The sequence below is a fragment of the Zea mays genome, chromosome 2 (genome assembly GCF_902167145.1).
Source record: "Zea mays cultivar B73 chromosome 2, Zm-B73-REFERENCE-NAM-5.0, whole genome shotgun sequence".
NCBI classification, from domain to species: Eukaryota; Viridiplantae; Streptophyta; class Magnoliopsida; order Poales; family Poaceae; genus Zea; species Zea mays.
In genome coordinates this window covers 73,353,185-73,497,363 of record NC_050097.1, presented here as the reverse complement: position 1 = coordinate 73,497,363, position 144,179 = coordinate 73,353,185, and the positions used below count along the sequence as shown (strand labels likewise).

Below are 144,179 nucleotides of genomic sequence, written 5' to 3'. Positions count from 1 at the left end.
ACAAGGTATGAAGATAGACAAACTAGGGTAACCTATTGGGTCCCATCTAAATTAACTTATAAAGATCATTATGATTAATAAGAACATGACTGGGTAAAAAGAAGTGATCAAGGGCATAACTTGCCTTGAACGAGCTCCTGCTCAGTAGTCCCCACCTGCAGAACCCCTAGATCCTCGGTGGCTTGCTCGTCTACTCGCATCAATACAAACATACATAGTATAGCAAAATTAACATCACACCAAACAATAGAACATAATACATGATAATATTCTACGCTGCGTAACAAGATTGTAGGAAGAAGAAGCACTAAATTCGGAGCTACAGTTATTAAGTTATGAATTCCTGAAGTTATTAAGTACATGGAATAGCATAACTCATGTGAATAATTTTAGTTCAAGTTTCATGGCTAAACAAAGTTACTAAGTGATAAACAATATTAAAACAAAATTAATGCCACTAGAATGGATCAATTTGGAGTTAAAATGAATTTAATATGAGTTATACAAGTTTATGGATTTAATTTTGTATTAAAAATCAATTTCCCTAATTATTTCTCTATTTTTATTTCCCTCTGGACTGCGCGTCAATTTCTGAGAAGTGCAGGGGCTAGCTTGTAAGTTATCCTAGACTCGAGTGGACTGCGGGTTGGTTTTCTAAAAATAGAAGGGCTCTTTAGAAAAAATGGCAACGCGAAGGGGTATCGTGATCTATCGGCCGCCCGATTTGAAATGGACGCGCCAGATTAGATCCAGTCGCTCGAGAAGCGGTACGCAGCGGGTCCGTCCGATCTATGATCTACGGCGCAGATTCAATTACCCTGGAATCATCCGGATCCATCCGATCAGAACCTACGGTTAGGAGTTAACACAACGAAGGGGTATCCGAGATCTAATCCTAATCGTACTTTCACAAATCGACGGTCAACGTAGCCTTGCGTTGATACACCTCGTGCCTGCTGAACTGTGGCGGCGGTGGCCAGCTCCCACGGCGGCGTCATAGGTGACGCCCACCCGAGTTCGAGCCTGTGGTCTAAACTTAACACCGGGACGCGACAAACGATGCAGAGGTAAATGCGACTTCGTTGGAGGGACACTCACTGAGATTTCACACGCGAAGACACCCTGCCCACGACGCTGCGACGGAGAGGATCTTCGTCGAGGAATTCCTGGCGACACCTCACTTTTCCGACCGCCGCAAGACCACGGATGTGACCAGCGTACCCAGGCGACTCTCCCAACCCCTTCAGTCAACCCGTGTGGCACGCGACCGCGAGTTTCTCTCTTCTTGCCAACTTCTATCTCTCCTCGATGGCGGCGGTGTTTTGTGAGCTGTTTTGGCATAGTATGGTTCAGGGAAAAGGACACCGAGGGCTATTTGTGCCCGCGCTTTATGGGGACAGAGATATCCCGGTGTAGTGGAGTTTGTTGCGGACGACGTGGTCTTCACGGCAAAGTCGTTCCGCAACGCCTGGTGAGGAAAGAGACGACAAGTGGGGGCCACTAATCAGTGAGTCAGCGCGCGCGGAGGTGACTACTGATCCGAGCCCGCCAGCCAGGGTCGCGCGTATGGGTGGAGAAGGTTGGGCCGCGCGGTTCTTATGGTGATCTGGGTCGAATGGTGATTACGGCCCAAACCGAGTTCCTTTCCTCTTTTCTATTTTCCCTTTTTATTTTCTATTTTCTTTTTCCTTTCTTTTTACTTTTAGATTCCAGATTTGAATTCAAAGCTTTGTGGCGAATTTGCACTAAATTTTGAATGTTTTTGGGTGAAAGAAGTTGCTTTTTTAGGAACTATTGTTACTGATGGTGGAATTAAAGTAGACATAAGAAAGATAAGTGAAATACTAAATTGGAAGCAACCAAAGGATGTGTCCAAGATCAGAAGTTTTCTTGGATTGGCAGGATACTACAGAAGATTTATTGAAGGTTTTTCCAAGTTAGTGAAACCTCTTACCTCACTACTGGAGAAAGGTAAAGAGTTCAAGTGGGATGAAGCATGCCAGAATTGTTTTGAGGAACTCAAGAAAAGGTTAACCACTGCACCAATATTGGTAATGCCAGACATTCACAAGGGATTTGATGTGTATTGCGATGCATCACACCTTGGACTTGGATGTGTGCTAATGCAAGAAGGAAAAGTAATAGCTTATGCCTCAAGACAGTTGAGGAAGCATGAGAAGAATTATCCTACACATGATTTGGAACTAGCTGACGTAGTGCATGCTTTGAAGATTTGGAGACACTATATGATTGGGAACAAGTGCAAAATCTTCATGGATCACAAAAGCTTGAAATACATATTCACTCAGAAAGAACTCAACCTAAGACAGAGAAGATGGCTTGAGTTGATCAAAGACTACGATTTGGAAATACAATATCACCCAGGAAAAGCAAATGTAGTGGCTGATGCTTTGAGACGTAAAGGTCAAAAGAACAACATCACTACTCATTTGATGTCACAGGAATTGTGCTGGGAATGGAGTGACTCAACCTTGGAATGCTCAATAATATGGAAGCAACGGTTATGGAAGTTGAATCTACTTTGGAAGAAGAGATTCGTAAAGGACAAGAGTCTGATGAGAAAATCAAAGAAATTAAGACACAAATTAGTTTGGGATAATCCCCAGATTTCACGGAAGATTATCAAGGCACATTATGGTTTAAAAAGAGAATCTATGTACCGGAAATCAAACATCGACGCCAACTTATTTTGAGAGAAGCTCATGATTCGGCTTACTCTATTCACCCTGGAAGTACAAAGATGTACCAAGATCTAAAGGAAAAGTATTGGTGGTACGGTTTGAAAAGAGATGTTGCTACTCATGTTGCATTGTGTGACGTGTGTCAGCGAGTTAAAGCTGAACACCAAAGACTAGCAGGATTGCTACAACCTCTCAAGGTACCGGAATGGAAATGGGAAGAAATCGGTATGGATTTCATAGTTGGACTTCCCCGTTCTCGGGATGGCTATGATTCGATATGGGTCATAGTAGACAGGTTGACTAAAGTGGCACACTTTATACCTATGAAGACAGCTTACTCAGGAGCCCAGTTAGCAGAGTTATACATGTCGAGGATTGTTTGTTTCCATGGAGTACCGAAGAAGATCGTATTAGATCGAGGAACCCAGTTTACCTCACACTTTTGGAAAAGACTACATGAGTCCATGGATACTAAGCTAAACTTTTGTTCAACTTATCATCCGCAAACGGATGGGCAAACGGAAAGAACAAACCAAGTGTTGGAAGATATGCTAAGAGCTTGCGCTCTAAAGCATGGTAGAAGCTAGGACAAAAGTTTGCCTTATGTAGAATTCTCGTATAACAATAGTTATCAAGCAAGTCTAAAAATGGCACCATTTGAAGCACTTTATGGACGAAAGTGTAGAACACCGCTTTATTGGAATCAGACCGGAGAAAGTCAAGTATTTGGTCCAGAAATTCTCCAAGAAGCAGAAAAGCAAGTGCAGATTATTAGAGAGAATTTGAAGACAACACAATCGAGACAGAAAAGCTATGCTAACAATAGAAGAAGAGAGTTGATATTCGAAGTAGGAGACTTCATATACCTTAAAGTTTCACCGATGAGAGGAATGAAAAGATTTAAGGTTAAGGGAAAGTTATCTCCTCGCTATATTGGCCCATTCAAGATTTTGGAAAGAAAAGGTGAAGTAGCCTACCAGTTAGAACTACCCGATAGTTTATCGGATGTGCATGATGTATTTCACGTATCACAACTCAAGAAGTGCTTAAGAGTACCGGAGGAACAATTACCCATGGAAGAACTGAATGTTAATGAGGATTTGACTTATTCGGAGTACCCTGTCAGAATTCTGGAAACGTCTCGCAGAATTTCACGGAGTAGTCATTAACATGTGCAAGGTTCAGTGGAGTCATCATTCAGAAGATGAGGCCACTTGGGAAAGAGAAGATGAACTCATAGCAGAATTCCTGTCACACCCGGTTTTAAGGAACAAAGTCGGGTGCATCACATACAAGCGCCAAAGAAGACAACACATATAATAACATAGTGTATAGAGATAAATGTCATAATAATCAGAGTACTTATTACATAGCGGAAGACTTACAAAAATAAAAGATAAATATAACAGGATCTGAAATCCATCCTTGGCGCCAGAAAGTCAACTAGGAGACGACACCTAGATCGAATCGAACTCCTCGTTGTATGGCTCCACTTGAACCACCTGTTCTTCTCCTGTGGGGGTGTGAGACAGCAAGGGTGAGCTCACACATGTTCATTGCTCAACAAGTTGTGAGGAATAATGTGCATGAACTCACCAAAGGTGGGAGTTCAAGTGAAGTGTAAGGCTGATCAACAAAATAAAGGTTGAAGCTGAGCATTGCTTTTATAAGTTGGTCAAAATTTTATTAGCAATTACTAAGTATAAGTAAATATAAAACCTTAGTAATAATAAGTAAAAGTAATAATAGAATAATCCCAAATGCGATGCAAATGACAAATTGAGTTTTAATTCCATAGATTAATCATGTGAGGGTCCGAACCGCTCATGACCGTGAGCACGGCTAGGATACCAGTTTTACACTCTGTAGAGGTTGTGCATCTTTACCCATAAGTCATGTTACCCATCTGCCAAGGGGTCATGAATCCCATACACCTCTACCAAGGAAGCGAGGCAGGGTAACACTATGAGGCCTTTACAAAGTTCCACTAGCTTCAGAAAACCCGCTACAGTTTATAGGAAGGTCCAGTGCAGGAATCCCTCGCCTGACCGCCATCGCAGCAAAATCAACCTAAGGACCTCCCTACACTGACCACTCCCCTACTGCCCTTGCCTCTTTCGGGTAAGGTAGTCATCCACTAGCTTTCCTAATTAATCAGCCAAGGGCGTCCCATTAAACCCTTGTGATAGCACTGTTTTCCCGGGTGGTCGCTCCATGTTCCAATTAACATAATGATCTTATCATGAACATAAATAACATAACAGAATAATTGGAACATGGATGTAATGAAATATTATCCCGAAACCATATAAAGCAATAGCATAGCTACCCAATTGACTCAGGGATAAACAAGGTAAAAAGCATAACCAGTCTAGGTTGACCTATTGGGTCCCATCAAAATTAAACCTATGCATTGATAAGTGATAATAAAGAACATTATTGGGTAACAAAAGTGAATCAAGGGCACAACTTGCCTGGCACTTGAGATTCCAGTTACCAGGGTGATTCTTTAGATCCTCGAAACCTCGCGCTAGTCGTAGCAATACAAACAAACATGGTATAGATAAAATCAACATCACACCAAACATGAGAACAACTTGAATAATAATGATCTACGCGAAGCTACGAGATCGTGGGTTCGAGAACTACTAAGATCGGAGCCATGGTTAAGGAGTTATGATTTTATAGGGGATCTATGTGATTAAAATATTAAACTATATTATAAATTGATTACTATAAATCATATGAGAGATTATTCTATAAATAATTATCTCAACTTTAATCTAAGTTATAAATTGACCATAGATCATATTTTAGTAGATTATAATGCTAAGCAAATTAACAAGTCTAACCAACATGAATTAAATAAATATCTAATTAGAAAATAATGAGACATGGTATTATAAATGTTGTTATTGCATAGAAAATATTTATACGAGACTAACGCAACTTGAATGGATCCAATCGGAGTTATATATTTTAGGTTATGAATTTCTAAGATTCTATGTGTTTGTACAAGATTAAATAGGATATAAATTTTATTGTGACATTCATGTCAAAATAGAGGTACTATGTGATAAACAATAATATTATAGAATTATAGAAATTGGAATGAACTATTTTGGACATCATATGAATTTTCTATGAATTAAACACAATCTAGCATTTTTTTCACATTAAAAATCATCTTCTAATCACTTTCACTGAATTTTATAAATCTCTGGACTGGGCATCAAATTCTCTAAAAGACAGGGGCAACGGTGCAAAAGTTTCTAAGACACAGAGAACCCAGGTTATGGACTACGAGTTGAATAGCAAGTTTTTCGGGATCTCTTTTAGAAGTGTGCTCGGCTGAATCAATCTGGTCGAGTATGAGCCGTCAGATCCCGATCTAATGGATCCGTTATAACGACGAAGGGGTACGCGCTATTGACCGTCGATCCTGAGATTCATGGCCAGGATTTTCATGACGCCTCCACACGCCACAACCGCCCGATTAACAATCGACGGTTCGGATTTAAAACGCCCCAAATCATGCTAGATCCGCACGATCACGATCCGATGGTCTAGATTTCTATGGTGTCCGATCTAATCCTGGCCACGCGTCTACGATCCAACGGACACCGATCACCCATCGAACCCGCACCTAGTTAATCTAATCTGAGCCGGACAGCACAGATCCAACGGCCAGCACATCGCCTTCTTTCACCTGGCCCAGACACGGTGGCTCCGCCCACCAGGGACGACGGCGCCATGGCCGGTGGCCACCCACCTCACGCGCCCGGTTTCTAAACTTCAGTCCTAACGGCGCAACACGATGCTGGGATTACGGTGATTGAATGGGCAGGTGACTTACCAACGGTGATGATCGGAAGGAAGCTGCCCACGTGCACACGCAGTTCCACGGCGGAGAGGTGATTCCGGCGAGCAATTCACGTGACCCGGCGACCCCCCAGTGCTCAATTCCGCCCAATACGCAAACGGTGGAGTGGGCCGCAGCACCTAGGCCAAATCCCGGACCCCGCACGGTGGTGACACCATGATTTCACCGTGGCGGAGAATTCTTCCTCCCCTATCTCACCGGTGGTCGAGTAGGGACCCTCCGAGCTCTGTTGGTCTGTGATGGCTAGGGCGGAGGAAACAAGGGATAGACTCGTGGCAATACGGCTCGGCGGGGCTCGGTTTTGTAGGCCACAATGAGGGCGCAACAACCGCGCATGCATCAGCGAGTCAAGCGGCGGTGGCTTCGGAGATTTGTTTCACACCCGCGGCCATCAGGAGAAGATGACCCTGGCAACACGGGTCCACTTGTCTGCGACTGGTGCGCACACGCGAGGTCTTCCTAGCCAGTGGGCCCACGTTGTCAGTGGTGACAGGAGCAAGCCAAGGCGCAGTGCGCGTGGGTGGATAACTGGGCTGGCGCGTGGGATTTGGGAAATGGGCCGAAATAGGTCTCCGCGACCCATTAGATTGGGACTCTTTTTTTCATTTCCTATTGTGTTTTGTTTGAATTCCCTTTGCCAACTTCAAACTTTCCATTTAAATTCAAACTTGTGGTACATATGTACTTAAACTGAATATTCTTATTTTATCTTACCCAAAATGTGACAAAGTTATTCATTTATAGATTTATTTTATATTATAAGATATTTCTCTCTTTCCTTCTCCTTTCTTTTCTTCTTAATTCAAATTCAAATCAAACCAAGTTTTAAATTCTAAATTTTAAATTTATGCACAAGCTAAACTCCATCATGGGATGCAAGTAAAATTTTATCTATTGGTACCCATTTTATTTAAATTTATGCTCTCATGTGTGAAAAATAGGTAATCATCCAATAATTAATGAGCCCTTCATATTATTTACTCAATTTAATTAAGACCATCTATTTTAATCACATAAAATGATGCTTATTATTTATTTAGAAAAACAATGTCTATATAACCTTTAATTTAATTTAGATTCTTTAGAGAATATTTCTTAAATGTATATTCAAGTTTGAAGTACATATAGAGATAAATGCTTATTACTTAGCTTCTTTAGGAGAAGTGAAGATTATTTTGGTTCCAACATTTTTAAATTTCTATTTCAAGTTCAAACCTGTTGAATCTTTCTGTTTTCAATTTCCCATTCTCAAATATAAACTTAATGTGGATTCATGTTCTACTGTTTATAATATTATTATTCATTCTTGTCCCCATTATTTATTTATGAAAAGGTCTTAAATGACTTCATTAAAATTTCTTTCCTCAGTTTTCAGTACTCAAGTATAATTTGATTTTACTATTTCATTTCTTCATATTTTTATTTTATTATTATTTTTTTATACACATTTTGGACCTTACAAATCCTACCCCCTTAACAGAAATCTCGTCCTCGAGATTTGTAAGAATAGGGTATATAACCAAGTCATCTCAAAACATATGCACAAAGAAAAATCTCAGCATGATGCATACTTTATTAGCAAAACACAGAGTCAAATAGACCTTATTATTCCTCCTAAAATAGTATCATATCAACCACTAACTAAAGTAACATTTAGATCTTACAAATAGTAGTAACGTATATATATGTTTATGTAGCTTGGTGGAGCTGGTGGTGGTGGTGGAGATTGTTGTTGTCGTTGTCTTTCCAACTGTGCTTGCCTTATTTCTCGACGTATCTCCAGTCGGTTCTGGCATATTTCCTCGCGTTCTTGTCTTATCTGATTTTGCATTTCGGTAACCATGTCTGACATTGGTTGTATTACCAGCATTTGGGCGGCAACCACTTGATCGATTCCAACAGGTGGAGGATTTGGAGGATTCATTTATGTTTGCTATTGTATGGTAATCTTCCCTTCCTGGTATTGACCATGAGAGTTAGAAGCATATGGCAAAATAGTTTTGCAAGGGAATTTATTCGCTAAGCGGAATGAATAAGCTAGTAGCTGGTTATGAACTGGATATTCTTTAGCAGGGCTTAATCTTTGTTTTATACCAAGCTTGGGATAACTAGTCGTATAAGGTGAATGTCGAAAGGTACGATAGAATATGCTAAGATGAGATAAACTATAGGGTGTAGGTCAAAAAAATTATTTGATGTTAGGTGGGGACAGATAAATCAACTCATCATGACACTATTGGTTGGGTTAGCTCATGATTGAGTTGATCTAATGTGCTGGATTAAGTTAACACCTGGCTAGTAGGGTCCAAGTACCACTAATCTGTTTGAGTAGACCACATTAGTTTAGTTCAGATTCGATTAGATCACATTAGAAATAGAAAAAAAAGAAAAGAAAAAACCCTAATCTAAACCCTAACCCTAAGGCCCACTAAGGCCCATGTAGTGGTCACGCCTCCCCCTGCTACCCTAACCCAGCCGCCGCCGCGCCCTCTACTTTCTATCCCATCCCCTTATCTCTCTCCTGCGTGCGGGCCCCACCCGGCTCTCTCTCTCTCTCTCTCCCACGACCGCGCACGCGCCCAGCACCGTGCTAGAAGCCCGACGCCCTAGCCGCGACCAGCCCCGTGCCCAGGACCCCGTGTCGAAGCCCCGACGCCCCGAGCCTTGTGCCCGCACCGAGCCGACCCCGCGCCCAAGGCCGCCGTTGCACACCGCGCTCGATGCCTGAAGCCCCGCGCCTGCGACCATTCCTCTGCGTTAATGGAGCTTCAAAGCTTCCGTTTCTCCTCCCCATTACCTCCCGCCACCAATGGCGCCTTGAACCCGACCGACCGCCCCTTCCTCTGTCTCTCCCCGGCGACCTTTCCTCTCCCCTCCATCTCTCTATAAATACGTCGAGCTCCTATCTCTCCCTCCTCCCTACCCAAGCTCGCTCCCATCTCTCTCCCACTCTCCTCATCGTTTGAGCCGCCGTCGCCGGAGTTCGCCACGCCATCGCCGGAGCTTGTGGAGCTCGCCGGAGCTACACCACTCGTCGTACAGAGTCTTCGCCTAGACGCACGCCCAAGCCCGTCCGCCGTTCGTCCCGAGGTTGAAGACGACCCAAATTATTTTTATATATTTTTGAAATCACTTTTGATTCGGTTTGTGAATTTTATAATTATTGTGTTGTAATATGAGCATGTTGTGATTCGAAATTCACGCGTATGTGCGCTATGGATTTTTTGGTAGATGTATGCGATAAATTAGTGCACCGTGATTATTCATGTTATTTGTTTACAATGACGTTTAGAATGTTATATTAGAGAGAATTATGACGAGAATTGGTAGACACATGTTGGTGATAAGAACACTACATAGGTGATTTTATAGTTAATTATGTTCGCAAGGAATGTTGGAAATTATTTGGAGGATTATAATCACAAGTTCATTTTAATAAATAATATAAGCTTTTCTTAACATGGAATTAGTAAACGGTATAGAATTCATGAAATATAAATATTATGGGTTATTAGATGATTTATCTCCGATTATTTTTAGTGATACTTTCTTTTAGAAAGAAAGGAGAAAAACTAAAAGAATACCACTGGTCGTAATGAAAATAGGTTTTTACTAGCCAAAATAAAGATGTTCATAAGTATAGCACTTAACTTCTTAAGATTAGTAAAATACTTGTTTATGTCAAAATAACCCTGTTTATGTTATAAAAAGCCCAATTGATGATTTATATTGATTCTTAGAATATTAATGTTAGTAGAGTCATTTTTAGCTATACGCATAAATTCTAGTTAGAAATAAAAGGAATAAAATCTATTAGTTTATTTATTAGTAATAATTAGCATTTATTTTCATAAAGGATTAATACGTATTAATACTAGATAAAACTATTATTATAGCCACCTACTCATAATTTCATCAATAATGACTCGCAATAATAGTCATAAATGAATTAAAAAGTATTTATGCTTTATGACGTATTTATGAGTGTGATAAGTGTGATGCATTAATGTGAATGTAATGGTGAATGATTACCCTGTACTGGTGTACGCTTATTTATTTGGCATACGTATTCTTTTGTATGTGCGATACGCAAATCGATGCTAGAAGTGGACTGTGAGTTAGACGAGCCTAACACGTTCGAGGACGACCCGCAGAACACGTTCGAGCAAGGCAAGTGGCTTCTCCCTCTGCATATTCTATTTGTATCCAATTAATGCATATAATAATGTTTACTTTTTGGATATACTGCATAATTTGATGGCATTTACCTAATTAAGGATTTCCTAGATTTACCAACTGTATTCCTTGATTACCCTGGGAAAATACTATGCTTTGTAAATTGATGCTACCGCTCAACTTGTTAATTTTGATGTCACTCATTATTTGATATTAATGTTCTGGAAATGAAATTGGCATTATTGTTGTTAATTCGATGATTAAACAAGATCATATGATTTAATTGGAACATGGAGTGACCACCCAGGAAAACAGTGCTACCATGAGGGTGGTATGGGATGCCCTTGGCTAAATAACTAGGGAAGTCTTATGTTGGGTGCTGGTCGTAGTCGACCAGAACGGGGGCATCTACCAAGCGCTTATATTTTCGGCTCAGGTAGATTGGATACAGGCATAGTTCTCAAGCTTTACCCTGCAGACTGGACTATAAGTTGGTTATGTCAGATGTGCTTTATGCAGTTTGACCATTTCCAGCATTTGCATATTGAGGACTCTAGGGAAAAGCCTCGTAGTGAGACCCTAGCCATTCACCTTGGAAGTGAATATGGGTCTGATCAACCTAGGCTAGAAGGGAATCGCGACTCATGGGTAAAGATGTACCACCTCTGCAGAGTGTAAAACTGATATGTTAGTCGTGCTCATGGTTAAGAGCAACCTGGACCCTCACATGATAATTGAACTTAAAGATGGACAATAAAACGAGATCTGATGATCTGTCAATGGTTTGCTTAAATGGTTTCACTTAAGTGTTTTTGATATAGTCTTATACCTTTGTTGAATGGGAATACTTGGGACAACCTTATTAGTAAGACAGGTGTTGTTAATAAAACATTGACCAACTAAAATGCTTACTGCTCAACCTTAGCCTCACCTTGTTAAACTTGCATTAATTTTTCTCTCACTTGTTGAGCCCCAACCATAAGTGAGCTCACCCTTGCTAATATTTTGATCAGAGGGTGATGCTGGAGACTTCGCTGATGATGATGATGAGTTTTAAGTCTAACGATGCGTCGGTCATCTTCCTGTGGGAGATTACCCATATTTAATTCCGCCTTACTTTGATGTTGATACTTGTTAAAGATACAATGATTCAGATGATGTAATAAAGTACTCTACTCTCTTTACGCCTTTATTGCATTGTCTTTTGATATATTACACTTGTGACGACAACATATGTGTGGAAATGGATCTTGGCACACATATGCTATGCACCCAGCTCTGCCCCCAGAACCGGGTGTGAAAAAAAGTCAAGGATCTCTTTAACAAAAAGACCACAAGAAGGGGTACGGGGTGTTCTTATCCATCCGATCATAGATCGACGGGCGAGATCAACCCCGAGCGTGAGCACGAGTTGACAGGCGGGCCAGGGGCGTCAGCGGCGCTGGGGCGGGGCTGGCTAACCAACCGGGCCCAACTGCAGGGGCGCGGGTGAGGGCGCACACCCGAGCGGCCAGATCCCCATCGAACAACTAGGATTGGGTCTGGTTTAATTAAAACTGGGTCGTCAGATCTCAAATGGACGCCTGAGATCTAAAGGCGAGCTCAGGCGGGTCACCGGGCTACCAGCGACGGCGCCGTCCGACTTTGCGGTGGACTTTCGTCGAAGGCGAGGGCGCGGCCACGCCTAGGGTCCTAGGGCGCTGGGAAGGTCACGGGCGGGTTTAGGGTGACATGGCGAATGCGGACGTGGGCGTGACACCAGTGCAGAGGCACGGAGGGTGGTGGTCTGCGGTAGAGTGGCCCGGCGGCGGCGCTAACTTGCTCTGGTAGGGGATGGGAAATCAGGGGCATGGGTAGGTGGGTTACCTCAAGAGAAGGATCTAGGGCGCTTGAGCAACGACGAGAACACAAGGGAGCCTCAGGTCGACGGTGGCGGCGAAACGGCTGCACAGTGTGGAGTGCAGTGAGCACGAGCAGAGAGGAATAGAGGAGGAAGGGGCAAACTGAGGGGTGTCCTGAGTTGGTGGCGTGGAGGCGGAGCTCACCGGGGCAACGCACACGGCGAAGGCTCGACGGCGTCCGCGGAACGGACCCAAGATCACGGCGGACGACGATGGCATTTCTTAGGCGCGCGCTATGCGAGAGAGAGGTGTGGGAGCTCTGCAGAGGGGCTCTACAGGGTGAGGGGAGTGATTGAGTGGGTGTGCGGCCTCAAAAGGGGGTCGGGCGCGTGGGGAGGTGGCCGTGAGAAGCGCGACGTGGGCACGTCGACGGTGGGGTGTGCGAGCGAGAGTTTAGAATACGGAGGGGGCTGATGGGTGGGGTCCGCGGGCCAGCGAGAGAGGACGCGCGAACGGGCGGTCAGCACTGATAGGGCGGGCCCATCGGACAACAGGAGGGAGCGGGCGCGTGAGCGAGGGGAGTTGGTGCCAACAGGCTGGCCCCATCGGGCAGAGGGAGAGAGGGAGTGAGGGCGAGCGGGCAAGCGCTGACAGGCAGGACCCGACTGTCAGAGGGATGCAGGCGCGCGCGCGGAGCTAGCTGGGCTGGATTGGAACGACTTGGGCTAAAATGGGTTTTTCCATTTTCATCTGAATTTCCAACTGCTTTTCTTTTTATTTTCTCTAGGGATCAAATCAAATCAAACCACAATTCAATTCAAATAATTCAAACATGTGCATCAAACAAAAAGAATAATCTAGGTTCAGCATGATGCAAACATTCATACCTACCCTAGGTTTTAATATTCCCAAGAAAAGGTAATACATCTCTCCCATAATTAACCCAAACGCCTGTTAGAGAGTATAGAAAAGAAAAACTATAGAGGTGAGAAAAGGAGTAACACCTGAATTTGCTAGGTATTAGAGAAGAAATTTATACCCCCAAATTCAGGGTGTTACAAGATAGAAGCCCATTAGGACGCCTATATAATGAGGGAAAGGGACGCGATTAAGGTAACCCTAATTCGCCACCAGTAAATGAGCAGTTGCCTGCCCTCGCCCTCGCCTAGCCACCGTCGCCAACCTAACAGTTCGGAACGCGGTGCTTCCTCCCTGTACGTGTGGGTACCTAAGAGGTGCTACATCTGAAGCACTAGGACGAACCACGCGAGGACATGAAGGTCACCGGCGATTGCACAGCCCTGCTCGACTCATTTGTCTACATCGAGACGTCTTCCGCTGCCGTGCGTGTTTAGTGGTAATTACATGATCTATAATCGCAGTAGTTTTTGGTTTTATGGGGTCGAAAATTTTGTTTTGTGCTAGTGTAGCCTCCCCATAATCCATCACTTATCCCTTCAGCCACAAGGCTTGCTAGGTTACTAAGCATGTAAGTGGACATTGCAGAAGTCCACACAACATGCCCGCTACCATCAGCTTGTTCCACAAAGTGCTCAGCAACTGCTTCACTCTCCATTTCCTGCAATATGGTTATGTCCAGACATATACATCCCATGAATAACTTTGACATAAATGATTGATTCCCATAAATACATGAATACATTAAATAAGTCCATACATTAATGTGCATACAAAAAGAAGTAATCTCACACAATACATAATTACATTAAATAAATCCATACATTAATGTCCATAAATAAAAATTACAGCAAGAAAACAATAACAAATTAGGTAGCATAGTGGTTTTGACGATCTTCCCACATCTGATTTGCTATTTCCTGCCTCAAATTAACCATGAATGCATGTTCACTAGCTTGGCCACTTGATGTTGTAACATGGTTATGAATTGACCAATTATATTCTTCAATGATCAGCTCATCACCCCCATCTTTTATGACCCAATTCTGAATAATGCAGCATGCTACAACAATATATACTTGAGTACAAAATGGAAAGAACGATGTGGCATCATCAAGTATTTTAAATCTTCTCTTGAGTGAACCAAATGCATGTTCTATGGTGACACGAAGAGATGAGTGCCTAAGGTTGAACAATTCCTTCTCATGTTGTACCGGATTATTTCCCCACTCATTCAAGTGATACCGGACAACACGAAAAGGGGCAAAATCCAGGTTTGGCTCCATATCCAGCATCCACTAGATAGAATTTCTCTAATATATGATATAATAGTTGGCCACAATTCTAGAAAACAACAAATATTATTGATAAGTACAACTTCTAAACCTCTTATATTTACCTTATGGTACATGAATGTCATTCTCTCGCTCTAAAGCACCTCTTAGTACTAAAGCATCGTGCGTTGAACCCTCCCAACCAGCCAAGACATATATGAACCAAAGATCAAAATCAACGACCGCCATTACATTTTGAGAGGCATAGGACTTTCTACCACGGAATGAAGGTTTCATATCTTTAGAAATTGAAGGTCGTCTATGTGTGCCATCAATAGTGTGCCACCCCAAGTGTCTATTTCGTGTTATGTCGAGAGATTTATCCTAATCTCGGATGCTCAGTGAAAATTTCTATTTCTCGATCGCATCTATCTTCATTCATCAAGTTATTCATGAATGTTTCACCAAATTTGGAATTATTCGATCTCAAGAACAGCCAAATTTGGAGCCTGTTAAAACTTATTGTTTCTTGAAGCAAACGCAAATTTGAAAGTCAATCTCATCTCGCAACTCTCGTCCAGACTCATTTATTCGGACTCTCGATAGTTGTTATGTTATCCAATCGGTGTCCGAATCCGCTTTCTTGATAGTCGGTCTATGTCCAAATACGTAGTCTGAATCCGCATTCTCCAGTGGAATTCCTATTGTGTCAACCTCTAATTATTTTTATGCAAATCAGCTTGTTATCTTTATGTCACCATTCATCTCTATCTATCAAGTGTATTCTAAAGATTTCTCAAAGGTTGAACCAAATATTTGTATGAAATTATAAATCATACGCTTGCTTGAAACTGCTCGTTTGAACAAATGCAAATTTTAAAATTCAACCAAACCTTGACATCTTGCTCAAACGACTCTATATGAACTCTACAACAAAAGTTATTAAGGGTTCATGTTGAGAAAATGTCAAGAAAATCCCTCCTTCGGCCTAAAACATCAGTTTTAAGCTTTATAATCGTAATACATTGACCAAAGTGTAATTTCAATTTCCAGCCAAGATATAAGGTTTTACCTTTAATAAAAGTTGTAGAACCTATGTTATACAACAAATTTTATAATTAAACCAAGCCTTGTTTCAATCTCTAAGTATCTCAAACAATGCCATCAAGACAAAATAAAAATCCGATTTCAGGATCCGAATTCTTCTAAGTCTGGAATCAGTGTCGTTCAGATTGACGTCTCACGTTCCCAAATTTTTGTTGAACAACTCAAGTTTCCCCAAATATAAAGTTGTTAATAACTAATAGAGGCACAACAAATTAAAAGATGGCATTCATCCTATTCCGTTTGACATGCTTTGACACTCAGTTTTCACAAGTTTCCACTGATTTCTAATCCACTGACAAACCAATTTTAGGGGTCTATAACTCTCTAACTAGTGCCCAAATCACCTCAAGTTCTGTATAAAATTTGTATAGTGTGGATCAAGGAAGATATTTTCTACAATAACCTTGATCTGATTCCAAGGGGAAAACGACGAAATGTGCGCCCAAAGTCGATCTGCCATCACCTACCACCTGCTAGTGCACTCTAACATGTCCATAGCTTTGTTCTATAAATGTCAGTCCACCCTCTCCCTTCTCCCACACACCTTGTCCTCCCTCTCCTCTCCATTTCTCTTCCCCATAAGCTTCTTCTCTTCCTCCCCACGCCAGCAACCAGGGAGCAGGTGCAGCCTCTCTGCAGCACCTCCATCTAGCCATGGCGTTCAGCACCTCGACCTCTCCACTGCCGGCGTCTCCTTTCAGCAAGCCTGGTGGCTGTGTGCCCCTTTCTGCTCTCATCGCTAGACCATGGGCTTCTTCTTCCTCAGCCACACATCTCCCTAGTCGCGCTCTACCGTGTCCGACCAAGGCTAGCCGACCATCCTCCAGCCGATCCTTTTCTACTCGTGAACTGATGTGTACGTGAGGTTGAAGATGATCCAATGAGCCAATGACGTGTGGGCCCAGGGCCAAGGTAAAACAGTCAATGGGCAAATTTGTGGGATGTTTTATAAAATTCATATCTTGAGTTTTGGAGCTCCAAAAATCACGAAACTTGTTTTGTTGCCTTCCTTATGAAATTCTGTCTATTAGATCTATAAGTTGGCATATTTTAGTGGAAAAGTTTTTCTGTAGAAATTAATATTTAAACAGGTTTACAAAAAATGAACTTGCTTATCTCCATAGTTTTAATTATAAAAATCTAAAAATGATGAAACGTATTCTGTTAGTTAAGTGATGTCATACTCTAGCTAAGAAAAATATAAAACCCATATGTTGTTCACAGTTTTATTGGTGTGTTAATTAAAACATGTTAAATAGGAAAAAGAAAATTGAGTTGCTTGTTATTTTTGGATCTATAGCTCTAGTGCTCCAAATGAATTGAAATTTTTACAGTAGACCCTCTGTGTGATGCTTAGTGACTGGTAAACATTTCATGATTTATGGTCGATGTATCATGGAGTTAGTGATTTAACTTGCTTGATGCACATTAAGTAGTTTTAAATGATTTACAAATAATATTGTCGGAGAGCAAATCTCCGGCCGGGTGGCGGAGTGCACCCACCCTAAATCCTAAGATGAGGAGGGGCCTAAGCGTTTTGCTTGTTAGTTGGAAAAGTGGGAAGAACACAAAAACGCACAAGGATTTAGAGTGGTTCGGGCCGCCGGAACGTAACACCCTACTCCACTGTGTGATGTATTGCTCGAGAGCTTGTATGAACTTGTGAGTGTCTGAGTGAGTGTGAGTCTATCTCGTTCTGTTCCCGTGTAACGTCGCATGCCTCCCCTTTTATAGTTGAAGGGGGGCATGCACAAAGGTGTTGGGCCCCGACATGTGGGCCCAGGGACATAAAGAATATAGCGCTTGGAGTCACCAATGTTTGCTGTTGGGGTAATCTTCTTGTGCCCTGACGCCCGAGATCTCCGTATCCTCGGTGTGCAGGGGAAGCTTCTTGTAGAAGTGGTGATGGGTACTGTGCGCCGCTTGGCACAGGCGCACTGTTTGCCAACAGACCTATCAGGCACGCCGTCTGCTGGGTGACCCTGACGTCGTCTGCCGGCGGATTGGACAGGACGCATTAAATGCTGAGAGGGAGTGTCGCCTGTCAGCGTGGTGGTAGGCGGCGCGTCCTCTCCGCAATAAATGCAAAGACTGCACAGCCACATGGGCCTTTCGTCAGGCTCGGACCGTTGGCTTACGTTACGGGCCACAAGCCACGCGGCCGCGGCGGGTTCCTGCCTGAGCAGGGAGCGTAGGGCAAGGCCTGGACACGTGTCGGCACCGGACCCTTGCCTGTGTCGGGGTCCTCTCTGTCCCGGGACCCTGCCAAGGTTCGGACCTCACTTGGGGGGACCCAGTTATGTCTCCACGGGAGCTCCGGGCTCGCACTTACAGGGGTCCGGTGTTCCTCTGCGGAGGTCCGGACCCAACGGTGCTTCCTGGAACGTATCACCCTTCCTCGCCACGTGGTGCCCTTAGGCCTGCCCATGTGGTGGGGTCGGGTGCCGCTCTCCGTGTGACCAGGAGGCGTCGTACGGGTGTAGCGGCTTCATACTGTAGGAGAGGGTACCCCTGATTCAGGGTACCGACAGTGGCCCCCGGGCCCACCTCAGAGGAGGATGTGAGTCTGCAGGTGGGGCCAGAGTCTGATTGGTGGTTGGCTTGCTGCACCTGTGCGCCTGTTGATGTAATTACTGCCGGCCTGCCTATGGTCATGTCGTCTGCCTTGCCTATCCCCATGGCTGACTGGCCCGTGACCACCGTACTTAATGTCACTGTTGGGCCATGCGTGGGGCGCCTCGAGTCGCTGCACCGGTTCTGAAAAACTTAACTTTTCAGACTTCCGCTGTAGCCCCGAGAAGACGTGGCATTGGCGCAAGCGGCGGTGCGGTTTTTCTGCACCCAGTAACCGGCTCGTCGGTTGCATGACTTGTGGGCCTGGGCCCCCGTGTTGGACCGCCGGTTGCAGCGAAGCTGAGGGGGCGCACAACGGGGCGGTTGTACGCTTCTTGTGCGGTGGATCGCCTTCTTGACCGCCGGTTACAGCGAAGATGAAGGGGCGCTTAACCGCGGGGCAGTTGCATGCCCCTTGTGCGGCGGTTCGCCTTCCTGTCCGCTGGTTGCCCCAAGAATGGAGGGGCGCACAACTGTGGGGCAGTTGCACGCTCCTTCTTCGGGTCATTCTATATGACATGTGGGGCCTGGCCCCCGTGTCAAAAGGTGGGAACCTTGGTGTACGTCGGGGGAGACTTCGCCCGTGATGCTTCGGGGGCGCGAGTGGGGAGATCTGCCTTTAAAAAGGTGTCGACCTCTAGGGTAGTAGCCATGCCTTGCTCCACTTGCATCTACCGCGCCCTTCCACCTTCCAGGCCTCCAGATGGGGTGCGCCGGTGTTCTCTGGAGGGATCCGTGTCAAGGTCGTCTCCTCCGGCGATCTCATCACCAAAGAGCTCGCGCTCGTGGTGGCGCCACCGATCTTGTATTCTAGTTGTTGTTAGAGGGGTGCAACCCCATGGGAGCTGGCAACCTTCCACCATCGTTCGGCTTCAAGGATTTTTATCATGCAACCCGGCTGCAATCTCCCACCGGTGGTCATCTAGAGGGATGACCACCAGCCTTGTGGTGGGGGAGAAGCAAGTCGGGCTGCGGCCTCCCCCCTGCCCTCAGCTTCAAGGATGTTCATCATCCGTGCTGGGGAGGAGGGCGAGCCGAGTTGGGGTCCTGCCTTCCGCATGGGCTGGCGGCCCGCTTCTTCCTCCAGCATTTGGGGGAGAAGGGTGTTCGCCAGCCTTGCGAAGGAGGTGAACTCCGGGTACGCGGGGCTAGCCGTCTGAGGCGCTGTCAGTTGCCGCGTGTCTGGCTCTTCAGCCTGGGTGGCTTTGGTGCCGCCTCCGGCACTGCCTCCTGCCACTTGGACGGGGCGTGGCTGCCCATCCACTGCACGGGCGACGGTTTCGCCGTGCGCAGGTCGGCCACATCCACGGCTTCTTCCGTGCCGTCGACTGCACCGGGGGGACGTACAAGACGTCGTACGCCGCGGGGGCGGCGGCGACGTTCTTGGATGGTCTTGTCCTCGCTCCCGTAATGAGGACGAGAGCGAGGACCTCTTCGTGCACGCTGGTGGGGTCGCCATTTGCCGGTATGGCACTGGCGCGCAGGTGGTCGCTGTCGTCGGTGCTAAGGTGGTCGCCGCCGCTGGTGAGGCTCCCCACTGCAGAGGTGGTTGCCTCCGCTGGGGAGACCGTCAGTGCCACCTACCGCCGGACCTCCGGCTCTTTGGCTTTAATGGCCTCGTTGTCGCCCCCCGTGGGAAGACGGGGGCGAGGACCCTTTCGCAGCGACGTACATGCTGAGATGATCGTCGCTGCTTGGCGAGTCGTCGATGCAGAGGTGGCCGCCTCCGTCGGTGCTGATGTGGTCGCCTCCGCTGGCGAGCCGCTCGGAGCCAGCTATCCTGCGGCCCTTACTGGTGTGGAGGTAGTTCGTACCTGTAGAGTAGAAATGGAACTAGGGCTCCACTTGAAAACAGATGTAATACTTTCGCTTTTTGTAAGGTACTTAAGAGTACTATTTGTTAAGCGGTATTAGCACTTATCTATTTTCAGCTTGCTCCTGCTGTGTGCGATATTGTTGACTCCTCTTTGGTACCTGGCCCCCCGCCTGGGATGCAGGCTTGATGTGTTGAGGTTGGATACCAGCGTTTCTGAAAAGGTTGTCAACAATCCGCGGGAGGCAAACTCGCCGGGATCTGGATCTGTACACAACTTTTAGCTAGGAAGAATTAGTAGTACACCTCATAGGGTTCTCCGTCTGACATTAGTCATCCTTCGATACATGCTCAAGACTTGCAGGTTTTAGTCTGGGTGGCCAAGTTGCGTGTCTGGACCCCCTTGGGTCGCGGTTCTAGATACTAGGACACTTGTCGTAGGGCGGTGGAGCGTGCAGGCCCATGGTACAGGACCAGGCTGAGCGGCTGCACGGGCTCCGGACCACCCCAGGAGACTAATGTCCATTCTCTAGTTCTGGTCCCGAGGTTGTCGGACCCGCAGGACTTATAACTCCAGATACTAAGTTCCCGTCACGGGGTGGTGGAGCATGCAGGCCCACGGTACGGGACCAGGCTGAGCGGCTACACGGGCTCTGGACCACCCCATGGAACGGGGACCCATTCTCTAGAGCTGGCCCCCAGGCTGTCGGACCTCCCTACTTTCGTATCAGGGGCCCTAAACTGCAAGCCTGGATGCTCAATTCGGATGTCGTCATGTCAAACAGATGGAAACCGTACGGGTGGGTTAGCTAAAAAGTACTATCTGAAAGACTGCAAGGTAGAACCATGCAGCAGCAAGATGGAACTATCACAAGAGCACGACTGAGGGGGCAGTTTCTCTTTATAACTCGTCGTGCATGTGTGCAGACCAATAGGTCGGGTTTACGGGGACGGACCCCACGGGGTTGTCGTACACGTATGCGTTACCTAGTTACAAAAAAAATAGATTCGACCCCTCAGACTTGCTTTATAGATAGAACTTACAGAGATGTTTCAGCATCGGGGTAAGGCACTACTCTGGTCATAGCTAGATGGCTGCCCCTGGGTCGGTTTATTCCCGTTACCTTGAAGGGTCCTTCCCAGATGGGGGAGAGTTACAGAGCCCTTCTTGGTTTGGTACTTGCCGTAGGGCTAGGTCCCAACCCTGGGTCCCCACCTGCATTTGACGCGGGAGTCCTTGTCTTTGGTTGTGGTCACCTCTGCGTGTACCTGTTGGCTGCCTGGATCTGTGGAGGATCCAGAAGGGTTTCCGGAGGAAGGCATGCTTTAGCTCCGTAGACTGGGGAGCACGGGGTCCCCCTGGGGTCCACCTAGTTGTCTTCACCGGAGTAGGAGCCTCCGGCGAAAACATCCTTCAGGTCCCCTTCGGGCGACTGATACCCGAGATCCCGCTCAGCTGCGGCCACCTCGCCGTCGTCCACCTTTTCTTTGCCAGGTCGACGACGAGGTGGGGAGCCGTCTTTGGAAAACTGCTCGCGCCACTCACTGTCGCGTTTCGCGAGGTCAATGATCTCACGACACTCCGTGGCGCTGTGGCGACCGTTGGAGTGCACTGGGCATGAGCCGCTGTTACCCCTCTGCGGTCATGGGCGTTTGTTGCGGTCGCCCTGGCCCCCGGTCGCGACTGCGACCACTAGAGCGATGGACCGCGGCTTCTGGTAGTCGCGGTCCTTCTTCTTTTTCTTCTTTCCGTCCCGAGGGACGGCGCCCGAGCCACCCGACTGGGCAGCTTCGGTTTGTGGGGCCGAGTGCCATGCACGGCCCTCGGCGGCTCTGGCGCATTTATCGTCCAGAGCGAAGAGTGTGGGGACAGTTTCCACATCGTGTGTGGCTAACTTCTCCAACATTTTTTCATCACGTACTCCCTGTCGGAAGGCCATGATGATGGAAGCATCAGAAATACGAGGTATAGTACCTCGCACCTTGGTGAAGCGGGAGATGAACTTCCGGAGAGTCTCCCCGGGCTCCTGCCTCATCGCATGGAGGTGGGCCTCCACACCGTGCTGCTGGTAAGCACTGGCGAAGTTCGCAACGAACCGTGCATAGAGCTCTTCCCAGGAGTAGACTGCCCCCAGGGTGAGGTTCATGAGCCAGGTCCGGGCAGGTCCAGACAAGGCCACATGAAAGTATGTCGCCATCACATCGGTGTTTCCACCTGCTGCCGTGATGGCGGTGACGTATACCTGCAGGAACTCCGATGGGTTCGATGTTCCGTCGTACTTTTCCGGCAAGTGCGACCGGAACTTGGGCGACCATGACTCCACGCGGAGATGATCCGCGAGGGCGGCGCAACCCACACCGGCCAAGGGGACACCCGTTTGGGACCGGGTGCCCATTGGTGTCTGCGGTGCAACCGCAGCGAAGTCTTGATCGAGGTTGCGACCATCAATGTTTTGGCGGCGCTCGCGCGCCCTTTCCAAAGAGACCCGGGCATCCTCTCCCGCACGCCTGCGGTTGAGTTCCGCCCGGAGGTCGTTGGTCTGTGCACCCCTTACTGAGGGCGAGCGCACAGATGCTAACGCCTCGTGTTGGCGCCGGGATGACCGCGTCCTCGACCTGGTCGAGGTAGAATGTGCCATACCGAGTAGCCGGTAGACGTCGTCCCGCCATTGCTTCATGACCCCTGGTGAGGCCGTGGAGCTTGGAGGGTGTCGCAACAACTCCATGGTTGCTGACAACGCCCCTAGTGATGCCCTCGACGGAGTCCGGGACGCTTGCGCTGCCGTGTGCTTCCGTGCGGCGTGCACAGCAGCAGCGACTGGCACTGGGCGATTGGGAACCTGCGGTGTGGAGGAAGTAGCTTCTCCTTCCACCGCAAAATCCACCGAAGTCTCGGCGCGGTGCTCAATGATCTGCACCATCATGCTTGGACAAGGAAAACAAGCAAAAACCTAATACCTAGCCCCTACCTGGCACGCCAAATGTCGGAGAGCAAATCTCCGGCCGGGTCGCAGAGTGCACTCGCCCAAATCCTAAGATGAGGAGGGACCTAAGCGTTTTGCTTGTTAGTTGGAAAAGTGGGAAGAACATAAGAACGCACAAGGATTTAGAGTGGTTCGGGCCGCCGGAGCGTAACACCCTACTCCACTGTGTGATATATTGCTTGAGAGCTTGTATGAACTTATGAGTGTCTGAGTGAGTCTGAGTCTATCTCGTTCTGTTCCTGTGTAACGTCGCATGCCTCCCCTTTTATAGTTGAAGGGGGGCATGCACAAAGGTGTTGGGCCCCGACATGTGGGCCCAGGGACATAAAGAATATAGCGCTTGGAGTCACCAATGTTTGCTGCTGGGGTAATCTTCTTATGCCCTGACGCCTGAGATCTCCGTATCCTCGGCGTGCAGGGGAAGCTTCTTGTAGAAGGGGTGATGGGTATTGTGCACCGCTTGGCACGGGCGCACTGTTTGCCAACAGACCTATCAGGCACGCCGTCTGCTGGGTGACCCTGACGCCGTCTGCCGACAGATTGGACAGGACACATTAAATGCTGAAAGGGCGCGTCGCCTGTCAGCGTGGTGGTAGGCGGCGCGTCCTCTCCACAATAAATGCAAAGACTGCACAGCCGCATGGGCCTTTCGTCAGGCTCGGACCGTTGGCTTACGTTACGGGCCACAAGCCACGCGGCCGCGGCGGGTTCCTGCCTGAGCAGGGAGAGTAGGGCAAGGCCTGGACACGTGTCGGCACCGGACCCTTGCCTGTGCCGGGGTCCTCTCCGTCCCGGGACCCTGCCAAGGTTCGGACCTCACTCGGGGGGACCCGGTTATGTCTCCACGAGATCTCCAGGCTCGCACTTTACAGGGGTCCGGTGTTCCTCTGCGAAGGTCCGGACCCAACGGTGCTTCCTGGAACGTATCACCCTTCCTCGCCACGTGGTGGCCTTAGGCCTGCCCATGTGGTGGGGTCAGGTGCCACTCTCCGTGTGACCAGGAGGCGTCGTACAGGTGCAGCGGCTTCATACTGTAGGAGAGGGTACCCCTGATTCAGGGTACCGACAAATATATAGATGTAAAAATGAATATGGTGTTCCACTATCCTTGCATGATATTATATTAGCCTAAGAAAACTTAATATGGTCATGCATCCACAGAAAATAATTAGTTTTAGATTTAACTTGTTCTCACATGCTTTATTGCATTAACAATTTGTTCTTTTTGTAGAAATTAATATATAAAACCTGGGCATGTGAAATTTGTAAGTAGTCATGATTGTTTATCACCTATCTCTAGTAAAACTTTGGAGCCCAAATGAGTACACCACCCGAAAATAACATTATAGGCTAAAAATAACATTTAATATGAATAAGTGAAATCATGTGTGTCTCTTGAATGCTTGAGTTGTACCTTGATGAAAATTAGAGAATTTATGGTTTTGTCATGGTAGTTTGTAGCAAAGTATTTGTGGTGCTTTACCATAATCTCGTTTGGTAGCTAAGTTAAGTAGGATTGCCCATGAACTAAAATTTCTGCATGTATGTTCTCTATTGTGGTGTGATGATGATATTCGTGATTAAAGTAGATGTCCTATATTTGTGTAGTAAAGCTTAGGTTTAAGTTGCAAGCGACGCATGGAATATTTTGGTAAAGGTATATGTGAAATTGAAAGGGAAATGTGCCTTTGGGCCATTTCTAAGTATTTTGGTGATTAAATGGCAACACAAGTGTTTAAATGTGAATCTATGCCCATGGATGAACAAAGTGCAAATCACAAGTAAAGGTATGTTTCTAAGCCTTAGTACATTGGTTTTGTGTACTAATATATTTGTCTAAGTGTTAAAAACAGAGAGAAGAAGAAAAGGGGAATGTTGGCTGTGTACAGCCAACAAGCTGTTTCGGTCTGGGGCACCGGACTGTCCGGTGGTGCACCGGACAGTGTCCGGTGCGCCAGGCTGCCTCGGGCGAAGAAGCCGCTCTCGGGAATTTGCCAACGGGCTACGGCTAAAATTCACCGGACTGTCCGGTGTGCACCGGACTGTCCGGTGAGCCAACGGTCGGCCGAGCCAACGGTCGGCCGTGGAATCTGCTCGCGACACGTGGTCTGGCCAACGGTCGGAAAGAGGCACCGGACTGTCCGGTGTGCACCGGACTGTCCGGTGCGCCAGATCTGCAACGGTCGGCAACGGTCGGCTGCGCTGTTTATGGAAATAAATCGGGCACCGGACAGTGTCCGGTGTGCACCGGACTGTCCGGTGTGCACCGGACTGTCCGGTGCGCCCGACGACAGAAGGCAAGGATGGCCTTCCAGATTTGTTCTCAACGGCTCCTAGCTGTCTTGGGGCTATAAAAGGGACCCCTAGGCGCATGGAGGAGAACACCAAGCATTCCTACAACATTCTTAAGCACCAAGACATCGATCTCACGCATTCGTTTCATTGTGATAGCATATAGAGCTCTTGTGGAGTTGTGAACTATTTAAGTTGTGTTGCGAGCTCTTGTTGCTGCTTGTGTGCGTGTTGTTGCTCTGATCTTTTGAAGTCTTGTGTGCGTTGCTCATTCCCACCCTTGCTCTGTGTTTCTTTGTGAACTTCAATTGTAAGGGCGAGAGGCTCCAAGTTGTGGAGATTCCTCGCAAACGGGATTGAGAAAAAGCAAGCAAAACACCGTGGTATTCAAGTGGGTCTTTGGACCGCTTGAGAGGGGTTGATTGCAACCCTCGTCCATAGGGACGCCACAACGTGGAGTAGGCAAGCGTTGGTCTTGGCCGAACCACGGGATAAACCACTGTGTCATCTCTGTGTTTGATCTCTTGTGGTATTGTGTTTTGTTGAGACTCCTCTCTAGCCACTTGGCATTAATTGTGCTAACACTTAACAAGTTTTTGTGGCTATAAGTTTAAGTTTTACAGGATCACCTATTCACCCCCCCCCCTCTAGGTGCTCTCAATTGGTATCAAAGTCGTTCTCTTCAAGAAAGGGACTAACCGCCCGAAGAGATGGATCCTAAGGGGAAGGGAATCGTGATCAACGATAAGGAGAAGGAGTCCTTCGTCAACGAGCCCAAAGATGACAAGCCTACCGACTCCGGCTCGGGCCATAGACGGAAGGAAGGGAAGAAGAAGAAGACAAGGCGCATCAAAGAGATCGTCTACTACGACGACAGCGACGAATCTTCCTCTTCCCAAAAGGACAACGACGACAACGACTATGACAAACAAAAGACGGTTAACTCAAACTTTTCTTTTGATTATTCGCGCATTCCGCATAGCTCAAATGCTCATTTACTCCCCATTCCACTTGGCAAGCCTCCTCTCTTTGATGGAGAGGACTACGGATTTTGGAGTCACAAAATGCGTACTCACCTATTTTCTCTCCATCCAAGCATTTGGGAGATTGTGGAAAGTGGAATGAAATTTGATAGCTCGGATAGCCCTTCGTTTATTAATGAACAGATCCATAAAATGCACAAGCTACTACTGTGTTGCTAGCCTCTTTGTGCAGGGACGAGTATCACAAGGTGAGCGGCTTGGACAATGCCAAGCAGATTTGGGACACCCTCAAGATCTCTCATGAGGGGAATGATGTCACCTTACTCACCAAGATAGAGTTGGTGGAGGGCGAGCTCGGACGATTCGCGATGATAAGGGGCGAGGAGCCAACACAAACATACAACCGGCTCAAGATCCTTATCAACAAAATAAGGAGCTACGGAAGCACGCGATGGACGGATCACGACGTCGTCCGCCTAATGCTAAGGTCATTTACCGTTCTTGATCCTCACTTGGTGAACAACATTCGTGAAAATCCTAGGTACATCAAGATGTCGCCCGAAGAAATTCTTGGAAAATTTGTAAGCGGGCGAATGATGATCAAGGAGGCGAGGTACGTGGACGACGCGTTGAATGGCCCAATCCATGAGCCTCAACCCATTGCTCTCAAGGCAACAAGGAGCAAGGAGGCGCTACCCAGCAAGGTGACGCAAATTGAGGCGGCCGGTCTTAATGATGAAGAGATGGCCCTCATCATCAAAAGATTCAAGACGGCACTAAAGGGTCGCAAGGGACAGCCAAGCAAGACTAAGACCAAGGGAAAGCGATCATGCTTCAAATGCGGTAAGCTTGGTCATTTTATTGCTAACTGTCCCGACAATGATAGTGACCAGGAACACGGGAGCAAGAGGGAAAAGAAGAAGCATTACAAGAAGGCCAAGGGCGAGGCACATATCGGAAAGGAGTGGGATTCGGATTGCTCCTCCTCCGACTCCGACAATGAGGGACTCGCCGCCACTGCCTTCAACAAGTCATCCCTCTTCCCCAACGAGCGTCACACATGCCTTATGGCAAGGGAGAAGAAAGTATGTAATCAAAATAATGTCACTTATGATTCTTCCAGTGATGATGAGTCTAGTGATGATGAAATAGATTACTCTAGTTTGTTCAAGGGATTGGATAGAACTAAAGTAAATAAAATTAATGAATTGATTGATACCTTGAATGAAAAAGATAGACTCTTAGAAAAACAAGAGGACCTTTTGTATGAAGAGCATGACAAATTTGTGGAGGCACAAAAGTCTTATGCCTTAGAAGTTAAAAGAAATGAAGTGCTTTCTAGTGAACTATCTTCTTGTCATGAAACCATTGCTACCTTAAAGAGTGTTAATGATGACTTAAATGCTAAAGTAGCTAGTAAATCTAATTCTTGTGTAGAACATGTTGAGATTTGCACTAAGTGTAAAGATTTCGATGTTGATGCTTGTAGTGATCATTTAGTTTCAATTTCTAAATTAACCGAGGAATTGGCTAGTCTTAATGCCCAACTTAAGACTAGCAAGAATGAATTTGATAAACTAAAATTTGCAAGGGATGCCTACACGATCGGTAGACACCCCTCAATTAAGGATGGACTTGGCTTCAAGAGGGAAGCCAAGAACTTAACAAGCCATAAGGCTCCCATTCCCACTAAGGAGAAAGGAAAGGCCCCTATGGCTGCTTGTGCTAAAAAGAACCATGCCTTTTTGTATCATGATAGGAGATATTCTAGAAATGCTTTTAGAGGTCATGATGTTTTTGGTTCACATGCTTATGACTCTTATGCTATGACTGCTTCTAGTTCTCATGTTATGCATGGTAGAATTATGTCTAGGAAAAATGCTATGCCTAGAAAGAATATTATTCATGCTCCTAGGAAAGTAGTGAATGAACCTTCTACAATTTATTATGCTTTAAATGCTTCATTTGCTATTTGTAGAAAGGATAAGAAAATTGTTGCTAGGAAGTTAGGGGCAAAATGCAAGGGAGACAAAACTTGCATTTGGGTCCCTAAGGATATTTGCACTAACCTTGTAGGACCCAACATGAGTTGGGTACCTAAAACCCAAGCCTAAATTTGCCTTGCAGGTTTATGCATCCGGGGGTTCAAGCTGGATTATCGACAGCGGATGCACAAACCATATGACGGGGGAGAAGAAGATGTTCACCTCCTACGTCAAGAATAAGGATTCCCAAGATTCAATTATATTCGGTGATGGGAATCAAGGCAAGGTAAAAGGGTTAGGTAAAATTGCAATTTCAAATGAGCACTCAATTTCTAATGTGTTTTTAGTTGAGTCTCTGGGATATAACTTACTATCTGTTAGTCAATTATGCAACATGGGGTATAACTGTCTATTTACAAATGTAGATGTGTCTGTCTTTAGAAGAAGTGATGGTTCACTAGCTTTTAAGGGTGTATTAGACGGCAAACTTTACTTAGTTGATTTTGCAAAAGAAGAGGCTGGTCTAGATGCATGCTTAATAGCTAAGACTAGCATGGGCTGGCTGTGGCATCGCCGCTTAGCACATGTGGGGATGAAGAACCTTCACAAGCTTCTAAAGGGAGAACACGTGATAGGTTTGACTAATGTGCAATTCGAAAAGGATAGACCTTGTGCAGCTTGTCAAGCAGGTAAACAAGTGGGAGGAGCACATCACAGCAAGAATGTGATGACCACTTCAAGACCTCTGGAGCTGCTACATATGGACCTCTTCGGACCCGTCGCCTATCTGAGCATAGGAGGAAGTAAGTATGGTCTAGTTATTGTTGATGACTTTTCCCGCTTCACTTGGGTGTTCTTTTTGCAGGATAAGTCTGAAACCCAAGGGACCCTCAAGCGCTTCCTCAGGAGAGCTCAAAATGAGTTTGAGCTCAAGGTGAAGAAGATAAGGAGCGACAACGGGTCCGAGTTCAAGAACCTTCAAGTGGAGGAGTTCCTTGAGGAGGAAGGGATCAAGCACGAGTTCTCCGCTCCCTACACACCACAGCAAAATGGTGTGGTAGAGAGGAAGAACAGGACGCTAATCGATATGGCAAGGACGATGCTTGGAGAATTCAAGACCCCCGAGCGTTTTTGGTCGGAAGCCGTGAACACGGCTTGCCATGCCATCAACAGGGTCTACCTTCACCGCCTCCTCAAGAAGACTTCGTATGAGCTACTAACCGGTAACAAACCCAATGTATCTTACTTTCGTGTATTTGGGAGCAAGTGCTACATTCTTGTGAAGAAAGGTAGAAATTCTAAGTTTGCTCCCAAAGCAGTAGAAGGGTTTTTGTTAGGTTATGACTCAAATACAAAGGCGTATAGAGTCTTCAACAAATCATCGGGTTTGGTTGAAGTCTCTAGCGACGTTGTATTTGATGAGACTAATGGCTCTCCAAGAGAGCAAGTTGTTGATTGTGATAATGTAGATGAAGAAGATGTTCCGACGGCCGCTATACGAACCATGGCGATTGGAGAAGTTCGGCCACAGGAACATGATGAACGAGATCAACCTTCTTCCTCAACTATGGTGCATTCCCCAACTCAAGACGATGAACAGGTTCATCAACAGGAGGCGTGTGATCAAGGGGGAGCACAAGATGATCATGTGATGGAGGAAGAAGCGCAACCGGCACCTCCAACCCAAGTTCGAGCGATGATTCAAAGGGATCATCCCGTCGACCAAATTCTGGGTGACATTAGCAAGGGAGTAACTACTCGGTCTCGATTAGTTAATTTTTGTGAACATTACTCCTTTGTCTCTTCTATTGAGCCTTTCAGGGTAGAAGAGGCCTTGCTAGATCCGGACTGGGTGTTGGCCATGCAAGAGGAGCTCAACAATTTCAAGAGGAATGAAGTTTGGTCACTGGTGCCTCGTCCGAAGCAAAATGTTGTGGGAACCAAGTGGGTGTTCCGCAACAAACAGGACGAGCACGGAGTGGTGACGAGAAACAAGGCTCGACTTGTGGCAAAAGGTTATGCCCAAGTCGCAGGTTTGGATTTCGAGGAGACTTTTGCTCCTGTAGCTAGGCTAGAGTCCATTCGTATCTTGCTAGCATATGCCGCTCACCATTCTTTCAGGTTGTACCAAATGGATGTGAAGAGCGCCTTCCTCAACGGGCCAATAAAGGAGGAGGTGTACGTGGAGCAACCCCCTGGCTTCGAGGATGAACGGTACCCCGACCACGTGTGTAAGCTCTCTAAGGCGCTCTATGGACTTAAGCAAGCCCCAAGAGCATGGTATGAATGCCTTAGAGATTTCTTAATTGCTAATGCTTTCAAGGTTGGGAAAGCCGATCCAACTCTTTTCACTAAGACATGTGATGGTGATTTGTTTGTGTGCCAAATTTATGTCGATGACATAATATTTGGTTCTACTAATAAAAAGTCTTGTGAAGAGTTTAGCAGGGTGATGACGCAGAAATTCGAGATGTCAATGATGGGCGAGTTGAACTACTTCCTTGGGTTCCAAGTGAAGCAACTCAAGGATGGCACTTTCATCTCCCAAACAAAGTACACGCAAGATCTGCTAAAGCGGTTTGGGATGAAGGACGCCAAGCCCGCAAAGACTCCGATGGGAACCGACGGACACACTGACCTCAACAAAGGAGGTAAGTCCGTTGATCAAAAGGCATACCGGTCAATGATAGGGTCTTTACTTTATTTATGTGCTAGTAGACCGGATATTATGCTTAGCGTATGCATGTGTGCTAGATTTCAATCCGATCCTAAGGAGTGTCACTTAGTGGCAGTGAAGCGAATCCTCAGATATTTAGTTGCTACGCCTTGCTTCGGGCTCTGGTATCCAAAGGGGTCTACCTTTGACTTGATTGGATATTCAGATTCCGATTATGCTGGATGTAAGGTCGATAGGAAGAGTACATCGGGGACGTGCCAATTCTTAGGAAGGTCCCTGGTGTCATGGAAATCTAAGAAACAAACCTCCGTTGCCCTATCCACCGCTGAGGCCGAGTATGTTGCCGCAGGATAGTGTTGCGCGCAACTACTTTGGATGAGGCAAACCCTTAGGGACTTTGGCTACAATCTGAGCAAAGTCCTACTCCTATGTGATAATGAGAGTGCTATCCGCATGGCGGAAAATCCTGTTGAGCACAGCCGCACAAAGCACATAGACATCCGGCATCACTTTTTGAGAGACCACCAGCAAAGGGGAGATATCGAAGTGTTTCATGTTAGCACCGAGAACCAGCTAGCCGATATCTTTACCAAGCCTCTAGATGAGAAGACCTTTTGCAGGCTGCGTAGTGAGCTAAATGTCTTAGATTCGCGGAACTTGGATTGAATTGTAGCATACATGTATTTATGCCTTTGATCATGTTCAATCTGCATTTTGTTGCTTATTGTGGTGCTCAAGTTGTACAAACACTCCCTGGACCTCACAAGTCCGTTGCAAGGTGATGCACATGTTTAGGGGGAGATGTGTTACAACTGGACCCTTTGAGACTAACCATATGCTTGAGTTTGCTTGATTTAGTCTCAAAGGAGAATTGAAAGGGAAATGGTGGACTTGGACCATGAAAGACTTCCACTGCACTCTGATGAGAGGGTAACTAATTCCAAGTTCATCTCATGAACTCTTATTGCCATTTGCTCTTAATTGAAGTTTTTGGTGAGGCAATGGGGTTAAAGGGCCAAGATTGATCCCGTTTTGGTGCTTGATACCAAAGGGGGAGAAAATAAAGGCCAAAGCAATAAATGGATCAGCTACCACTTAGGAGATTTGAAAATAGTAGAGTAGAGCTTTTTGTTCGTTTGAAAATGCTTTTTGTTCGTTTGAAAATAGTAGAGTAGAGCTTTTTGTTCGTCAAAAACTCTTTTACTGTCTCTTTTGTCAAAAGTTGGCTTCTTGTGGGGAGAAGTATTGATTATGGAAAAAGGGGGAGTTTTTGAAATCTTTGATCAATCTCTTTTGGAATGACCCTCTTTATGCTTCAACATGTGTGTTTGACTTAGAGATAGAGATTTGAGTTTGATTTGCAAAAACAAACCAAGTGGTGGCAAAGGATGATCCATATATGCCAAAAATGAATCAAAATAGATTTGAGTTCTATTTGAAGTGATATTGCACTTGTTCTAGTTGCTTTATGTTGTGTTGGCATAAATCACCAAAAAGGGGGAGATTGAAAGGGAAATGTGCCTTTGGGCCATTTCTAAGTATTTTGGTGATTAAATGGCAACACAAGTGTTTAAATGTGAATCTATGCCCATGGATGAACAAAGTGCAAATCACAAGTAAAGGTATGTTTCTAAGCCTTAGTACATTGGTTTTGTGTACTAATATATTTGTCTAAGTGTTAAAAACAGAGAGAAGAAGAAAAGGAGAATGTTGGCTGTGTACAGCCAACAAGCTGTTTCGGTCTGGGGCACCGGACTGTCCGGTGGTGCACCGGACAGTGTCCGGTGCGCCAGGCTGCCTCGGGCGAAGAAGCCGCTCTCGGGAATTTGCCAACGGGCTACGGCTAAAATTCACCGGACTGTCCGGTGAGCCAACGGTCGGCCGAGCCAACGGTCGGCCGCGGAATCTGCTCGCGACACGTGGTCTGGCCAACGGTCGGAAAGAGGCACCGGACTGTCCGGTGTGCACCGGACTGTCCGGTGCGCCAGATCTGCAACGGTCGGCTGCGCTGTTTATGGAAATAAATCGGGCACCGGACAGTGTCCGGTGTGCACCGGACTGTCCGGTGCGCCCGACGACAGAAGGCAAGGATGGCCTTCCAGATTTGTTCTCAACGGCTCCTAGCTGTCTTGGGGCTATAAAAGGGACCCCTAGGCGCATGGAGGAGAACACCAAGCATTCCTACAACATTCTTAAGCACCAAGACATCGATCTCACGCATTCGTTTCATTGTGATAGCATATAGAGCTCTTGTGGAGTTGTGAACTATTTAAGTTGTGTTGCGAGCTCTTGTTGCTGCTTGTGTGCGTGTTGTTGCTCTGATCTTTTGAAGTCTTGTGTGTGTTGCTCATTCCCACCCTTGCTCTGTGTTTCTTTGTGAACTTCAATTGTAAGGGCGAGAGGCTCCAAGTTGTGGAGATTCCTCGCAAACGGGATTGAGAAAAAGCAAGCAAAACACCGTGGTATTCAAGTGGGTCTTTGGACCGCTTGAGAGGGGTTGATTGCAACCCTCGTCCGTAGGGACGCCACAACGTGGAGTAGGCAAGCGTTGGTCTTGGCCGAACCACGGGATAAACCACTGTGTCATCTCTGTGTTTGATCTCTTGTGGTATTGTGTTTTGTTGAGACTCCTCTCTAGCCACTTGGCATTAATTGTGCTAACACTTAACAAGTTTTTGTGGCTATAAGTTTAAGTTTTACAGGATCACCTATTCACCCCCCCCCTCTAGGTGCTCTCAGAAATGTGAATAAGTCATTCTATGTGTGCGGTATGTGGTGTAGTGGTGGTATGAGAAATAGGTTTAAAATCAACTAGTTGACATATTCAGTTAAGAGTTGTTTCGTTAATTTGGCTTGTATGGTGAAATGATGGCATGACTTCGTAGCCATCACGTCATTTATTGTGTTACTATGGTTGATTGTCAAAACAACTGGAATAGCAAGTGGATAATAACTAAAATGGCTATGTGCAAAATGAAGTGAATTGTTGTCATTACTAGGACTGCATGTATAGTTTGGGTATACAATTGATCTAGTCAAGTAAAATATGTTTTATGTAGATATGTTCTATATAAAAGTTGTAGTTAACTTGTATATCTAGCTTTTCCTAAAGTTTCATGATCTTAGGAGTAATGGTTTAGAAGTTATGCTTCTCACAAGTCCAGCACCTGAATTTGTCCAATTTCTGAACAGATTTCAGAGATTGCAATGGTTGCTTAAGTTAATTTTGAAATCAGTTATTGGTGGTCACAAGAAAGTTGTAGATAACTTTATTACCTTACTTGTGTCAAAATCTGACAGCTATAAACCTGATCGTTTAGAAGTTATGCTTTTCATAAGTTCAGTAACTGAATCTGTCCAAATTTCGGTACAGATTTCAGAGATCACAATGTTTGCTTAAGTTCAGCTTATAATCAGTCCTTGTCAACTATAATAAAGTTTTAGATAATTTCCTTATCTTACTTGTGTTAAATATTCATGACAATAAACCTGATATTTTGAGAGTAATGAATTTTATAAGATGATTGTTGTATTCTGTCCTATGTCTGAACAGATTTCGAAAAGTGTATTGTTTGATTTGGTTAAACATAGAATCACTTCTTGGTGATTATAAAAGTTTTGTAGTGCTTTTACTAAGCTTTCCGAAAATTCTTAGATGATCCTTTTTTATGGTCTAAAGCTCAGGTTATAGATGTTTTAAGTAGGAAGACTGAATCTATCCAAATCTGGACAACAAAGCCTTCCTAGTGTCTTTTAGCCTTGATACACTTTAAATCAACCTGAGTTGTTTATAAATGATTTGTATACAATTTAATTATCTTTCCATAAAGTCTAAGATAAAATGAATTGGATGTCTGAATCTCTAGTTATGAATTTTTGTAGTCACAAGTCTGAATCTGTCTAAATCTGAACAGAGTTGTCGTTTGTCACTATTTAACCTTGTTAAGTGTCTAATCAGATTGAGATGACAATAACAAAGTTGTAGAGTGTTTTTTATGCTTTCTAAAAAGTATTTTATCACTATTTTTAGATAAATATCTTGTGAGTTATAACTGAAACAAGCAACTGTTGTACTGCTGTCCTAATCTTGTTGATTGTGGTTGTGGTTGATTGATCTACTCTGTTGTCTTGCTTAAGCATGATGGATAGTGTTATCTTAGGATTCCTATATTAGTAGATTACATAATTAGAGATATACAGGTAACTAGTGCAGAAGTAAATTAAATTGTTGACGTCTAATAAGTAATTAGCTTCGATCAACGTTAATTTAGCAAGTGTCATTATATGGACAAGAAACACAATTAACAATATTTTACCATTTCTAATACTTGCGCTACTAATCTAATATTACTAAATAATCAACCTCATTAGACTAGTATAAAAGGCATTGTGATTAGGCTAACACCTTCTATGTGTTCTCTTGGGTGTGTGCTTGCATTAGAATATTGAGAATGTTGGTAGAACCCGATTAAGTGATTATTCCCTGTTAAACTAAATTTGTCTGTATGATGTTTAGAAGTCACAGTAAATGTATGTGTGCCTAAAGTAGTTTAATAATAGAGTAACTAATAAATGATTAAAGTGAATGTGGTAAATGTTTGTACGAGTGATGTCATGTTTGTGTTGGTTAATAATAGGTAGTTCGTCGTCTTTCTAGTAATGTTGACTTGTTGTGCCCGTTGACGTGTAGATAGCTAGCGGTAGTGTGTGTGGTTGTTCACGATGTCTCGCTATTTAGTGTTTAGTTCGCTACCGTCTGTTTTGGCATTGTCTTGTGATATTTTTCACCATATTCATACATGTGCATCCTGCATCTCATTTAGGACCGAGAGATGATGATCGTGCAAGTGATATGGTGCCAACAACAAGATGAAGTTGGTGGACAACCTAAGGAAGGATGGACATGACTAGTAGATGCTCGCCAAGCGAGTGTCATCTAGCAAACACTATCTAGTGTTGAATTCCAGGCAAGCCCCGATTTTATGCATAAGTAATATATGCTATTTTACTGCACTTAATGTTTGTAGGCTTATAATGTGCACTTAAGTGTAGGAGTTGCTTGAAACCCTAGTTGCATGAACTCAGGATTCCTTTTGAGATGGATACTAGTATTCTAGGTCGAGTAGCTGCTATGCTAAATCAGGATCTCAGTAGAAGTCGAGTGATTTTTCTAGCACTCGCGCGAGGTCAGGAATTGGTTGTATCCATTTTTGATATAGAATGATGATGGTCTATGGACACGGATCCATGGGGATGCGCTGTCTACGAGACAAAGTTGGAATAAGAATTAACGGGCGGATATCTGTGTCAAGCGTTTGAACGTACTAAACACATGTCGGGAAATATGGTAACCGGTAAGCCTAGTACCTAAGTGAAGCCAGGCGCGGACTTTCCCCTCACTTGTCCTGAGACGTGGTCTCCCATTCCGGATATGGTGGGTACAAGTGCGGTCATTGCACGGCGGCAGCCGGGGTCAGTGGAGCATTGTACGCTAAGGTGGTGAGTCCTGGTCGCGAACGGGGGATCGATGGGGACAGTTGATATGTGTGGGGACGGAGTGCCCCTACATGTCATGTGTTTAGGTTGACCTTGCGAGGTTAAAAACTCGATTCGAATCGTCTACTTCTCGCAGCTAATGAGACTGTTTGATCCATTGTACTGCATTGAGTAACAAGTGAAAATGAGGATACTGGCAAAAGATGTTGGTTGACTAAATTGCTTGCTACCATGAATGGATAGCTAGGTATTCATCTAGTCTAAATTATTATTCTAGAACCTCAAAGCTAAAATTTGATTTTAGACTCGGCTAGTGTTTTTGGCAAACCAAACCCCCTCGGCCAAATAGCTTCATGGTCTAGAGGTAGAGGAGTAGACTCCTCACACCGTGTAAGTCTAGCTGAGTATTAGTATACTCAGCCTTGCTTGTGGCATAATTTTTTGTAGGTACTCCTTGGATGATTTGGTTGCTGGTGTGACTTGGCCTTCATCCCTGCCACCGGGATAGACGGTCGAGTGGGTTGCTGCTTTCGCAGGAGAGGACCAGGAGGAGTAGCATGGCCAAGCTTCATCATGTTACTCGGTTTTCTCCGTTAGTTATTTCCGCTGCATTAAAAATTATAGTTACTATTTCTGAAACTCCGATAATGTAATCACTAATGATACTTTCTTAATTTATGGTATTATGCTTTATTGTATTTCTCGGTGCCTCACCTTCGAGCGAGCTAGTGGTATTCGATCCTTGGTAAGTGGCTGACTAGATCTGAGGGACTGACGGGTTATTCCGATTTAAGTGTGTTGCTGCCTCCAAGGCGTGACTCGGGCACTTAAGCTGGAATAATTCGGATGGTTCCGCCACAAATAGCTCCAATGCAATCATATGTTTATCCAATACAAGCCAAAATACAATTAAGGGCCTTATGGGTTTAAATAGTGAAAGTTCTTGAAGTAGAATATTAGATAGATGAACATCACACCTTAAAGTAGGGATCCCATCTTGGATTTCCTGCTATTTTGAATGGAGTCTCCAATGATGGTAGCCTAATAAGTTCAGCTTGTAGCTCTCCTATAGGATGAAGCACTTTGTTGAAGTAACGGCTCATAGTCTCACCGGATCTACCATAATTTGTTCCCACCAACCTATTCCTAAGGTTGTGTCCCACTGTGTTCAAAAACATGGCCACTTGTTCCTCAACACACATGTGTATTGTATCTTCAAGTAAACCCCGATCTCTAAAACCCTTGCAAAAGCGAAAGAAAGTAGATCTACTAAGTCTAAGCATGTTCACACATGTTGATCACTCATCCATATTTTAGTGTTAATATAATCAAGTCTCATCCTATCCCTTTCCTCCATTGGCCCATAAGTAATACTGACTCTTCTACCATCTCTTTTTCTTTTCCTGGACTCGATAACCATGGCCATCATGGACAGCAACACGTGTGCTGCAACACCATAAATCAAAAGCTAGGTCGCCTTGTCCATCTACAACACATCAGCAAGATTAAAGTCCAATGTACCAGGCTACTAGGCTATGCTCTAGTTCTTACTAGGTTACTGATTATGCATAGAACAATACTAGTAAGAGATTTGAATGATTAGAAAAAATAACCGGTAGGTTAACATCACATAAAATTAACTGGTAGGAGAACCACAACACATAAAGTAGCCATTTGAACAACAAAATAACCATAACACATAAAGTAGTCATTTGAACAGCAAAAAAGTAGCCATCAGTTTGATTTTGTCGAACCAAAAGGTGGCATTCATTCTATCAACATTTCTTTTTTAATTTACATTTAGCAATTATCTTCACATTAGGGCACAAACCAAGTAGCATCAGGCAACCCGAGTCAGTTCTAATAGCACCACATATAGCATCAAAGAAACCAAGTATGGCACAAATCAATGATAACCATTGTCACCGAAGCAAAAATGACCAGATCTAGTAGCACAACGATAAGGATTACATTGGGGCATACTTGTTCTTGGATGTTCTTGTGCTGGTGCCAGGGAGATTGTTCTTAGACGTTCCGATGCTGGTCCGGTGGTTGGAGTTCCTGAAACACATATCGGAACCAAATTTCAGGAAGGTGACACGCATCGAAACCCATGCAAGATCACAGGCAGGTGGCACGTACCCGGAAGGCAGCCGACAAGCCGGTGATGTGCACTTGGTCGGCCGCTCGCCTGGACGCTCGCCTTCGCCTGCGCTTGTGCTTATGCTCACCCTCACGATGGCGGCCACGTGCATTGGCTCCCGGCCGCCAAGATCCGTCACCAAGATAAATGATGAGAGGGGGTAGGGTAAGGATAAAGTTGGGAGGCAACGCAAGAGCTCTTTTTTGGTCACACGTTTTTTTGGGACCGCGCCGTCAGGAAAAATTGCTCCGGTGTTCACGCTCTCATGTGACCCTTATCCAAACATCATGGAAAAAAATATGGCTGGCCTCCTTCCATCTCTCCTTGTATATTCAATCAAACACACTATAAGATGCCACTTCTGTATAAGCCAGTTTGCCTACAATTTATTGTATATGTGATTTCTGACTCGTCCTTCCTTCACCCTCAAATCTTAACATAAGGGGAAAAGCCTTGAGCTATCTAGCATCAAACAACGAAAGCTCTATTTAGTTTAGTTCAAAAACATCTTTTTGGTGAAGTTAGGCTATTTCGAAACAGTTATTTGACAAAAACATCTTTATAATGGCTTGTTGCATTGCATGCCTAAAAGAAATGAGGTAAAGAACGGTGGAAAGCTACTTTTCAGTTTCATATCAGTGTCTATTTTTGTCTGAGAGCGTAAAAGAATTTCACTCGTGGTTTTTTTAATTTTTAAAAATTAGTGTTCGATTAAAATACAGCTTCTAACAGCTTGTGAAGCTGTTGGTGGCAGAACCGAAGATTGTATAGGGAAAAAAAGAAGGGAAAAGAGGGGGGGAAATAACGGCTCGTCGGCCCTCCACGCAAACGAAATCCAGCAGACCGACGCGAACCGAGAAAAATCCCACGAAATCTCGTGGCCGCGGCGACCGGAAGAAGAGGACGACGACGGACGGAGCGGCGATGGCGTGCCGCGCACTTGCCCTCCGCTCCCTGCTCCTCCCCGACCCGCTACACCGCCTCCCGGCCGCGGCGCCACCTGTTTGGAGAGCGTCCCGCGGTGGCCGCCGTCCGCACCTCCGCTGCTGCTCCGGCGGCGGGGGCGGGGAGCCCGGGCAGCCGCCGCAAGAAGCTGTGCTCGAGGCCATATCCAGTGAGTCGTCATACCCCACTTCCCCACTGCTTGTTAGTACGAGTTATTCCGTCTTGCTTATTCGCAGCTTCAGCTAGTCGCTTCAGTCGTTTCTTGCTCGGATATAATATAGTTTTAGACATCGGGCTACCAAATCGCTGGTTTATTGCGATGGATGGGTTCGAGGGTTACTTCGGATATGTAATTTACCGTTGGTTTGGCTTGGAATTAGCAGTAAAATGCGATGATTCCATGGCTTGGTTGATTTATCCAACGCAATTTCGGCTACAGTTCTTTAGTGTCGCATTCATTTTTACTTTGCATATTACTGTGTAATAGGGTAATCAGGATAATCCTCAGCATAGAACCGCTCAATAGCATAGATGAATTGGTGTATTGGTCAATGCAAGGCCCTGCATGTTTCAGCTTGTAAATTGTGAAAAGCAGCTTGTGAATCATAACGATCTACTAGCTGCCGCCACAGATTGTTGGGTTGTAGCAACCTGGCCTGTGGATTGTTGTAGCTTGAGATAGTAAAAGGTACAATCCACAATCAGAATCTAAAACAAACATGATAACGATGTAAAGTGACATATCTCCTTGCAGGACTATGTATGGTTTGTGCCTACTTTGCCAAATTCATGAAATTTGTGTTCATGATGGAAGGCTTCATGTTTCCACTGAGCCAAAAGTTTTGCTAGGGTTTATTCCATGCTCTAATGCCTACTTCACCATTCATGAAATTTGTGTTCATCATGGTTCTTAAGGCGGTACGGCGAGACAAGAAATTGGCCACCGCCTGGGCGCCGCCTAGGCGACGCCTAGGCGAGCAAGGCGCCTCAGATTGCTTGAGCGTCTGGACGCCTAGGCGACGCCTTTAAAACACTGGTGTTCATGATGGAAGGATTCATGTTTACACTGAGCCAAAAGTTCTTCTAGGGTTTATTCCATGCTCTACTTCATACTGGCTTTTATTTTTCTGAAACCAGAGATAGCAAGGTCTAAAGGAAGGGTTGCACTCACAACAAATATGGTCATGGGTGGTACTGTGACTGACGATGCAAGTGATGAATGGCTTGTTCTGGATCAGAAGGTGTGTCTCATTGTCCATCTTCTTTACAACTTACCTAAAGATAGACTTACAATGGGCACTCTACGAAATAGTGACTCCTAAATTTTGAGAAATGCTGATGCAATGAGAGTCCTTTATATATTGAAAAAGCTCTTGTTTGTACTAATATTTCTTCTGGAAGCAGTAGCTTGTTAACATTAAGGTAGGATTTATCACATGTTCTGTTTTGGGGAAATGGTAGGTCATGGGAAGCTAAATTGAATGACTTTTAACTTTGTGACGCTCATTTGTGGTATTCTTTGTATGTTATGGATACAATATTTTACACCATCAATGGCCTTCAACCTTTTTCGGGAAACTCAATAGTGATTGAGAACATGAACATCTCATGCTGCCTTTCATTTTTGCTATCCTTTTATCATATTATTACTGCTGATCAGTTTGTGTGCAACAAAGTGCATCTCTGCTATATTCTTTTTGAATTAAAAACTGGAATACAACAACAGACAACAACAAAGCCTTTTAGTCCCAAACAAGTTGGGGTAGGCTAGAGTTGAAATCCCACAGAAGCCACAAGTCAAGGTTCAGGCATGTCGATAGCAATTAAAAGTTAGAATGAACCCTAAAAGTTGTAGAGTCTATATTTTTTAGGCATTGCTCACTAGCTATGCTGTTTTGCTTCACAGGTAAATTCCTACCCCACAGATAGAGGATTTACAGCAATTGGCACTGGAGGTGATGATTTTGTCCAGTCAATGGTAGTTGCTGTTGAATCTGTTCTTCAAGAATCAATTCCCAAGGTTAGTTTTTATCATTCTTATAATTATTTGTAAACCATGTAGTTATCAACAAGAAGATGTGATTAGACTGCTAGTGCTTTGCGCGGAGCCAATACTTCCGTGAAATGGTTTGTGCGCTAATAAGTTCAGTAGACTCTGTACACTAATCATTTGCACTTCAATTATTTGTTGTTTATGCTTCTTAGATGGCAGTAGGACTAATACTTTCGTGAAACTTTGCTTTCCTATGTGAAGATATGAAGGAAAAAGCTGTGCCAAGAGACATTCCAATGTTAGATTGTAGTTGTATCTGTTAGAAAGGCAATCTCACGGCCATTACTGACCCTCCAATCTCAGTCATTACTGGCCTTAATAGCAGATCATATCTGAATCTACATTTGTAGCATCGTATTGGTTAGGCTTGATTAGAGGACATTCTAGGATTTTAATTCTTCCCTTGCATGTAACTCATGCCTGTATAAGTACAGCCTGCAGCAAATAGAATGAATTCTTTCAGTTCCTTTTCACAATCATTCTCTTGATTTGTTTCACTGCTATTCATATGTATCTTGAACAGGGCCGGGTATCTCAGAAATTATCTTCAAGAGGGAAATATGTTTCTGTAAACATTGGGCCAATTCGTGTTGTTTCTAGTGAGCAGGTGACAAGTTTCTCCTTTATTCAAATGTCTTTACCAGAAAAAATATGCCTATTTTCTGAGTTTGTTTTTTTTTTTGTGTTCATTTCATTTTTGTACACCCCCTGTCCCATAATAAATAAGAGTCGAAGGTTCATAATTTGTCCTAAAATAAATAATATTTTACACAAACATAGAACACTGTTTCCTAATGCAGAAGCTAATCATAGGTGCATGCAGACGATAACTGCCAAATCCAAGAAAATTCCTCCAGGAAAGAAAAGGAGATGAGGATGCATGCGTCTTTTGCCAATGTTCTTAATATGTCCGAAAATTTCTAGAAACTTATTTATTATGGGACGGAGGGAGTAGATATAAAGGTTACCCCTTTTATTGAAGTTCTGCCTGCTGCTTTTCAGGTCCAAGCTGTGTATCGTGCCATGAGAAGAGATAACAGGATGAAATACTTCTTATGAAGTGCAATTTCATGTCCTGGATGTTCCCTAGTCCATTCCATGTTGTATCCTACGATGCATTTTCGCCATATTTGTAAGTACCAAATCAAATCAAATCAAATGGAAACACTGTAGATTGCTTGATTTCTATTAGGCCCCTTGTGATGCCAAATTTCCCTTCATTGTTGGAGATGCAGGCTGGACCTCCGGTGAATTCCAATGACTTTTATGTGCCATTCAAGCCCAAATTGAAGCTTCTCTACTACAAAACAATATGTTGGGTCCAGCTACGTTATTTAGTGCAGGGGGCGTATATAGCTACTATGTATTCCCTTTCTTCTATAATGAATAAGATTCAAAGGTTCACAGTTTGTCCTAAAATAAATAATATTTTACACAAATATGAAAGATTGTCTCCTAATATGGAAGTTAATCATAGGTGCTTGCAAGCAATAACTGTCAAATCCAAGAGATATCCTCTACAAAAGGAAAGGAGATAAGGATACAGCTTCTTTTGCCAACGTTCCTAATATATCTGAAAATTTCTAGGAACTTGTTTATTATGGGACGGATGGAGTATGTTAAAGATGTATGTTAGTGTTTCATATTACATGTGTTTTACTATTTTATAAACAGTATGAATAGTAGTATAAGTGCTCCTAAATTATCGATGTGTGTCTTCAATTCCAAGAGACTATTTTTTACTCTCTATTTGACTCTTTATTTACCTCTCTATAAAGATTAAACCCTATATATAGTATCTTATTCGAACAGACTTTCTAACAGACAAATTAGTTTAGCTAGTCAGAGTGGGTAGCTAAGTTTGGCTAGAGAGAGGACCAATTTGGAGAGCCAGATAGCTTAGGGAGTTGGATGGTTAGACTGTTGGAGAGTTATTTTATTGTTAAATAAACAATTTAGCTTGACGAGTCATTTGGTTAGTCTCTTGGAGTTGCTCTTCCTACCTTAAAAGCCTACTAAAAGGTACCATCTACTAGTTCTTTAATATTATCTTCGGTGGATCGTGTAAAATATGAGACATTGTACTATAAATGACACTGTTTGCAGAGTGAAGTTTAAAATATGTGATGAGATAGGTATAGATAGGGGATCTACTGGAAATGGCATAAGTAACTCCCTAAAGGCTTGTTTAGATCCCATGTGCGCTAACGTTTATCACACCTTGAAAAGCTAAATTATTATTGGGTGCTAAAGTTTAGAACTCATGTTTGGACCTTCAAATGCTAAAGTTTAGCTAAAGTGTAGGGCTAAACATAATCACTATGGATTCAAACAGACTCTAAATCTTAAATTTTAAAAGTGAACAAAAAAATGCTTCTCCAATAATTCTCCAAATAGAGTTGTTAAATGTAGTCACGTGCTATTCAACCTTATTTACTTTTTAGATTTGGAAACTCGATAGACACTCCCCAAACATAATTAATGTCGACTTTTTTACACCGCGTGCAACATAGTTAACATCAATTTCTTTACACTGTGTGCTGATTTTTTTTCTTTCCCACACAGCGAGGTAGTCAGGACTAGCGTCCTCTTTTTTCTCATTTTCTACAGCAAAGCAGTTAGTTTCAGCGCGCGTGACACAAGCTTCTCGTTCATTGTCGGTTCATTAATCTCACACAGGTTCGTCGACTAGCCTTCTCCTCCGCCCTCGACCTCATCGCCAACCAGGTCTGACAGGGTAGACCTGCTACCCCACCCACAACCCCACCACCAATACAGCTCTGACGCGCTACTAGACGACTAAGCCTTCTCCTTTGCAGTTGAACTCCTCGCCATTCGACATTCAACCTGCCACCAAGCTAGATGTGTCACCAGTCTGACACGGTAGCTCAAGGTTTGCCTCTTCGTACATTGTTGGATGTAGCGATTAGGTATAAGGTGCTAACCTGATTAATAGCTCCTATGAAATGTCTGATGGAGCTGTGATTAGTTCCAACTTGTTAAGTTTGATGGAGTTGTTGTAGACCGTTGGCACTCACCACCGCTAGTGAGAGGCATACCATCAGGGAGACAGAGTCTTGATCTGATCATTCACTAGTGCACATAACTCAAGGAAAAAGGAAATGGGCTTACCAAAACTAGAGTTAAAATTGAACTACTCTCTAAATATTAAGAATTATTGGGGACTAAACTATTTTTACTCTCAATAGCTATTTAGCAACTTACCAAATATGGGTTTAGAGAGCTTTTTTAGAGAACTATTGGATTTGTTGGAGGTATTTCTCCTTGAAATTAAAGCATACATTACGGGCTTGTTTAGGAGCAAGTGGAATGGAGAGGATTGAGTGGGCTAGAATCCCCTAATATTCAATTTAAATATTAAGGGATTCTAGTCCTCCAATTCCTTACATTCCACTTGCTCCCAAACATGCCTACATGTATAAGGCTAAGTACATTGATACATATCAGCGGTCTTATTATAGACCTTATAGCCCGTATCATGCAATATCATGTAGGATTTTATGCAATGTCATGTAAGGTTTTTTATGGCATGGAGGAAAGAAAAAGGAGAGTAACATCTCATGCAATGGCATGTATGATTTTATATACAATGTCATGTAAGATTTCATATGACGTGAAGAAAAGAGAGATGAGAGTGACATGAGTCATTTTCCAAAACAAACACCCCATGAGCTAAAATTTAGGACGATAAAACAACTATAGTACCAATTGTATGAGCTATCGTTGTTATACAGACTATAAATTTTCTTTTATTTTATGCATAAATTAAGAAATTATGAGTTACTATGAGGCGGGCAGGCAGCTTAAAGGGCAACTATTGTACAATAATAGTCATTTTTATGATTGTAAAATAGTACCCCCATCCTTCGTCCAGAAAAGGATGTATCAATATTTTAATACCAATTAGGCCGTGGAAAAAAGAACCATTTAGTATCATGCCTATTTTGTTTCCCTTTATTTTGATGAATTAAAATCTAACTAATGAAGTAGATTATTTTTTAGAATGTGACATTCCACAACTTTCCAAATTTTATATATAAGACTATCTCAAATTCGTGGTGTGAAAGATAAAAATTGATTATATAGATTTACATGCTAATTTTCTAATATACAATTTATAGCGCACTTTTCTACTTCTTTATAGTATAAGTGTAGTGTATAACTATCTTCCTCATATGATTTAGGATAATATACGAATATGTTATATATAAATATATTAATTTAATTAGTTTATGTTTAAATTATGATTATTAGAATAAAAATCCAATTCCAACGGAATATTGATATTCCTTTATATAAGATTGAACGAATTTAAGATGATTTAGCGAATCTGATATTGCACTCTTTTCCACCGCTATGGGGCGATTGGTTGCGTGCATGTGGCCTATGCCTGTCCCATGGTATATGCAACGACGCGTGTTTGAATTCCTGCAGCAGCTCCTGGGCTAGACTGAGCGCGTGCAAGATTCCTCTTCAAGTTTGGCTCCGTGCGTACGCAGATTTTGGCCATCCTCTGCGTGCAGGCTCGTCTCATGCGAGATTAGGATAGGCACGAAAAAAAATACACCTTAAGGGCAAGTCACAAATCAGCCCTAAGGGTTCACCAAATTGAAAGATAGGAGGTCTTAATTAGAGCAACTCCAACAACTCCTAAAAAAATTACTCCTATACAAGGAATTTGGAATCTCCCTAAATCATGTAAATCCCCATCGATGAGGTATGGAACTTTGAGAACGATCTGATGGAAAAGTTTTATGGTTGTGATAGTAATTATAAACTCTCTTCCAAAATGTACCACGAGTCTGGTTTGTGCCATTCATAGGATCCAAACTAATGTTCAGCCACGCTGAGACAACCAAAGCATCCTCCTGCTGGCTGAAATTAGCAGACCTTTTCTGATTTGGTCTAGACGAAGTCACAACTACAGATGGATGCTGCTCAGAAACAATATCGTAGTCATCCAAAGACATGTTATTGTTACCCTCGCTCATCAGGTTACTAAAATATCCTCCTTGCATTGTAAGTACCTCCTATATAAAAAAACTATAAATCAGAGGTATTTCCAACATACAGGACATTTTGATACGGAAAGGATGTGTCACCAGCCAATGGCTACAGAAATTGTTTCATAGAAATTCAGATTAATTGAAAACTTGGTCTATACTTCCTTTCTCAGCACATACACCAAAGTAGCGGCACAAACTAGCAAAATCAGTACGATCTACGAAATTAATACATCCCAAAATGTAAATCATCGTGGACTACCCTTTCTCAGCAGGCATAGCAGATTTTTCCTCTAGAGATGGTCTTTTGGTTTGAGAAAAGTATGCTTCCCTTAGTGCCAAAACTACTTCATCTGATTTTGCCGAAGGAAACTTTAATCTGGATTTCGAATAGTTCACATTCCCCGGGTATTTGACATATAGAAATTCTGGGAGTCTTCCTGGCCACACGTGGAGCAAGCGGCACCTATCTTTCTCTATCTATCTTGGCAGGGCTTCAAAACTAGTTCGAGAAAAGAAATGCGTCTCTCCTATAACGGAGAAATCACTGAAGCCTATGGCAGCCTCTATCTAGTCGATTGCTTTTGGATCAAGCCCAGTGCAGTGTAAAAACGAAACCCTATTTGACCTCCGGAAAGCCTATTGACAATTCAAAACTTCTGGTCCCCTATACTATACTATAATAGGGAAAGTAGGCAAGTCCATGGCCACCTACTTGAAGTGAAGAGCAGAAAAGAGATTTGATTCACTACCGAGTTCTCTTCCAATGAGTAACTACTAATGTTACGAATCAAAAACGAGCCCTTCGTCCTCTGAAAGCCGGCGATCGAGTGAGTAAGTCCGCCAGGAAGCTAGTTCTTTAGGGCTTAAATGAAAGCTTGTCGACTGTGAAAAGTATACCTTTCCTTTTCCTATCCTTTCTTCTCTACTGGCTATCCTATCCTTTCCTTGAGTTTGTTTCTTTCCGCTGCACGATGTGCAACCATTTGTGAATTGAAATAAAAAAGCTCACGAATTAAATGTCTTACCTCAAATTCAAGACCGGCTGCAGATGGATTTTGAGTAGCCATCGCAGAATCATCTTGCGTCATGGATTCCCCACCAACAGGATCCATCGGAAGAGCAGTTTGCATCGACCTCCACTTGGTTGAAGACCGCCGCCGCCTGAACCTGCTTGTCCAGTGCGCGCGAACTGCAGATCGAGGGAGATTGGATGAAGTGCATAGGCGGCAAAAGGACGCGGGAACGGAAACCACCAGCTAGATTGGGAGCCTGCTGGTCGTCGGAGATTTGCGCACGGGACGAGGTTGTATTCGCGTGCGAAGGTTTAGGGGTAACAGTTGAGAGTCTGTTGGACACATGGTTTTCCTTTTTTTCCCAAAAAACTAATTGGGACAATAGTTTAAGGAATTATTGGAGTCGCTCTTAGCTACCAAAGAAAGGAGATCTTAGCTACCAAATAGTACGGTGAATTGTCAAAGTATTGTTGCAAACAGAAACGTGACCACCCAGGTTAGATTGCACTAGAAAAAAGCCATGCCAGGGCACAAGTTATAATGCTAGATTGTTCGTACTCCCCTTTTCCAAAATTCTTATTACCCACCTAGATATAAATTATGTCTAGATATATAGTAACAACTATGTATCTGGAAAAGCCATAACATCTTGCAAATTAAAACAAAGGGAATGGTGGAGAACTGGAAGCGCATGCCAAGGAAATGGTTTCAGCAATTGTGTTGTATATACAGATCACGTCCGTTTCCATTAACCCATTGGTATTTATAACTATGGTTTTTAACTTAAGGACTACTCTGGGAACCCCATTTTCCCTGGTGATTTCTATTTTTTCGAGGGAAATTAGTTCATATATGGGGTAAAGTGTGCTCCCAAACTATATGTCTAAAAGGTTTCCAAACTGGCCCTAAAAGTTTTCCCCAAACTAGCCCTAAAAGGTTTCCCCATAAAATGCTCCTAGTACAGTGACGGGGTAAAGTGTGCTCTGGCATAACGAAAGCCCCATCAAGCTGGCCTGTTATATTAAACTGGAATCACAATTTCGGGATTATTGAAACCACAGCAGAGCAGAAACGGAAGAGAAGACCCCATATATATGTTCTTCGGGATACTGCGCTACGCAGCGTTCGATTACAACTCAACATAAATACGATTGGTCTGCATCATGTCCGGTGGAAGCCCAGCATGTCCGGTGGAAATTAAGCCATGGCCACGATCCGACTGAATCCACAGGATCAGACTTCAGCTGCTTCCTTCACTTGTCCTACCAAAGGTAAACATGTGATTTAGGAAACTTCGTGTCAAACATGGAAAAACTAATGCTTGTCACCCGATTTCACCACCGTCCAATTTTGTGTGTTGGGACATTCTCATCCTCGCCCATCCAAACTCTGTCAATGTCTGTGTGGTTAGGATTCAGCGTTGACAGCGTGTTTGCAAAGCTAAAGAGAAGCCTGCAACGAGCCAGCGATAGGCTGGCCTGATGGCGGCGATGGGTTCCACTGTTGAGCACGGTGATGCAGCAGAGGGATCACTGCCTAGGGACATGATGGCAGTGGTGGATGGAGTGAACAGAGAGGTGGCTGCTTTGCAGGTAAGGTAGGACAGTGGGCAGCAGGTGGGGACGGAAAGCGCAGGACGAAGCCATGGTGCTTCCTGAGGGCCCAGTAGACAGAATCTAAACACATCCGGGCAAACAGAGCAAGAACAAAAGCGTCCCAACTCACCACTTGGTATTGTTTCTCTTCTTTATAATAGCGGTTGAAACCCAATGTATCCTTGATCTCCTGAAAAGATGGCAGGACGCTAGGTGGAGGTACACCGCCGTCTTTTATCGCAACTAGAGCATCCTGCATTTCAGACATTCTTGTGTTAAGAACAACAAGTAGTGCTTCTGACATCGTCAGAATGAAACACCTATTGAAAATGGCAAGGCTAGTCAATAGAAGTAGTTGTGGTTTGTTAGCACCAACAGGATCTTCAGAAACTAGGACACATTATAGTTGTCTATCAAATATACATTGTTGAATGATTATGGTACAAGCTCGAGAGTTGAGGAAGGGGAAACACTAAAATAACATAAATAAATGTGTTAGAATTGAAAACGATTTTTTTACTCAAACATCACACGAGAGCTTTCATTAAGAAGGAAATAAGTACAAACTGCTTACAGAAAAGGGAAAGGCTAAAGGAAGCCCCTCCCAAGCACACCGCACACACGAAAAGGGAAAGGCTAAAGGAAGCCCCTCCCAAGCACACCGCACACACAATAGCTTTTTTATCCTCCCACCGTTGTCTGCAGAAACCGTCGTTGCCCATGGTCTCAGGAGCCGCTGCCCTTGGTCTCAGCGGTAGCAGCCACCATCGTCCATGCTCACGGTGGTCGCCACCGCGGACCATGCTTGTTATAGCAGTTGCCACCACCTTGCTTGTAAACTTGTACCAGTCCTTAGTCGTGTCTGTAGCATGTGACGAGTGCCACCATGGTTGGTCCCAAGCTCGCAGCAGAGAGAAGCTAGGCTATGGGATTGGGGATTTTTTTTGGATTTGAGGAGCATGTGAATGGATAGAAAGAACCGTAAAGGCCAGTGCCCTTGGTTTGGGCCCCCACCCCCAACCCCACACGCTCCGGAAGGTCCAGCCCTTAGAAACCTAGAACCAGGAACTTGGCCACGTTCCGAGAACGTGAGAACAATCTCGTTCCCATAGTGTTAAATCCTAGTTTTAGTAACGTACCATGTACCACGTTCCCGTTCTTCGATCCCAACGATCCAGGAACCTCCCAACAGCCCCACATGGCTCTGACTATTTCGCGGATTTAGCCCGCTGACCAGCGCCTGATGTGACAGCGTCGGGCCCCTCTACACGCTCCGGCCTTCCACCACCGGCGCGTCTCCAGCTCCCGCCCTGGTCTCCACCACCTCCTCTACCACTTGGCATTGTCGTCTCGGCCACCCAGGACCTGACGTTATGACCAAGCTTACCAGCAGTTTAGATCCTTCCGGTAGTAGGGGACATTTTGAGGGTCTCTGCCATGCTTGCCAGTTAGGCCGACATACCCGTCTCCCATTCACTACTTCTCGAGCTGAGCATGCTTTTGACCAGGTTCATTGTGATCTCTTGACCTCCCATGTACTCAGTCTCTCTGGTTATAAATACTATTTGGTGATTTTGGATGATTTTTCTCATTTTCTTTGGACTTCTCCAATTCGGTTGAAGTCTGACACGTTCCCCACCCTCACACACTTCTTCGCCTGGGTCTCCACCTAGTTCCGCCCGGTCTGTGCCTTGCAGTGTGACAATGGCTGCAAGTTCGACAACCACGCCTCCCGTTCTTTCTTTCTCACCAATGGCCCCAGTTGCGTCTCTCGTGGCCCTACATCTCTACCCAGAACGACCGAGCCGAACGCATGATTCGCACCACCACTAATATTTGCCTCCTCTTTCGGGCGTCTCTCCCTACCAGCTACTGGGCAGGGGCCATGCACACCGCCACACACCTCTACAATCGTCTTTCCTCGAAGGCGGTAAGCCACCCCACTCCCCACTTCGCCCTATACGACACAGCCCCCTCCTACGACCACCTTCGCGTGTTCGGTTGTGCCTGCTATCCTAACACTTCCGCCACCACTCCACATAAGCTATCTCCTCGCTCCACTCGTTGCCTTTCCTTGTCTATTCCCCTGACCACAAGGGGTATCGTTGTCTTGACCTCGCCTCACACCGCATCATCATCTCTCGTCACTTCATCTTCAACGAAGATGTGTTTCCTTTTGCTAGCTCCTCCCCACCCACCGATCTCGACTCCCTCTTTGAGTCCGATCCGGTTACCCCACCACCCCAGGCGTCCCGTCTTGCGTCGTTGCCTGCACCACGTGCGGCCTCGACGCCTCCGCTCGCGCCTCTTCCCATTCCACGCACGGCCCCGTCGACCCTGCCCGCGCCACACGCGCCCCTGTCGATCCTGCCAGCGCCACGCAGCCTCGTCAACCCTACCTGCGCCACGCGTGGCCCCATCGTCCCTGCTTGCACCTCGCGTGGCCCCGTCGACTCCTCTGCCCGTGCCACGCGCGGCCCCGTCGACAAGCGCGACTTGCTTCGCCAACCCCGCCCTCATCTACCACCTCCGCGGGCGCGTCACTCCTTCAGCACCCACTGACCCGGGTCCGTCGACGAGCGTGGCTCGCTTTGCCGAACCCGCCGTCGCCTATCATAGCCGCGAGCCGGCCACGCCGACGGCCCCCGACGGCCCGGCGGCTCGCTCCGAGCCGCTTGTGTACCACCCGATCGCCATCCACCGCGACCCTGGGCACGTCCACCCGATGATGACTCGGCGTGCCGCCGACGTTCTCCGCCCCGTCGACCGCCTGATTCTGGTCGCTGATACGACCGCCACTCCTCCGGACACCTCCTCGATCCCCTCCTCTGTTCGCACCGCCCTCGCCGACCCACACCGACATCGTGCTATGAAGGAGTACACGACCCTGCTGGCCAACCACACCTAGGACCTGGTGTCGTGTCCACCAGGCACGAACGTGGTCACCGGCAAGTGGCTCTTTCGCCACAAGCTGACCTCGGACGGCTCCCTCAACCGCTACAAGGCCCGTTGGGTCCTTCGGGGCTTCACCCAGCGTCCTAGAGTGGACTACGACGAGACCTTCAGCCTCGTCGTCAAGTTCGCCATCGTTCGCGTCGTCCTCTCCCTCGCCCTCTCCCGGGACTGGGCGATCCATCAGCTCAACGTCAAGAATTCCTTCCTCCACGGCACTCTAACATAAACTGTCTACTGCAGCCAGCCCACCGGCTTCGTCAACGCCGCTCGCTCGGATCTGGTCTGTCGGCTAAACCGCTCCCTATACAGCCTCAAGCAGGCGCCGCGAGCCTGGTACAGTCGCTTCGCCTCCTACTTGGCCTCCATCGGCTTCGTCGAGGCCAAGTCGAACATGTCACTCTTCATTACCGGTGCGGCAACGACACCATCTACCTCATGCTCTACGGCGACAACATTGTGCTCACGGCATCCACCACCGGTCTCCTCCAATGCACGATCGTCGCCCTCCAGCGGGAGTTCACGATGAAGGACCTGGGGCCCCTCCACCACTTCCTCGGCATCACCGCCGAGTGCCAACCCCAAGGTCTCTTCCTTCACCAGCGCCTTACGCCATCGACATCTTGGAGCGGGCTGGCATCTCCGACTGCAAGCCCTGCTCCACCCCTATCGACACTCAGGCGAAGCTCTCTGAGGACGATGGGCCCCCGGTCGCCAACGCAACGTCTTACCGGGGCCTGACCGGGCACTCCAGTACCTCACCTTCTCTAGGCCCGACATCGCCTACGCCGTCCAGCAGGTGTGCCTGCACATGCACACCGCGCGGGAACCCCACCTCACCGCTCTCAAGCGGATCCTGCGCTACCTCCCCGGCTCCCTCGACTACGGCCCCCTCCTCCAACCATCCCGACGTCGGAGCTCGTGGTCTACACCGACGCTGACTCGGCCAACTGTCCTGACACGCATCGGTCCACTTTCGGCGATGTCGTGTTCCTGGGCGCCAACCTCGTCTCCTAGGCCACCAAGCGGCAGCCTGTCGTCTTCCGCTCCAGCGCAGAGGTTGAGTACCGCGCTATGGCCAACGGCGTGGCAGAGGCCTCCTAGATGCGCCAGCTACTATACGAGCTCCACAACCCGCTTCAGCGCACAACCCTCGTCTACTGCGACAACGTCAGCGCGGTCTACCTCTCCACCAACCCCGTGCAACATCAGCGCACGAAGCACATGGAGATCGACCTGCACTTCGTCCGCAAGCGTGTCGCTTCCGGTGACGTTTGGGTTCTCAGCGTCCCCACCACGCTGCAGTTCGCCGACATCTTCACCAAGGGGTTATCGTCGAGTGTATTTTTAGACTTTCGATCTAGTCTCAACATATGTACAGGATAGAGTTGCGACTGTGGGGGTTGTTAGAGTACCCTTTTAGGGTTTGGGGTTTACCCCGTGTATTTACCTTCTCACCCCTATGTAATGGACCAGGCCCAACTAACTCAGTCTATTAATACATCACCCAACCCCTTGTTAGGATTAGGGTTTCCCACAGGAGCCAGCGTCACCGATGATAATAACATTCGAAAGCGAGTTCTCAGCCTCCGTCAAGCAGCCTCTGACCATCGTCGTGCCCCCGAGGTCGTACGCTTCGGCGGTGGCACCAATGGCGCCCGCCGCCACATAGCTGGCAGCGACGGTCGAGGCCGTGGAGTACTTCTATACTATGTTGTACGGCAGTGACCCTGGAGCAAGTACGCGGCAGAGATCCGTGACCCGAAGCATCGGGGTCGCGCATGTAGCTCGGCGCGTACGACACGCCGGTCGAGGCCATGATAGAATAAGTCATGTGGTCTCTGTTTTGTGGTGAACAGGACAGCAGCACAGCAGTACAGGACTGCAGCACAACAGCATCTTTTGACTGCTGCAGCACAGCAGCAGTGCAGTTGAGTGCAGTTGGAGACAGTCACCTTTTGACTGCTGCAGCACAGCAGCACCTTTTGACTGCTGCAGCAGCAGGACAGTAGCAGTAGCTGGCAGTTGCAGTTCTTGACTGCACTTTAGCAGTAGCTGGCAGTTGCAGTTTTTGACTGCACACTTTAGCACTTTAGTATCTAGAGGACAGCATCTGTGTGCTGCGGTGTGTAGTGTGTAGTGTAGTGTAGTGCAGCCCCTAGGGCTATAAATATGTGTCCCCAACCCCTCTAAGGGTATGGCATTGTGTAGTGTTTGAGGAAATAAACAGAAAATTGCCCCAACTCATAGTGTCATCCTCTGATGAGAGTTAGAGTCCCTCTACTTACAATTGGTATCAGAGCCAAACTATCCTGCAGCCTAAACATCTCGTGTTCATCTCCTTCCCGCGCCTCTCCCCACACTCAGTCGGCAGCAAGAGCTCCAACTATTCCTTCCTCCCCTGCTCAGACGAGCAGCCTTTCGTCTGAGACAGCCTCTTCCACACGCAGCGACCCCTCACTAGCCCACCATGTCCCTACGCTCGGCCACTTCGAGTGCGCGGCGCCAGCAGGAAGCCGAGGTCGCCGCGGCACAAGAACGCGAGCGAGCAGCAGCAGCGGCTGCAGCGACAGCGGCGAGGGCAGCACGGTTGGCGGCGGCGGAACTGGCAGCGGCGAGAGCGGAAGTAGAAGCAGCGGAGGCGGCGGATGCTGCACGTGCGGCGGCAACAGAGCTCGAGGTTCTGCGCGGCAGTAGAGCTGGTAGCTCTGCTTCTGTCGACGACAACACCGATGAAGAGCTCAGGCTGGCGAGGGAAGCAGCGCGAGAGCAGGCGGCACAGTGGGCAGCCGCGCATCCCCATGGGGGCGCGCGTGGCGGCAGCCCGGATAGGCGCCGACACGCTGACGGCGCTCCAGGCGGGGGCGCACGCGGCGGTAGCCCAGACGGGCGTAGACGCGCCGGCGGTGCTCCCGGCGGCGGCGACCGAGTCGACGGAGATCGCGGCCTCTACAGGCGGCGCGGTTCTCCCTCCCCGGATCGGTACCATGGTCGCCGCATGGCCCAGGCCATTGTCAGGGACATCGGTCCCGGCGGTGGGTGGCCTACCCTCACCAAGACCAACTACGTCGAGTGGGCCGCGGTGATGAGGGTACGGCTCCAGGTTCGCCACATGTGGGAAGCAGTTCGTTACGACGACGTCGACTACCACGAGGATCGGCGGGCGCTGGATGCTCTCATTGCTGCAGTCCCGCCCGAGATGCAGTTTTCGCTTTCCCAGAAGCGGACTGCCAAGGAGGCCTGGGACGCCATCGCTGCGACCCGCATCGGCAGCGATCGTGCCCGCAAGACCACACTGCAGGCACTTCGCAAGGAGTGGGAGAACCTGGCCTTCAAGCCAGGTGAGGATGTTGATGACTTTGCTCTCCGCCTCAACACTCTGTTGCAGAAGATGGTGCAGTTCGGCGACGACACCTACGATGAGGAGAGAGCTGTTGAGAAGCTCTTCCGTTGCATCCCCGAGAAGTACAGGCAGATTGCTCGCTCGATCGAGTCTCTGCTAGACCTCTCCACGATGACGATCGAAGAGGCGATTGGTCGCCTCAAGGTGGTCGACGGCGACGAACCACAGGCTCTCTCTGGGCCTATCACTATCGGCGGGAAGCTACATCTCACTCGGGAGCAGTGGGAGGCCTGCCAGGGTGACAAGAAGAAGGGGGAGTCCTCCTCGACACGAGGCCGCAAACGCGGCAAGCCGCGCAAGCCGCGTGGAGGCGCCCAGGCCGGGGCGCGAGGACATGCTGAGGGTGGTGCACGTGGAGGTGCCCAAGGCGGCGCCGTCGGCAACAAGAAGCCGGCACGAGACGACGGCTGCCACAACTGCGGCAAGCTTGGCCACTGGGCCAGGGATTGTCGGCAGCCACGACGTGGCCAGGCCAACGTCGCACAGGTGGAGGCGGAGGAGGAGGCCCTGCTCCTGGCACATGCAAGCATCAAGCCATCTCCAGCGGCACCGGCCGCAGCGGCACTCCTCCACCTTGATGAGTCGAAAGCACGCGCTTTCCTCGGCGACGGCTCCAACAAGGACATGATCGAAGGATGGTGCCTCGACACCGGCGCCACTCATCACATGACCGGCCGACGGGAGTTCTTCACCGAGCTTGACTCTAGCGTCCGAGGCTCCGTCAAGTTTGGGGACGCCTCCGGCGTAGAGATCAAGGGCGCCGGCTCAGTCGTCTTCACCGCCGCGTCTGGTGAGCACAGACTGCTCACCGGAGTCTACTACATCCCCGCGTTGAGGAACTCTATCATCAGCTTGGGACAGCTGGATGAGAACGGTTCGCGCGTGGAGGTCGAGCACGGAGTCATGAGGATCTGGGATCCCTCTCGTCGCCTTCTTGCCAAGGTACGCAGGAGTGCCAATCGGCTTTACATCCTCAATGTGAAGGTGGCACAACCTTGCTGCCTTGCTGCTCGTCGAGACGACGGGGCATGGCAGTGGCACGAGCGCTTCGGGCACCTTAACTTCGAAGCCCTGAAGCGGCTCAGCGCCAAGGAGATGGTACGAGGCCTGCCGTTCCTTGACCATGTGGAGCAATTCTGCGATGTCTGCGTGTTGACAAAGCAGAGACGACTCCCCTTTCCCCAGCAGTCGAGCTTCCGAGCCAAGGAGAGGCTCGAGCTCGTGCATGGGGACTTGTGTGGCCCGGTGACACCAGCCACACCAGGAGGACGACGCTACTTCTTGCTGCTCGTCGACGATCTCTCCCGCTACATGTGGGTGATGATCCTTGGCAGCAAGGGAGAGGCTGCAAACGCCATCAGGCGTGTGCAGGTCGCTGCGGAGGCGGAGTGCGGCCGCAAGCTGCGCGTGCTGCGCACCGACAACGGCGGCGAATTCACGACGGCTGAGTTCGCATCGTACTGCGCGGATGAGGGCGTTCAGCGTCACTACTCCGCGCCGTACAGCCCGCAGCAGAACGGCGTCGTTGAAAGGGAAATGTGCCCTTGGGCCATTTCTAAGTATTTTGGTGATTGAGTGCAAACACAAGGGCCTAAATGTGAAAATATGCTCATAGATGAACAAAGTGTAAATCACAAGTAAAGGTATGTTTCTAAGCCTTAGTACATTAGTTTTGTGTACTAACATCTTGTCTAAGTGTTAGAAACAGGAGAAAGAAGAAAAGAAAAGAAGTGGAGAGTGGCTGTGTACAGCCAAAGGCTGCTTCGGGCTGGGGCACCGGACTGTCCGGTGTGCACCGGACAGTGTCCGGTGCGCCAGATCAGCGCAGCGCAAACCAGCCGCTCTCGGGTTTTTCTCCGGCGACTTCGGCTAAAATTCACCGGACTGTCCGGTGTGCACCGGACTGTCCGGTGAGCCAACGGTCGGCCGCGCGATCGGCGCGCGACACGTGGCCGAGCCAACGGTCGGAAGGGAGCACCGGACTGTCCGGTGTGCACCGGACTGTCCGGTGCGCCAGATCTGCAACGGTCGGCAACGGTCGGCTTCGCTTTCTATGGAAACAAATCGGGCACCGGACAGTGTCCGGTGTGCACCGGACTGTCCGGTGCGCCACGAGACAGAAGGCAAAGATGGCCTTCCAGATTTGTTCCCAACGGCTCCTAGCTGCCTTGGGGCTATAAAAGGGACCCCTTGGCGCATGGAGGAGTATACCAAGCATTCCTTGAGCACTCTTGATCACTCACACATCAATCTCGCGCACTTGTTCGACATTCTAGTGATTTGAGCTCCGTTCTAGTGTGCTAGTCTTTTGAGCTCAAGTCTGGGTCTTGTGTGTGCGTATTCGCTGTGATCTTTGTGTCGTGTGTGAGTTGCTAATCCCTCCTTTGCTCTGTGATTCTCTGTGAACATCTTTTGTAAGGGCGAGAGGCTCCAAGTTGTGGAGATTCCTCGCAAACGGGATTGAGAAAAGAAAAGCAAGAACACCGTGGTATTCAAGTTGATCATTGGATCACTTGAGAGGAGTTGAGTGCAACTCTCGTCCGTTGGGACGCCACAACGTGGAGTAGGCAAGTTTTGTACTTGGCCGAACCACAGGATAACCACTGTGTCATCTCTGTGATTGGATTCTTGTGGTTATTGTGTTTTGACTCCTCTCTAGCCACTTGGCATAAACTGTGCTAACACCTAATCAAGTTTTGTGGCTATAAGTTTAAGTTTTTACAGGATCACCTATTCACCCCCCCCCCTCTAGGTGCTCTCAATTGGTATCGGAGCCGTTCTCTTCAAGAAAGGGACTAACCGCCCGAAGAGATGGATCCTAAGGGGAAGGGAATTGTGATCAACGACAAGGAGAAGGAGTCCTTCGTCAACGAGCCAAGGGATGACAAGTCCAATGACTCGGGCTCGGGCCACAAGCGAAGAGATGGGAAGAAGAAGAAGACAAGACGCATCAAGGAGATCGTCTACTACGACAGCGATGAGTCCTCTTCTTCCCAAAAGGACGACGACTACGACAAACAAAGGAAACCGGTTAATTCTAACTTTTCTTTTGACTACTCTCGTATTCCGCAAAGTTCAAATTCACATTTGCTTTCTATTCCACTCGGCAAGCCCCCACACTTTGATGGGGAGGACTACGGATTTTGGAGCCACAAAATGCGTAGTCACCTATTCTCTCTCCATCCTAGCATATGGGAGATTGTAGATAGTGGAATGCACTTTAATAGTTCGGATAGTCCTATATTCATTAATGAGCAAATCCATAAGAATGCACAAGCTACTACTGTTCTTCTAGCCTCATTGTGCAGGGATGAATATAATAAAGTGAGTGGCTTGGATAACGCCAAGCAAATCTGGGATACCCTCAAGATCTCTCATGAGGGAAATGACGCTACCTTGCTCACCAAAATGGAGTTGGTGGAGGGCGAGCTTGGACGGTTCGCGATGATAAGGGGCGAGGAGCCAACTCAGACATACAACCGGCTCAAGACCCTTATCAACAAAATAAGGAGCTATGGAAGCACGCGATGGACGGACCACGACGTCGTCCGACTATTGCTCAGGTCCTTTACCGTTCTTGATCCTCATTTGGTGAATAATATTCGTGAGAATCCCAGGTACACCAAAATGTCGCCCGAAGAAGTCCTAGGAAAATTCGTCAGCGGGCGAATGATGATCAAGGAGGCAAGGTATGTGGACGACGCCTTGAATGGACCGATCAACGAGCCGCAACCTTTTGCTCTCAAAGCCACAGGGAACAAGGAGGCGCTACCCAGCAAGGTGGCGCAAATTGAGGCGGCCGGTCTTAATGAAGAAGAAATGGCCCTCATTATCAAGAGATTCAAGACGGTGCTAAAGGGTCGCAATGGACAGCCGAGCAAGACTAAGACCAAGGGGAAGCGATCATGCTTCAAATGCGGTAAGCTTGGTCATTTTATTGCTAACTGTCCCGATAATGATAGTGACCAGGAAAAGGGAAACAAGAGGGAAAAGAAGAAGCATTACAAGAAGGCAAAGGGCGAGGCGCATCTAGGCAAGGAGTGGGACTCGGATTGCTCCTCGTCCGACTCCGACAATGAAGGACTCGCCGCCACCGCCTTCAACAAATCAACCCTCTTCCCCAACGAGCGTCACACATGCCTTATGGCAAGGGAGAAGAAGGTATGTACTCGCAACTCTACCTATGCTTCTTCAAGTGAGGAAGAATCTAGTGATGAGGATGAAGTAGATTATTCATGTTTGTTCAAGGGCTTAGATAGATCTAAGATAGACAAAATTAATGAGTTAATTGATGCCTTGAATGAAAAGAATATACTTTTAGAAAAGCAAGAGGATTTGTTGTATGAAGAGCATGATAAATTTGTTGAGGCACAAAAATCCTATGCTTTAGAAGTTAAAAGAAATGAAATGCTTTCTTTTGAACTATCTACTTGTCATGAAACCATTTCTACTTTGAAAGGTGTCAACAATGATTTAAATGCTAAATTAGAAGTAGCAAATAAATCCAATTCTTGTGTAGAACATGTTGAAATTTGTACTAGGTGTAAAGATTTTGACATTAATGCTTGTAGTGAACACCTAGTTTCAATTTCCAAGCTTAATGATGAACTGGCTAGTCTTAATGCTCAACTTAAGACTAGCAAGAATGATTTCGATAAGCTAAAATTTGCAAGGGATGCCTATACAATTGGTAGACACCCCTCAATTAAGGATGGACTTGGCTTCAAGAGAGAAGCTAAGGACTTAACAAGCCATAAGGCTCCCATTCCCGCCAAGGAGAAAGGGAAGGCCCCTATGGCTAGTAATGTGCAAAAGAACCATGCTTTTATGTATTATGATAGGAGACAAACTAGAAATGCTTATAGGAGTTATAATGCTTTTGATGATTTTGACTCTCATGCCATGTTTGCTCCTAGTTCCTCTTATGTGTATGATAGAAATGTTACTAGGAGAAATGTTGTTCCTAAGAGAAATACTATTCATCATGTGTCTAGAAAGAATGCTATTCATGCTCCTAGGAAAGTAGTGAATGAACCTTCCACAATTTATTATGCTTTAAATGTTTCCTTTGCTATTTGTAGAAAGGATAAGAAAATTGTTGCTAGGAAGTTAGGGGCAAAATGCAAGGGAGACAAAACTTGCATTTGGGTCCCTAAGGATATTTGCACTAACCTTGTAGGACCCAACATGAGTTGGGTACCTAAGACCCAAGCCTAAATTTGCCTTGCAGGTTTATGCATCCGGGGGTTCAAGCTGGATTATTGATAGCGGATGCACAAACCATATGACGGGGGAGAAGAAGATGTTCACCTCCTACGTCAAGAATAAGGATTCCCAAGATTCAATCATATTCGGTGATGGGAATCAAGGCAAGGTAAAAGGGTTAGGTAAAATTGCAATTTCTAATGAGCACTCTATCTCTAATGTGTTTTTAGTAGAGTCACTAGGATATAATTTACTATCTGTTAGTCAATTGTGCAATATGGGATATAACTGTCTGTTTACAAATATAGATGTGTCTGTCTTTAGAAGAAGTGATGGTTCACTAGCTTTTAAGGGTGTATTAGACGGCAAACTTTATTTAGTTGATTTTGCAAAAGAAGAGGCCGGTCTAGATGCATGCTTAATGGCTAAGACTTGCATGGGCTGGCTGTGGCATCGCCGCTTAGCACATGTGGGGATGAAGAACCTTCACAAGCTTCTAAAGGGAGAACACGTGATAGGTCTAACCAATGTTCAATTCGAAAAAGATAGACCTTGTGCAGCTTGTCAAGCAGGGAAACAGGTGGGAGGAGCGCATCACAGCAAGAATGTGATGACCACTTCAAGACCCCTGGAGCTGCTGCATATGGACCTCTTCGGACCCGTCGCCTATCTAAGCATAGGGGGAAGTAAGTATGGTTTAGTTATTGTTGATGATTTTTCCCGCTTCACTTGGGTGTTCTTTTTGCAGGATAAGTCTGAAACCCAAGGGACCCTCAAACGCTTCCTCAGGAGAGCTCAAAATGAGTTTGAGCTCAAAGTGAAAAAGATAAGAAGCGACAACGGGTCCGAGTTCAAGAACCTTCAAGTGGAGGAGTTCCTTGAAGAGGAAGGGATCAAGCACGAGTTCTCCGCTCCCTACACACCACAGCAAAATGGTGTGGTAGAGAGGAAGAACAGGACGCTCATCGACATGGCGAGGACGATGCTAGGAGAGTTCAAGACCCCCGAGTGCTTTTGGACGGAAGCCGTGAACACGGCGTGCCACGCCATCAACAGGGTCTACCTTCATCGCCTCCTCAAGAAGACGTCGTATGAGCTACTAACCGGTAACAAACCCAATGTATCGTACTTTCGTGTATTTGGGAGTAAATGCTACATTCTAGTAAAGAAGGGTAGAAATTCTAAGTTTGCTCCCAAAGCTGTAGAAGGGTTTTTATTAGGTTATGACTCAAATACAAAGGCGTATAGAGTCTTCAACAAATCATCGGGTTTGGTTGAAGTCTCTAGCGACGTTGTATTTGATGAGACTAATGGCTCTCCAAGAGAGCAAGTTGTTGATTGTGATGATGTAGATGAAGAAGATGTTCCGACGGCCGCTATACGGACCATGGCGATTGGAGAAGTACGGCCACAGGAACAAGATGAACGAGATCAACCTTCTTCCTCAACTATGGTGCAACCCCCAACCAAAGATGACGAACAGGTACCTCAAGTGGAGGCGCTTGATCAAGGGGGAGCACAAGATGATCAAGTGATAGAGGAAGAAGCGCAACCGGCACCTCCAACTCAAGTTCGAGCGATGATTCAAAGGGATCATCCCGTCGACCAAATTCTGGGTGACATTAGCAAGGGAGTAACTACTCGATCTCGATTAGTTAATTTTTGTGAGCATTACTCCTTTGTCTCTTCTATTGAGCCTTTCAGGGTAGAAGAGGCCTTGCTAGATCCGGACTGGGTGTTGGCCATGCAAGAGGAGTTAAACAACTTCAAGCGCAATGAAGTTTGGACACTGGTGCCTCGTCCGAAGCAAAATGTTGTGGGAACCAAGTGGGTGTTCCGCAACAAACAGGACGAGCACGGGGTGGTGACGAGGAACAAGGCTCGACTTGTGGCAAAAGGTTATGCCCAAGTCGCAGGTTTGGATTTCGAGGAGACTTTTGCTCCTGTGGCTAGGCTAGAATCAATTCGTATCTTGCTAGCATATGCCGCTCACCATTCTTTCAGGTTGTTTCAAATGGATGTGAAGAGCGCCTTCCTCAACGGGCCAATCAAGGAGGAGGTGTACGTGGAGCAACCCCCTGGCTTCGAGGATGAACGGTACCCCGACCATGTGTGTAAGCTCTCTAAGGCGCTCTATGGACTTAAGCAAGCCCCAAGAGCATGGTATGAATGCCTTAGAGATTTCTTAATTGCTAATGCTTTCAAGGTTGGGAAAGCCGATCCAACTCTTTTTACTAAGACTTGTAATGGTGATTTGTTTGTGTGCCAAATTTATGTCGATGACATAATATTTGGTTCTACTAACCAAAAGTCTTGTGAAGAGTTTAGCAGGGTGATGACGCAGAAATTCGAGATGTCGATGATGGGCGAGTTGAACTACTTCCTTGGGTTCCAAGTGAAGCAACTCAAGGACGGCACCTTCATCTCCCAAACGAAGTACACGCAAGATCTGCTAAAGCGGTTTGGGATGAAGGACGCCAAGCCCGCAAAGACTCCGATGGGGACCGACGGACACACCGACCTCAACAAAGGAGGTAAGTCCGTTGATCAAAAAGCATACCGGTCAATGATAGGTTCTTTGCTTTACTTATGTGCTAGTAGACCGGATATTATGCTTAGCGTATGCATGTGTGCTAGATTTCAATCCGATCCTAAGGAGTGTCACTTAGTGGCGGTGAAGCGAATTCTTAGATATTTGGTTGCTACGCATTGCTTCGGGCTCTGGTATCCAAAGGGGTCTACCTTTGACTTAGTTGGATACTCAGACTCCGACTATGCTGGATGTAAGGTCGATAGGAAGAGTACATCGGGGACGTGCCAATTCTTAGGAAGGTCCCTGGTGTCATGGAACTCTAAGAAACAAACTTCCGTTGCCCTATCCACCGCTGAGGCCGAGTATGTTGCCGCAGGACAGTGTTGCGCGCAACTACTTTGGATGAAGCAAACCCTCAGGGACTTTGGCTACAATCTGAGCAAAGTCCCACTCCTATGTGATAATGAGAGTGCTATCCGCATGGCGGAAAATCCTGTTGAACACAGCCGCACAAAGCACATAGACATCCGGCATCACTTTTTGAGAGACCACCAGCAAAAGGGAGATATCGAAGTGTTTCATGTTAGCACCGAGAACCAGCTAGCCGATATCTTCACTAAGCCTCTAGATGAGAAGACCTTTTGCAGGTTGCGTAGTGAGCTAAATGTCTTAGATTCGCGGAACCTGGATTGAATTGTAGCATACATGTAGTTATGCTTTTGATCATGTTCCTTTTTGCATTATGTTGCTTATTATGGTGCTCAAGTTGTACAAACACTCCCTGGACCTCACAAGTCCGTTGCAAAGTGATGCACATGTGTAGGGGGAGATGTGTTACAACTTGACCCTTTGAGACTAACCATGTGCTTGAGTTTGATAATTTAGTCTCGAAGGAGGATTGAAAGGGAAAAGGTGGACTTGGACCATGAAAGACTTCCACTGCACTCCGATGAGAGGGTAACTAATTCCAAGTTCATCTCATGAAATCTTATTGCCATTTGCTCTTAATTGAAGACTTTGGTGAGGCAATGGGGTTAACGGGCCAAGATTGATCCCGTTTTGGTGCTTGATGCCAAAGGGGGAGAAAATAAAGGCCAAAGTGATAAATGGATCAGCTACCACTTGAGAGATTTTGAAAATAGTAGAATAGAGTTTTTGTTTTGTCAAAAGCTTTTATTGTCTCTTATTGTCTCTATTTTCAAAAGTTGGCTTCTTGTGGGGAGAAGTGTTGATTATGGGAAAAAGGGGGAGTTTTTGAAATCTTTGATCAATCTCTTTTGGAATGACTCTCTTTATACTTCAACATGTGTGTTTGACTTAGAGATAGAGATTTGAGTTTGATTTGCAAAAACAAACCAAGTGGTGGCAAAGGATGATCCATATATGCCAAAATTGAATAAAACCAATTTGAGTTTTTATTTAAAGTGATTTTGCACTTGTTCTAGTTGCTTTATATTGTGTTGGCATAAATCACCAAAAAGGGGGAGATTGAAAGGGAAATGTGCCCTTGGGCCATTTCTAAGTATTTTGGTGATTGAGTGCAAACACAAGGGCCTAAATGTGAAAATATGCTCATAGATGAACAAAGTGTAAATCACAAGTAAAGGTATGTTTCTAAGCCTTAGTACATTAGTTTTGTGTACTAACATCTTGTCTAAGTGTTAGAAACAGGAGAAAGAAGAAAAGAAAAGAAGTGGAGAGTGGCTGTGTACAGCCAAAGGCTGCTTCGGGCTGAGGCACCGGACTGTCCGGTGTGCACCGGACAGTGTCCGGTGCGCCAGATCAGCGCAGCGCAAACCAGCCGCTCTCGGGTTTTTCTCCGGCGACTTCGGCTAAAATTCACCGGACTGTCCGGTGTGCACCGGACTGTCCGGTGAGCCAACGGTCGGCCGGGCCAACGGTCGGCCGCGCGATCGGCGCGCGACACGTGGCCGAGCCAACGGTCGGAAGGGAGCACCGGACTGTCCGGTGTGCACCGGACTGTCCGGTGCGCCAGATCTGCAACGATCGGCAACGGTCGGCTTCGCTTTCTATGGAAACAAATCGGGCACCGGACAGTGTCCGGTGTGCACCGGACTGTCCGGTGCGCCACGAGACAGAAGGCAAAGATGGCCTTCCAGATTTGTTCCCAACGGCTCCTAGCTGCCTTGGGGCTATAAAAGGGACCCCTTGGCGCATGGAGGAGTATACCAAGCATTCCTTGAGCACTCTTGATCACTCACACATCAATCTCGCGCACTTGTTCGACATTCTAGTGATTTGAGCTCCGTTCTAGTGTGCTAGTCTTTTGAGCTCAAGTCTGGGTCTTGTGTGTGCGTATTCGCTGTGATCTTTGTGTCGTGTGTGAGTTGCTAATCCCTCCTTTGCTCTGTGATTCTCTGTGAACATCTTTTGTAAGGGCGAGAGGCTCCAAGTTGTGGAGATTCCTCGCAAACGGGATTGAGAAAAGAAAAGCAAGAACACCGTGGTATTCAAGTTGATCATTGGATCACTTGAGAGGAGTTGAGTGCAACTCTCGTCCGTTGGGACGCCACAACGTGGAGTAGGCAAGTTTTGTACTTGGCCGAACCACGGGATAACCACTGTGTCATCTCTGTGATTGGATTCTTGTGGTTATTGTGTTTTGACTCCTCTCTAGCCACTTGGCATAAACTGTGCTAACACCTAATCAAGTTTTGTGGCTATAAGTTTAAGTTTTTACAGGATCACCTATTCACCCCCCCCCCCTCTAGGTGCTCTCAGTCGTCGAGCGGCGCAACCAGACGGTTGTGGGGATGGCTCGGGCTCTCCTCAAGCAGAGAGGAATGTCAGCTGTCTTCTGGGGAGAGGCGGTGGTGACAGCGGTTTACATCCTCAACCGCTCGCCCACCAAGGCTCTCAACGGGATGACACCGTACGAGGCTTGGCATGGGCGCAAGCCGGCGGTCTCTCACCTACGGGTCTTCGGCTGCCTCGCGTTCACCAAGGAGCTTGGCCACATCAGCAAGCTCGACGATAGGAGCACCCCGGGGGTGTTCATTGGCTATGCGGAGGGCTCGAAGGCCTACCGCATCCTTGACCCAAGAACACAGCGTGTGCGCACGGCGCGCGACGTAGTGTTCGATGAAGGGCGAGGATGGGCGTGGGACAAGGCGGTGGACGACGGCACGACTCCGACGTACGACTTCACCATCGAGTACGTCCACTTTGAGGGAGCTGGGGGAGTAGGCAACTCTTCTCCGAGCAGGTCTACTCCAGCCCCCAAGTCTCCACCGACTCCAGCGCCACACTCTCCAGCTCCTGCTACAACGAGCTCTTCACCACCACACACTCCAGCCACGACTCCGGCTACAGCGAGCTCTTCGCCACCACGTACTCTAGCACCGACGGTACCCTCTCCGGGAACGTCCTCTCCGACACCAGCTTGTGTCGAGCACGACCCAGTGGAGCTCGTGACCCCTCTGTCCCGCGACGAGGAGCGCGTCGACGCGTGCTACGACGGCGAGCCGTTGCGGTATCGAAGGGTGGAGGGCCTTCTCATCGACCCGTCGGTGCCAGGCCCTGCATCTCACATTCTGGCAGGAGAATTGCATCTTGCATGCGACGATGGTGAGCCTCGGTCTTTCGCGGAGGCCGAGAAACATGCGGCTTGGCGTGCCGCGATGCAGTCGGAGATGGACGCGGTTGAGACGAACCGCACTTGGGAGCTCGCTGATCTCCCTCATGGTCATCGCGCGATCACCCTTAAGTGGGTGTTCAAACTGAAGAGGGATGAAGCCGGCGCCATCGTCAAGCATAAGGCTCGCTTGGTGGCACGCGGTTTCTTGCAGCAGGAGGGGATCGACTTCGACGATGCCTTTGCCCCTGTAGCACGGATGGAATCCGTGCGACTCCTCCTCGCGCTGGCAGCCCTGGAGGGCTGGCATGTTCATCACATGGATGTCAAGTCGGCGTTTCTTAACGGCGACTTAAAGGAGGAGGTCTACGTACACCAGCCGCCAGGTTTTGCGATCCCTGGCAAGGAGGGCAAGGTGTTGCGCCTGCGCAAGGCTCTCTACGGCTTGCGACAGGCACCAAGGGCGTGGAATGCCAAGCTGGATTCCACGCTCAAGAGGATGGGTTTCATGCCAAGCCCGCACGAGGCGGCCATCTATCGGCGGGGCAATGGAGAAAATGCCCTGCTGGTGGGTGTCTACGTCGACGACTTGGTGATCACCGGCGCCAAGGATGCAGAGGTGGCAGCGTTCAAGGAAGAGATGAAGGCCACCTTCCAAATGAGTGACCTGGGGCATCTCTCCTTCTACCTGGGGATTGAGGTGCACCAGGGAGACTCCGGGATCACACTTCGCCAGACCGCCTATGCCAGGCGCATTGTTGAGCTGGCTGGGCTCACCGACTGCAACCTAGCTCTCACTCCGATGGAGGAGAGGCTGAAGCTGAGTCGCGACAGCACGACGGAGGAGGTGGATGCTACTCAGTATCGGCGTCTTGTGGGGAGCCTTCGCTACCTCGTCCACACACGGCCTGACTTGGCATACTCCGTCGGCTACGTTAGTCGGTTCTTGCAGCGACCGACGACGGAGCATGACCAGGCTGTGAAGAGGATCATCCGCTATGTTGCGGGGACTCTCGACCACGGTCTCTACTACCCGAGGTGCCCTGGGGAGGCACACCTTGTCGGGTACAGCGATAGCGACCACGCCGGCGACATCGACACCAGCAAGAGCACAAGCGGGATCCTCTTCTTCCTCGGCAAGTGCCTCATTAGTTGGCAGTCGATCAAGCAGCAGGTGGTGGCCATGTCCAGCTGCGAGGCCGAGTACATAGCGGCGTCCACTGCTTCGACTCAGGCGCTCTGGCTGGCTCGACTGCTCGGTGATCTCCTCGGGAGAGACACTGGAGCGGTGGAACTCAGGGTGGACAGCCAGTCCGCTCTGGCATTGGCCAAGAACCCCGTGTTCCATGAACGGAGCAAGCACATCCGGGTGAGATACCACTTCATCCGTGACTGTTTGGCAGAAGGGAGCATTCATGCGCGCTACATCAACACCAAGGATCAGCTTGCAGACCTGCTCACCAAGCCCCTTGGGAGGATCAAGTTCCTTGAGCTTTGTTCCAGGTCCGGGATGGCTCAACTTTCCCACAAGACGACGCACAAGACTTAGGGGGAGAATGATAGAATAAGTCATGTGGTCTCTGTTTTGTGGTGAACAGGACAGCAGCACAGCAGTACAGGACTGCAGCACAACAGCATCTTTTGACTGCTGCAGCACAGCAGCAGTGCAGTTGAGTGCAGTTGGAGACAGTCACCTTTTGACTGCTGCAGCACAGCAGCACCTTTTGACTGCTGCAGCAGCAGGACAGTAGCAGTAGCTGGCAGTTGCAGTTCTTGACTGCACTTTAGCAGTAGCTGGCAGTTGCAGTTTTTGACTGCACACTTTAGCACTTTAGTATCTAGAGGACAGCATCTGTGTGCTGCGGTGTGTAGTGTGTAGTGTAGTGTAGTGCAGCCCCTAGGGCTATAAATATGTGTCCCCAACCCCTCTAAGGGTATGGCATTGTGTAGTGTTTGAGGAAATAAACAGAAAATTGCCCCAACTCATAGTGTCATCCTCTGATGAGAGTTAGAGTCCCTCTACTTACAGGCCGCACACGCGTATGACCGCACTGCCTTTCGCATGCACGGCACCAAGGCCATCCTCAACTTCCCCAACGAGGTTGGCACCCGCGCGCCGACATCTAGGCCCCGCCGTCGCCCACTCTGGCGAAGAAGGCAGACACAACCACCACAAACAAGAGGAAGCGACAGCTGGTGGAGGACGCCGACATCGACATTTGAGGTGGTTGCGGTGGTGAACAAGGCAGCGAAGGTTATTGATGAGGTACCTACTTCATCGTCGTCCCAGGGCCAGACATCATGCGCCTCTCAGTTGTCGTCCATGTCGACGCACGAGACCACAGCGACCGCCTCGTCGACGTTGACATCTACTTCGGAGGAGACAAGATCAGGTGTTGTGGGGCTCCCTATGAACGAGCTTTGCCTTTAACAGAGGAGAAAACGTTCGGACGCGATGTATCGGGTCCGTTTTGACCCATTAGGACTTAAGTGAGACCCAAACAGTGAATAGAACTTTAATAGACACACTTTAAAAGTATATGGACCGGGTTGACACACCCGCACAAGTTTAAGGTCTGGAAGTGCACTTTACTCATGCAAGTATGCAACCATTGTCTTTGCATCTTTTATTTTACAATTTCCTAGCTTAGGGTTCCAATCAATATCCTTAACTACGGGTGCTAGTTTACTTTCAGTAACTACAGCTAACCTATGTGACAATGATATGGTATACTTTTCATTAAATAAAAATAAAAGTTAGATAATTATTATATCGCATAACGAATTAACTAAAAATGCTATATCAAACACAACAAATCAAAACCCCATACCCCTTGTTGAAAACAAAACAATAATCAAATTTCTTGATTTAGTTTAAGTTTTTATAACATTGATTTAGTTTTGGATCAAAAGTTCAATGATTTTATAGGTAGCCATTAGTGGATAACTTAACTCATTTGACCAATAAACAGTTGGCTATGTAATTGTTAAGTTAGGTTGAGTTTTGGGTTTTGTAGTATGGGAAGAGATGTGTCCTCTTTGTTTAGTCTAAAGCTCTAATAGGATTCGATTGCGTAGTGATCCTAGATAAAGATGTTTTTATTTTGAAAATCAAAGTTTCACCATACTGGGCTTTGTGGACCTAATTAACAAGAAATTTGAGGACATTGAACAGAGAAGACCTGAACAATGCTAGTTTTTAAAAGATTTGGTTGATCTGTTTTGTTGGACCTTTCTGTATAGACGCTGACCGTTTTATATGATTTTTTACTCTCATATCTCATACCAGTGATATAAAAAACATTGTTACTTGCTTTTCATAAAAAACATCTTTTTTTCAAAGAAAATATATCAAAGAATTAAATTCTCAGACAAGCACATAAAAAATGGTTGAACAATGAATCATACCTCCAGTAATTGCACCGCTGAAGCACGAACCAGAACGACCAGACATTTGGGATGTTTTTCTTCATTTGCGAGTAATCTTTCAGAAAGGGACACAAATAGGGATGGCAATTTAACACGCAAACCCAAAACCCGACGGGTACCCGACCCGATGAGTGCGGGTACGGGTGAAGATTTTGACCCGCGGGTGCAACCCGCACCCGGCCCAATGTTTCGTGGGTGTGGGAACGTGTTTCTATTTTAACCAGCAGGTGACCCACACCCGACCCGAAATTTGGTTCATTCTTTATTTTGCACAAAAATGATTAATATACAGTAGTAATTATTTTAAATAAGTAACTTGGCTAATGATTCGTGAAATGTTTTGTTGCTGCTCAACGTGAGAAGGCTTAGAATACGTAGATATAGCTCAATTATTGTCGGTACTTAAAAGTGACCCGAAACCCACCCTAAACCCGATAGGTTCGGGTGCGGGTTTGGAATTGTACCCGCACCTCGCGGGTGCGTTTAGGTAGACTTCACGGGTGCGGTCACAAGCGGGTTTTTGTTTCACTCGACCCATTGCCATCCCTAGACACAAATGTATTAGAACCATGGTACAAAATTGCCAGCTATAGCGACAAATATAGCGCTTTTACTACAAACACACTAAGAAAACTATCTTTCGCCGCTACCAGAAGATTGACGCTAATCACAGTAATCAGCGGTCTAAATCCGCAAAATAGGCAGAGCTCGACGCCGCTAAGTGCATGTGGGGCTGTTGGGTTGAACCTTCCGGAGCGTGTGGGGCTGGAGTTGGGGGCCCAAACCAAGGGCACTGGCCTCTGCGGTTCTTCCTATCCATTCACATGTTTCTCAAATCCAAAAAAACTCCAATCCCATAGCCAGCTTCTGCTGCGAGCTTGAGACCAACAACGGTGGCACCCGTCACATGCTGCAGACACGACCAACTGACCAAGAACTGCTATAAGCCTACAAGCAAGGTGGTGGCTACTGCTCCAGCAAGCAAGGTCCACAGTGGTGACCACAACTAGCATGGGGGGCAACAACTCCTGAGACTTCTGAAGACAATGGTGGGAGGATAAAAAAGATATTGCTTATGTGGATTAATCACTGATTTCTGCATTGATTTTCCCAAATCCGCTAAATGGCGTAGCGGCCGCTATAGCTCATTATTGCCTTCCGTAGCTGCTCGACATCCCTGTCGCTAAACATTATAGCAGGCAATTTTAATCCCTAGTTAGAACTTGAGTGTGTCCTTGGGCCATTAATACTTGCTGCTCTAGCCTCCTCCGGTGTGGTGTGGGCCAATATTTAATTGTAGTAATGATTAATTGTTGGCCTAATTCTGACAATTACAGTGTGGAGCCACACACACACACACCTCCCTCACTCCGCCATGCATATGGATACAAATGCATGTGGATATGGACAACCGGTGAATATCGGTACCTCCCAAGTCCCAACGACAGGTCTACATGCATTCCATCCTTCTCGTACCTTGTTCTGCCGGCGGGGATGTAGGGCGGCAAGGTGACGCAGGCGCACGGCGCCAAGGCGGGTAGCGTGAGTGCCAAGGAGATCGAGTGGGCCGAGCGACAGCAGCAACGGGACGGAGCGAGGGGTGGCGTTCTGGTGGGGAGAAAGCTACGGCTGCGGAGCAAGCGGCAGCGGCGCCATCCGAGGCGGGCCGGGCCTAGGCCGAGTGGCGGTGGGGATGCGCGATTTGGGCGAGTTCGAGGGGTTGGGAACTTAAGAGAAACTGGTTGTAGAAATATGTGGCGCTACTGCAGACAGGTTAAGCTTCTAAAAAACAATATCCAGGCCTGCCAGGTAAACAAGCAGGAGATGAGGGTATGCTGAATAGTTTATTCTACCTGGTCACATAAGGGGCAACCACGGATGAGGCATCCCTGTTTGGCAGGACAGTCAACTGTCCAACACCAGTTATTGATGGCTAACAATGAAAAAAATTGCATTTGAGAGGAACCCAGCTTCTCCAAATTCGTTTCCATGGGGCAACTTTGTCCCCAAAAACAAAGATTGGTAGGCCGACTTGCTGCTGTAGGAACGCAACGAGGAAAGTTTCCATCGGTCTTGATCTGGGACATGTTGCTGAAGGACCAGGCCCTCTACCAAGTCCCCTTTATCTGAGTGATACAGAAGATTCACCAGGCCTACCGTAGATGAGAATGCTAGTATCTTGTGCCCCCACCACATTGCAAATAAGAGACGATAGCTTAGGATGTCAACATGATTCAGTACTGACAAGACATAACTCTGACCACTAATTTATGTTGTCCACTTGTCATATGTTCACAAATCTAGCCAAATATACTATGTGAAAGTATTAAGACATATCTACAATTCTACACATACACATACCAAGTTGGCATATGTTCAGTCAAGATAATGGATTGGAAGGTTATGGTGGATAGGGTAAGCAGGAACACTACCCCTGTTATCATCCATGGTTCTCTGCACATGCTTTCTCATTGAACATAAATAAAGTGAAGGGGAGTTTCGCTCTGAGTGTTTTGGTCATAGGTGATTAAGGGGGAAATTGCTGTAAGGGCAGGTTGTGTGGAATGTGGAAAATCGGAAGACACCAATTGTTTATCTGGTCAGTAAACTACATTTCACAAGCAGTTCAAAGTATGCCTTATATTTCATTTAGGAGGATAGAACTGCACTAGTCTCCAGCACACATAAAGACAAATTCCAGTTAGTGGACTAGTTGGACATTTGTTTTAATCTGCTATGTAATAAATAACCTTTATTCCACCAATAAAGGATACAGAGGCACAGAGAATGTGGTCAGCTAAAAGTAAAAGAAATAAGAATTCAAATGTACCAAGGAAATGTAGTTCAGTATAGAATAACTAACTGGAGGTAGCAAAAGGATCAGCAAGAACTAGGACTACCTTGAGCTTGTGTTCAAACGAATCGAATATATATATATATATATATATATATATATATTAGAAGTTTGACACTCATTACCACAGCTTTGATCAATATAGATAAACAAAGAAATGAATAATGCCACATGTTTCACGTAAGAAAACAAACCTGCATTGCACGCATTGATACCCCAACTAAGGATAAAGGATATACTACAAGCCTGAAACCAATTTCCTCAAGTTCAGCAGGGCTCAATATGGGAGTTTTACCACCACCTTCTAACATGTTTGCCTGAACAGAGTGTAAATGTACCCATGTGTCATGTCACTGATAGAGAAGGGAACAGCTCTTGAAGAAAATGTTAAAACGGCAAATGGACTAGTCATTTACATTGGTGTCTTTGCTGACCATAACCCTTGGATATCACAATTCACATGTAATTAGAAAAGCAACAAGAACATAGAATACAACTAACCATCTTTGGAACTTCTGGTGCAACCGCACAAAATGCTTTCATCTCTTCTACTGAAGCAAGGGCATCAATAAATAGAACATCTGCTCCAGCATCAGCAAATGCTTTCACCCTCCATAATGCTTCATCATGAGAAATAGCTTGGCGAGAATCTGTCCTTGCTACAATAACAATGTCAGAGCCACTCTCTTTCCTAGCATCTACAGCAGCTTTTATGTGCATGACAGCTTCCTCCCTTGATATGACTTTCCTTCCTTCAGTATGTCCACATGCTTTAGGTGCCACCTTAAAATGTGGAAGTCATTTTTTTCAGGATAAACGAAAAGATTAATATAAAACTGAAAGACTTCTTTCCATATTTTGATGTAACCTAAGTACGCAAATATAAAAAAGAAATAGGCAAGCATTATATTATTGCATCCTGTAAACAAAGAATAAAACAAGTCAATTGCATTACTTTTTTTTCTTGGGCAGTAGCAGAAGTATCTAACACATTATTGCAAATAGTGTCCGCTAAATATGACAAAGGCCACATGGGCTATTTTAGTTAAAGAGACAAAATAGATAATGATTGTGTTGCGACCATGTGATCTCAGCTTTAACTCTCCTAGATTTTGATTACACTAAGTACAATGCAGTGCGAAAGGGCCTCTAGCCGAGTTGGTTAGGTGGTCTGAGTAGCACTCCTTAGGTCCTGAGTTTGAATCCCAGTGGGAGCGAATTTCAGGCTGAGGTTAAAAAAGGTCACTCGTTGGTTCCCCTGGTCGTGTGCACACGAGATGGACTTACCTATTGGGACGGATCCTTGTGTAGGGCGGATCCTTGTGTAGGGGCTGGGAGGGCTCAAAGCATGAGTAAAGATCTGGCCTATAGGGGGCGGACCCTCATGTTGCACGAGGGACCAGCTTTCGTGACCTTTCTCGGTCAGGGCTCCGATTGAGCTTCTTAATATAATACCGTGGGGCGGTCTTTCCACTACCGGCCAGAGTTTTTCTAAGTACAATGCAGTAAAGGTCCATCATCAATTCATCAACATAGTCTTTTAGTCCTAAGCAAGTTAGGGTAGGCTAGAGTTGAAACCCAACAAGATGTCACCAAAAGGGGAATGAGAGAGAAAGGGGAGAGAAAAGCTTTTGAGAGCACTAAGAGGAAAAAAGTCCTAACCACGGTTCTGGCACGTGGATAACTTCTTTCCAAGCACTTCTATCCAAACACAACTCCATTGGGATATTACATTCCTTCAAGTCCCTTTTGATTGCCTCCTCCCATGTCAAGTTTAGTCGACTTCTACCTCTCTTCACATTAGTGTCACATCTTATGATGCCTCTATGCACCGGTGCCTCTGGGGGTCTCCGGTGGACATGCCCAAACCATCTCAACCCGTGTTGAATAAGCTTTTCTTCAACTGGCGCTACTCCTAGCCGATCGCTTATGTCATTGTTTCTTAGTCCAATCTTGTGTGCCCACATATCCAACACAACATACGTATCTCTGCGACACTTAGTTGTTGGATATGTCGTCTCTTAGTAGGCCAACACTCAACCCCATATAACATAGCAAGTGTTGGGACTATGCTTCGTCGCCGAAGGTCTTGTAGGAAGAAGCGGCTTTCGGCTGAAGCTGTTTGTATGAGATGGCCGGAGGTTCCTCTTCATAAAGCTTCGGTATTACAAACCGACTTAAAGATAGAATGACCTTTTAGTCCATAAAGGTCTGAGTCAATGTTGTAAACTTTTATGAGGGGCATAATTGTAATTCTTCACAGGCTGTGTCCTGTGTCTATAAATAGTGAACAGTATTCCTTTACTGTTCACGCATTCTTGTAATTACAATCGCATCGTTCAGGAACCAATCTTTGTCAAGGCAGAGGTATAACTATATTCAATGATTCAATATATTAAGTAAATATAATATGGTTCATTTACCTTTGATACCCTTTATTTTATGTTATCTTATACAATCTATTAAAATTCAATTACGAAGACTTAACCTTCGTAATTATATTCTCATCAACCTTCGTCCAAGGTTCATTATCCTCAAGGGAATAATGCCTCGTGGACGAAGGACGTTAATATTTAACATTTTATGTTGCCTTGTTCTTAATTCATAGCATTTGAGAACAAGTCTCCAACATTGGCGCCCACCTCCGGTGAACTCACTTCCACTTTTTTGAGCTGATGGCTTCGTTCAACGATAAAGCTGGAGCTGCTTCGGCTCCGAAGCTGCTACTCCCGATAACAGGCGGTTCATGTTCAGAGCCAGCCAACAAGAAGCAGAAGAAGGAAGCACAGAGAAGGGTACAGCATGTTGGGGTGCAAGGACCCTTCATCAAGTCAAGATGGTCTCACATTCCTATTACCTTCTCCCAAGAGGACCTTCAACTCAAGGATTACCCACACAACGATGTCATGGTTATCTCTTGTGTTATCAAAGGATTTCTGGTCCACAATGTCTTGGTTGATACAGGCAGTGCAGCTGATATCATATTTGCTAAGGCCTTCAGGCAAATGCAAGAGCCAGAAGATAAGATTCATTATGCTACACACCCTCTCTATGGCTTCGGAGGAAGACATATTGTAACACTGGGCAAGATCACCATGTCAGTGACCTTCGGGTTCATCAACAACACTAGAACTGAGCAAGTGGTGTTTGACATTGTTGACATGGAATACCCTTACAATGCAATTATTGGTCGTGGCACCCTCAATGCTTTCGAAGCAATTCTTCATCCTGCTTATTTTTGCATGAAGATACCTTCGGATCAAGGACCCATCGCTATTCATGGAAGTCAGGAAGCTGCCAGAAGGGCCGAAGGAAACTGGACTGACTCAAAAGCAATCCATAACATAGATGGAGCTGAAGCTTGTGAACAGTACAAATTCAGAAGGGAGAAAGCAGCTTCAGCAGATCAGCCGAAGCCCATGCTCTTATGTGAGGACATAGCAGAGCAGAAGGTGCTGTTGGGCTCTCAATTATCCGAAGAACAGGAGAAAACCTTGATAAGGTTTTTGTTCAACAACAAAGATGTTTTTGCATGGTCAGCCAATGATCTCTGCGGAGTTAATAGGGATGTTATTGAACACTCGCTCAATGTTGACCTATCCTTCAGACCCAGAAAGCAGAGGCTTCGGAAAATGTCTGATGATAAGGCCGAAGGTGCTCGTAATGAAGTCAAAAGACTCCTCAGTGCAGGAGTTATCAGAGAAGTAAAGTACCCAGAATGGCTAGCTAACACTGTTATGGTAAAAAAGGTCAATGGCAAATGGCGAATGTGTATCGATTTTACAGATCTCAACAAGGCTTGTCCGAAAGACGAATTCCCATTGCCAAGGATAGACTCCTTAGTTGATGCAGCAGCTTCGTCAGAGCTTATGAGTCTTCTCGATTGTTATTTAGGCTATCATCAAATTTGGATGAAGAAGGAGGATGAGCCAAAGACCAGTTTCATAACCCCTAGTGGAACATATTGTTATCTTCGGATGCCTGAAGGGCTCAAGAACGCTGGAGGAAGTTTCAGCAGAATGACTGCGAAGGTTCTCCAATCTCAGATAGGCAGAAATGTGCTAACTTATGTTGATGATATCATTGTAAAAAGCACGAAGCAGGAAAATCACATTGCTGATTTGCAAGAGACCTTCGCCAGTTTTAGGCAAGCTGGCCTAAAGTTGAATCCAGAAAAATGTGTCTTCGGAGTCAAGAAGGGGAAATTTCTTGGATGCTTGGTTTCAACAAAGGGAATTGAAGCTAATCCAAGTAAAATTGAAGCTATATTTCGAATGGAGCCACCAACTACAAAAAAGGGGCCCAAAGATTAACAGGGAGGCTGGCATCTCTTAATAGATTTATATCCAGATCAGCAGAAAGAAATCTACCATTCTTCGAAGTACTGAAATCAGTCGAAGTCTTTCAATGGGGACCAAGCCAACAAAAAGCCTTCGAGGACCTGAAGCAATATTTGATAGATTTAACAACATTAACTCCACCAACGCCAGGGGCTCCGTTGTTATTATATGTGGCAGCTTCGCACTCAGCGGTAAGTGCAGCACTTGTCCAGGAGAAGCTTGACGGCCAAGTCAAGAAGCAGGTCCCAGTGTATTTTGTATCTGAAGTTCTTAGTATATCAAAGAAAAATTATACAGAATTAGAGAAGGTGTTATATGCTGTTTTGATGGCATCCAGGAAGCTTCGGCATTACTTTCAAGCATACAATGTTATTGTTCCTTCTTCGCAGCCGTTGAAGGATATTATGAGAAATAGAGAAGCTACTGGGCGGATTGGAAAATGGGCTGCAGAGCTCAATGAATTTTGCATTGATTATGTGCATAGATCTTCGATCCAGTCCCAAGTGTTGGCAGATTTTATCGCCGATTGGACGCCAGGGGCTCAGGATGAAGAAACAAATAAAGATGCCGAAGTATGGACAGTGTTCTGTGATGGGTCTTGGGGAACCTTCGGGGCAGGAGCAGCTGCTGTGTTGGTCTCGCCATCCAAAGTTAAAACTTGTTATGCGGCAAGACTCGATTTCAGTTGTACAAACAATATTACCGAGTACGAAGCCCTGCTTTTGGGTCTTCGGAAGCTAAAAGCAATGGGAATCAGAAGGGTCATTCTTAAAACTGATTCCCAGGTTGTTTCGGGTCATATCGACAAGAGTTGCAAGGCTAAAGATCCGAAGCTTGAAAAATATCTAGACATGGTTCGAAGAGTCGAAGCTTCCTTCGAAGGATTTTCTGTCAAAAATATCCCTCGAGGACAAAATGAGCATGCTGATTTGCTAGCTAAGTCAGCAGCACAGGGGCTGCCCTTACCTTCGGATGTGTTCTTCGAAACAATAAAGGCACCTTCAGTGGAACTTCTTGAAAGAGCAGTCCTCAATATATCTCCTGTTTATAGCGAAGATTGGAGAACTGAGATCATCTCTTACCTTCAGGGTAAATTCCTTTCAGATGACGAAACTTATAACAGGAGGATATAGGCAAGAGCTCGTCCATATGTCATGATAGAAGGGGAGTTGTACAAGCATGGAGTTTGTGCTCCGCTACTCAAGTGTTTATCTAGAACCGAAGGCATAGAGTTGATGAAAGAAATACATTCAGGCCTGTGTGGATCTCACATTGGATCTAGGCCGTTACTTGGAAAAGTTTTCCGCCAAGGGTTTTATTGGCCGAAGGCAGCTTCGGATGCAGCGGAATTAGTTCAAAAGTGCGAAGATTGTCAGAAATGTGCAAGAGATCAAAAACAACCTTCGTCCTTAACACAGCTCATACAACATATCTGGCCATTGCAAATGTGGGGCCTTGACTTGTTAGGTCCATTACCACCGGCCCAAGGGAACTTAAGATATGTTGTAGTGGCTGTGGAATATTTTTCTAAATGGATTGAGGCAAAGCCTTTAGCCACAATAACTTCGGCCACCGTCCAAAAGTTTTTCTGGCAGAATATTGTTTGTCGTTTCGGGGTACCAAAGGCCATCACTGTAGATAATGGAACACAGTTCGATTCCGAAGCTTTCAGAGATTTCTGTGATCAAATTGGTACGAAGATCCATTTTGCATCAGTCAGGCATCCGGAGTCAAATGGACTCGTTGAAAGAGCCAATGGCATTATAATGACAGGAATAATGAAGTTAATCTTCAATCAACCTAGGGGAAAGTGGCCAGATCAATTAATCAAAGTGGTATGGAGCCACAACACAACAATATCAAGGTCAACAGGTTTTACTCCATTCAAACTATTGTTTGGTGACGAAGCAATAACTCCGGAGGAAGCCAAAACTGGATCAGTAAGAGTAGTAGCTTCGGCAGAGTCAGATTCTGAAGCTGTTTATTCTGTGGAAAAAGATGCTATAGAAGGGATCAGGCTTCAAGCTGTGGATAACATCAATAAGTATCAAGCCGAAACAATCAAATGGCGTGATAGAAAAGTTCGGCTAAAGAATATTGAGCCTGGACATTTGGTGCTTCGGCGAGTGGCTAACCCAGATACAGTGGGCAAGTTGCAGTTGAAATGGGAGGGACCTTTCTTAGTAGCATCTTCGTCAAGACCCGGTTCATACAGATTGAAGGATATGGACGGCAACGACATTCCTAGATCTTAGAATGCGGATGAGCTTCGGCGATTTTATGTGTAACTTGATGTAATTTTTTATGTTTTTTCTTTTTCATGGCACCCTTTTCCTTTCTGAAGGGGGAGAAAGGTTTTTAATGGGGCCATCATATGTAATTTCCTTTTTTATTTCTATAAGAGCAAAATCCCCCAAGGAATGTAAATGTAAAAGCTGAGAACGCACCATCGAGTGCCGAAAAGTAAAAGGCGAAGAAGCTCCAAAGTCGTTCCTAAGGGAATGCAGAGCTTACAGCGAAAAGTCAACGCTGATTCCGCCGAAAGTAAAAGGCGAAGAAGCTCCAAAGTCGTTTTTAAGGGAATGCAGAGCTTACAGCGAAAAGTCAACGCTAATTTCGCCGAAAGTAAAAGGCGAAAAAGCTCCAAAGTCGTTTCTAAGGGAATGCAGAGCTGATGTGTGATTGTTTCTAAGGAAATAATGGCTGTGAGTATGGCTTCGGATATGTGTTTGGACATTCATTTGCACGTCACATTACATCAAAGCATTTGCATTCATAAGCATTCATCCAGGCATATGTAGGATAATCATCATCATGGCATAAGTGGTTGCTTCGGCAAAAAAAAAAGAGCTTCTTCGTGTACAAAAAGGAGAGCTTCGGAAGAAAGGGAAATGTTGTTTTCTATGCTTCGCTGTGTACGAAAAGAAGGGAAGGTGTTTTTTTTCGCCTTCGGCTCAAAAAGATAATTTCGTCCACATCAAAGCACCTCTCATACATTAATGGAAGGATAAGAGCATATTACAAGGTATGAACAAAATTCATTAAAGACAAGTTTAGTTATATTTACAAAAGTTATCTCAAAAGTTTCTTGAGTCTGTCTACAGTCTACTCCTATTTAATCTTCAAGGGACTTCAGCTTCGGCGACATTCTTAACCATCGGCTTCGGCTTCGTCATCCTACATGAATTAAGTTGTTGTAAGTAAAAATCGAGCTTTAAGGAAGAGGTAAGCACAAGGTATGACTTCTTACTGGTTCAAGATGACTCCGAGCTTCGTCTCCAGCTTTTTCTCGCCCGCCTTTTGTCCATATCATCTTTACAAATCTATTGGAAATACTTCGGGCGAGATCAGGAATGTCATCTAGGATTGATGGTGATAAAGTGAAATTGGCCCTATTGACAATCTTTCCATGATCGCAGCCATCTTTTAGGAAAGCTGCAGCAGTGCCCCGAGAAGCTACCCAGGCACAGAAGTCACCGTGCCCGGCTATAACTTCGTCAAGCTCATCAATTTCACCCTCAATATGTTCGAAGGTCTTTGGTAAATCTTCAGCTGACGGGGTAAATTTCTCACTGCTGGCTCCAACTGAGTAGAAAATTTTTCTTAGTCGTTGAATACATTTGTTGCTAAATTCCAAACATTTTTCTTGAAGGCTCGTCAATAATTTTTTCAAATCTGAATTTTGTTGAACTTCGGCTTCAAGTTTTGCATTAAGTTCTTGCTTTTCTTGTTCAAACTGACCAGATTGGCAGAGAAGCTTCGTGTTCAGTTCTTTTATTTTAGCTTCGGCTTCCGCCAATAAACCTTCAGTTGCTTAGAGCTCGAAGTTCTTCTTCTCAATAGCAGCTGATTGCTCCTTTATTTTGCTTTCTAAATTTTCAATTATAACTTCGTGTTTCTTGTCTTCCAAATCTTGCTGCATTCTCAAAGCTTTGCTCAACAGCATACTCTGCACGAGAACAACCTTCGTTAGACATGTTTTCATTATTAAAAACAATAAAAGTTAAGGGAAAAGTAGTTCACCTTGAAATTGGAATAAAATAAACTATCAACGATATGTTGTCGTCAGTAGCGGCTAATGTCCGTTTCTAGCTTCGGAAAACCGATACTCTTTGACAGAGTACCGATAACTTTGGCTCCAGTTTGATCTCGGATACAATCTAATTTTTCATCATCAATACCTCCGAAGAGGAGTGCTCCTGGTTTATACCCGCAAGATTTGGCATACTCTTTAAGCTCTTCTATTTCGGGTTTTGACAATTTTTCTCCAACTAAATTTTGAAACATGAAGGCCTCGTCCTCTGAAGCTTCGTCAACAATTTCCTTTTCTTTCCCCGGCACTGCGGCCATAGCCTCTTCGGCGGCAGTGGTAGCTTCTTCTGTGGCCATGTCTAGCAGTATTTTGTCGATGTGTTCGATTGTGCTTTCCAGGTTCAAATCTTCAATTGAGGCAGCTTCGGCAGCCGCGACCTCCGAAGGTGTGATTTCAATATTTGTTCTTTCCTTAGCCGCTGGTGTCTTCTGAGCTGAAGCTCTTGGTGGTGTCTTGTCAATAACCTCTGTCACAGTGATGATTCTTTGTCTCTTTGCTTTAGTCGTTTTCTTCGTTTTTTCGGGCTCCTTTTCCTTCTGAAAAAACTTTGTCAGTTGAGGCCCCAATGGACTTAGCTTCGCAGGCAGGGATTCAGTCATTACCTTCAAAATTTCCTCCACGTCAGTGGCAGAGGGTGATGCGGGAGTTTCTTCTTCATCGGATATTTTTTGCTTCGAAGAAGACGCTTTCCTCTTCTTCGGAATTTTCTTCTTTGATGGTTCTTTCTCATCTTCATTTAAGGCTTCAGTTATCCTTTTTCTTTTCTGGCCCCCGACACCTTTATTCAGATTTTCATAGTCAGAGTATTCAAAACCCAAGGCGTCCAGCACTCGATTCAGTCTTCGCTTCGGACGGGTGCCGAAGGCCGCAGTCATCAACTGATCTTCTTTTTTGGAGTAATTGTCAAGTATTTCATTGCACATTACTTCAATTGTATCCAGCCACTCTTGGCAAGGTGTTTTAAAGTATTTCTTAAACTTGAAATAGTAAGGTAAACGCACAAGTTCACCTTTTTTCTTCTCCCCCTTTAGCTTCGGCGTTTCCCATTTTTTTAAACTAGGAAAAACCTTGAAAGCCAAAAACTCCTGAACCAGGTCTCTTGTACTGATATGCTCTGCAATAATTCTAAATTCATCCAACGCTTGTTGGGTTGGACCTTCTAGTGTCATGTTGCAACGAGGTCGGGTTTCTCCGAAGATTAATTCAAGTGGACTTTGCACAAGCTTCTCCTTGTCATCATCAACCTTGACATAGAACCATTCCGACTTCCAGCCTGCTGCCCATTTGTTTCGGTAACTGATTACAGGAAACTTTGTGTTTTCCGATAAGCAAAATTATAGCAACCAAAATTGTCATGCAATCTATCTTTTCTAGCCTTCGTCTGATAGTGCAGCTCGTGAACTCGACCCTAGCGGTAGAACGCACTCTGGCCATTTAATTCTGAATTTGTGGAAATTAAATACTTTTTTCTTCCGAAGTTTTTTCTTCTGCCGAAGCAGGCTTCAAGTTGGAGCTTCGTTCGATTCCGAGAGTCAAGCTTCGGCGATGGTTAAAAATTTTGGCAGCAAAACAGTGCAAATAGCAATGAATGCTGTGGTAACTTCACACCTACTCGTCTGTGGCAGCAAAACATTTTGCACTCATTGCTATTTGCACTGTTTTGCTGCCAAAATTTTTAACCATCGCCGAAGCTTGACTCTCGGAATCGAACGAAGCTCCAACTTGAAGTCTGCTTCGGCAAAAGAAAAAACTTCGGAAGAAAAAAGTATTTAATTTCCACAAATTCATAATTAAATGGCCAGAGTGCGTTCTACCGCTAGGGTTGAGCGTGAGGGGGACAAAGCTGAAGGTTCGGAGACTGTTCCCATTTCCGAAGCGATGCAACGATCCGGGCTGGTAACTTCGGAAAAGATCCCCAGTGATGATGCAGAACAAGCAGAACAGGCAACTGCCGAAGCAGAAGAAGAAAATATTGAGGAAACTGATCCCGAAGATGATTATCGTATTGCCATACCGAGCAAGCCCAGCCACTTGGACTTCGGAAAGTCTACTGTTTCGAAGGCTGATCTCTCCAAGATGGTAAAGTCGGGCTTTTTTAGTGAAAATCAGAAGAAGCTATTACACTTCAGGGGAGAAGAAACTACCCCAAAGCCGGAGAAGGATGAAATAGTAATTTTCAAGAGCTTTTTAAAGGCTGGATTAAGATTCCCCCTACATGGGATTATTGCAGAGGTACTGAAGAGATTTGGTATCTACTTTCATCAGTTGACTCCTAACGCTATCGTTAGGCTTAGTGTTTATATCTGGGCACTCCGAAGCCAAGCGGTGGAGCCGTTTGCGGACAGCTTTTGTCGAGTTCACGAGCTGCACTATCAGACGAAGGCTAGAAAAGATGGATTGCATGACAATTTTGGTTGCTATAATTTTGCTTATCGGAAAACCACAAAGTTTCCTGTAATCAGTTACCGAAGCAAATGGGCAGCAGGCTGGAAGTTGGAGTGGTTCTATGTCAAGGTTGATGATGACAAGGAGAAGCTTGTGCAAAGTCCACTTAAATTAATATTCGGAGAAACCCGACCTCGTTGCAACATGACACCAGAAGGTCCAACCCAACAAGCGTTGGATGAATTCAGAATTATTGCAGAGCATATCAGTACAAGAGACCTGGTTCAGGAGTTTTTGGCTTTCAAGGTTTTTCCTAGTTTAAAAGAATGGGAAATGCCGAAGCTAAAGGGGGAGAAGAAAAAAGGTGAACTTGTGCGTTTACCTTACTATTTCAAGTTTAAGAAATACTTTAAAACACCTTGCCAAGAGTGGCTGGATACAATTGAAGTAATGTGCAATGAAATACTTGGCAATTACTCCAAAAAAGAAGATCAGTTGATGACTGCGGCCTTCGGCACCCGTCCGAAGCGAAGACTGAATCGAGTGCTGGACGCCTTGGGTTTTGAATACTCTGACTATGAAAATCTGAATAAAGGTGTCGGGGGCCAGAAAAGAAAAAGGATAACTGAAGCCTTAAATGAAGATGAGAAAGAACCATCAAAGAAGAAAATTCCGAAGAAGAGGAAAGCGTCTTCTCCGAAGCAAAAAATATCCGATGAAGAAGAAACCCCCGCATCACCCTCTGCCACTGACGTGGAGGAAATTTTGAAGGTAATGACTGAATCCCTGCCTGCGAAGCTAAGTCCATTGGGGCCTCAACTGACAAAGTTTTTTCAGAAGGAAAAGGAGCCCGAAAAAACGAAGAAAACGACTAAAGCAAAGAGACAAAGAATCATCACTGTGACAGAGGTTATTGACAAGACACCATCAAGAGCTTCAGCTCAGAAGACACCAGCGGCTGAGGAAAGAACAAATATTGAAATCACACCTTCGGAGGTCGCGGCTGCCGAAGCTGCCTCAATTGAAGATTTGAACCTGGAAAGCACAATCGAACACATCGACAAAATACTGCTAGACATGGCCACAGAAGAAGCTAACACTGCCGCCGAAGAGGCTATGGCCGCAGTGCCGGGGAAAGAAAAGGAAATTGTTGACGAAGCTTCAGAGGATGAGGCCTTCATGTTTCAAAATTTAGTTGGAGAAAAATTGTCAAAACCCGAAATAGAAGAGCTTAAAGAGTATGCCAAATCTTGCGGGTATAAACCAGGAGCACTCCTCTTCGGAGGTATTGATGATGAAAAATTAGATTGTATCCGAGATCAAACTGGAGCCAAAGTTATCGGTACTCTGTCAAATAGTATCGGTTTTCCGAAGCTAGAAACGGACATTAGCCGCTACCGACGACAACATATCGTTGGTAGTTTATTTTATTCCAATTTCAAGGTGAACTACTTTTCCCTTAACTTTTATTGTTTTTAATAATGAAAACATGTCTAACGAAGGTTGTTCTCGTGCAGAGTATGCTGTTGAGCAAAGCTTTGAGAATGCAGCAAGATTTGGAAGACAAGAAACACGAAGTTATAATTGAAAATTTAGAAAGCAAAATAAAGGAGCAATCAGCTGCTATTGAGAAGAAGAACTTCGAGCTCCAAGCAACTGAAGGTTTATTGGCGGAAGCCGAAGCTAAAATAAAAGAACTGAACACGAAGCTTCTCTGCCAATCTGGGCAGTTTGAACAAGAAAAGCAAGAACTTAATGCAAAACTTGAAGCTGAAGTTCAACAAAATTCAGATTTGAAAAAACTATTGACGAGCCTTCAAGAAAAATGTTTGGAATTTAGCAACAAATGTATTCAACGACTAAGAAAAATTTTCTACTCAGTTGGAGCCAGCAGTGAGAAATTTACCCCGTCAGCTGAAGATTTACCAAAGACCTTCGAACATATTGAGGGTGAAATTGATGAGCTTGACGAAGTTATAGCCGGGCACGGTGACTTCTGTGCCTGGGTAGCTTCTCGGGGCACTGCTGCAGCTTTCTTAAAAGATGGTTGCGATCATGGAAAGATTGTCAATAGGCCCAATTTCACTTTATCACCATCAATCCTAGATGACATTCCTGATCTCGCCCGAATTATTTCCAATAGATTTGTAAAGATGATATGGACAAAAGGCGGGCGAGAAAAAGCTGGAGACGAAGCTCGGAGTCATCTTGAACCAGTAAGAAGTCATACCTTGTGCTTACCTCTTCCTTAAAGCTCGATTTTTACTTACAACAACTTAATTCATGTAGGATGACGAAGCCGAAGCCGATGGTTAAGAATGTCGCCGAAGCTGAAGTCCCTTGAAGATTAAATAGGAGTAGACTGTAGACAGACTCAAGAAACTTTTGAGATAACTTTTGTAAATGTAACTAAACGTGTCTTTAATGAATTTTGTTCATACCTTGTAATATGCTCTTATCCTTCCATTAATGTATGAGAGGTGCTTTGATGTGGACGAAATTATCTTTTTGAGCCGAAGGCGAAAAAAAACACCTTCCCTTCTTTTCGTACACAGCGAAGCATAGAAAACAACATTTCCCTTTCTTCCGAAGCTCTCCTTTTTGTACACGAAGAAGCTCTTTTTTTTTGCCGAAGCAACCACTTATGCCATGATGATGATTATCCTACATATGCCTGGATGAATGCTTATGAATGCAAATGCTTTGATGTAATGTGACGTGCAAATGAATGTCCAAACACATATCTGAAGCCATACTCACAGCCATTATTTCCTTAGAAACAATCACACATCAGCTCTGTATTCCTTTAGAAACGACTTTAGAGCTTTTTCGCCTTTTACTTTCAGCGAAATCAGCGTTGACTTTTCGCTGTAAGCTCTGCATTCCCTTAGGAACGACTTTGGAGCTTCTTCGCCTTTTACTTTCGGCGGAATCAGCGTTGACTTTTCGCTGTAAGCTCTGCATTCCCTTAGGAACGACTTTGGAGCTTCTTCGCCTTTTACTTTTCGGCACTCGATGGTGCGTTCTCAGCTTTTACATTTACATTCCTTGGGGGATTTTGCTCTTATAGAACTAAAAAAGGAAATTACATATGATGGCCCCATTAAAAACCTTTCTCCCCCTTCAGAAAGGAAAAGGGTGCCATGAAAAAGAAAAAACATAAAAAATTACATCAAGTTACACATAAAATCGCCGAAGCTCATCCGCATTCTAAGATCTAGGAATGTCGTTGCCGTCCATATCCTTCAATCTGTATGAACCGGGTCTTGACGAAGATGCTACTAAGAAAGGTCCCTCCCATTTCAACTGCAACTTGCCCACTGTATCTGGGTTAGCCACTCGCCGAAGCACCAAATGTCCAGGCTCAATATTCTTTAGCCGAACTTTTCTATCACGTCATTTGATTGTTTCGGCTTGATACTTATTGATGTTCTCCACAGCTTGAAGCCTGATCCCTTCTATAGCATCTTTTTCCACAGAATAAACAGCTTCAGAATCTGACTCTGCCGAAGCTACTACTCTTATTGATCCAGTTTTGGCTTCCTCCGGAGTTATTGCTTCGTCACCAAACAATAGTTTGAATGGAGTAAAACCTGTTGACCTTGATATTGTTGTGTTGTGGCTCCATACCACTTTGATTAATTGATCTGGCCACTTTCCCCTAGGTTGATTGAAGATTAACTTCATTATTCCTGTCATTATAATGCCATTGGCTCTTTCAACGAGTCCATTTGACTCCGGATGCCTGACTGATGCAAAATGGATCTTCGTACCAATTTGATCACAGAAATCTCTGAAAGCTTCGGAATCGAACTGTGTTCCATTATCTACAGTGATGGCCTTTGGTACCCCGAAACGACAAACAATATTCTGCCAGAAAAACTTTTGGACGGTGGCCGAAGTTATTGTGGCTAAAGGCTTTGCCTCAATCCATTTAGAAAAATATTCCACAGCCACTACAACATATCTTAAGTTCCCTTGGGTCGGTGGTAATGGACCTAACAAGTCAAGGCCCCACATTTGCAATGGCCAGATATGTTGTATGAGCTGTGTTAAGGACGAAGGTTGTTTTTGATCTCTTGCACATTTCTGACAACCTTCGCACTTTTGAACTAATTCCGCTGCATCCGAAGCTGCCTTCGGCCAATAAAACCCTTGGCGGAAAACTTTTCCAAGTAACGGCCTAGATCCAATGTGAGATCCACACAGGCCTGAATGTATTTCTTTCATCAACTCTATGCCTTCGGTTCTAGATAAACACTTGAGTAGCGGAGCACAAACTCCATGCTTGTACAACTCCCCTTCTATCATGACATATGGACGAGCTCTTGCCTCTATCCTCCTGTTATAAGTTTCGTCATCTGAAAGGAATTTACCCTGAAGGTAAGAGATGATCTCAGTTCTCCAATCTTCGCTATAAACAGGAGATATATTGAGGACTGCTCTTTCAAGAAGTTCCACTGAAGGTGCCTTTATTGTTTCGAAGAACACATCCGAAGGTAAGGGCAGCCCCTGTGCTGCTGACTTAGCTAGCAAATCAGCATGCTCATTTTGTCCTCGAGGGATATTTTTGACAGAAAATCCTTCGAAGGAAGCTTCGACTCTTCGAACCATGTCTAGATATTTTTCAAGCTTCGGATCTTTAGCCTTGCAACTCTTGTCGATATGACCCGAAACAACCTGGGAATCAGTTTTAAGAATGGCCCTTCTGATTCCCATTGCTTTTAGCTTCTGAAGACCCAAAAGCAGGGCTTCGTACTCGGTAATATTGTTTGTACAACTGAAATCGAGTCTTGCCGCATAACAAGTTTTAACTTTGGATGGCGAGACCAACACAGCAGCTGCTCCTGCCCCGAAGGTTCCCCAAGACCCATCACAGAACACTGTCCATACTTCGGCATCTTTATTTGTTTCTTCATCCTGAGCCCCTGGCGTCCAATCAGCGATAAAATCTGCCAACGCTTGGGACTGGATCGAAGATCTATGCACATAATCAATGCAAAATTCATTGAGCTCTGCAGCCCATTTTCCAATCCGCCCAGTAGCTTCTCTATTTCTCATAATATCCTTCAACGGCTGCGAAGAAGGAACAATAACATTGTATGCTTGAAAGTAATGCCGAAGCTTCCTGGATGCCATCAAAACAGCATATAACACCTTCTCTAATTCTGTATAATTTTTCTTTGATATACTAAGAACTTCAGATACAAAATACACTGGGACCTGCTTCTTGACTTGGCCGTCAAGCTTCTCCTGGACAAGTGCTGCACTTACCGCTGAGTGCGAAGCTGCCACATATAATAACAACGGAGCCCCTGGCGTTGGTGGAGTTAATGTTGTTAAATCTATCAAATATTGCTTCAGGTCCTCGAAGGCTTTTTGTTGGCTTGGTCCCCATTGAAAGACTTCGACTGATTTCAGTACTTCGAAGAATGGTAGATTTCTTTCTGCTGATCTGGATATAAATCTATTAAGAGATGCCAGCCTCCCTGTTAATCTTTGGGCCCCTTTTTTGTAGTTGGTGGCTCCATTCGAAATATAGCTTCAATTTTACTTGGATTAGCTTCAATTCCCTTTGTTGAAACCAAGCATCCAAGAAATTTCCCCTTCTTGACTCCGAAGACACATTTTTCTGGATTCAACTTTAGGCCAGCTTGCCTAAAACTGGCGAAGGTCTCTTGCAAATCAGCAATGTGATTTTCCTGCTTCGTGCTTTTTACAATGATATCATCAACATAAGTTAGCACATTTCTGCCTATCTGAGATTGGAGAACCTTCGCAGTCATTCTGCTGAAACTTCCTCCAGCGTTCTTGAGCCCTTCAGGCATCCGAAGATAACAATATGTTCCACTAGGGGTTATGAAACTGGTCTTTGGCTCATCCTCCTTCTTCATCCAAATTTGATGATAGCCTGAATAACAATCGAGAAGACTCATAAGCTCTGACGAAGCTGCTGCATCAACTAAGGAGTCTATCCTTGGCAATGGGAATTCGTCCTTCGGACAAGCCTTGTTGAGATCTGTAAAATCGATACACATTCGCCATTTGTCATTGGCCTTTTTTACCATAACAGTGTTAGCTAGCCATTCTGGGTACTTTACTTCTCTGATAACTCCTGCACTGAGGAGTCTTTTGACTTCATTACGAGCACCTTCGGTCTTATCATCAGACATTTTCCGAAGCCTCTGCTTTCTGGGTCTGAAGGATGGGTCAACATTGAGCGAGTGTTCAATAACATCCCTATTAACTCCGCAGAGATCATTGGCTGACCATGCAAAAACATCTTTGTTGTTGAACAAAAACCTTATCAAGGTTTTCTCCTGTTCTTCGGATAATTGAGAGCCCAACAGCACCTTCTGCTCTGCTATGTCCTCACATAAGAGCATGGGCTTCGGCTGATCTGCTGAAGCTGCTTTCTCCCTTCTGAATTTGTACTGTTCACAAGCTTCAGCTCCATCTATGTTATGGATTGCTTTTGAGTCAGTCCAGTTTCCTTCGGCCCTTCTGGCAGCTTCCTAACTTCCATGAATAGCGATGGGTCCTTGATCCGAAGGTATCTTCATGCAAAAATAAGCAGGATGAAGAATTGCTTCGAAAGCATTGAGGGTGCCACGACCAATAATTGCATTGTAAGGGTATTCCATGTCAACAATGTCAAACACCACTTGCTCAGTTCTAGTGTTGTTGATGAACCCGAAGGTCACTGACATGGTGATCTTGCCCAGTGCTACAATATGTCTTCCTCTGAAGCCACAGAGAGGGTGTGTAGCATAATGAATCTTATCTTCTGGCTCTTGCATTTGCCTGAAGGCCTTAGCAAATATGATATCAGCTGCACTGCCTGTATCAACCAAGACATTGTGGACCAGAAATCCTTTGATAACACAAGAGATAACCATGGCATCGTTGTGTGGGTAATCCTTGAGTTGAAGGTCCTCTTGGGAGAAGGTAATAGGAATGTGAGACCATCTTGACTTGATGAAGGGTCCTTGCACCCCAACATGCTGTACCCTTCTCTGTGCTTCCTTCTTCTGCTTCTTGTTGGCTGGCTCTGAACATGAACCGCCTGTTATCGGGAGTAGCAGCTTCGGAGCCGAAGCAGCTCCAGCTTTATCGTTGAACGAAGCCATCAGCTCAAAAAAGTGGAAGTGAGTTCACCGGAGGTGGGCGCCAATGTTGGAGACTTGTTCTCAAATGCTATGAATTAAGAACAAGGCAACATAAAATGTTAAATATTAACGTCCTTCGTCCACGAGGCATTATTCCCTTGAGGATAATGAACCTTGGACGAAGGTTGATGAGAATATAATTACGAAGGTTAAGTCTTCGTAATTGAATTTTAATAGATTGTATAAGATAACATAAAATAAAGGGTATCAAAGGTAAATGAACCATATTATATTTACTTAATATATTGAATCATTGAATATAGTTATACCTCTGCCTTGACAAAGATTGGTTCCTGAACGATGCGATTGTAATTACAAGAATGCGTGAACAGTAAAGGAATACTGTTCACTATTTATAGACACAGGACACAGCCTGTGAAGAATTACAATTATGTCCCTCATAAAAGTTTACAACATTAACTCAGACCTTTATGGACTAAAAGGTCATTCTATCTTTAAGTCGGTTTGTAATACCGAAGCTTCATGAAGAGGAACCTTCGGCCATCTCATACAAACAGCTTCAGCCGAAAGCCGCTTCTTCCTACAAGACCTTCGGCGACGAAGCATAGTGCCTCGTCCTCTGAAGCTTCGTCAACAATTTCCTTTTCTTTCCCCGGCACTGCGGCCATAGCCTCTTCGGCGGCAGTGGTAGCTTTTTCTGTGGCCATGTCTAGCAGTATTTTGTCGATGTGTTCGATTGTGCTTTTCAGGTTCAAATCTTCAATTGAGGCAGCTTCGGCAGCCGCGACCTCCGAAGGTGTGATTTCAATATTTGTTCTTTCCTCAGCCGCTGGTGTCTTCTGAGCTGAAGCTCTTGGTGGTGTCTTGTCAATAACCTCTGTCACAGTGATGATTCTTTGTCTCTTTGCTTTAGTCGTTTTCTTCGTTTTTTCGGGCTCCTTTTCCTTCTGAAAAAACTTTGTCAGTTGAGGCCCCAATGGACTTAACTTCGCAGGCAGGGATGCAGTCATTACCTTCAAAATTTCCTCCACGTCAGTGGTAGAGGGTGATGCGGGGGTTTCTTCTTCATCGGATATTTTTTGCTTCGGAGAAGACGCTTTCCTCTTCTTCGGAATTTTCTTTTTTGATGGTTCTTTCTCATCTTCATTTAAGGCTTCAGTTATCCTTTTCCTTTTCTGGCCCCCGACACCTTTATTCAGATTTTCATAGTCAGGGTATTCAAAACCCAAGGCGTCCAGCACTCGATTCAGTCTTCGCTTCGGACGGGTGCCGAAGGCCGCAGTCATCAACTGATCTTCTTTTTTGGAGTAATTGCCAAGTATTTCATTGCACATTACTTCAATTGTATTCAGCCACTCTTGGCAAGGTGTTTTAAAGTATTTCTTAAACTTGAAATAGTAAGGTAAACGCACAAGTTCACCTTTTTTCTTCTCCCCCTTTAGCTTCGGCATTTCCCATTCTTTTAAACTAGGAAAAACCTTGAAAGCCAAAAACTCCTGAACCAGGTCTCTTGTACTGATATGCTCTGCAATAATTCTGAATTCATCCAACGCTTGTTGGGTTGGACCTTCTGGTGTCATGTTGCAACGAGGTCGGGTTTCTCCGAAGATTAATTCAAGTGGACTTTGCACAAGCTTCTCCTTGTCATCATCAACCTTGACATAGAACCATTCCGACTTTCAGCCTGCTGCCCATTTGCTTCGGTAACTGATTACAGGAAACTTTGTGGTTTTCCGATAAGCAAAATTATAGCAACCAAAATTGTCATGCAATCCATCTTTTCTAGCCTTCGTCTGATAGTGCAGCTCGTGAACTCGACAAAAGCTGTCCGCAAACGGCTCCACCGCTTGGCTTCGGAGTGCCCAGATATAAACACTAAGCCTAACGATAGCGTTATGAGTCAACTGATGAAAGTAGATACCAAATCTCTTCAGTACCTCTGCAATAATCCCATGTAGGGGGAATCTTAATCCAGCCTTTAGAAAGCTCTTGAAAATGACTATTTCATCCTTCTCCGACTTTGGGGTAGTTTCTTCTCCCCCGAAGCGTAATAGCTTCTTCTGATTTTCACTGAAAAAGCCCGACTTTACCATCTTGGAGAGATCAGCCTTCGAAACAGTAGACTTTCCGAAGTCCAAGTGGCTGGGCTTGCTCGGCATGGCAATACGATAATCATCTTCGGGATCAGTTTCCTCAATATTTTCTTCTTCTGCTTCGGCAGTTGCCTGTTCTGCTTGTTCTGCATCATCACTGGGGATCTTTTCCGAAGTTACCAGCCCGGATCGTTGCATCGCTTCGGAAATGGGAATAGTCTCCGAACCTTCAGCTTCGTCCCCCTCACGCTCAACCCTAGCGGTAGAACGCACTCTGGCCATTTAATTCTGAATTTGTGGAAATTAAATATTTTTTTCTTCCGAAGTTTTTTCTTCTGTCGAAGCAGGCTTCAAGTTGGAGCTTCGTTCGATTCCGAGAGTCAAGCTTCGGCGATGGTTAAAAATTTTGGCAGCAAAACAGTGCAAATAGCAATGAATGCTGTGGTAACTTCACACCTACTCGTCTGTTTATATAGTACTGCAGGTAAGAAGGCGAAGCGCCAGGATTTTTACACCAGGCGGACACCCGCTTGCACTCGCTGCGTGGTGGACCGCTGAGACAAACAGTAACTCTGCAAGGTGGGACCGCTACGTGCTGGGAAACTGAATCGTTTCTCGACAACGAGCTCAGGGAAGGTGTTTTTTGGACCTTCGGCTCACCGAAGCTTAAGAGACTTTTTTCACGGATCAAGCTCGTTACGAAAAACGATCTAGCACCGCGAAAGGGGCTACTGTTGGGACTATGCTTCGTCGCCGAAGGTCTTGTAGGAAGAAGCGGCTTTCGGCTGAAGCTGTTTGTATGAGATGGCCGAAGGTTTCTCTTCATGAAGCTTCGGTATTACAAACCGACTTAAAGATAGAATGACCTTTTAGTCCATAAAGATCTGAGTCAATGTTGTAAACTTTTATGAGGGGCATAATTGTAATTCTTCACAGGCTGTGTCCTGTGTCTATAAATAGTGAACAGTATTCCTTTACTGTTCACGCATTCTTGTAATTACAATCGCATCGTTCAGGAACCAATCTTTGTCAAGGCAGAGGTATAACTATATTCAATGATTCAATATATTAAGTAAATATAATATGGTTCATTTACCTTTGATATCCTTTATTTTATGTTATCTTATACAATCTATTAAAATTCAATTACGAAGACTTAACCTTCGTAATTATATTCTCATCAACCTTCGTCCAAGGTTCATTATCCTCAAGGGAATAATGCCTAGTGGACGAAGGACGTTAACATTTAACATTTTATGTTGCCTTGTTCTTAATTCATAGCATTTGAGAATAAGTCTCCAACAGCAAGCCTAATCGTTGTCCTATAGAACTTGCCTTTCAACTTCTGTGACACTCTCTTGTCACATAGGACTCCCGATGCTTGACGCCATTTCATCCACCCCGCTTTGATTCTATGGCTAACATCTTCATCAATATCCCCATCTCTCTGTAGCATCGATCCCAAATAACGGAAGGTGTCCTTCTTTGGTACTACCTAGCCTCCCAAACTTACATCTCCATCCTCACTAATTGTAGTACCAAAGTCACATCTCATATACTCGGTTTTGGTCCTGCTAATTCTAAATCCTTTTGACTCTAGGGTCTGACGCCATAACTCTAGCTTTCTATTTACTCCTTCCCGGCTTTCATCTACTAGAACTACATCGTCAGCGAAAAGCATACACCAAGGGATATCTCCTTGTATATCCCTCGTGACCTCATCTATCACTAAGGCAAATAAATAAGGGCTCAAAGCTAAACCTTGATGTAGTTCTATGTTAATCGGGAAAACATCTGTATCACCACCAGTTGTTCGGACACTAGTCACAACCTTGTCATACATGTCCTTGATGAGCGTAACATACTTTGTTGGGACTTTATGCTTATCCAATGTCCACCACATGAGATTCCTAGGTATTTCATCATAGGCCTTTTCCAAGTCGATAAAAACCATGTGAAGTCCTTCTTCTACTCCTTATATCGCTCCATGACCTGCCTTATTAAGAAAATTGCTTCCATGGTTGACCTTCCAGGCATGAATCCAAATTGGTGCATGGTGATATGTGTCATTCCTCTCAGGCGATGCTCAATAACTCTCTCCCATAGCTTCGAAGTGTGGCTCATGAGCTTAATCCCTCGATAGTTGGTACAACTTTGAATATCTCCCTAATTCTTGAAGATTGGTACTAATGTACTCCTCCACTCATCGGACATCCTGTTTGATCGAAAAATATGGTTGAACAACTTGGTTAGCCAAACGATAGCAATATCCCCAAGGCATTTCCACACCTCTATTGGGATACCATACGGGCCCATCGCCTTACCCCCTTTCATCCTCTTTAAAACTTCTTTGACCTTTGATTCTTGGATCCTACGTACAAAGCATCTATTTAGATCATCAAAAGAGTCATCCAATTGGATGTCCATGGTCTCATTCTCACCATTGAAAAGATAGTCAAAATACCTCTGCCACCTCCGTTTGATGTCTTGTCCTTTCACCAAGAGTTGATCCATCTCATCCTTAATGCATTTAACTTGGTTGAGGTCCCTCGTCTTCCTTTCTCGAATCCTAGCAATCTTATAGACATCTTTCTCACCTTCCTTTGTACTTAGTCTTCGGTAAAGATCATCATAGGCTCGACCCTTTGCCTCACTCACAGCTCGCTTTGCAGTCTTCTTTGCCACCTTATACCTCTCTATGTTGACCGCGCTCCTGTCATGGAACAAGCTCCTGTAACATTCTTTCTTCTCCTTTATTTCCTTTTGAACATCCTTCGTCCACCACCAAGTATCCTTAGATTCACCGTTGCTCCCTTTGGTCACTCCAAACACCTCTGACACCACCTTCCCAATACAAGTTGCCATCTTGACCCACATGTTGTTTGCATTTTCTTCTTCGGACCAAGCGTCCTCCACAAAAACTTTCCCTAAAAACTTCGGATGTCTCCCCTTTGAGTTTCCACCACATCGTCCTTGCAATTTTGGCTTGTTTAACCCTATGGGTACTGATCCGAAAACGGAAGTCAGCCACCACTCTCTCTAGGTTGGGGGCTTGGGGCACAACACTCTCTCTAGGTATCACCTTACAATCCAAACAAGCTTGTTTATCTTCTCTCCTTGTGAGCACGAAGTCGATCTGGCTCGAAAGATGGCCACTGCTAAAAGTCACCAAATGAGAATCTCTCTTTCTGAAGAAAGTGTTGGCTATCACTAGGTTGTAGGCTACAACAAAATCCAAAATATCTTCTCCTTCTTGATTCCTGCTACCATACCCGAAACCTCCATGAGCCAGCTCATAACCTAAATTTGTTGAACCTGCATGACCATTGAGATCTCCTCCTATGAAAAGCTTCTCATTGGTGGGTACCGCTCGAACCATGCCATCTAAGTTCCCAGAACTTCCTCTTCTTGCTCTCACTGAGACCAACTTGAGGGGCATATGCACTTATAATGTTCAAGACTACATCCCCAAAACTAGTTTGACTAGGATAATCCTATCTCCCTGCCTTTTGACGTCCACCACTCCATCCTTGAGGGTCTTATCAATCAGGATACCTACTCCATTTTTGTTTGCCACTGTTCCTGAGTACCATAGTTTGAAACCAGTGTCCTCCACCTTCTTCGCTTTTTGCCTTTTCCATTTTATCTCCTGGACACATAGGATACTAACACGCCTCCTTCTCGTTGCATCGACTAACTCTCTTAGCTTACCTGTAAGGGACCCTACGTTCCAACTACCTACATGGATCCTAGTCGGCTCAACTAGCTTCCTTACCCCTCACACCCGTTGACAGATGCGAAGACCCTTGCACATTTGTCACTACACCCGGGCGCCGATGTAGCGCGCCACTAAGGAAGCGACAACCCGTCCTTGCTCACTTGACACCGCATACAGATCACGACACGGCGTGCCACCAAGGGGGTGGCGTCCCGGCCCTTGCCCATTTAACACCATACCCGAGCTCCGATATGGCGTATCGCTAAGAGGGTTACGCCCCAACGGTTTTCTATTGGGTTTCATATCCATTTTGAGTGGCTAAGTTTTTATAGCTGGCTCGCCACGTCTAATGCAACCCTCCTCCTTGTACCTGGACTTGGGACCAAGCTATGCTGCACCAACATATGCTGAGACAGCAGTAAAGGTCCAATTGCAACATTTTTTTAGAATACAACAAAGATAATCTGGTCAAGAGATTGAACATTTGAGTACATACATGTAAATTAGAAACTAGTTCATTTTGAAAAGTTAGAAACTAGTTCATTTTCATGCCACTCCATGGCATCAAAATGAACTAACCATCTAATTTTACAAAAGTAGAGTGGCATGTATGCAATTAATCCTTTTTCAATTAGGCTAATGCAACATTAGGAAGGTATCCCGTGAGACTATATTTAAAGGGAGCTCATAGTTAAAATAAGATGACGACAGTCACAACGTCAATCATTGTATTGTGTATTAGGTCAATATGATTTAGTTGATATTACATAAAGCCAGTAGGCCACCAACATTTTTCAACAGTAACATCATGCCTTCTTTATAAATAAATAAAGACTATATTGCCAATGATTGAACCTAAGACGGGCATTCCTAAGTAGCTACAAGCCCAACAAGGAAGAAAAGGCAGCTTCTAGAAAAGAAAACAATTGTCAATCTCTCTGTTGGGGCGAAGGCAAAGACGCCACCCTTCGCTCGAGGCCTTCGCCGTACTCGCTGCACCAACGGTGACAAGACGACGGGCAGACTTACCCTTCGTCTCATACGCCGCTGGACGAAGACCCGCGACGAGGTCGTCTCATCCTGCGACCTCGTCCAGAATGGAGGCCCGCGTGTGATCCGGCCCATTGTAACAGGCCCTGCGTGGCCGTTGCGCGTTACGGGCCTAATTTGTAAAGGCCTCTCTGTAATTACGGTCTGTAACCCCGCTTTATGGGAATATTCCGGGGATAACCTAGGTGTCTGAGGGCACATGCGTCCTTAACACGGGACGCTGGGCACCCGGACACCTATAAATACCCCCGCACAGTGCCCTTGAGAGGCTAGATTAACAGAGCTATTGCCATCTCGTGCGAAAACCCTGTTTACGTCACTACACTCCCCCGTTGGATCACCTTGCGCCGAAGAGCAAGTTCCAACATTTGGCGCCCACCGTTCGTGCTACGAAAAAACCACCCGCGATGGCACCCAAGAAAGCTAGCTCGAAGGCTGACGAGGCTGCGAAGGCAGCGCTACTGGCCGCAAAAAAGGGCAAGGCCCTCGCCCTTACCAGCACCACTCACCAAGAAGCCACTGAAGACGATGCACTCCGCACCTGCGGCCCTGAAGGACAACCGCAACCTCCCCCAGGCTTCGCTCCACCGGAGGGCGCGGACCTCACCGAAGACGGCGAAGTCCTCGGCGTCTCAGCAGAAGAACAGCTACAGCTGCGCGCCTTGAGCATCAAGAACCGCAATCTCCAGCGGCAAAAAGAGATACTGGAGGCCAAGCGCCAACGTGTGTCTGCACTAGCCAAGGTGCGGCAAATGATACGCGACGAAGAGCAGAAGGCCCAGGACCTCGAGCAGGAGATCGCGCTGATGCAGCGCGAATGCTACCTCGGCCTGCAGCACGGGCCACCCCTACAGCAGCGCGCACAACTGGAAGACATACGCGAAGGCCTGCAGCACGGGCCGCCCCTGCAACAGCGCGCGCAAATGGAAGACCTGCACTTCCCCCAGCGCGACCACGCCTTCCCACACGCCGCGCCATTCCAAGGGGTCAACTACCTCGACGAGCGAAGTCCCCTGGCGCCACACCTGCAAGTGACACCTTGGCCTGCCAACTTCCGGGCAGGGACCTATCCCAAGTACAACGGCAGCACCGACCCAGCACAGTACATCATGAGTTATCAGATCGTCGTTGCATCTTCCGGAGGGGACGACGCCACGATGGCCAAGTCTTTCATCATCGCCCTCGAGGGCCCAGCTCTCACCTGGTTCACCAGGTTGCCCCCGTTGTCCATTGACTCCTGGAGAAGCCTCCGGGACAAATTCCTGCTCAACTTCCAAGGGTACCGCCCAGACACCGACGCCTTGGCCGAACTCTCACTCTGCAAGCAGCTGGAAAAAGAGACTCTACGGGAGTATTACCGCAAGTTTCTAACACTCAAGTCATAGCTGCCCTCAGTCGATGACCAGATCGCCATCCACTACGCCATCAGTGGCCTTCGAGCCGGCGTCCTTTACAGCCACTGCATCAGAGATCCGCCCAAGAACCTCCAGGAATTATATCAGCTATTTGAAAAATACGCCAAATCCGAAGAGCTCCACCAGCGCAAGGTTGAGTCTCAGAGGAAACCCAAAGATGCTCCACAGTCCAGCCGCACGTGGACGAGAGCTCCGCGGCCAGACTCCGGTCGAGACGGCCGCAATCAGCAGCAGGTGCACAACATCGCCAACCAGCACCCCGCTGGTGACGCCCCTCACCGTCAGGATTATCCCCCCCAGGGCCACGGAAATGGAACTCGCGGTACGGGTCGGGGACGTGCGCAGCCGCCGCGCCGTTTCTACTGTCTTTTTCACGGCGAAGACTGCGCCCACCAAACCAGAGACTGCCCAGAGACGAAGGCCACCAAAGACAGGATGGCACGGGCGCAGCCAGCCGACAACCCTAGAGTTGTCGCGCACACTTATCAGCAACCCCCTCCACCATACATTCACGCCCCCCGCCCCGCATCCACCGCACCACGCATACCAACACCACCAGGAAGTACAAATCGTACCTCCCCCACCACCACGCCCCAAAACAAGAAGACTTCGCCGATCAGCCGTATCGCGGAGTCATTCATATGATCACTGGGGGTCCAGCACCGACTTCGACACAAAGCGGCAGAAGCGGGACCACTACCGCAGCATCAACCACGTCGCCATCACCGGTCCAGTCGTGCAGACGAAGTGGTCCCATGTACCGCTAACCTTCGACGCCCGAGACGTCGACCTGCGCAGCGCCCCCCACATCGACGCCATGGTTATCAACTGCAACGTAGCAGGCTGGGACCTACACAAAGTCCTAGTCGACAATGGCAGTCAAGCAGACATCATTTTCCTCCATGCCTTCGACCGCATGGGCATAAGCCACAGCCTGCTCAAGCCTTCGGACAACCCGTTGTATGGCTTCGGCAGCAAGGGCACTTTTCCTGTCGGCAAAATAGAGTTGCCTCTCTCCTTCGGTGTAGCACCCAATGCCCGAAGTGAGCAAATAACCTTTGACATCGTCGATATGGTGTATCCATACAACGCCATCATGGGTCGGGGCTCCATCAACAAGTTTGAGGCAGCCATTCACGGACTGTACCTGTGCATGAAGATACCAGGTCCGTTAGGCGCCATCACGGTCTACGGCAATCAGCAGACTGCGCGCAATATAGAGCGGGACTTCGTCCCCGGGCAAAGAAATGTTCACTGCCTCACGGCCCAGCGCGAGGTCCCTGCGTCCGCCAGCCCAACCGACAAAGAACACGACAAGGCACAGCTGCAGAGCAACGACAGGACCAAGACTGTTCCCCTCGACCAGGCCACGCCCAAGCAGACAGTCACCATCAGCGAAGACCTCACTTCGCATGACGAGGAGAAACTCATGTGCTGCTTGTCCAAGAACAAAGACGTTTTCGCCTGGTCCGCCCTCGACCTGGTCGGGGTCAGCCGATCCATAATTGAGCACAGCTTGGCAATCGACCCTTCGGTGAGACCGAAAAAACAGCGGCTCCGCAAAATGTCCGACGAGAAGACAGAAGCCGCCAAGGCCGAGGTACATCACCTCCTGGAGGCCAAATTTATCGAGCCAGTGGCTTACCCCACGTGGCTCTCCAACGTTGTGATGGTGCAGAAAAAGAGCGGCAAGTGGCGAATGTGCATCGACTTCACCAGTCTCAACAAGGCCTGCCCAAAGGACAACTTCCCGCTGCCTCGGATCGACAAAATAGTCGATAGCGCGGCCGGGTGCGAAGTCATGTCACTCCTCGACTGCTTCTCCGGATACCATCAAATATATATGAAGGAGGAAGACAAGGCCAGCACCAGCTTCATAACACCCTTCGGCACATATTGCTTCATCAGAATGCCGGAGGGACTCAAGAACGCCGGGTCCACCTTCTCCCGGCTTACCAAAACAGTGCTCGAGGGGCAAGTCGGCAGAAATATATTCACATATGTGGACGACATCGTCGTCGCCAGCAGGAGCAAGGAGGACCATCTTGCTGACCTCGCCGAGACATTCGCGAACATGCGGGACGCACGACTTCGCCTGAACCCCGAAAAGTGCGTTTTCGGCGTTCCCCAGGGGAAAATATTGGGCTACCTGGTATCACACCGCGGCATCGAGGCCAACCCAACCAAAATTCAGGCCATCATCAACATGACGCCCCCGTAGTCAGCCAAAGACGTCCAGCGCCTGACGGGCAGATTGGCCGCCCTCAACAGATTCTTCTCCAAATCCGCTGAGCGAAGTCTCCCCTTCCTCAAAACTCTACGTGGCACAAAAGACTTCGCTTGGGGACCAGAGCAGGCAGCGGCCTTCGCCTCATTAAAACAGTACCTGTCGGAGTTGGCAGTACTTACAAGCCCCGACTCTTCGCTACCCCTGTTGCTCTATGTTGCGGCTTCGCCGCATGCGGTCAGCGTGGCACTGGTGCAGGAGCAGACTGTCGAGGGCGTGATCAGGCAGTGCCCAGTTTATTACGTCTCCGAAGTGCTAACACCATCCAAATGTAACATGACGGAACTGGAGAAGATTGCCTATGCAGTTGTTATGTCTTCGCGCAAATTGCGCCACTATTTTGAAGCATTCAAGGTCCGGGTCACCTCAGATAGGGGACTAGGTGAATTGTTCAGAAACCCGGAGGCATCGGTCAGGATTGTCAAGTGGGCGGCCGAACTCTCCGGCTACCACATCAATTTCGAGCCCAGGACAGCCATCAAGTCACAAGTTCTGACAGACTTCGTCGTCGACTGGACTGGGCCAATAACACAGCCGGACCCGTCCGCAGAGAAGGTTTGAACGATCCACTGCGACGGCGCATGGTGCCATGCGGGGGCAGGCGCCGCTGCAGTTATCACCTCACCCGCCGGGGTCAAGCACAGATACGCGGCACGCCTCAGCTTCGCTCTGGAATCTGACAGATGCACAAACAACATAGCAGAATACGAAGTCGTCATCCTCGGCCTCCGCAAGCTGAGGGCCCTCGGTGTCACCACCTGCATTGTCAGAACAGACTCCAAAGTAGTCGTCGGCCAAGTCGAGAAAGACTATGCAGCAAAGGACCCCGCACTTATGCAATACCTCGCGGCCATCCGAAGTCTCGAGAGACAATTTAAGGGATTCACCTTGCAGCATGTGGACCGGGCCAAGAATGAAGAAGCCGACGCATTGGCCAAGGCTGCTGCCAGAGGCAAGTCCCTGCCCTCCGACGTGTTCTACCATGTTATCGGCACGCCAGCCGTCCGGAGCCCCGAAGGGCTCCAAATAACCAATGACAGCGAGGGCCACCGCATAGTTAACCTTATTATGACCGAAGACTGGCGAGCACCAATAACCCTGTTCCTACAGGGGTACTACCACCCAACCGACATCAACGAGGCCAAGCGCCTCAAACATCGAAGCCGGGACTTCGCACTGATTGAGGGCCAACTCTACAAGATGGGGGTCAGTCAGCCAATGCTTAAATGTGTCAACGAGACCGAAGGCGTCCAGATCCTGCGCGAAGTCCACAGTGGTACTTGCGGCTCTCACGCAGGGCCAAGGGCCCTAGCCGCAAAGGTGATCCGCCAAGGTTTCTACTGGCCCGCAATGATCTGCGCCGCAAATCGGGTCACAAGGTCCTACGAAGCCTGCCAGAAGTTTTCTCCTCGATCAGGCAGCCCCTCGCAATTCACAAAACTGATCGCCCACACATGGCCTCTCCAGCGCTGGGGCCTGGACATCGTCGGGCCCCTGCCCACGGCTCAGGGGAACCTCAAGTTCACCTTCGTCGCTGTCGAGTACTTTACCAAATGGATCGAGGCGAGGGCTGTTTCCACAATAACATCAAATACTGCACAGAAATTCTTTTGGCAAAACATTGTTTCCCGCTTCGGAGTACCGTCCGAACTAACAGTTGACAACGGCAAGCAGTTTGACAGCCAAGACTTCAAGGATTTTTGCTTCTCCGTTGGCACCAAGCTTGCCTTCGCCTCAGTATATCACCCGCAGTCCAACGGAGTTGTGGAACGCGCCAACGGAAAAATTTTCACAACTGTCAAGAAGATGCTCCTCGACGAAAAAAGGCAGGTGGGCCGATTTATTACCTGAGGCGGTCTGGGCGCTAAACACGACTGAGTGCAGGGCGACTGGGTTCACCCCTTTCCGCCTTCTATATGGATCGGAGGCCATGACCCCACAAGAAATAAAACATGGGTCCCCGCGAACAGTTTCGTCAGCTGTCCCCGACGTGGACGAACCCACTTCGAAGGATCTTATCGATGGAGACCGAGTCTTCGCTCTACAGGCTCTAAATAAATACCAAGCCCAGACAAAAGCATGGCGCGACCACGCAGTCATCCCGAGGGAATTCAGCGAAGGGGACCTCGTACTCGTCCGAACAGCTCGGACAGAGTCCAGGGGCAAGCTGGAGCCCAAGTGGGAGGGCCCTTTCATTGTCAAGACGAAGGCCTCCCCCAGCGCATACAGGCTCGCAACGCCAAACGGCGAAGACTTGGAGCATTCCTGGAACATCGATAATCTCCGCAAATTTTCTGTTTGACTCATCAGGGCCAGCTCGCCCTTGTAATTCGCAAAAACAATTTTATTCTGGCCCGCACTCTTTTCCTCCCGGGGGTGAGGTTTTTAACGAGGCGGAGTCATGTAATATACAAGTGAAAAATCCCCCGCAAAAATCTACGTCGAAAAAAAACCGCGCCGACGGTTTTCGACATTCGACCAATACAAAGTCACTGCGAGGCCCAGCGCTAGCTACCCTCGCGTGCGACAACTCCGCGCAAAAGTCGCCTAAGGGTGCAGCCGGACTAGCACAACAAGTGCGAAAAATCGAAGTCTTCCGCGAAGACTATCCGTGCAAAAGTCGCCCAAGGGTGCAGCCGGACTAGCACAACAAGTGCGAAAAATCGAAGTCTTCCGCGAAGACTATCCGTGCAAAAGTCGCCCATGGGTGCAGTCGGACTAGCACAACAAGTGTGAAAAATCGAAGTCTTCCGCGAAGACTATCCGTGCAAAAGTCGCCCAAGGGTGCAGCCGGACTAGCACAAGTGCGAAAAATCGAAGTCTTCCGCGAAGACTATCCGTGCAAAAGTCGCCCAAGGGTGCAGTCGGACTAGCACAACAAGTGCGAAAATCGAAGTCTTTCGCGAAGACTATCCGTACAAAAGTCGACTAAGGGTGCAGCCGGACTAGCACAAGTGCGAAAAATCGAAGTCTTTCGCGAAGACTATCCGTGCAAAAGTCGCCTAAGGGTGCAGCCGGACTAGCACAACAAGTGCGAAAAAGACTACACCAAACTGTCCGCGGAAAGACCGACTACATGCGCACCAGACCAACATAACAAATACACCAGACCAAGTACGTAACGCCTTCGTGAGCATAGCCGAATGTGCGAAGGCACCCAACCTCATCATACAAGCCATTACATATGTACAAGCGAGGGCATCAAACTTTACATCGGCTCAACCTTCGGAATAATTCCCATCTCCCTATAGTTAAATAGCATTATCCTCCGTTCCTCACCCGCAAAAAGACTTCGCAGCTCCCCCTCACCTGCACTCACAGCGGCCGGCAAGGACAACAGTTCCTGCCTGCCAGCCCTGCTCACACGAAGCCGACCGCCGTCCGCCTCACTCACTCTACGCTTCGCAATCGCCCTTCGCCGCCTACGCCCAACACTCGGACCAGGCACAACTTCAGCATCCGCAGCACGCGACGAAGCCTCCGCCGCTGCCACATCCAAGGCCGGAAAGTAGTCCAAGTCCTCATCCGACGACTCTTCAGTCCACTCAACCGAGCTCCCAGAGTCACCAAAATCAGAAAACTTAGATGCAGACTCATCCGATTTATTTCCATCATCCACGGTCGAAGCCGCCAAAAAATTAGCAGTATCGGTTGCGTGCGCAGGCCCAAAATCTTGAACCTGCGCAGCAACCAAGGTTCAGCAACATATGCAAAAATCCCTAACTACCCACACCCACTAAGCCACCTGCGAAGGCCCAGCCGTCGCGGGATCCTCCGCTGCCGGCTCCGCCGCCATCTTCACAGGATCCTCAGCCCTCGGCGCAGCAGTTGGCGACGAGCCTCCGCCGGCCGCAGTGGCTGCGGGGGCATCAGGAACGCCTTCGACGGTTTCTGGGGGCGGCGCCGGGGCGACCTCGGACACAGCCGCCACCGGGTTCGACTCTGAGTCAGGCTGCGCGTTGTTCAAAGCCCCGAAGTCCTCCACCTTCTCATTACGCGCCGCCTGAGACACAGCACACAAATTCAGCAAATCCACATATAACCCACATTCAACAACACCAAACAAAAGTCAAACATTACCTGACCCCTCGCCGTCTCGGACCGCTCCCTGACCACCTCCCGACCGTGAGGACCCCACATCCGGTCGAAGAGGGCTCCCGCGGATTCCTTCACTACAGGGTCCTCAACCTTGTAAATATCGCGCTCGAAATCCTCATCAGCTTGGTCGAAGACCTCATAGTGCTGGCACCCTTCGCGGGACAGCGCGTTCATCGCCCCTTCGCAGGTGACCAGGGAGGCATAGGACATAAACCCCTCCACGATGGCGGGGAGCGCCAGCAACTCCTCCTGCAGCCACTCGAGGCAGCGAAGTCCGGGCTCTCGGTCTGGCACCTCGAAGTCAGCGGTTCGCGCGCCCAGCTCGTGGTATGAGTCCATAAGCTGTTTGCGTGTTCGCTCAACCTCTGAGCGCGTCGAAGCCTCGGCCCTCTCCACACGGGTCTGCAGAGCGTTGAGCCGCTCCTCCAATTCCTCGGCGCGCTGTCTGGCAAGACTGCCCTCCGCCCGCGCCAAATTGGCCTCCGCCTGCGCAGACTACGCCTTGGCGAGGGCCTCATTAGCCTCCTTCCTCTCCTCCGCCAGTTGGCGCCGGAGGTCAGTCCTCTCACCCTCCAGCGCGGCCACCTTATCCGCCAACTTGCGGCACTTGCTGTCGGCGGCCGACTTTTCCCGAACGGCGTCAGCATGTTGCGCCCGAAGTCTCTCGACTTCGGCAGACACAACTGCCGTAAGGGCCCCCGACGCCGCGCGGTCTGCGAAGTCAGCCGCCTACAAGACACACATAAGACCACAGCCCCAACAAAGCTGGTAAAAACCGAAGTCTAGCTCAACTTACCTGACTTAATGCCTCCTTCAGCCGGCGGGACACAGCGCCCGTCTCGTCCCTGACGGCAGTGAGTGCCGGAATCTCACCACCGGCACTAAGAGCACTACCCTTCGCCCTGGGCACCACGGCAGCCGCCGCGGTCGCCACGGCAAGCGGAACAACAACAAGTTGGCCTTCGCCCGACCCTGCAACATATCAACAGATTAAAAAAATTCGAGCTAACGACTTACCAACAAGATAATCATCCACGCTAATATCGGTGGCGAAGTCGGCAACGCGCTTGCCCGGCGGAGGCAACTCTCGGGCCTTCACGGCTCCCGCCGGGACAGACTTGGTACCGCCGGCGGCGGCCGCCTTCACAGCCTCCGGCACCCTGCTGGACCCAGGGGCGGCCGACTTCGCCGCCAGCGTCGGCTGGCTTCCGCCGGGGGCAGCAGCCTTCGCAGTCCCCCGCGACCTCTTCGGCCTGGCCTCATGCAGCCTGACGACCGCCTGGCGCTTCTGCGCAGCTCCCTGACGATCCTTGTCCAACACTGCCGACACAACAGCAGCAATATTCCGCCCGTAAGGAAACACTCTCCAATCACGAACCATGCGAGATGTAAAAAAGTATTCGCCGGCCGCGCGGGGGATAGGAACATTCTTAGGCCACCAACCCCCGGTAACCCTCAGCATCCGCGCCGAAGACTCCCGGAGCTCGGGCGAAGACATCCTTCCCCCCGGGGCCGCACATGTCCTCATCAATTCCCTAGCAAAACCATCAGAAACCCCCAGTCCTCCCGTAGCAATACCTAGCTTCCTCTTCTTAGAGGACGGGGCGGCCGCCGGCGCGGGGTCGTCTCCAGTCTCTACCGCCGGCTTCTTCCCGCGACGATCCACATCTTCTTGCCCGGGATAACCGCCATACGGCAGACAGTTCAACTCGAAGACCCTGTTCAAGCGGTCATTAGACCCGCGTATATCCCAGCTACGCTGGCCCTCTGTCTTCGGCACGTACCGACCGACAATCCGCATCGCCCCATCCTCCGCCTCACGCACGAAGGCGGCTGGGTCGCGGCTATGCAGATCCAGTGCGAAGGCGGGACTTCGCACCAGCATCCCACCACGGGAAGGCATCTGGCAAGGGCATACTTCGCCCAGCGCCCAGCCATGCGCCAAAGGCCACACCTCATACGCCACAAACTCCTCAACCAAATCGCGCCCGCTGCTCAGGCCAGCCGCGCACCGAAGGGTCCCTTCGTTTGCATCCTCCTCCGCCACTTCAAACTGCGGGTATGCTGAGTAATAATGCGAGCACATCTCGGCCACGGGGAGCCCCGGATGGTCTTCGACTGTGCCCTCCGCAACGTAGAACCAAAACTCATGTCAGTTGCCCCATTTATTGCGGGCGCAAGGAACCAACTCAACTACCTCCATCGAGGTCTTGCCGGTCTTCGGCGTAAATGTACAGGACCCAAACTGAGCAACCTTATTTCTGATCATCCTTTTCTGCCAGTGCAGGCAATAGTACTTCGCGAAGACTTCGACCGATGGCTGTCCGCCGTACGAAGTCGTCGCCCAGACATATTTCGACAGAGCCACCACGGCATTCGGAGTCAGCTGGTGGATCTAGACGTTAAATCTGCGCAGGACTTCTCCCATGAATTGGTGCGCAGGTAGGCGAAGACCAGCGGCAAAGAACGCCTCGAAGACAACCAACTCGCCTTCTGGCTCGGGGACCTCCTCCGTCCCCGGGACACGAGCGACTCCGCCGCCAAAGTAGCCAAGCTGCTGCATATCTTGCACGCAGACCGAGGACATCCGCGACACACCGAAATCCACCGTGTCGCCGGCGCGCAACTCCTCCGCCGCCACAGTGCTCAGCGTCTCCTCAGACGACGCGTCGGCCGGCGGCGTAGCGGCAGCAGAAGAAGAAGAGGTCGGCATCGCTACGTACCGTCGGCGGCGGCGGGTGGTCTGCTTCACACGGGCCAGATCTCCGGCGAACAAGAGCAAGGAGGGCAGACGAGCAGCAATAGGTTTGAGAAGGCGGTTAGGGTTTTCGCGGAGCACGAAACGATAAAGTTCAAAACGCGCCGCCCCACGTCCCCTTTTATACACAGGGCGCGGCGCTTCGGGAAACCCGCAATCCAACAGTACGGCGTCAATCAACGGTCATGTAGCGAGGGCAGCGTCTCCGCCATCTAGCGACGTCTTCGGCACCAGGTGACTTAGTCGAACTGGTCCCTCGGAGGGCAAATGTTGGGGCGAAGGCAAAGACGCCACCCTTCGCTCGAGGCCTTCGCCATACTCGCTGCACCAACGGTGACAAGACGACGGGCAGACTTACCCTTCGTCTCATACGCCGCCGGACGAAGACCCGCGACGAGGTCGTCTCATCCTGCGACCTCGTCCAGAATGGAGGCCCGCGTGTGATCTGGCCCATTGTAACAGGCCCTGCGTGGTCGTTGCGCGTTACGGGCCTAATTTGTAAAGGCCTCCCTGTAATTACGGTCTGTAACCCCGCTTTATGGGAATATTTCGGGGATAACCTAGGTGTCTGAGGGCACATGCGTCCTTAACACGGGACGCTGGGCACCCGGACACCTATAAATACCCCCGCACAGTGCCCTTGAGAGGCTAGATTAACAGAGTTATTGCCATCTCGTGCGAAAACCCTGTTTACGTCACTACACTCCCCCGTTGGATCACCTTGCGCCGGAGAGCAAGTTCCAACACTCTCCATGCAAGCTATCCACATCAGCACCCTACTAGCGCATACAATTATGACATCTCTCGATTCATGCAAGATATTCATGTCAGCGAGCAGCGTCATCCACTAACATGCATTTATTGTCCACATCAGCAATACCACACCATCCACTAAAATTCATTTATAATAGTTTATCCCTCTACAGCAGCAAGTCTTACAATCATAGTTATTAAAGCGTCCATAAGGCGACGCTTAGGTGACAAGGCAAGCTCAGACCGTAAGGCGTCCGCATCGCCTTACATGGGAGCGTAAGGCATCCACTTCGGCCATTAGGGCGTCGCCCCGATGCCTTGGAGAGGCAAAAGGCGATGAGAAGAGGACGCCTTAGGGTGTTGTAGGGATGGAATAAGGTTCAAGGTTGGATCTGACCTTAGCGATTTGGTGGCGCGGCGGCCCCTGACGGCCTCCCTCACCTCCACGGTGGCCCCTCCCGTCCACATCCTCTCCAGGCTGCGCTCAAGCATTTGGCGACGCGGATAGAAGGAGGACGGAAGAGGAGAGGGGAGGCTGCGCGCGCTCAGAGCAGTGCTAGTGGCAACGGGGTGAAGAGCGTCCTGGCAGCTGGGAGCGAATGGGAGAGTGGGTGGGAGGTGTGGGGAGGTATCCTAATTTTGATGGGCTGCCTGGGCTGACTTATGGGCTGTCTAGACTATCCGACTCTAATTTGCTAGTATAATATATCTATTTGAGACTATATTTCTATATATTCTATTTTTATTGTCTATTTTTATATATTACTAAGGCGTCGCCTCGCCTTACCACTTATCGCTTAAAAGGTGAAAAGGAGGTCGGTCACCTTACCTCGCCTTGCCACCTTAACAACTATGCTTACAATGCTTTCTTCCTTGGGAGCATTAGGTTCGCACCTTGGAAGCGCATCTGGAAAAGTTGGCCATCACTGTGTTGTAAATTCTTCATTTGGATTGCCATCAAAAACAGGTGTTGGAAAGATTATCATCTTACTAAGCTTGGCTTCCTCATCCAGCGGTGTGCCCGCTTTATGATCAGGCGGAGGAAAATATCCAACACATCATCATCTCGTATGTGTTTGCTCAACAAGCTTGGGCTTTAATTTTGCAGAGACTGGGCCTGATAGCTTTGACTCCTCAGGGATGAACAACCGTTTCTCCAGCTGGCGTTGATAAAGGGTGTTCCCAGAGTTGACAGTTGAGCACAAAGGCATTAATACCCTTATCATCCTAGTGGCTTCGGAATTATGGAAGCGCCGAAATGCTTGTGTGTTTGAGAATGCTAGGCCTAACATAGGGGTGCTGCTTCATTCGGTTGCCAATGAGGGTGGCCTGTGGTGTTTAAAATGAGCTCAAAGGAGTTTGAATGAGCACCAAAAAGGGCCAAAAATATTTTCCTTATAAAAAATACTTGTGTTCTTGGTAACACCAGTTATTGCCTTATAGGTATTAAATGGCAAATATTTTTTCCCTGTTTCTCTGTTAGCCACTACGAAAAACATATCTTCATGGCATATAGGCAATCTTTATTGATCTGTGATCTATAAGATACAGAATGGGTCCAGTGGTTAATATGATAATACCCTTTCTCCTAGTTGAAGGATGGGACCTGCTAGCTATATACCATTAATATACCATCCTCGAGGAGGGGTCCTAATCCTAGCCACCAATAGGCCTTCAGCAAGGTATTCATATTACTTTATGGAAACATGGTTACAGGACGTATGCACAATAGTCAGGAAATTGATGTTAGTTGAAGAAGCAGTTGAGGGAACTATTTCCAATTGACCAAGAAACCATAAGGTTAACCGTAAGAAGCATTCACTCAGAGTGTAATGTGTTTTATTTGTCCGGAACTACCGAATTATGAGCAGTGATCATCAAGACAACTGGAGCAGGTAATCTGTGCAATGATGAATTGTCATGGCTTGGACAACGCACCTGATCCTCAAGCATAATTCCAGCAAAACCAGCATTGATATATCCTTTTATGGTTCTCTTGATATTCATAGAGTTTCCGTAACCATTGTCTCCATCACCAATCACTGGGATTGAAACAGCTTCATTGATGAGACGCCCTTGATCTACCATTTCTCCATAGGAAATGAGGCCAACATCAGGCAAGCCAAGTCGCGCGGCAGAAACACAGAAACCTGAAAAGGTACCATCATAAGAAGACTCCAATGTACGAGATAACTTGAATATCTCCAGATGGTTCCTTTTGGACAAGTAAGCAAAATCTTGTATGCAGTTATTTCTAAGCCCTAAAAGCAACAACAGAATAATTTCCACAATAGCCCCTGTCACAAGAGTAAATCTGCATGAATAAATGCAGGCCACCTGAACTACATTCCACAGTTCTAATGAAACCATTTTACCTTTTCACATGGAAACACCTTGCAGCATGTAGTCAGAAAAAATAGCCACAGAACGTCTCTAGCCCGACACAGCATGGTTGTCAATGTCATACCCTTCCTCTTGAGGTTGAGTTAAGATTTAGTTCCAGTGATTTCAATTCGATTTTAAATCGTCGTGATGAAGTTGTGAGTTTGCTTGGTTTTAGCAACAGATTTAAGGATAGTTCCTCGATACAGTTTATGTGGTTTCATCGGTAGAAAACACACGGATGAATTAGAGTTCAGTGAATCTGCTCCGATCGGAACTATACAGCGTGAAGCCAACAGAACAGTATCTTAGCATTCTCAAACAAACAAACTAAACCGAATCGCGAGGGTTTTACGACGACCAACATCAGACAAAAAACACACAAGAGCGCAGAACAGCTAACAGGGTGACCGAACAACGGAAGCGCACGCACCGCCCATGAACCCGATCGGAAACCCCGCGCGCTCGACGAGGCGCGCGCCGAGCGCGTCGTAGCAGCAGGGCGCCTGGTGCGCACCAGGCGTCGCGAGGATCCGGCGGAGCGCCGCGGCCGGGGACTCCCCCGAGCGGATGCCGCGGGAGGACTCCTCGACGGCGAAGTAGGGGCAGCGCGCAGCCATGCCGGCGGTGGTGGCGGAGGAAGCAGAAGCACGGCGAGCGGAGGAAGGTGGCTGGAGAGGGATGGGATCGGAAAGGCGAGTGTGTGGTGTACTGGTGTGTGCTACGGTGGTGTGAGTGTGACTGACTTGGCGTCCACTTTACTTGAGTGAGACTGACTTGGTGTCAATCCGTCACGGGGTGGCTCACGTCTTCCATGAGGTCGTGACTTGCAAAGTTGCGTGGCTTTTTCTAACTGAGGAGGCAGTTTTAAGGAAAAATATGTCATCGGATTTTATACTTACTAGGTCAGTGCCCGTGCGTTGCCACGGAAGTGAAAAAATAGTATGATACATATATACGGACGGCAAATATTATTATAATAGGTATGTGCTCATGTGTTGCCACGTAGTTAAATTAGTATAAAATATATATACGAAACGACAAACATCACTATGATATGTAAAATCTAGGTCGTTGTGTGATGTTTTCCATATGGCATAATAATATAGTTACATGGCAAAATGAGTTTTCGATCAATCCTCTAAAATAAAATGAAGTTATATTCCAAAAAGACACTACAATGGCTAATGTACTGAACATATAATCGGGTTAAGTGTACAAAACCTCGAACCAGACACCACTCTCTCAGAGATCAATCGAAGTTCTCAATCTTGATTGGAGTAATATCGTCTGCCACCTTAAATTACCAAACTAATATTGCAAAGAACATATGTTGCTCCAATGTGAATTTGATGTTCTTGGCCTGTTCAAAATCAAGGGAGAAGTCACAAATCCATCCAGGTTGACGGTAGGAATAGCAACAGATCAGATTAGAATTGAGTATGTTTCATACCCACCCACAACCATACTCATTCATACCCACTCGTGGTTGTACCCATGGATGAAAATTTATACCCGTGCCCGTACTCGTCGGGTATCGAATACCCACAGGTACATATATCAAAAAGCTTAACAGCAATGGTAATCATGTAATACAAGCAACTAAGTTCACAAAGCAGCAATTGTAATACATACGATACAAAAGGAGTAGTTCTACTCATCGCTGAAAACTGAAATGGACGTGAGGAAATGACTTGAACGTGTGCAGCAATCATAACAAGCAACTTTAGTTCACAAAAATTCCAGAAACTGCAACTGAGTTGACACCACACAGTAATAGCCTAATTAAGAATACAGGCATACAACCAAGCGCCCAAGCCAACACGACAATAGTACCCATGACTTCACTTGCGAACAATAACAGGCGAATAGGAAGTACCCCAGTACCCCACACAGACAAGAACATGCGAACAGGAACAGACAACACCCATGACTAATACAGAGCCAACAGGTTAAGGCAGCACCAAACAACAAGGCGCTAGCAACACTTCACTTGCACAAGCGCCAGCAACACTTCACTTGCACAACAGCTTCACACTTAAATACTTGATCTTGTCACTTGATAGACAACACCACACACCACTTGGCCACCAGACAACAAAGCAAAGAAATTAAGAAAATATAAGTATTTAGTAGTTAATCAAAGTAAAGAAAATGATACTAAAAATCATTATTACCTTGGTTCGACATCAAGCCATCAACTTCAAAACTATCAACTTATCAACAATCTGGTTCATCCTAAAAAATAGTGAAATATAAGTATTCAGTCAAAGGAAAGGAAATGAATGCTAAAAATTCACTATTACCATTTGTTCCTCCTCATCCTCCAAAATTCAAACATATAGGTATATGCCCGTGCGTTGCTACGAAATTAATATGATAAAATATATTGATATGCAAAAGCACTAATTGTTATTCTATAGTCTTATTAGCATGTTAAGGATGTTTTCATCGAGAGGTGATTCATTATCAACCTCTGCATGCTCGTCAACTTGTACTTCGTTTTTCTCCTTCGAAGAATCCATTTTGGCACCATTGTAATATTGAATTCCTACGTTAATGAATTTGTTACAATAAAAGCAATATTTTTTTGAACTATTGCGAATACATGATGAAACATTAAAAGAACTGATAAGAATTTGGTACTGCACACATAGAAGACACCAATTCCCTAAGCGGCACAAAATTATTGCTGCCTTTCTGATTATATGTTCAAACTGTGGACAAACCAGCATACACATATACCTGTCATATACAAGGGTACAGAATGAGTCAAGAAGCCACCTGCAGCAACCACCCAGCGGCTATGTAGCCGAAGCAGCATTAATCTGGCACTGTCAGGAGTGTCATAAGTTGCACCATTAGCATTCTTCACTGGCGCAAATTCCTCCTCACGCAAAACCTGTAAGTTTAGGTAAAATATTTTCAAGCGATAACTACTACACGCTTTCAGAAATGAGATGAAGAACAAACGACTTTATTTTGAGCAATAATTCATAGGAAATCAAACCTCAAAAAGAGATGTTGAAGGAGAATAGTTGAATACATCAAATATAAATTATTCAAGCTTTAATCCTGATGTGTACCCATGGACTGAAGGAATTCTCTTCTCGGCTAGATGGTAACTGTGCATAAATGATGGACAAAATTGTAAGCCAATATTCTATTATTAATTATTAGTTTAAGATCAATAGAAGTTACAGGTCCTCCAGAAAAAATGCAGCAATTACATTATATATTAAATAAAGGGTTAAATGCAACATGAATGGATAAAGTGCAAGAATAAGGAAAGAAAAAAAATACTCACATGCTATCCTTTTCAAGACTGTTTTTCACTTGGTTCAGAAAATCCAAAGTGAACATATGCAAGCAGACCTATGACATAAAAGAAATACACAATTGTTAATGCCTATATAGGGGGGGCAGGTGTAGGAATTATACATTGCTCCAGCAATAACGAAGGCGGCCAGTAGTTTGATTGATTCCAGTTGTCATAGCTGCATCCATTTCACTGTATTCAACTACAGAGAGGGGTCCACCCTTTCCACGCTGAACAAATACTCCAACTTTCTCTTGTGGATATGCCTGAACAGCACAGAACATAATGTAAACACTCTTGAGACACATAGTTCAATAAAAAACTGCCAATCTATTAGTATGGGAAATCTATGGCCCTACCTTCCTGACAACCTTAGCAGCAGCATATACACCTCTGTCAATGAAGTATCCTAGGAATGTTGGATCTGCAACACAGACCTGTATCAAATAAATTAAATATTTAATGATGACAAAAAAGGAAGGCTCCATGAAATGAACAGCATAAAGAACGTACTTACCAATACATTATCAACTCCATAGCAATCTACATAGTTAACACCTTTTGCAGCCATATCATCGAGCAACCTTTTAGATTTTAGAGCTGGGTACAACCAAAGAAAAAAAACAAGCAGAAAGTCATGACTAACATTAATAGCATACATTTATAATTTACCGCATCACAATTTAGAGATTACCAGCATATACTCCGCCATTACCATCGGGAGCCTTTGCTACCTGGTTTTCAGCATAATGTTAGAAAAGAAATATGGCATTACTACAGAGATCCACAATCTGGAATTGATGCTAGCTCAAACCATTCAGTGTAATGGATTATGCCATAACATTACACTCTAAATTAATTTCTCTTAAATAAACAGAAGCAAGAAGTACCTTATATGGTGTCTCCATAATAAATCTTCCATCATGACATACACATGGAATAGTACCCTGTTGGAAAAATGTCACCTGCGAAGACAAGAATAAAAGTAAAGCTCAAAATGGAAAGACCATGCATAATGCTCATATTTAATTCTCCATGCTCTACTGTCTTGGGTATAACTCTCAGCACACACCTAGTCCTATATATCAACCCTTCTAAGCATGCTATTAAGATCTCATGCTGCTAATATTTTTATCTACTCTTGATGCACAAATATGTGTAAAACCAAAATTGTCAATATTATGAACCATTCTGGGATTACATTAAAAGAAAAGAGCAGCAATCCTCGAATCAATGACAAGAAACATGATTTTGCAGCTAAGCCTACCTCCACTTCACCGAAGAGAAGAAAGGTTTTGAAGACATCCATAGATGAGAGGGGAAGGGAAGGTAGTTTTACTGAACTCTATAAAAGACACTGGGCATATCCAGTAGGGTGCATGCCTAGAATGAACTGCAGGTGCTGGTGGTCGACATTCTTTCATAACTTCCTCCTTCTGATTAAGTGCAGGCTCTGCCACCTGTCACTCGGGCTGCGGCGAAGCATCTACAGACAAAGAAAGAAAAGCAGTTCAAACACATGATTCAGATCACACCAACGAAACAATTTCAAAGATGTTACACTTCTACGCACCATAGTGATGTTCGTCGAGAAGCCGTCGTTGAGAAGCCTATCAGCAAATAAACCACTGTAATTTACAGAGCTTTGCATTTATTTTCTTTTTACAAATAAATCATACATGTATATGTAAGTCATTCACATGTAAGAAGTGTTGTAATCTGTTCACATGTAAACAGAGGTAGTAAGAAAAATTGATTAATCTCACTCAAAACTGTGATCTAAAACGATCATGCTGCTGCAAGTACACAACCAGCTTTTGTAAGACACACAACAAACATTTAGGAAGATGAATAAACATATTTATCCTTTCTCTGGCTCAGTCTTTTGGTGGCACCGAACATCCTCAAGAATTTTTTGTATTCCATTTTTTTGTAGGCCATATACTCCGAGTACAAGGAAACCCCTAAAAGATGAATCAATCCAGTGATTCTGCAATTGGCGCCCCAAAATCTTAGCATCGCCTGAACCCTAATCCTAGCTATTACTGACGCTAAACCTGCCATCCAAACCACAATACACAGTCAGCTGTCAGCTGTCAGCCAGTCCCCCCACCCACCCAACGAATCATCGATCACCATTCCCGCCTCCACCAAACAGGCGTGCATCAACCATCAGGAAACCCATCAACGAACCATAAAATACACGATGAAGACCCAAAAATTGGAATGAGAAAACCCCAACGCAACCCGTACAGGAGCGGTAAACGCGCCCGCGGTTGATCCCAGCGAACCGGGCAGGAGGTGGAATCACACCTCCCGGAGGGGCTGGGGAGTAGTGTCGGCTTCGGGAACGCGACGCCGACCCCGAGGTCCCGGATCCGGTCGGCCAGGGGCATGAAGCGGTCGGGCGGCACGGCGGGGCGGAACGCCGGCTGCTCCTGCAGGAACCGTCGGAGCCCGAACGTCGTCGGCGCTCAACCGCACGGCGGCAAGGAGGAGGAGCGGAGCAGTGGCCCAGGGTTTAGGGATTTGATTTGGGAGGAGGATCGATCTCAACCCGTGGAGGGGGGAGGCGGGGCGGCGGCGGCTCACGCGGGGTGGGGGAGGGGGACGAACGTGGGCGTGGGCGTGTGGACGGTGTAGATTTACCGAAGCGAGCGGACGGTACAGATTCATCGAAGGCAGAACCAGGGGAGGCAGCCTACCCCTTACAGCCTTAATAGTAGTAAAGATTATCTGACACTGAACTTTCCGAGTAATATCCTCTTACTGGATAGGTTCATGCATTCTCTGTTTGTGATGACCCTGAATACTTCTATGACTATGTCCAAGGCCTGATTGATGGACTTAATTCTGGTTTGGATTCACGTGATATAGTTAGCATCGAAAATGTAAGTGCACTTCATAATTTTCATTATTTATAGTAAATCATTTTGGTGTGCTAGCTAACTCCAAAAGGTTCATCTGCAGTGCCTTGTCTCAACTTGTTTTTACATATATTAACTACATTTCATAATGAAAAATTGTGAACAGTACATTAGCATTTGGCATTCTCTTCAACTTCTCCTTGACAGGCTAAGGGGTTAGGCTATGCCATGAACACAGCCGAGGAGCTTAAGTTTGTCAAAGACATAGCTGCATCAACAGGCATTGTCCTTGATCCAGTCTACAGGTGCAACTATGTCTGAATCAATGAAATAGATTTGGCACGTGGATCTATGTTTTGGTCTTTGCTAGTCATAAACTGGAAAAAATGCATGCTTCATTTTAATGCAGTGGGAAGGCGGTTTATGGATTGCTAAAAGACATGGCTGGCAATCCAGCCAAATGGAAAGGTCGAAAAGTTCTGTTTATCCACACAGGTGGTCTTCTTGGGTTGTATGATAAGGCTGACCAGTTGTCATCTTTGGCTGGGAGCTGGCGCAGAATGGATCTTGAAGATTCTGTTCCACGCAAAGATGGCACTGGTAAGATGTTCTGATCAGTATGGTCCATGTGATTCCATGATGGATCATTCTTGCAAACATTGTATCCATTACAGAGTTATTACTCTTACATTTGTGCAAGAAAATGCAGAATAGATGGTTGATGGTTCACATTGTATAGAGCACTGATGCAATTTAAGAATAAAGCACATCTTTTTTGCCATTTGGAAATAAATATTTTTATGTGGAGGTTTGTGTGTCATTTCTGCCAAATAGCTTTATTCTATAAAAACCTGCCTGTCAGTAGGTCTTTAGGGCCCTCAACAAAGCAGCTACCAAGTGCCAACCTGTAGGGTCCCCTAATTTCTTGACTTCCAGTTAAGAACCAAAATAACTTGTACAGTAGGGGAAGCCTTGTCATGCGCATAGATAAAAGCAGACTCACCAGTGACACAGTCATATATATAGTATGTAGAAATTTTCTTACATAATTTCACAAAGAAAAGCATAAATATATGTAGATAAGATTTAATAGATGAAATTCACAGATATCACAACTGGACAACAGATGTCAAGTAATAACACCGAAGCTAATTACCAGAGCTAACACTGACACACCATCCTCACAAACGACATCAACCCAGCTGTACTAAGTCGATAATCATAGCAACTTTAGAAAGGAAGCACAAATAAGATTAGTTGACACATGAATAAGGGAAGTATGAACAGACCACTTTGCGAAGCGCGCCCCCTGCTTATAGTACTCAGCACACCTTGAAGCCAAACCATCAAGACCTTGGCACCATGATTCATTGTTGGATCCAGGCAATGGAACCAAACCCTGATTCATGAAACCAAAGCAATCAGGCAGTGAGAATCATAATGATATAAGCAATTTGTGGGCTAACATGATGTTATAAGATCATGGCATGCATACCTTGTCAACCTTGATGCCAGGCATGATATTCTGATCCTTCAAGCAGTCAACAAACTTCTTGCCATCTGTAGTTGATTTATAAAGGGTCTCCTCGAAAAGAATAGCACCAGAAATATATTCGCCAAGACCAGCAGTTGTCAGCAAAAGCTGCCTGTAAGCCTGGCGGTTCACTTCTGTGTTGTCCAAACCAATAGATGATAACCTCTTTCCACATGTTGCATTTGACTCATCAATTGCCAGAATACCACGCCCAGGGGAAGCAACAGATTTCTGTCGATGAAAGTTACAACCATTAGATTAGCATTCACAAAAACCAACAGAAAAATGCATCACAGTGAAGAAAGAAGAAATAGTGGAAAAGGAGAATGACTTCAAACTTAGAAGAACATATTACCATACCCAGGTTCAACCAATCAAACAATGACGAGTGTCAGTTCCAATAGCTGAACACATAACTCAAAATATGGTTCACATGCTTGCACCAACTTACTATCAACAAACACAAATAAAGAAGCATTACAGTTAATATCGCATAAGCTCTAACATATCCACAGTATACAGAGAAGGTACCAAATTCACGCTTTAGCACTTCTTGTAAAGTTTGCACATGGTAGATCCTTGCATTGAAAAATTAATCAGAAATTAGATGCAGAGAATCACAAATCAGTATTTTGGTAACCGGTAACCCTAGTAGTTTCATATTGTATTGCCCTTAAACAGTTAAACCAATTTGGTAACAGTTAACCCTAGCAGTTTCATATTGTTTTCAGATCAACATTCTTGTGAAGTCCATGCTAATAAGAATGAGGCAGACTATATTTTTAAGTGCCTGCCCAAAGGCAGATAGATAACCAAGATAGTAATAAATCATATTAATAAATTAGTAACCATAACTGGATCACAAAATAAGCAATAAGAGAAAGTAGGTGCATTGTTGTTCGTATTCAGTTCACCAAAACTAACACCCATCAATAAGCACACTATTCACATGAGTACTATTAAGACTCTAGGAGTGACCAGAAACAATGAAGTTAGTGTGAACATGGTCAATTAACTCAATTCAATTCAAGTATTCTATATTTCTGATTTTGCATGGGATAATTTCTAATGTGCAAGCAATAGGATAATTTCTAATGTGCAAGCAATAGGATAATTTCAATCTGATCCTATTCAAAATAAATGTAGGAGTGTAAATAAGCACAAAACATGATGTTACCTCTTCGAAAGATTATTGAACAGCCATCGGGTTGAACTCAGTGTCTTTCTTCTTTAGCTCTAGGGTGATATTCTTCTCTATCTTTAGGAAATCTGATTGTAGAGTTGATTAAAATACTAACAAAAATCTAATGTGCAAGCAATAGGATAATTTCAATCTGATCCTATTCAAAATAAATGTAGGAGTGTAAATAAGCACAAAACAGGGAGTTACCTCTTCGAAAGATTATTGAACAGCCATCGGGCTTAACTCAGTGTCTTTCTTCTTTAGCTCTAGGGTGATATTCTTCTCTATCTTCAGGAAATCTGTGATTTTGACCTTCTTGGGTGAAGTAGCCCGATTCTTCTCCTCTGTTTGGGAAGCCTGCCATTTAGCCTTGGTCGGTGAGGGTGACCCCTTCTTCCCATCGGTGTGCCATACAACATACTCCTAGGAAACAACAAGATATAGATAGATATATCTTAGAAACTGATTACTATGTTAATTGTCAAGTGAGTAGAGACACGGTAAATAGTAGTAGAGATTTTGTTGTAAGTTCATCCACTTCGTTCAATTTCTTGCAGTGGTGGCCTTGCTGCTCCCAGATCCCATTGAATTTGATTAAGTGTTGTTAAATGATTTATTTGGTTTTTAAGTGCGCTTATTTTGGTATTTGCAACACATTGTAGGCCTGGAATGAATAGATGCAAAATAACTGAATACGAGATCACAAGAGCCCTTCAGGCACTTTATATGTTTCATGCACCTGGAAATAACAGGATGGTGGCCATGATAATTCTATGACAGGCATAGGCACATCTATTGCTCCAACACTTCATGGAAATATACAGTCTATCATTTCACTGGTTTTAGAGGATTCATCTTTAGATGTGTTGAATATTAGCCCCATTCATATGAAGAGATGGATTACAGGTGGCGGATGAGGGAGAATCCACAGTCAGAGTTTGGGGATTATGAAGGGGATATGAGTACAGTGGGTGCAAATTGCTGATCTACTTACTGAAGGTTCTAGAGCGGGAGCTTCTTCTTGCAAGAGTCCAGGACGTCCCAGAGCTTCTTCACCCCATCACCGCTGCTACAACTGGAGGTCGCCTGAGTCGGGGAAGACAAGAAGGGCGCAGCGGGAGGGATGGCATGAGAGGGAGGATATGGTCACATCGGCAGGCCCAGCGACTCGAGGCACTCGATCCACGACAGTAGCTTGTCCTCCAAGGCTTATTTAGTGCCACAATTTTACATATAATAACTTGGATAAAGAGTGCATAACATTACCTCCCAAATTTCTTATTGGCCACATATTAGATAGTCAAGTTCTTGAGGTGAAAATATGAGGATGGATGACATGGCAAACACCTATGAAAACATTAAAATACACAAGAATTATTGGAGTTAACTGAACAAAACAAAATCAGAACAAGTGGAACTAATATAGATTGTATTAAAGCAATGCCAATGAGGTTGTACCTGATTAAACCCTGATCTAAATGCCTCAACCTGTCACTTTATCCCTGCCTAAACTGTAGCATCCACTACCAAAGTAATATATGCTTCTAAATTATAAATATTGACCTGCAAATGATACTAATAGATTAAAAAATACAAAATGAAATCATCAAGATAAATACACGCTAATATGGAACTTCATCACTTGCAATTGTGCCTCCTTCACCCTCTTTAAGCACATAATCAGGATAACCTGGAAACACAAATCTTCAATACAAGTGTCACGGAAACACAAATCTGCAACTTATAGCTAGTTGACAGATAATACAAACTTCGTAGTATTATGGAAAATACAAAATTAATAAACCCACCAATTTCTGCCTTAATCCATTTGTATCCTGGAATCAGCATCAGAATAGCAATTAGCAAACCCAACCGCGCCTCTGCTACCCTAGCAAGCATTCTAGATCAGAAGTGCATCAAGAAAACAAAATATGACCACAACAAATATCAGCAAAATTGCATTGTGACGAGCCCCCAAAATGAAGCCACCTGCTATGAAACCGATCATAAAGAGCAGAATCACAACCTAGAGTATTTTCTTCGAAAAGCTTCCCTGAATTGAGTAACCATCTTCAGTGTTGAGATTAGCAACAACTTGATTGTGATCAAAGGAAATAACCCACATTTTCATCGATGCAGCAGAATCAAGTGGCCCATAAAGTGTCCCTTCCTCCTGTCCACGTCCATCGCCATAGCGACGCCCATGCCAGCCACCAGCGCGAATGTGTTCAGGTGCTGCTCCATGTATAGCGGTAACGATACCATGGGCACCCCGAACCATAGGTTCTCCAGGATGGAGTTCTACCCGTAGTGCGTGACGAAACCACCCATGGCCACGTGCACGAGGACCTCCTTCTGTGGCGTCGCTGCCGGTGGCCGCACCAGCTCCCTGTCGCTCGTCCTCTTGACGAAGCCCTCTAGGAGCAGCTCCGCCAGGTCCGCGTCTACGGGGCTCCACGTGCGGTGCGTCGGTGGGCCGTGCAGCACTCGCCCCCTTCCGGGCGAGAGGACACCAAATCCGAGGAAGGTAGGACTGGATCCGCACACCACGGCCTGAGGGACATGTCTAGGACGACGCGATGACCCGGTTGGAGCAGAGCAGGCCCCTCGCCGTCGCGCACCTGGAACACGTGATGTCCATGCCGCCCAGGCCCGATCTCGCGCTCTTCCTCCTCGTCCATGGTCGGCTTGATGGAGTCATAGTTCGTGCTATGCAGAGTGAGGTTGTAGCGGCAGCACGGTTGTTGTATGGGCGGTTTCGTCACGCTGTAGCAGGGAGAGCTGGATGAGGAGGTCATGGAGACGGACGGGGGAGACGACGAGCGGGGGTGGGGATTGGGGGAGGGCCGGAGGGGGGGAGTCCGCTGACACGCTGACCCGAGAGAGAGCGGTTGCTATGATACTGGACCTTGGTCTGGGCCATAACAACCAGATGGGCCTTAGTCTGGGCCATAACAAGCAGATGGGCCTCCCAGGACGCGTGTGCTTCGTATTTGCAAGCTAAATTTAGTACCACATCGGCCACTAAATTGTGTACACACCTGTTTATAAGTTGCAGTGCGTATACAACTTGTGTAGTCTTGGTTGGTCATGACTGTGACCCCACACAGATAACTTTTTTTGTAAATTTTGGTCATATACGCGGAGCGAAACAGAGAAGATATGGGAATGGGAAACACGGCAGAGGTATGGGAATGGGAAAACAGAGAAGAGGCCACGGTTGTGGGACCCACCTGTCAGACTATACATATACGTGGGAATGAAAATGGCAGCAGAGAAGGTATGGGAATGGGAAACAGAGAAGAGGCCACGGTTGTGGGACCCACCTGTCAGACGATACATGGGAATGGGAATGGCAGAACCAGGAATGGGGCAGCCTACCCCTTAGAGTCTTAATAGGTAGTATAGATTTATTGTGTGTAACTGAGTAGCATATAGGTATATTTTTTGTGTGTATGACGTGTGGGGCTAGTGCCACACAAGGAACAAGTATATTTTCCAATGACATACAGGGAATTGACCCTAGTTTTAAACACAAGAAAAACGACGACGCAAAACCACGAATGGAGAATAGAGCGTCGAATTTTCTACAGGAGGCGGGCACGACAACGGAGACGAGGAGGCAAAAACCGACCGTCGCACCCATGGCGGCGGCGCCGCCTCCTCCGACGGGCCTCCCTGCGTGCCGCCTAGCCACGGCTGCCGCCATTTTGGCTCAGCCTGCACGCCGCCCCAGCTGCGGCCACCACCACCATGGCTCTGCCACCGCGCGCCACGGCCTAGCCACTTCGTGAGCAACGGACGTCACCGCCCTTACCTGGCACCGCGGCCTAGCCACTTCGCGGGCAGCGGACGTCACCGCCCTTACCGCTGCCCTCGCTGCTGCCGGCCTAGCCCACTAAGCGTCGCCCCTAGCTTCGGCCCCCACATCAAGCTCGCTGTCGGAGGGGCCCCCTACATCGCCGGCCTCGGACCCCTCCCCGACACAACCATCGCTGCCCATCTGCGTCGTGGTTCCCCTCCGGGCTTCCCTGCCCTTGCAACCCCTACATGGTCCGATGTCATCGCTTCTTCGTCTGCTTCCTCGGTGCTGGTCATGGCCATCGCCACCATCTAGGCGATCGTTGCTGCTTCCCGCGATCGCGAGCGCACCGCGACACTCGTCCTGGAGCAAGAGCCTGCCATGAGCGCCACTCTGACTACCTAGATGGCCACCGCGCAGCGCCTCATCCTCGGGCATCCTCCGGTCGTCCATGAGGCTCCTCCGCCCGCTCCTAAGGCCCCCCACCTTGCCTCCGGACTTGACGCCGACCATATCGCCACTCTTCACACTCAAGCCACCGGGTTGCACAACATCATGTCCCTCGTGCCCATCGTATTGGACCCGGCGTCCTCCCACTACCCTAGTTGGCGGGGTCAGGTCCTCCTCACACTTCGGCGGTATGCCCTCGCTGATCATGTCCTTGATGACCTCGTCGCCCCACTGTCTCCATCCTGGTGCCTGATGGAAAGTGTGGTGCTCTCCTGGCTCCATGGCACCATTACTGTTGAGCTCTAGGACATCATCCGCGACCAGATGGACATCGGCCAACAGGCATGGCTCGCCCTAGAGGAACATTTCCTCGAGAACCGAGACGCTCAGGCCCTTCACCTCGACACCTAGTTCCACCAGTTCTCTCAGGGGGGACCTCTCTATGGGGAAGTACTATCACTAGATGAAGGGCATGGCGGACTGAAAGTCGCCTAGAGGGGGGTGAATAGGCAAATCTAAAATTTATAAACTTTAAGCACAACTATAACCTGGGGTTAGCGTTAGGAATAATGTCAAGTCCGTTAGAGAGGGTGAAAACAAATCACAAGCAAATAAAAACGGATGACACGGTGATTTGTTTTACCGAGGTTCGGTTCTTGCAAACCTACTCCCTGTTGAGGTGGTCACAAAGACCGGGTCTCTTTCAACCCTTTCCCTCTCTCAAACGGTCACCTAGACCGAGTGAGTTTTTCTCCTCAATCAATTGGGACACTTAGTCCCCACAAGGACCACCACACAATTGGTGTCTCTTGCTTTGATTACAAAGATGTTGAGAACAAGAATGGGGAAGAAGAAAAGCGATCCAAGAACAAGAGCTCAAAGAACACGAGCAAAAACTCTCTCTCTAGTCACTATTTGCTTGGAGTGGAAATGGGACTTGGAGAGGCTTTGATTCTATTGGATTTATGTCTTGTATTGATTGCACTAGCTCTTGTATTAAATGTGAAGTCTGAAAACTTGGATGCCTTGAAGTATGGTGGTTGGGGTGTATTTATAGCCCCAACCACCAAAGTGGTCGTTGGGGAGGCTGTCTGTCGATGGGCACACCGGACAGTCCGGTGCGCCACCGAACACTATTCGGTGCGCCAGCCACGTCACCCAACCGTTAGGGTTCGACCGTTGGAGCTCTGACAATCTGGCCCACTGGACAGTCACTGTTCACTATCCGGTGGTGCACCAGACAGTCACTGTTCACTGTCCGGTACGCCTTCTGGCGCCTGCTCTGACTCTGCGCGACTGTCTGCGCACTGTTCACGTTCACTGTTCACTTTTGCAGACGACTGTTGGAGCTGTAGCCGTTACTCCGCATGGCACACCGGATAGTCCGATGGCACATCGGACAGTCGATGAATTATAGCGGAGTGGCTCTCCAAAAACCCAAAGCTGAGCAGTTCAGAGTTGATCTCCCTGGTGCACCGGACATTGTCTGGTGGTGCATCGGACAGTCCGGTGCGCCAGACCAGGGCAGCCTTCGGTTGGTTTTGCTCCTTTCTTTTTGAACCCTATCTTGGACTTTTTATTGGTTTGTGTTGAACCTTTGGCACCTGTAGAACTTATAATCTAGAGCAAACTAGTTAGTCCAATTATTTGTGTTGGGCAATTCAACCACCAAAATCATTTAGGAAAAGGTTTGACCCTATTTCCCTTTCAATCTCCCCTTTTTGGTGATTGATGCCAACACAAACCAAAGCAAATGTATAAGTGCAGAATTGAACTAGTTTGCATAAGGTAAGTGCAAAGGTTGCTTGGAATTAAACCAATTTACATTTTCATAAGATATGCATAGATTGCCTTCTTGTTATTTAACATTTTGGACCACGCTTGCACCACTTGTTTTGTTTTAGCAAATTCTTTTGGAAATTCTTTTCAAAGTCTTTTAGAAAATAGTCAAAGGTAAATGAATAAGATTTCGAGAAGCATTTTCAAGATTTGAAATTTTCTCCCCTGTTTCAAATGCTTTTCCTTTGACTAAACAAAACTCCCCTTTGGTGAAGTTCTCCTCTTAGTGTTCAAGAGGGTTTTACAAATTGAAAGATGATCAAATATTTTAGATACCAATTTTGAAAAACTACTCCTTAAGATATAGATATCAAATGAGATAGAATTTCTTAGAGGACTATCAATTTGAAGAATACCAATTGAAAACAACATTTAAAACTTAAACTTGTTTCGAAAATTTTTGAAATTGGCGTGGTGGTGCGGTGTGGTGCGGTCCTTTTGCTTTGGGCTAATACTCTCTCTCCCCCTTTGGCATTAATCGCCAAAAACGGAGTCTTTAGAGTCCTTTTTAAATTCTCTCCCCCTTTGGCAAACAATATATGAGTGAAGGATTATACCAAAGTGGAGAGCGGCGTGGAGTGGCGGTGAAGGGTAAATAATACGATGGAGTGGAGTGGAAGCCTTGTCTTCGCCGAAGACTTCATTTCTCTTTCAATCTATGACTTAGCATGAAATACACTTGAAAAACACATTAGTCATAGCAAATGAAAGAGATATGATCAAAGGTACATAAATGAGCTATGTGTGCAAGGTATCAATCAAAATTCCGAGAATCAAGAATGTTTAGCTCATTCCTAAGTTTGGTAAAGGTTTTCTCATCTAATGGTTTGGTAAAGATATCGGCTAATTGTTCTTTGGTGCTGACATAAGTAATCTCGATATCCCCCTTTGTTGGTGATCCCTCAAAAAGTGATACCGAATGGCTATGTGCTTAGTGCGGCTGTGCTCAACGGGATTATCCGCCATGCGGATAGCACTCTCATTATCACATAGGAGAGGGACTTTGGTTAATTTGTAGCCATAGTCCCTAAGGGTTTGCCTCATCCAAAGCAATTGCGCGCAACAATGGCATGCGGCAATGTACTCGGCTTCGGCGGTAGAAAGAGGTACGGAATTTTGTTTCTTTGAAGCCCAAGACACCAGGGATCTTCCCAAGAACTGACAAGTCTCTGATGTGCTCTTTCTATCAATCTTACACCCTTCCCAATCAGCATCGGAATATCCTATTAAATCAAAGGTGGATCCCTTGGGGTACCAAAGACCAAACTTAGGTGTGTGAACTAAATATCTCAAGATTCGTTTCACGGCCCTAAGGTGAACTTCCTTAGGATCGGCTTGGAATCTTGCACACATGCATACAGAAAGCATAATATCCGGTTGAGATGCACATAAACAGAGTAAAGATCCTATCATTGACCGGTATACCTTTTGATATACGGATTTACCTCCCGTGTCGGGATCGAGATGCCCATTGGTTCCCATGGGTGTCTTGATGGGCTTGGCATCCTTCATCCCAAACTTGGTGAGTATGTCTTGAATGTACTTCGTTTGGCTGATGAAGGTGCCCTCTTGGAGTTGCTTTACTTGAAATCCTAGAAAATACTTAAACTCCCCCATCATAGACATCTCGAATTTTTGAATCATGATCCTACTAAACTCTTCACAGGTAGATTTGTTAGTAGACCCAAATATGATATCATCAACATAAATTTGGCATACAAACAAATCATTTGCAATGGTTTTAGTAAAGAGAGTAGGATCGACTTTGTCGACTTTGAAGCCATTAGTGATAAGGAAATCTCTTAGGCATTCATACCATGCTCTTGGGGCTTGCTTGAGCCCATAAAGTGCCTTAGACAGTTTATACACATGGTTAGGGTACTCACTATCTTCAAAGCCGGGAGGTTGCTCAACATAGACCTCCTCCTTGATTGGTCCATTGAGGAAGGAACTCTTCACGTCCATTTGATAGCTTGAAGCCATGGTAAGTAGCATAAGCAAGTAATATACGAATTAACTCAAGCCTAGCTACAGGTGCATAGGTTTCACCGAAATCCAAACCTTCGACTTGTGAATATCCCTTGGCTACAAGTTGGGCTTTGTTCCTTGTCACCACACCATGCTAATTTTGTTTGTTGCGGAAGACCCACTTGGTTCCTACAACATTTTGGTTAGGACGTGGAACTAAATGTCATACCTCATTCCTCGTGAAGTTGTTGAGTTCCTCTTGCATTGCCAACACCTAATCCAAATCTCTTAATGCGTCTTCCACCCTGTATGGCTTAATAGAAGACACAAAAGAGTAATGTTCACAAAAATGTGCGACACGAGATCGAGTGGTTACCCCCTTATGAATATCGCCGAGGATGGAGTTCACGGGGTGATCTCGTTGTATCGCTTGGTGGACTCTTGGGTGTGGCGGTCTTGGTCCCTCATCATCTTCCTTGTCTTGATCATCGGCATCTCCCCCTTGATCATTGTCCTCCTCTTGAGGTGGCTCCTCTTCTTGATCTTCATTCTCATCATCTTGAGCTTGATCCTCATCTTGGGTTGGTGGAGATGCTTGCATGGAAGATGACGGTTGATCTTGTGCTTGTGGAGGCTCTTCGGATTCCTTAGGACACACATCCCTAATGGACATGTTCCTTAGTGCGACGCATGGAGCCTCTTCATCATCTAGCTCATTAAGATCAACTTGCTCTACTTGAGAGCCGTTAGTCTCATCAAACACAATGTCACAAGAAACTTCAACTAGTCCAGTGGACTTGTTAAAGACTCTATATGCCCTTGTGTTTGAGTCATAACCAAGTAAAAAGCCTTCTACAGCCTTAGGAGCAAATTTAGATTTTCTACCTCTTTTAACAAGAATAAAATATTTGCTACCAAAGACTCTAAAATATGAAACATTAGGCTTTTTACCGGTTAGGAGTTCATATGATGTCTTCTTGAGGATTCGGTGAAGGTAGAGACGGTTGATGGCGTAGCAAGCGGTGTTGATTGCTTCCGCCCAAAACCGGTCCGAAGTCTTGTACTATCAAGCATGGTCCTCACCATGTCAAGTAGAGTTCTATTCTTCCCCTCCACTACACCATTTTGTTGTGGTGTGTAGGGAGAAGAGAACTCATGCTTGATGCCCTCCTCCTCAAGAAAGCCTTCTATTTGAGAGTTCTTGAACTCTGTTCCATTATCGCTTCTAATCTTTTTGATCCTTAAGCCGAACTCATTTTGAGTCCGTCTCAAGAATCCCTTTAGGGTCTCTTGGGTTTGAGATTTATCCTGCAAAAAGAACACCCAAGTGAAGCGAGAATAATCATCCACAATTACAAGACAATACTTACTCCCGCCGATGCTTATGTAAGCGATCGGGCCGAATAGATCCATGTGGAGTAGCTCAAGCGGCCTGTCGGTCGTCATGATGTTTTTGTGTGGATGATGGGCACCAACTTGCTTCCCTGCTTGACATGCGCTACAAACCCTGTCTTTCTCAAAATAAACATTGGTTAGTACTAAAATGTGCTCTCCCTTTAGAAGCTTGTGAAGATTCTTCATCCCAACATGGGCTAGTCGGCGATGCCAGAGCCAACCCATATTAGTCTTAGCAATTAAGCAAGTATCGAGTTCAGCTCTATTAAAATCAACTAAGTATAGCTGACCCTCTAATAATCCCTTAAATGCTACTAAATCATCACTTCTTCTAAAGACAGTAACACATATATCCGTAAAAAAGACAATTGTAGCCCATTTTGCATAATTGAGAAACTGAAAGCAAGTTGTAATCTAAAGAATCTACAAGAAAAACATTAGAAATAGAATGGTCAGGTGATATAGCAATTTTACCAAGTCCTTTGACCAAACCTTGATTTCCATCCCCGAATGTGATAGCTCTTTGGGGATCTTGGTGTTTCTCATAGAAGGAGAACATCCTTTTCTCTCCAGTCATGTGGTTTGTGCACCCGCTATCAATGATCCAACTTGAGCCCCCGGATGCATAAACCTTCAAAACAAGTTTAGGCCTTGTTCTTAGGTACCCAAACGGTCTTGGGTCCTTTCATATTAGAAACAAGCACCTTGGGTACCCAAACACAAGTCTTTGAGCCCTTGTGTTTGGCCCCAACATATTTGGCAACTACTTTGCCTGATTTGTTAGTTAAAACATATGATGCATCAAAAGTTTTAAATGAAGCATTAGGTTCATTTGATGCAATAGAAGATTTCTTTTTAGGCAATTTAACATGGGTGGATTGCCTAGAACTAGATGCCTCACTCTTATACATAAAAGCATGATGAGAGCCAGAGTGAGACTTACTAGAATGAATTCTCCTAATCTTGTGTTCAGGATAACCAGTAGGATATAAAATATAGCCCTCGTTATCCTGAACCATGGGAGCTTTGCCCTTAACAAAGTTAGACAATTTCTTAGGGGCATTAAGCTTGACATTGTCTCCCTGTTGGAAGCCAATGCTATCCTTAATGCCAGGGTGTCTCCTATTATAGATCATACTTCTAGCAAATTTAAAATTTTCATTTTCTAAGTCATGCTCATTAAGTTTAGCACTAAGTTGAGCTATGTGATCATTTTGTTGTTTAATTAAAGCTAGGTGATCATGGATAGCATCAACATTAACGTCTCTACATCTAGTACAAATGGAAACATGATCAATATTGGATGTAGAGGGTTTGCAAACATTTAATTCATCAATCTTAGCATGTAACATGCCATTTTCATTTCTAAGATTGGAAACAATATCATTGCAAACATTTAAATCCTTAGCCTTAGCAATTAAATTATCATTCTCAATCTTAAGGCTAGAAAGTGATACATTCAACTTGTCAATTTTAGAAATCAACCTAGCATTATCATTTTTGAGGTTGACAAGAGAATCATCACAAACATTTAACTTATCAACCTTAGCAATTAATTTAGCATTCTCATTTCTAAGGTTGGATATAGTATCATGGCAAATGCTAAGCTCACTAGTCAAATTTTCACATTTTTCTATCTCCTGAGTATAAGCATTTTTAACCTTAACATGCTTCTTGTTTTCTTTAATAAGGAAGTCCTCTTGGCTATCCAAGAGTTCATCCTTCTCATGAATAGCACTAATTAATTCATTTAATTTTTCCTTTTGTTGCATGTTTAGGTTGGCAAAAAGAGTAAGAAAATCATCATCATCATCACTAGAGCTAGCCTCATCACTAGATGTTGCATATTTAGTAGAAGCTCTAGATTTTACCTTCTTCTTTTTGTCGTCTTTTGCCATGAGGCACTTGTGGCCGATGTTGGAGAAAAGGAGACCCTTGTTGACGGCGATGTTTGCGGCGTCCTCGTCGGAGGAGGAGTCGGTGGAGCTCTCATCGGAGTCCCACTCCTGGCATACATGGGCATCGCCGCCCTTCTTCTTGTAGTATCTCTTCTTTTCCCTCTTCTTTCCCTTCTTGTCGTCGCCCCTGTCACTATCACTAGATAATGGACATTTTGTAATAAAATGACCGGGCTTACCACACTTGTAGCAAACCTTCTTGGAACGGGGTTTGTAGTCTTTCCCCTTCCTTTGCTTGAGGATTTGGCGAAAGCTTTTGATGATTAGCGCCATCTCCTCATTGTCGAGCTTGGAGGCATCGATGGGGAGTCTACTTGATGTAGACTCTTCTTTCTTCTCCTCCGTCGCTTTGAATGCGATGGGTTGCACCTCGGGTGTGGAGGTGGCACCTCGCTCGATGATTTGTTTGGAGCCTTTGATCATTAATTCAAAGCTCACAAACTTTCCTATAACCTCCTCGGGAGACATTAGCTTATATCTAGGATCATCACGGATTAATTGAACTTGTGTAGGGTTAAGAAAAACAAGTGATCTTAGAATAACCTTGACCATTTCATGGTCATCCCATTTTGTGCTCCCGAGGTTGCGCACTTGGTTCACCAAGGTCTTGAGCCGGTTGTACATGGCTTGTGGCTCCTCACCTTGGTTGAGCATGAATCGACCGAGCTCCCCCTCGATCGTTTCCCGCTTGGTGATCTTGGTCACCTCATCTCCTTCGTGCGCGGTCTTGAGCACGTCACAAATCTCTTTGTCACTCTTCAACCCTTGCACCTTATTATACTCCTCTCGACTTAGAGAGGCGAGGAGTACAGTAGTGGCTTGGGAGTTGAAGTGCAGGATTTGGGCTACCTCGTCCGAGTCATAGCCTTCATCCCCCATGGATGGTTCCTGCGCTCCAAACTCAACAATGTCCCAAATGCTAGCATGGAGTGAGGTTAGATGGTGCCTCATTTTGTCACTCCACATACAATAATCTTCACCGTAAAAAACCGGTGGTTTGCCTAGTGGGACAGAAAGTAAAGGAGTGCGTTTGGAAATGCGAGGATAGCGTAAGGGGATCTTACTAAACTTCTTGCGCTCATGGCGCTTAGAAGTGACGGACGACGTGTCGGAGCTGGAGGTGGAAGGCGACGAAGAATCGATCTCGTAGTAGACCACTTTCTTCATTTTCTTCTTGTCGCCACTCCGGTGCGACTTGACACGGGGAGGTGATTCCTCCCTCTTCTTGTTACCGGACTTCCCCGATGGAGCTTTCCCGTGGCTTGTGGCGGGCTTCTCGTCGGTCACCATCTCCTTCTTGGTGTGATCTCTCGACATCACTTCAAGCGGTTAGGCTCTAATGAAGTACCAGGCTCTGATACCAATTGAAAGTCGCCTAGAGGGGGGTGAATAGGCAAATATGAAATTTATAAACTTTAAGCACAACTACAACCCGGGGTTAGCATTAGGAATAATGTCAAGTCCGTTAGAGAGGGCGAAAACAAATCACAAGCAAATAAAAATGGATGACATGGTGAATTGTTTTACCGAGGTTCGGTTCTTGCAAACCCACTCCCTGTTGAGGTGGTCACAAAGACCGAGTCTCTTTCAACCCTTTCCCTCTCTCAAACGGTCACCTAGACCGAGTGAGCTTTTCTTCTCAATCAATTGGGACACTTAGTCCCCACAAGGACCACCACACAATTGGTGTCTCTTGCTTTGATTACTAAGATGTTGAGAACAAGAATGGGGAAGAAGAAAAGCGATCCAAGAACAAGAGCTCAAAGAACACGAGCAAAAACTCTCTCTCTCTAGTCACTATTTGCTTGGAGTGGAAATGGGACTTGGAGAGGCTTTGATTCTATTGGATTTGTGTCTTGTATTGATTGCACTAGCTCTTGTATTGAATGTCCACCGGACAATCCGGTGGTGCACCAGACAGTCACTGTTCACTGTCTGGTGCGCCTTCTGGCGCCTGCTCTGACTCTGCGCGACTGTCTGCGCACTGTTCACGTTCACTGTTCACTTTTGCAGACGACCGTTGGCGCTGTAGCCGTTACTCCGCATGGCACACCGGACAGTCCGGTGGCACACCGGACAGTCCGGTGAATTATAGCGGAGTGGCTCTCCAAAAACCCGAAGCTGAGCAGTTCAGAGTTGATCTCCCTGGTGCACCGGACACTGTCCGGTGCGCCAGACCAGGGCAGCCTTCGGTTGGTTTTGCTCCTTTCTTTTTGAACCCTATCTTGGACTTTTTATTGGATTGTGTTGAACCTTTGGCACCTGTAGAACTTATAATCTAGACCAAACTAGTTAGTCCAATTATTTGTGTTAGGCAATTCAACCACCAAAATTGTTTAGGAAAAGGTTTGACCCTATTTACCTTTCATGGACTCCCTCCACGACTTCGGCAAACCGATGGTCAACCGTACCTTGGTGCTGAACCTCCTGCGTGGCCTCAGCCCCCGCTATGGCCACCTGAAGGCTCTCATCAAGAGGATTGTGTCCTTCCCACCTTCCATGCCATGTGGAACGAGCTTCTCCTCGAGGAGCTCACCCTAGCGATTAAGGCACCCGCTCTGGCCCCCGACTCTCTACAACGCTCGTCCCGGAGGTCAGGCGTCTTCCGGGGAGTAGGCCCCTCGTACTTCATTGACCGGGCCCCCCGCTTGCCCTCCTACTGCATCCCCTACGACCCCTCTTCCGGTTACCAACGTCGATGGAGGTCGTTGCCCCCACAAGGGCGGACGCGGGGGTGGCAGCTCAACTCATGGAGGTTCCATTGACCGAGGGTGGCAGCCTGTAACACCCTAAATCCGTCAATTGAAAATAACTTAGTTTATATTATTAATTTCCAATAGAAAGGTGACATTTTATGTTTTTTTAAATAATGAAATGGTGATACAAATAAAGTAAACAATTTCTTGATAAAATATTACCAAGTGTTTTTGATGCATTCTTACCTAAGCACAAGCTTTGTTTGACTTGATTTGTAAATCTAATTCTTGAATTTAGTTTTGTGAAAACTTTATTTTATAGAATAATAATAAATTGTTAAAATAATGTACATAGATTAATAATTTTCGTTTGTAGGTATTTCATTTTATTGATTTCTTTTTCATGAAGCCCAAACTATTTAAATAATAGACTTTTGACTAAAATGACTTATTCTTTAAAATTGAGTATTTTTATCTATAAAATATCATCTTCTAAATTTATTATAGTTTTTTATGAAGTATTTAAATAAATATAAATATATTACACTCATATATTAATAAACAATAAAAGAGAAAGCGATTAGAAATTTGAAAAGAAAAAAAACAAAAAAACCAAAACGTAAAACACAACTCACACGCACACATCTAAATTGAAAAAAGAAAAACAAAAATCAAATCAAATAAAAAAGGTCACGGCCGCTCGGCCCTTTGCCCAAGCAACACGTCAACCGACCCACTCTATTTATTTATTTTTTCTCTTTATGCGTATGGTAGGTGGGTCTTAGGAACTGTTGGTCTTCTCTCATCTCCCGTTCGTTCATGCCTGCACGCAGAAGCACCAGCCGCCGCGTTTCAAGCTGCACGTCGCCGGCGCCCGCGTTTCCGCTCAACGCCCACATCCCTTGCCACACAGTCGTGTACCCATGTTTAGCCGTGCCGCGCGCCCACGCCCAGCTCGCTGCTATTCCTCACGCGACGGTTTCACCCACAGCCATTGCTGCTCCATTAGTGGACGTTAAAGCTATTCATGGCAACATTCATTGACGACTAAGGAGCTCCTCTCCATCCCCTATAAAATCCGCGCTCGCGTTCCTCCCTTTGTCCACTGCTTGCTCTCTCGTGCCACACGCCTACTATGCTGCTGATTGCTGTCGTTGCCGCGTGTGCGTCCCTGTTGCAGTGCTCTCGCCAAACACGTCGACAACTGCATTCTGCACCCATCAAAGTGTAACACCCTGAATTTGGGCTAGAATTTTTTTCTTCTTTTTACTCACCAAATTCAGGCGTTACTCCCTTTCTCTTCCCGTTTCGCTCCTTCATCCCAATGTCAAAGCAGTATAGCGACTGGTGTCCATATCATGTGTAAACAAAACCTAAGTTGACATGGGTATTACATCATACCGAATCATATTTCTTTTGTCTGATGTCGTGTTTAGTCGCGTGTGTTGCTTAGTCTCGTTTCGGATTTTGCTTCGCGAATTGATTTCCGATCTGTGGTTGTGCATGCCACAGGATTTTGCCCTGCGGTGCGGCCCAGCCTGGCCCGGCCCAGCTCAGCCCGCGCGCCCCTGGCGCCGTGCCCCTCCCCATGCGCCCCCTCTCTGGTCTCTTTCCCTCATTTCAATTCTCCCGCCCAGCAACCTCCTCTCCTCTACCTCTCTCTCTCTCTCTCCCCGTGGTGCCCTCGGTCTTGGAGACGGTGATCGCCGGAATTTGGATTCCCGAGGTGAGCTCCCCTCCCCTTTCTTCTTCCCTGCGCCCCCTGTAGCCCCGTCGTGCGCCCCCTGCAGGCCCTGTCGCGCGCACCCTGCAGCCCCCCGCGCCCTCGGCCCCACGCCCCCCTGGCGGCTCGCCCCCGTGCGGCCCCGCGTCCGCGGCCCCGCGTGCTCAGCCCCCGTGCCGCGTCCCTACGCGCCCCGGCGGCTCGCCCCCGTGCGGCCCCGTGCCCGCGTCCCGCGCGCCCCGCGCCTCACGTCCCGCGGCCCCTCGCCCGCTCCCCTGGTGGCTCGCCCGCGCCCTGGCGGCCCCGTGCCCCGGCGACTGCGCGCCCCGGCGGCCGCGTGTCCCGGCGGCCGTGCACCCTGGCGGCCCTGCCTCGTGTCCCAGCGTGGCCTCGCGTGCTGTGTTCGACTGTAGTTGCGCGACGTTCGACTTTCAGCTTAATCCCTTTTTCAATTTTAGTTTAGTCGATGTGCTGTGTCGTGCGCTTCGTCGCGTGACGATTCATTTTAAATTCATCTTTATTAATGATCTGTGTCGCGCGATTCATCGCGCGACGTTTCGTTTAAAATTCAGTTCAGTTGACGTATGTCGTCGTGCGTTTTGTCACGCGACGCTTAACGTCTCTTTATAATTAGTGCAAGAGTCTCGTTGCGCGCCCCGTCGCGTGACGGGTCATTTATTTCTTAATTCAATTTAAGTGCTGTGTCGCGCGTCTCGCCGCGCGACAATCCTTTTAATCTATCTTAATCTGTTCATAATAATTAAATATGGAACATGACTTTACCTTATGCTTAACGTGATGGCTAAATTAATACTATTCTGTTTAGACGAGTATTTTTAATTTATAATCGTGTGACGTGATCGCTCTTCGACCGTAGCCTCAACCATTACTTTCTCTTTCTCGCTTAGTCGTAGGTGTGAGTCCTGCGTCGAACGTCTGTTTATTTATTGCATTCTATTGTATGGTGTAATATTCTTTTGTATTAAATATGTGGAATGTATGTTTGAACTCGTATAGATAACGGTCAGTTGGCGGAGTCCGAAGGAGTTGCAGGTGAAGACCCTGAGCAGCAGCTGGTTGGTGAAGGCAAGTGTCCCTTGACCCATCTATGTCCTATACAATTCTATAATTCATTCCCGCATTTACACAGTTTATACCTAAGGATTGACTAGCTTTTGTCTATCCTGTCCTTGTTTACCTATTTTGGTTGGGTTATCTCAGTTTAGCTTTATGCTAGTGCTTCACATTAATCAATGAACATGATGAGATTATCTATGATACGTTGTTTTCCCTTTTGATTATAATGATGGTACTTGTAGCCCTTAAGGGCACTCGAGTTATTTCTCGATTGCCTCTCCGTAAGGACCTGTTCGTTGGATGATCGCCCGGGAAAACAGTGCAACCATAAGGGTGGAGTGGGACGCCCTTAGCTGAGTAATTAGAGGAACTAGGGTGTAGTTCGCTTTGCCGTCGTGCCGTTAATGGGGCTCGGTGTATGCGGCTCGCTCTGCCAAGGTTGGTTCGCCCCTTGGGGAGGAGTGCGATGCATTTAGGAAACCTAACGGGCGGCTACAGCCCTAGGAAATCTTTGTAAAGGCTACGTAGTGAGACCCTGCCTATTCACCTTGGTAGTGTTTAAGGGTTTGATCGGCCCGAGGCAAGAGGGAATCATGGCTTGTGGGTAAAGCGTGCAACCTCTGTAGATTGTTATGAAACTGATGTAGCAGCCGTGCTCGCGGTTATGAGCGGCCAAGGGAGCTCCATTGATTAGAGATACTTGATCAGAGATGTATGGTTTACAGGTGGTGATGAGGATGATGGTTATGATTATGCTTATGGTATTGGTGAGTGGTATTCTTTCCGTTTGGAAAGGGTACATCGGGTTAATAACTTGAGTTAATGCTAAAATCTGGCTTTCTACTAGTAAATAATAACCTGACCAACTAAAAGCAACTGCTTGGCTTAACTCCACATAAAGCTAGTCCACTACAGCCAAACGGGACATGTTACCGAGTATGTTGATGTGTACTCACCCTTGCTTTACACACCAAACCCCCCAGGTTGTCCGCGTTGCAACCACTGCTCAGGTGAAGATGAAGTCGTGGAGTAGGATTTCCAGGAGTTCCAAGAGTACGATGAGTTCTAGGCGTGGGTTAGCGGCAAACCCCCAGCCGACTGCCTGTGTAGGCCGTGTGTATCTAAGTTTCTTTTCCGCACTTTGATTATTGTTAAAGACTATGTGGATGTCTCGGACATCATGATGTAATCGACTATTATACCCTCTTTTATATCATTATTTGAGCACTGTGTGATGATGTCCATTTATGTAACTGCTGTGTACGTGAATTGCTGATCCTGACACGTACATGGTTCACATTCGGTTTGCCTTCTAAAACTGAGTGTGACATTGGTGGTATCAAAGCCATGCTGACTGTAGGACCGCTAACCTAGAATAGAATGGTCGTTCTAAGGATTATAGACCCATATTATCACCTTGACTTTGGTATCCCTTCAAAAGTTGGTTATATCGACCAAACCTATGTTCTACTATATATTATACCTTGCTAAAAATCTTTTGTTTATTATAATTCCTCATTTATTTATGGTCTACTTGCTGGTCATATTAGTTCTGTTCTCACTCTTATGCTTACGGTGTCTTTTGTAGATGGCTCACCTTAGACATACTGCACGGAAGTCAGTCATTCATTTCTTGCCCTCTCATCTCGCGGAGCGTCCGCTTCGCCGTCCAGTGACTGGTCAGTCTAGCCACTTAGAGAGGCTGCACCACCGCCTGCATGAGGAGCTGGAGCGTCGACGATAGGAGCTGGAGCAGCAGGACTCTTCTTTCTCGCTTCAGCAGGAGATAGAGTCTGTGAGGAGCTGTTCCCCTGTGCTCCCGCTGGAGGTGCCCCCTGCACCACCACTGAGCGCCCCAGCCACTAGAGTAGCTACTGGAGGAGACCTAGACGACGGAGGTGGTGACAGCAGCTCGAGCCACGACACTGACCTTTCAGAGGAGCAGGAGCTGGAAGAATGGGTTGCCCAACCCATCACCCGTGACGCCGCTCGCGGGTGTCACTTCCACGACGCGCTCGACACCCTACTACGCCAGGCACTTGACCGGCGTACTTGGTCTATCGAATATCGCTGTGTTGTCTTCCAGCACAGTCGCGGGGTTTACCCGGACCGTTGGGAGGCGACCTGCTTGGTGCGCCGTCCGGAGAACAGTCTCTGGGGTGCGGAGGTCTGCTCAGAGTACTATTCCATCTCTGAGCGGGACTCAGCTGAGGCGGCCATGCAAGATGTCGCACGGCGTGCGCTTTCGCACTACTGCGCAGTGCTCGGCGGGGTAGCTGATGGTCTCAACCTGAAGTATTACCCCCACCGTCTATCTGGCAGCACATGAGGCGTGGTTGTCTCACCTGTCGGTGAGGACAATCCTAGGTTGAGCAGCACAGTCAACCTAGCCGCCGTGCTAAACACGGAGTTGGACCATGCATTATACGAGCTGAGTAGGGCTCATGCTGAGATCACCCAGCTATGGGTTGAGCGCGCAGAGCATCGTCACCTGGAGGATGGCTCCCCCACTCCCGTCAGGACTCAGCACCCGTATCGCTCACCTCAGCGTGGACACCAGGCTTATGGCAACCCCGACTGCAGGACCAAGATAAATTTAGAACAATAGATCAGTAGCGTCAGATCTTGTAATTAATACGAAAATATATGCATAGAAGCTATAGTCTTAGTATCAGTCTTACTATTAGTTAGTCTTAGTTAGACATGGTAGTTTGCTTATCCTGTGCCTTTATGTTTGTCATGATGAACTATGTTGGATTTGGATCTTTGTAATGACTGTCACCAGAGTGTGGGTATCCCCTGCACTTTGATTTACTTGTTAAATGTTAATAAAATTAGTTATCTAGTTGGGAAGCCCTTTTGTTCTACTTTCCTCTATCTGAGAAGCTGTGTTTGCCTGTGTTGGAAGTAAGTGAAGATGTTCATCTGTTCAGTATTGTGGAAGAATTCTATACTCTTTTCTTATGCTGCAAGGTTTGCAAGATCAGTTCTGATGTGTGATTGCATTCTGTAGATGTCAGACAACAGGCGCAGAGGAGGAAGGCGTGCTCAGTAGGAGCAGGTAGCACCGCAGGATGAGGCACCCCGTCAGCAGCTGCCACCCCGCCCCTGATGACCATCGATAGATGTTCCTAATGCAGACTCAGGTAGTTCAAGCCATTGGTCAGACTCTGGCCGCCATTCAGCACCAGCACCAGCCACCACCTCAGCCTTAGATGCCTCAGATACCCAGAGACAAGCGTGCTGAATTCATGAAAGGTCATCCCCCGGTGTTCGCTCACTCTTCTGACCCCATGGATGCTGAAGATTGGCTGCGCACTGTGGAGCAGGAGTTGCACACCGCTCAGTGCGACGACAGGGAGAAAGTTCTGTATGGTCCCTGTCTATTGAGAGGAGCAGCCCAGTCCTGGTGGGAGTCCTATCTCGCCACCCATGCCAACCCCGACACTATCACCTGGGAAGAATTCAGAGATAGCTTCCGTCAGTACCATGTTCCTGCAGGTCTGATGACAGTGAGGAAGGAGGAGTTCCTGGCACTCAAGCAAGGGTCAATGTCTGTTAGTGAGTACCGAGACAGGTTTCTGCAGCTGTCTTGCTATGCTCCTGAAGATGTCAACACCGACGCCAAGCGGTAGTATCGTTTCTTGAGAGGCTTGGTCGACCCTCTGCAGTATTAACTGATGAATCATACCTTCCCCACATTTCAGCACCTGATCGACAGAGCGATCATGACAGAGAGGAAGCGCAAAGAAATGGAGGATCGCAAGCGTAAGATCAGTGGACCTCAGCCTAAAAGCAGCAATCGCCCTCGTTTCTTGGGCAATCCACCTCAGCAGTTCAGGCAGAACCAACGCCCACCTTAGCAGCAGCAGTTCCAGAAGCAGTACCCTCAGCATCAGCAGCAGAATCGTCAGCACAACCAGTCAGGAGGAGGTCAGTTCCAGAGGCAGAATCAGCAGGCACCTCGTCTTCTCGCCCCAGCAACCAACCAGAGCAGTCAAGCAGCACCAGTTCAAGGCGGAAGCAGAGCATGTTTCCATTGTGGAGAGCAAGGCCATTAGGTGATGCAATGTCCTAAAAAGGCAGCCCAGCAGCAGTCAGGCCCTAGCGCCCCAGCAAAGCAGAATGTCTCGCAGCCTGGAGCAGGCAACCGCTCTCAGCCACGCTACAATCATGGGAGACTGAATCACTTGGAGGCTGAAGCAGTTCAGGAAACCCCCGACATGACAGTAGGTATGTTTCCAGTCGACTCCCATATTGCAGAAGTGTTATTTGATACTGGAGCAACACATTCATTTACTATTGCATCTTGGATAGAAGCACATAATCTTACAATCACTACCATGTCAACCCCCATCCAAATTGACTCAGCAGGTGGTAGAATTCGAGCCGATAGCATTTGCTTGAATGTAAGTGTGGAAATAAGGGGGATAGCGTTTCCCGCTAATCTCATAGTAATGGGTACTCAGGGAATAGATGTCATCCTAGGGATGAATTGGCTAGATAAGTACCAAGCAATTATCAGTTGTGATAAGAAGACAGTTAAGCTGATGTCCCCACTAGGAGAAGAAGTGGTAGCCGAGTTAATCTCACCTGAGCCAAGGAAAGGAAGTTGTCATCAGATGGCTATTGATAGCAAGAAGCCAGATTCACTCGAGATTATCAAGGTTGTGTCAGAATTCCCAGATGTGTTCCCGGAAGATTTACCAGGTATGCCACCAGAGAGGAAAGTTGAGTTTGCTATAGAGCTTCTTCCTGGCACCACCCCCATTTCTAAAAGAGCCTACAGAGTATCTGGACCAGAGTTAGTTGAACTCAAGAAGCAGATTGATGAGCTGTCAGAGAAAGGTTACATCCAGCCAAGCACCTCGCCTTGAGCCGCCCCTGTCCTATTCGTGGAGAAGAAAGATGGCACCAGAAGGATGTGTATCGATTATCGATCCCTGAATGAGGTCATGATTAAGAACAAGTACCCCTTGCCCAGAATAGAAGATCTGTTCGACCAGTTGAGAGGAGCCAACGTGTTCTCAAAGATAGATCTGAGGTCAGGTTATCATCAGCTTAGGATTCGACCTTCAGACATTCCGAAGACGACATTCATTACCAAGTATGGGCTGTATGAGTTCAGTGTGATGTCTTTGAGCCTAACGAATGCACCAGCCTTTTTCATGAATCTGATGAACAGTGTATTTATGGATTATCTTGACAAGTTTGTGGTTGTATTTATTGATGATATTCTTATATATTCTCAAAGTGAAGAAGAGCATGTGAATCATTTGAAGATGGTATTGCAGAGATTGCGAGAGCACCAGTTGTATGCAAAGTTGAGCAAGTGCGAGCTCTGGATTGATGAAGTCCTGTTCTTGGGTCACATAATAAACAAAGAAGGATTGGCTGTGGATCCGAAGAAAGTGGCAGACATTCTGAATTGGAAAGCGCCAACAGATGCTCGAGGAATCAAGAGCTTTATTGGAATGGCCGAATATTATCGGCGATTCATCGAAGGGTTCTCGAAGATTGCGAAACCAATGATAGCTTTGCTAGGCAACAAGGATGAGTTCAAGTGGACTCAGAAATGCCAAGAAGCCTTTGAAGCGCTAAAATAGAAGTTGACTACAGTGTCTGTCTTAGTCTTACTTGATGTGCACAAGCCCTTCTCAGTGTATTGCGACGCTTGTTACACTGGTTTGGGGGTGTGTGTTGATGCAAGAGGAAAGAGTTGTGGCTTACTCGTCCCGACAGCTGAAGGTTCATGAGAAGAATTATCCAATACATGACCTAGAGTTGGCAGTAGTGGTTCACGCACTTAAGACATGGAGACATTATATATATGGGCAGAAATGTGATGTTTACACAGACCACAAGAGTCTGAAGTACATATTCACTCAGTCGGAGCTGAATATGAGGCAACGAAGATGGTTAGAGTTGATCAAAGACTATGAATTGGAGATTCATTACCATCTAGGCAAAGCGAACGTAGTGGCAGATGCTTTGAGCAGGAAGAGCCAAGTCAACCTGATGGTCGCTCATCCGATGCCTTATGAGTTGGCCAAAGAGTTTGACAGGTTGAGCCTCGGATTTCTGAACAATATGCGAGGAGTGACAGTTCAGTTAGAGCCCACTTTAGAGCGGGAGATCAAAGAAGCACAGAAGAATGATGACAAGATCAGTGAAATCCGGTAGCTGATTCTGGAAGGAAGAGGTAAAGATTTTTGAGAAGATGCAGAAGGTGTGATATGGTTCAAGGACCGCTTGTGTGTCCCCAATGTCCAGTCCATTCGGGAGTTGATCCTCAAGGAAGCTCATGAGTCAGCTTATTCTATACACCCTAGAAGTGAGAAGATGTATCAGGATCTGAAGAAGAAGTTCTGGTGG

The 144,179-nt window shown here is 46.4% G+C and overlaps 4 protein-coding genes and 1 pseudogene across 8 annotated transcripts; 2 read left to right on the top strand and 3 right to left on the bottom strand.

Annotated features, from left to right (window-relative positions):
- The first annotated feature begins 39,630 nt into the window (after nucleotides 1-39,630).
- On the top strand, nucleotides 39,631-43,627 carry LOC100191815 (uncharacterized). Of its 4 annotated transcripts, none has more exons than XM_035964477.1 (7): nucleotides 39,631-40,001; nucleotides 40,970-41,073; nucleotides 41,739-41,852; nucleotides 42,409-42,492; nucleotides 42,888-43,017; nucleotides 43,121-43,284; nucleotides 43,363-43,627. In XM_035964477.1, exons 1-5 carry the CDS (start codon nucleotides 39,812-39,814, stop codon nucleotides 42,942-42,944), a joined length of 549 nt encoding a protein of 182 aa, XP_035820370.1. In that variant the 5' UTR covers nucleotides 39,631-39,811; the 3' UTR covers nucleotides 42,945-43,017; nucleotides 43,121-43,284; nucleotides 43,363-43,627. The 4 variants fall into 4 exon arrangements, with proteins under 4 accessions (XP_035820370.1, XP_035820371.1, XP_008667059.1 ...); XM_035964478.1 differs by having other exon boundaries at nucleotides 43,115-43,284; XM_008668837.3 differs by having other exon boundaries at nucleotides 43,115-43,590.
- Nucleotides 43,628-48,894: 5,267 nt separating this feature from the next.
- Nucleotides 48,895-112,872, bottom strand: LOC100277287 (uncharacterized). The gene is given in 6 exon segments (NM_001150897.3): nucleotides 48,895-49,187; nucleotides 49,651-49,773; nucleotides 73,686-73,808; nucleotides 73,993-74,274; nucleotides 111,550-111,761; nucleotides 112,427-112,872. Coding segments are annotated over 6 exon segments (936 nt in total). The 5' UTR covers nucleotides 112,614-112,872; the 3' UTR covers nucleotides 48,895-49,178.
- Nucleotides 112,873-114,745: 1,873 nt separating this feature from the next.
- LOC103646577 (uncharacterized) lies at nucleotides 114,746-116,280 on the bottom strand (annotated as a pseudogene). The gene is made up of 6 exons (NR_161347.1): nucleotides 116,203-116,280; nucleotides 116,007-116,046; nucleotides 115,672-115,912; nucleotides 115,301-115,578; nucleotides 115,004-115,118; nucleotides 114,746-114,895 (listed from the first exon to the last, which is right to left on the bottom strand). The product of NR_161347.1 is annotated as an uncharacterized protein (transcript).
- Nucleotides 116,281-117,706: 1,426 nt separating this feature from the next.
- On the top strand, nucleotides 117,707-118,984 carry LOC103648725 (putative D-cysteine desulfhydrase 1, mitochondrial). The gene is made up of 4 exons (XM_008673142.3): nucleotides 117,707-117,949; nucleotides 118,090-118,203; nucleotides 118,387-118,484; nucleotides 118,589-118,984. The coding sequence occupies exons 1-4, from the start codon at nucleotides 117,707-117,709 to the stop codon at nucleotides 118,791-118,793; spliced, it is 660 nt and encodes a 219-aa protein (XP_008671364.1). The 3' UTR covers nucleotides 118,794-118,984.
- Nucleotides 118,985-119,178: 194 nt separating this feature from the next.
- LOC103648726 (fructose-bisphosphate aldolase 3, chloroplastic) lies at nucleotides 119,179-119,950 on the bottom strand (the record flags this gene model as incomplete). Its single annotated transcript, XM_020548894.1, has 2 exons — nucleotides 119,179-119,578; nucleotides 119,675-119,950. Coding segments are annotated over 2 exons (456 nt in total), but the record flags the coding sequence as incomplete, so codon positions are not given.
- Nucleotides 119,951-144,179: the final 24,229 nt, after the last annotated feature.

Bases quoted from the DNA above. Each gene is read 5' to 3' on its own strand.
- LOC103648725 (XM_008673142.3), top strand. From the start codon at position 117,707: ATGAAGCGGTCGGGCGGCACGGCGGGGCGGAACGCCGGCTGCTCCTGC. The intron at 118,204-118,386 runs GTAAGTGCACTT...TCTCCTTGACAG, and splicing joins ATATAGTTAGCATCGAAAAT to GCTAAGGGGTTAGGCTATGC. The intron at 118,485-118,588 runs GTGCAACTATGT...ATTTTAATGCAG, and splicing joins GTCCTTGATCCAGTCTACAG to TGGGAAGGCGGTTTATGGAT.
- LOC100191815 (XM_035964477.1), top strand. From the start codon at position 39,812: ATGGCGTGCCGCGCACTTGCCCTCCGCTCCCTGCTCCTCCCCGACCCG. The intron at 40,002-40,969 runs GTGAGTCGTCAT...TTCTGAAACCAG, and splicing joins TGTGCTCGAGGCCATATCCA to AGATAGCAAGGTCTAAAGGA. The intron at 41,074-41,738 runs GTGTGTCTCATT...TTTGCTTCACAG, and splicing joins GGCTTGTTCTGGATCAGAAG to GTAAATTCCTACCCCACAGA.